The sequence below is a fragment of the Neolamprologus brichardi genome, chromosome 20 (genome assembly GCF_056152115.1).
Source record: "Neolamprologus brichardi isolate AB-2024 chromosome 20, ASM5615211v1, whole genome shotgun sequence".
Taxonomy (NCBI): domain Eukaryota; kingdom Metazoa; phylum Chordata; class Actinopteri; order Cichliformes; family Cichlidae; genus Neolamprologus; species Neolamprologus brichardi.
In genome coordinates, this window is record NC_142123.1 from 15299217 (window position 1) to 15443395 (window position 144179).

A 144179-nucleotide genomic window follows, 5' to 3' on the forward strand; every position below is an offset into this window, starting at 1 on the left:
TAACAGGAAGCCAATGAAGGGAAGCCAAAACAGGAGAAATATGCTCTCTCTTTCTAGTCCCTGTCAGGACTCTTGCTGCAGCATTTTGGATTAGCTGAAGGCTTTTCAGTGAGTTTTTTGGACATCCTGATAATAATGAATTGCAGTAGTCCTCAGTGTCCTTCTTTTTCTAATTAATTTGTCAAAATTCTGTTGGTTACGACTGTGCAGACTGCTGCAACAACACCTACTAGTTCTGTAGCCACCATTTTCACTTCCGTAAACAGAGCGCGTTGTGTGTGAAATCTTCCTTTACGCATGCGGGCCACTTTGAGGCCCGTGAACAGTTCACACTAGAGTGCGTTTGCTGTCACATTTTATTTGTAGTGTGAACAACCAGACAAAAAAAAATTGGATTTGATCAAAAATCGGAATTGAGCATTAAGACCTGCAGTGTGGACGTAGTCTTAGTGGTCAGCAGTCAAATGAGGAGAAGACCTGTGAAAAATGAGGGCATGAGGGCCAGCTGTACTCAAGATAATCATGCACAATTGATTTGCAGGCAAATGAGGTTTGACAGGCTGACATGAAAGAGATTTTGCAAATATCACGGTGCTGTGACTGAAAATTTGCCATCACAAATTTAAGTTTCAGACAGAGACAGGCCACTGGACAACAGTAGGTCCACATCTAGGTTCATGTAAGTACACACAGCACAAGAGTAGACAAGTTGATTTAAAACACTTGCAGTTGAAAGCTGACGGAAACATCAGATGTTAGCTGCTGGCAGTTGAAACTGTCTTTAAAGACTAACCCTCTGCCTAAGCTGGTGTTCTGTAACAATAATTACAGTCTGAAGGGGCAAGTTCAGAAAAAGGGGTCAACTTATCCATGTTTAGCCAAGTTTCTGTCAAAGGAAGCCAATCCAGCATTAACAGGCCCCAAATCTGATTAAAAGCAAGTTGCTGATTGACCGGGATGCATGACCCAGTTGGTGAAGTAAAACTCTTCCACCTCTGCGAAGAGGAGGCAAGTGATGCATTGGAAGCTAAACAGGGAGATGTGGAGCCACATGTAGGATCTACTGATAAGAAGGTAATGTTGACAGATACACTTTTTCTATGCTCCTTATGTAAGATGGATGTGAAACAGTCCAGGTATTGTATTTTATACAATACACAATTTTTACAATGCACAATTTCACAGGTAGTACTGTATGGCAGCGGTCCCCAACCTTTTTTGCGCCACGGACCGGTTTATGCCAGACAATATTTTCCTGGACCGGCCTTTAAGGTGTCGCGGATAAATACAACAAAATAAAATTAGTACCGGTACCGAAAAAAGAAGATTTATTCATTATACACGTGAAAAGACCCAGGAAAACCAAGTTAACGATAAAAACGATAACAAAATAACGCTGAAAACCGATAAAAACCCTGAAAACCATACGTTTCACACCTGAGCCTCAACTCTCGCGGCCCGGTACCAAACGACTCACGGACCGGTACCGGTCCGAGGCCCGGGGGTTGGGGACCGCTGCTGTATGGCATATACTTAACTTTTGTTTTGTACCTTTTGATTTGACTGCATTATCCTTTCTTTACAAATTTTTTAACAAGAAAATTGCTAAATACAGTGTTCATTAAGCATTAGTGAGTTTAGACCTTTTTCGAGGGTGCTCAGGCCCCCCTAAATTTTATCAGAGCCCACTCTAAACATTGGACATTGGATAGATGTGCAGACGATGTCTTGGGTTCTTCGATCAATGACCAATTCTGGACGTCCAAAACTGGTCCACAATTTGGACGTCCAACCATGACCTAACCTGGACATCAATCCAGTTCAACATTTGAACTTTGGACTGCCTAATTTTATGGACATCATATGAACATCTATGACAGGTGCAGGACATTTATATGATTAATACATGTAATATTTTTATTTATTTATTCACTGTTCTATTGTGAAGAGCTTTGTAAGAGGAAGTGAATGGTGTTGTGATCGGTAGCCTGCCATGGAAAGTAGGAGAAGTGTGGATGTATGAACCCAACTATCGACTCGACAGTCTTTGTCTGTACGCACATTTTGGCCTGTGAGAAGATGACATTTCTGCTCCAAATCCACCACACAGCTGCTCCTTTTTGTCTTAGCTCAAGAGTCTCTGCCATCTAGCAGATGTCTGCTAATCACTATGCATTCCTTCACACATAACTGTTTCTGGAAATACGAGCCTATACATGTAGAAGCATTATAAAAATGACGCCTAAAATAAGTTTGACATTGAAAAGATGTCAACCATATTTGAACAGCCCTTATATGGTGGTCCTACGGACAATAACACTAGAAGTTTAATAGACGTCAAAAAGAAGATGTCGCCTGAAGTTACAAAACAACCCCCTCAGTGGACCAAAATTGTATATCCAAAAATGACTTATAAAACACGTCACTCCGAAATCAATTTGCACAGTGGGCCCCTAAAAATAACTAATAGCATATTTTAGTATTATTTTCTGGAATTTGTCGTTGCTGCTTGTCATGGATTGTCATCAGTAGTAAGACTTTCATTGCTGCGGGAGAAAGACAACAAAGAGGGAATTTCATGACACACATCAGTGATCCAGATTTAAAACACACTTTAACTGAAATACAGCAAAAGTTTAAACTGCTTTGATTGTATGGGGACGTTACTGTGACTTCTAAAGTATCTGCTTATTTTTGTTTGTTCTCTAAATAGTGTCCAAAGCGTTAGCTAATGTAGTTTGAACCTTCTGATTCACTAGTCTGCTGGTATGCCAAAGAGTCGATGTGCATTATTATTTTAGTTAAATTGTTTTTATTGCTGTTCTGACTGAATTGAGCTTCACTCTTTGTTTACAGTAAAGCTCTAGATCCAGGTGACAAAACTTCAGAATGATGTTACCTGTCTTTGTCCCGCAGCAGTTTGTATTCAGTGTAATATTGCAATAAGCTGATATGGATCAGTTTGTTTTTTTATTCACTGTAACACTTAAATTTAACAAAAATTATAAAGCTGTAGTTTCTGCTTTACCCACATTCATTGATAATGATTTTACATAGCTAAACAGTCTGTTGTACTATTGTTGATTGTGGATCCCTAACTTACTCTTATAATAATTATAAGATTATATTTCTGTCATTTTCCAGTTTCTAGTTGAGTGAGGAGGGTGGAAACAGAGTGAGAGGACAGAGAGATTGTACAATAACAGGGAGAACAAGGGAGCAAATAATGAAGTTAGTTGGAAAAACAGAAGTAATTTTCCATGTAGTTGATGGATGATTTGAGTGCTTTCCAGTACGACACTTAAACATGTCTGTGGACATTCTAAAGAGAACATATTGATGTGAAGTGTGACAATTTGCAGGATCCATACCACTCTAAACATGGCTCGAACAGGATGGTTGCCACTATATTGATGTTCTTTAACTTTAACTTTGCCTCATTTTTGATAACTGAAGACACTACTGTAAAAATGGTGGATTAGATTAAAATCTCTGATTATTGACTCTAAATTATTGTTAGAAATTACAATAGTTCCATCCAATTAATTAGGTTGCTTTTGGAGGTAATATTTGCAATGTCTAACCAATTAAATTGAGATTTGCAAATGTAAAAAGGGTTGATTACATTTGGAAACAGCATATTCCATCAAAAGTAATTAGAAGACACCGCATGCATGACATTATGATTGGGAGCTAAACTCCTCAAACTAAGTATAGTTGTAAATTACTTTTCAGCTTTTAGTGTTGGCATCATTGTACCAACATAAAGTGAAGTAAAAGAAAGGGAGAACAGTGAGGAATGTTGTCTGTGACCCGGCCATTTCTAAGTGACTGGTCTCCCTTCTCTGTCAGACTGCAGCTAATGAGAGTGACGTCTCCCTCATAAAAACCTGTGGGAAAGCCATCTCTAAGCTCCTGTGTTGGCTCTGAAAACTATTTGCTGTGCAAATTCCCAGAGATTGGATTTGAGTACCTCCTGTGTTGGTTTACCTACCTCCAATGAGCAGTAACATGCTGTTCATACGCTTGACCAAACCTCTCTCCCTGTCTGTCCTTTAGGTTGTCTTGCTTAATTTATACATCCAGGTTTCTCTTTGTCCATATAATTTTCTGTTTCTCTCTCTCTCTTCTTTCTCTCAACTTTCAATTATTTTTCCAGAGTCTTCCTTTGAAATTTTTCTCTGTACATCTGCCTCCATCTGCGTTAGCGTAATGTAACTGGGAGAATGAACAGGAAAAAGATGGGAGTCGTGGTTCATTCAGCAAGTGATGTAAATAAAAAAGAAACCATGTGACACGTAGCTGTTTATTCTCACAGACTCTCCAACCCCATTTGAAGTTGGATCAATAATTAGATGGCTTTTAGTGATCTGGACACTAAACACGGCATTAATTAATGAAATTAATTTGTGAAGCGTGCTTGAAGAAAGTTAGAAACCCAAACAGCTCTGTTCAAAAAAAAAGAAAGCAGTTCACTGGAGCCCATTTAAAGGGGCCCAACCATAAACCCAACTGAACACCTCTGGAGAGATCTAAAAATGACTCTCCACTGACATTCCCTCCCTGGATCCTCACCCTCCATCTCACCTGATGGTCATTCTGGCTGATTGCCCCTGACGCCATTTAAGGCCTCTTTGGAGTGTTGGTCCTCGCTTGTACTATTCTCAGTTAGTGTTGCCCGGCTATCAGTTGTCTTCCTCGTGCTTCCTATTTCTCTGGTTAATTGTTGTTCTCTGTCTCCCCTGCACAGGCCTCCCTGGACCCCAGCCAGTTTTCCCTGGTATCTACTTGATGGAGAGTGTGAGGCGCAGCGGGGATTTCTGGACTGACTGTTTCCTTTCTCAAACGGAGCGAAGAGTCCTGGACATACCCTCGGAACCCCTGGACCCCTCTTCCCCTGTCTCACTGTACGGTAGATTTTTATTGTTAAGATATTATTCAGTGGCAGCATCAGTTGGGTTAATCTTTGATGAGTATAAAGTTTCTTCTTTAAAAGATTTTTTTATTTTTTTATTTTGAGCATAAATAATTTCAATGAAACCACTCTTTCATTGGCTAATGACTTGTCAATCACAAGTCACTTATTATTCTAAATATTCTGACCATACACAGAATAGTTCTCCTTTTTTTTGAAGCATTATGAGGAAGATTTACTAAACAGACTAACCTTTTATACATTATAACCCAAAATGAGTGACCTCCTCATCACCTCACTCAGCATTCCACTAGCATTTCTCTCCCTCTCTTTCAGCGACCTCTGTCCACAACCCACGATTGCTTCTGACTTACGTTTAGATGCTCGTCCCATGTTTTCTGAACTTAAGTATTTAACTTGTGTTTCTGTAAATAAAGTCTCACTGAAAATCCAGCAGTTTTGCTTCTGCCTAAATCTGCATTTGGGTCCTTTTTCATGCACTGGCCCTTGCTGGCGTAACAGTAACCCCCGAACCAGATGGTGGACATTGAAGATGAGGGGAACCATCGCCCTGAAGGAGTCCTGTTGGACTTGGTTAGTCTGTGGGAATTCGGAGGCAGCCGATAAGTACCAACAGTCCAAGCTGAATCGGTTCTGGCAGTAATAATAACAATATTAATAATAATAATTATGATAATTATGGATTGGATTTATATAGCGCTTTTCAAGGCACCCAAAGCGCTTTACAATGCCACTATTCATTCACTCTCACATTCACACACTGGTGGAGGCAAGCTACAGTGACTAAAGCAAATATTTGGGTGTGGGAGGAATTTAGAGAGGCCATAGAAAAAGCCTTTTACACTGCCTCGAAGAGATTCTGGAGAACCATCAGGCGACGCAGAAGGGCAAAGCAGTGCTCTACCTGCACTGTGTAGAGAGCTCGCTGTAAAGACTCACCTTTCAGCACACTCACTTCACCAGATGCTGCAACTTCTTCTTCTACATTTTTATTGGCAGTTGGCAAACAACTGAAAGGTGCATTACCGCCACCAACTGATATGGAGTGTGGTCTGGAACGTCGCTCAAAAAAAAAAAAAAAGTTTTTAAAACAGTTTCCCCTCTTTTAAAAACTGAAATAAGGCCTGATAACATTTACTTTTTTAATCAATAAGGTCCAGTTTGATTTTTATGTTATTGAGGTTTTGGATCTATTGTCTCCTCTCGACCTGATACATCTGACAGTGCAATATGACATGTTCTATAGTTTCCTCTTCCCCACAGTAATCACATTTCCCGGTATTATGTTTCCCTATCATGAACAGTGTTGGTCAAGTTACTTGAAAAAAGCAATCAGTAACTAATTACTGATTTCGTCCCCAAAAAAGTAATACTTTACTGATTACTTATTTTTAAAAGTAATTAATTACTTAGTTACTTAGTTACTTTTTAAAAACACGATTTACAAACTGTTGCTCTATTTTCACCTGTAAAGCAGGAGTGTGGTAGGTGTGCCCTGGTGCAGGTGTGCCACAGCGGTCAGTTGAAGAATCCGCGAGTTTCTCTGTGAATTTCCCATTACGTTGTTGCGCACTCGGAGCTTGTTTAGGGGGTTTTTTTGCTGTAAAAAGAAGTTTTCTTCCCACGCACAACGGACGCTAATGTTTTTGTCACTTTTTATGGAATCAAACTCAAAGTAAGGTCAGTACTTCCACGCTTTAAACGCTGCATGCTCATACTCTCTCCCGCACTCGATATATTATCCATTGTTGATCTGCACACAGCTGTTGTCACGAACGTTGCACTCGCTTACGTCACTGTCATGAGACATTCTCGCAAAAAATCATGGTTTTAGTAACGCAGCGTTCCTACGGGAAAGTAACGGTAATCTAATTACCGTTTTTGCAATAGTTATCCCTTACTTTACTTGTTACTTGAAAAAAGTAATCAGATTACAGTAACAGTAAGTGGAAAGGAAGGCTCTTGGCTCTTTCAAAGGAAGAGTACCCAGCCACTGGTACAGATATGTAGACGACACCTGGGTCAAAATCAAGACACAAGAAGTGGAATCCTTCACTGCGCACATCAACGCTGTGGATAAAAACATCAAGTTCACCAAGGAAGACACAAAGGACGACTGTTTGCCTTTCCTGGACTGCGCTGTGCACATTGAAGAGAATGGCAACCTCAACATCGAAGTTTACCGGAAGCCCACACACACGGACCAGTACCTCCTGTTTGACTCCCATCACCCTCTGGAACACAAACTTGGAGTAATTAGGACCCTACACCACCGGGCAGAAAAGAAGGAACACACACATGTAAAGGAAGCACTCAAAACGTGCGGCTATCCTAAATGGGCGTTCTTAAAGTCAGCAAAGAGGCACAGGAAAGAAGATCAGACACCAGCGAGGGAGGATAAGAAGGACAGATGCAACAACATTGTCATCCCCTATGTAGCCGGTGTATCAGAGAAACTCAGGAGGGTTTTCTCCAAGCATGACATCCCGGTGTACTTCAGACCCAGCAACACACTCAGACAAAAACTGGTCCACTCGAAAGACAAAACGCCAAAACACAGACTTAACAATGTGGTGTATGCCGTACAGTGCAGCGAGGAATGCCCAGACCTCTACATTGGAGAGACCAAACAGCCACTTCAGAAGCGCATGGCACAACACAGAAGAACCACCTCCACAGGACAAGACTCAGCTGTCCATCTGCATCTTAAGGATAAAGGACACTCTTTCGAGGATGCCAATGTTCACATTTTGGACAGAGAGGACAGATGGTTTGAAAGAGGAGTGAAAGAAGCCATCTATGTCCACTGTGAGCGACCATCTTTGAACAGAGGCGGTGGTTTACGACACCAACTCTCTGCCATCTATAATCCAGTTTTGAGATCCCTTCCCAGACGCCTTAACGCCCACTCACATCCTGGGCCATCTGACCTCAGGAATTCACATGATAAGGTGGGGCCAGGTTTCACAATGAACTCACCCAAAACTCTGGCTGATTGGGACCCACACCCAGTTCCACACCTTGGCTCAGGCGATTAGAGGATCATCAGGGGGTCCTTTTGTCCCTCTGTGGGGGGACACTCCCACTAGGTTTATATCTGGGACTCTCCACCATTTGACCTTAGAACTGAAGAAGCTTCTCGGATGAGAGGTGAAACGTCTTCAAGTAACTTAAAGAAGTCCAGACGCTTTTCTTTGCAAGCTCCTTTGACTACGATGACCTGGATGACTGAGAACCTTCACAGACATATTACAGTAACGCGTTCCTGCCCATCTCTAATCATGAATAATGTAGTGTTCAAGCCAGTATGTCCAAATCTCATTGGATGGTTCTCATTCCTCCCACCATCTTTGAATTTTATACAGCCATTGTCCCTTCCTTTCTTCCTCCCACTGTTTTTGCCATCTTTTCCTCATTTCTTAGCTTACAATACTCTTTATCTCTGCTTGGCCAAAGCTAACAGCCATGTCAACCACCCCATGTTTTGTGGCCTCCTTTGCAACTCTATCTGCCCTTTCATTTGCCCTTACACCATAGTGCGCCGAAATCCATAAAAAAACAACAACTGTAAGTCCCATCATGTGTATTCGGAAAAGTGTTTGCTGAACTTTTGCTAAAACAGGCAGATGCAACTTGTGGTGCTTGCCCTTAATTGCACTCACCTGTCACCCATTATATAAGGACTACATTCACCCGCAGATAACTCTTTCTTCATTCCCACATGGGGCGGCAGCTGAGGTGAGTTTCTGTTTGCGTTTCCCAAGTTCATGTATTAGAGTTACTGAATGACTTAAATCACAATTTATTTCCTTTCAGAGTTAGCAGTCCATGTGTGTCTTTCCTTTTCCTCATTATTCAATAAAATGAGAAATCTGCAAGTGATTGCTGACTGTTCATTCTCATCCTGACCGGATGAGCCATGATCTCCAACCTTCTCTGAGCCTTCCTTCAAAACAGAGCTGCTGACTTTGACTGAGTACACTGTACTTCATTTGTTCTTTACGTCGTGTGTGTGTGTGTGTGTGTGTGTGTGTGTAAAAAATAATATTCTCAGGCTCAGGGAGGGGCGGGGCCATCTGCTGTGACCGGTTGGGGTGAGAGAAGGAAAACAGGATAAAAGACATGCTGTGGAAGAGAAACAGAGATTAATAACAGATATGATTCAATGCAGAGAGGTCTATTAATACATACTGAGTGTGAAAGGTGACTGGAAAGGAAAAACTCAATGCATCATGGGAGTCCTCCGGCAGCCTATGCCTTTTGCAGCATAACTAAGGGAGGATTCAGGGTCACCTGGTCCAGCCCTAACTATATGCAATATGCAAAAGGAAAGTTTTAAGCCTAATCTTAAAAGTAGAGATCTGTCTGTCTCCCGAATCCAAGCTGGAAGCTGGTTCCACAGAAGAGGGGCCTGAAAACTGAAGGCTCTCCCTCCCATTCTACTTTTAAATACTCTAGGAACAACAAGTAAGCCTGCAGTGCGAGAGCGAAGTGCTCTAATAGGGTGATATGGTACTACAAGGTCATTAAGATAAGATGGGGCCTGATTATTTAAGACCTTGTATGTGAGGAGCAGGATTTTGAATTCAATTCTGGATTTAACAGGAAGCCAATGAAGGGAAGCCAGTAGAGGAGAAATGTGCTCTCTCTTTCTAGTCCCTGTCACTACTCTTGCTGCTGCAGGCTTTTCAGGGAGCTTTTAGGACTTCCTGATAATAATGAATTACAGTAGTCCAGCCTGGAAGTAATAAATGCATGAACTAGTTTTTCAGCATCACTCTGAGATAGGACATTTCTAATTTTAGAGATGTTGCGCAAATGGAAGAAAGCAGTCTTACATATTTGTTTAATATGTGCATTGAAGGACATGTCTTGGTCAAACATGACTCCACAGTGTTACTGGAGGCCAAGGTAATGCCATCAAGAGTAAGAATCTGGTTAGATACCATATTTCTAAGATTTTCAGGGCCAAGTAAAATAACCTCAGTTTTATCTGAGTTAAGAAGCAGAAAGTTAGTGGCCATCCAGGTCTTTATGTCTTTAAGACATTCCTGCAGTTTAACTAGTTGGTGTGTGTTATCTGGCTTCATGGATAGATAAAGCTGGGTGCCATCAGCATAGCAGTGAAAATGTATACTATGTCTTCTAATGATAATGTTTAAGGGAAGCATGTATAATGTAAACAGAATTGGTCCTAGCACTGAACCCTGTGGAACACCATAGTTGACCTAAGTGTGTGAAGAGGACTCTCCATTTACATGTACAAATTGGAGTCTATTAGATAGATATGATACAAACCACTGCAGTGCAGTACCTGTAATACCTACAGCATGTTCTAATCGCTCTAATAGGATATTATGGTCAAGGAGGACAAGCACAGAGATGAGTCCACTGTCAGAGGCCATAAGAAGATCATTTGTAACCTTCACTAAAGCTGTTTCTGTGCTGTGATGAGCTCTGAAACATGACTGAAACTCTTCAAATAAGCCATTCCTCTGCAGATGATCTGTTAGCTGTTTGACAACTACTCTTTCAAGGATTTCTGATATGAAAGGAAGATTGGAGATTGGCCTATAATTAGCTAAGACAGCTGGGACACCTGAGATGGCTTTTTAAGTAAAGGTTTAACTACTGCCAGCTTGAAGGCCTGTGGTACATAGCCGATTATTAGAGATAGGTTCATCACATTTAAGATTAATCTGAAACTAAGGTTTTATTTACTTATAGTGATGGTTTAACTGCTTTAATCTTTTGCTCCTCAAATGATGCATATCAAATTGTTTCCATGGATCATCTGAACTGAGTGCCTTTCTCTTCTACAGTTGGTCTCCAAAGCAAGAATTTTCCCACTAAGCTGTGGTAAGGACTGACTGGTTGCTTTCTGCTGTATGTTAAAATTGCCTTTAGAAATGTCTGATGATGACAAGTACCAATTTTCAAGTCGCAGAAGTGTTCCATGCCTGCTCCTTTGGAACCTTGAATAGTGGAAATAGGGAGCTGGGACAATTTGCTTCATAGTCCACCACTGCCATTGAGTTACATTTGACACAGAGCCATGGTGACCCCAGAGGTGCAGTGCTTTAACCCATGTTAGCTTGGTGCCAGCCGCAGTTCTCTCTAGCAAATGGATTACCCAGACTGGCAACTTCTGGCTCAAGCCTCAGTCGAGCAGTAAATCTTCTAGACTGGTATAATGAGGAGCATGTTGTCCTCAGAGGTGGTCTGCTTCCAGAATCAAGAGCTCCAGAGGCCAGTGTGCATGTTAGACCATAACACTGGAAATTACTGATCATTAGCAATGTCAACAAATGACATTGCCAAAGAATAGTATAAAAAACTTAACAAGTTTTTGCATCTGTTCTGTTCTCTCAAGAAATCTGTGAGGTCTGGATGTAGCTGTTTTAGTGGGAGAAACATTTTGTCACTCATCCACGTGACTTCTTCAGTCTCAGCTGCATGCAAGTTTCTCTAACCTTATAAACTGTACATTTGCATAATGACTGATCCTAGCACCACTGACTAACAATTGGTCGTGAGGTCTCCAGCGCTGTGTTTGACATTAACAAATGGATAACTGAAAACTTCATTAAAGCTTGATGAAGGCAAAATGCAATTTTTTCTAACTGTCCATAAAACCAAATGTGATCTGCTTATTCATGAGTTCGGAACATTGGTTCAAAGATTAAAACTAGAAATTAAAACTCTTCAGATAACTTCATTAAATAGACAGACGTCTTCCATCTTATGAATATAAGCAATATATGTGAAGCAACAGTGCTAACCAAAACAGCACCTTCTGCTCTGTATATTTTTCATTTATTTTTTATATGTTGGTTATCTACATATACATATATTTTATACATTGAAACTGTAAAATATATACAAAATATATAAAAATAATTGTGAATAAAATGAAATGAAATAATGAAAAATATTTTCATCAAACTCTGTAGATAAACTCTTAACAACAATAAATATAAAATTGAAGTTAGAGATAAAATTTAGAGATAAAAAAGAGATTTAGAGATAAAGTAGATTTGTTCTAAGGAATCTATGAAATTTGTTAGCAAAATTATCTGTTAGATAATACAAATTTAGCTCCCTTAACTAGAACTAAAAATCATACAACTAAATTAGGATTTAAATGTACAACTTCCATCTATTTCAACAGAAATAGTTTTTTATTCTATTTAAAATCTGTGGGTCAGAAAAAAATTATGTAACTCTTCAATCTTCCTTATATTTTTATATCCTCCTGAGAGCAGAGGAAAAATAAATCTTCCTGTTTAACTTTTTTTTTTTGTAATTTCCTTCCTCTTTGGAACTAAAAGAGGCCACCCAAATGCATGAGGTATTAATGGTATGCCAGGACTTATTAGGATAGCTCAAATAAGTCAAAAGAAAAAAGAGCAAAACACAAATGTCCATTACAGAGGACATAAATAAACAGCGTGGTTCTCAGGAGAATATTACCAGGCTGTACAGTTGCTGGTAAAGTGAAACTTTCTTTATCTGTTGGTTGTTGATTTCTGCAGCAATAACAGGGTAAAATCTCACTTGTTTCTTGTCAGACCAGCATTATCTTCATTACCCTGACATTTGCTGGAGAGGATGTGCTCTGTAGTGAGTGTTCAGAACAGCTGAACCTCTGCTAACCATGTGTAATGATTAATTAGAGAAATAAAAGCTTAACTTTAAACAAGGGTAAACAGAGTGTGGTACTTTACTCGAATGAGGATCCAACTTTAAGACAAAGGACGAGTGTCGACCAAAGAGCTTTAAGCTGATTACAATGAAGAAGTCAACTAAGAAGTCAGACTAGGAAAACTGGTGAGTTTAAAAATGATATAGTTTAAAAAAGTATGTATTGTAATTACAAGTTTCTTCATGGTTGAACTCTGTATCTTATTCTGTTCTGGAAAATTAGTAAAGGTGTTCACTTTAGATAGTGGGGGAGCTGCAGTGTTGAGGTTCTGAAAACTGAATCAAACAGGAGGCTCAGACCAGAGGCTTCTGTAGAGTTTCATTACCTGCTTCACAGATAAACAGGTGCTAATACCTCATGTTATCCCAGAAAATCCCAGACAGTGTGACAGGAATAAGACAGACACAAACTGTAATCTGCATCTCTCCATTCTTTATTATTCCTTTTTATATAGAAACAAAAGCACATTCTGAGAGAAATGTTATACACATCTGCAGAACAGAATCATATAGTAAAAAAACAAAATACATTGTTAATTTTAACAGCAAGTTGAAAATGTACATCAAAAAAACAAAAAAAAACAAAACAAACAAAAACAACCACAACATATCATATGTATAAACTTAGTGTTGTTTATCATTTTTATTTATTTTTTTAAGTACTATATGCTCACTTTTAATTTGATGGATCTACATGTTTTTGTTGTTTTTTTTAAACTGAGACTTGGGCAATAAAAGACTGGACTTTTTAACTGTTAAAAATATAAGTGGTGGATCTCACTAGCTAAATTAGCATGAGCCAAAACATTGGGTGTAAAAAAAAAGTCCCCCTAATGTAAAGATGGGAAGATCTACTCTGTGACAGAAATAGTTGTAATTGTTTTTCAGTGTAAAATGACAGAGAATAGGTTTAGTCCCTCATTTGCTGTAAGTTATATAACTAAAAGATTAAGGAAATTGTGGAATTGGTTCATAATTCCAATAATAATTCTCAAAAGTGTTTTAAACTCCACCATGCGCTTTTCCAGCTAATGAATAGGGAGCCCATTTAGCTTTTAAATTTTTATTAGTGCACATAAGTCATTTGCACATAAATGTTGCATGCGGAAGAATGTCCAATTCAGTTCAATTCATTTTCATTTATATAGAGCTAATTCATAAAAACAGTGCTCTCAGGGCATTTCATATTGTAAGATAACAATATAAGAAAGAAATCCCAACCACACAACCCCCTATGAGCAAGCACTTGACGACAGTGGGAAGGACAAACTCCCTCTGGCAGAAGAAACCTCCAGCAGAACCAAGCTCACATCTGTCCACCATGACTGGGGGGTAAAAGGAGAGAGCAAAAAGATATAGGACAAAAGGCAAACTTTAGGAGAGAGAGAGAGAGAGAGAGAGAGAGAGAAGGAACGGCCATTTTTTTTATTCAGCAAGACAATGTCAAAATATTCTGTGCATATTTCATCAGCATGGAAGCACAGTAAAAGAGTCTAGGTACTAAACTGACCTGCCTGCTCTCCACACCTGTGACCCGCTGGAAGCAGTTGGCACATCAGGAAAGGACAATACAAAAAATGCCACGTTTAGTCTTTTCTGATACACGTAGCTGGAATCAAATTCAAAATGAGCATATGTTTTTTTGCTTTAAATAAAGCAGCCACAGTTTTAACATTTGATATCATCTAAAAAAAATCTCACCTTCACCATGTCACAAGATAATTGTCTGATTGGGTTTCATTATAGCTACTTGCTAAATAGACACATTCTCATAAGCTGTGTGTTTGCCAACTCTTATTCGAATGTTCACAATACGCAAAAAATATTCTACAAAAACATAAATAATTAAGGTTTATTGATATTGTGTTTTTTTTAGAACAAAATTCACAAAATGCTTTACAATACAGAATAAGATACAACAATTAAAACTGTATAAATAGATCAAACTAAATAGAAGCAAAAAGCCTGAACAGGTGAGTCTTAAGTTTCTTTTTAAGGGTATCAACAGTGTCCACTGATCTTTGGTCTAATGGAAGTGAGCTCCACAACTTCCACTGGATATAAGATCTACATAGCTCAAATATGTAAGTCTCTAATACACACTGGCTGCCAATCACTTGTTGGATGGGCATTTCACGCAGTGTCCCACTTAATTCACTGTAGCAGAGGTATTACAATTATTTCTGGACTAGCAAAAATAACAATTAGAAAACATCTATGTAAAGGTTCTTACCGTATAGTTTACAAAACAACAAGTACATGTGCATTGTATTAATTTGTAAATTTTTTGTGTATTTTTGATTTAGGGTCAATTGATTTAGGGTCAATTTCTGTTTTAGGAAATCTGTTGTCTGGCTGAAGTTCCAATGAGGCACATGCAAAAGAATATACAAACACAAACACATAGGAACACATTTCAAGTCGCATTACAACAAACAGCATATAACTGTCACCAATAATAATAAAAAAGGGTCAGTTTTTTAAAAGGAACAAACAAGACACAGAGGTTAAACCTTTTTGAAAACACTGACAACCTTTTTCTATTTATGAAACAACACCATGTAGTTCACAAAGTTGTTGTTATGTGGAGAAAAAAAGGACTAGCAACTATGAAATTGATATCCCAGAATATTCTGTGCATATTTTGCATATTTCGGCCCCAAAGTGTAGCCTTGATTTGTTTTTTGTTTTTTTTGCGGGGCGGTGATGTGAGCTGTTTTTGTTTATTTTTTCCCTCTGGGAAAAACTGCAATCATCTGGGGGTTATCATTTTATTTTTCCATCATAAGGTCAAGGTATTAGTTTGTTCAGTGCTTTGATTTATACCTAAATGTTCTGAAAACCCATGACAAACCCATCAGCCACAGCTGCAGTTTCTATTTAGCCAGTGCTTGCATGCTACAGGATCCTTTGATGTATGCTGGCAAACATAAAAGCAGGCTGCAAAAGTAAAACTCAAAAGTAAGACTTTTGGAATGAGTGATTCTACCTCTGTGATCTTCACACTTTACCATTACTGCATTTTTCTATTATGCATATCATTGATATCTCCAGGTAGGTTACATCAGTGCATAGAAGGTTCTGTTATAAATGAATTAAAAGCATGGGCTCTCTTGGTAGCTGCTGAAAATAACATCTTGTGCATCACATGGTTAACTGCTGCTAATTCACTGACACCACCGTATATATTAAATCAGAATAGGTGGTGTTGTATAAATTAGCGCTATAAGTTGTAAATCACTTGCACTACATGCACAACGTATTAACTAAGAGCCGGTGATTAAAGTGTTTCTCTGACTTTACAACATACAACAAACAAGTTTAACATAGTAGGGCTTTTTCAGTATAAGCTGGCTTGACAAAACCTAAAACCCCAATTAGAGATGCATAATGCATTATTAATGCATTATCACAACACTGGTTATCAGCTTTCCTTATTAAACCAGTCTTTGTGCTTTGGGATCTGTGCACGGTATTATGCAGAGTGCTCTCTGCCATTTATTTCTTCAGCATCACAGCTTCAAATTAGAGCTAAAACCTTGACCTTGATGTATTCAAACATTAGTGTGTTACCTCAGTACTGCCCCATGGCCTGAAATATAAAGATCAGGAAATCATATTGGGTTTTATTTATGTACTTTTTCTTCTTTTCATTTTTTTTTTGGGGGGGGGGGGGGGAAATCAAAGTGTTTTAATGTTACTGGGTTTTTTTTATGGTTTTTATTTTACTGTTCACTTCCTCACTGATAAGTAGCCTATAAACAGATTTTCCCCCCTTTTTGTGTCCCTTTTTTGTGTAGATAAAATTTTCATTCAGCAGATTGCAAGTATAACACTTATTCCATATCAGCAATGAGTCTGCATATCACCAGGAAAAGAATGAAAATTGAATCAAAACTCTGAACATAGCCTACTCCCTGATTAAAACTGGTGACCGGATGATGGCTAAAGAATCACAGACAACCAGATGTCGATGTTATTCCTACACAGAAGATAGGTGTGATCAGACTGTCTCTTATGAAGTGAAAAAGGGTACGGTGTTTAGTTATCTGACACAATAACCCCAAGTTAAATCACAATGTTTGTAATTCCCAACATCATGTTGTTAATCCTTTCTAGCAGCTTGTGTGTTTTAACCATTCAGCATCCATGCATCCATTGCAATTTCCTCCAAATGGCCTCTACTGGTTCTTGAAATACTTTAAATAATCAATTACATCCACTTCTGTTCTGGCCACTGTAATTTCACAGTTTCTAAAAACTGCCAATAGTATTGATTAGTATGTAAAATTGCTAAATGAATATCAGCGTTGAAGCAATGAGGACTCTCTATTATGTAGACTAGCCTCATTTTCACCAATAATTTAGCTGAAAAGCTTGTTCTGCAAAAGCCAAATCACACAAGAGAAGTAAATTTTAATGATGCAAGAGATTCTTCCTATACAGCTGTCAATACAACTTAGATTTTAGAGAAATACATGTTCCTTGCACTGTTTTTTCTAACATCAAAGCTAGGTTTCTCCTCAGATGAATCCATCCAAAAGGAAGGTTACATCATAGCTGTTGTTGTGGTCAAAGTATTTCTACAAGGCGTTGTTTTTGAGAAAATACTTTTAGGAGTTACATAAGCTAAATGTTTAGGAAAACTGAACCAGTGAGGTACACCACCCATTAAATTCATTTCAGTGATTGGTGAAATAAAAACATATATGTACAAACATACAGTATAAATAATTTACATCAGTATCTTTTGTAAAGTCTTGCCTCCCCCCCTCTTCTTCCATCCATCGTATTTTCTTTTTTGATTTAACAATCTCATGTTAAAGGTATGAAACACAATAACCCATGAGAAAATGTGTCTGAAATTAAATCAGAGCATTTAATGAGTGAGAATTTAACCTCACATGACGATGATGGTGACCACATTCTCCAACTCAATGCCAGAATTTCCTCTGGGAAAATGTAATCAAGATGTGGCAATGTATGAATTTATGACAAAGTAAAAGAAAGTGTGTTTATCTGCAGCTTAATCAGTATGCCGTCTCTTTAATGATGTTAGTGGAAAGGGTGTGGCTACTGGAGATGCTAATGGAGTGGCGGTTGAGGGGGTATGGTTGATTCCTGTTTGTGTGACGGCAGGGCATGCAGAAGTACCGCAACGTGGAGAAGAAGATCTGACGGTAGGTGGCTGATACCAGGTTGTACAGGACAGGGTTTATGGCCGAGCTGACGTAGAACAGGACATTGGTCAGCATGTAGAAATAGTGGTAGAAGTCATATAACTCTCTGGAAGAAAACACAAGGGAGAAGTATAAGGAAATAGTTATATGTCCAATGTTTAAGGCTAAACATAAATATATTACTTTTAATGCTTTGTATAAAAAAGATACACAGGTGCACTGTGACTTGATTAGTGCATTTGAACAGCCTCCGGAGCACCACATGGTGTCGAGACTCATCCAAAACTGGAAAAAAAAAAAAATCTCAACTACATGTGGTACTTGTACTGCCGAAAAACAATAAAATCAATTAAAAAAAACATGGCTGTTTCAAAATACTAACTTTAATAACTGACATTCAAAATGCAATATTGACATCAAGATAGACTAGTAATGTTGCAGTCTTCATTTATTTATTTTTTGCCTGTCCCTGTCTTTAGACTTCAGAATTGATGTCTTAAGGCCAACAAAGATACCAAACGGATTTACTTTATCAAGTGGATCATCAGGGCCTTGCCTTGATTGACCTTTGTTGTTATTATTTATTTTATTTTATTTTCAGTTGTTACAGACGGGACAGACATGGCTAGGGGATAGGAAAACTATGGGGGGCTCCCCTGTGTGGGTGGGTGTGGTGGAGCGGGAAGAGAAGAGGAAGGCAGTCGGGGATGGCAGTCGGGGATGAGGAGGAAAGGAAGGGAAGGGCAAGCAGCCCCTCCCTGGGGCAAGCTCCCCCACTGACCCCAATAGGCACCCCCGCCATCTGGAACCCACCAAGGCCATCCAGACCGGGGCCCACGGCAGCAGCACCGCCAAGCTCCACAGACCCGGAACAGCCCACCCGACCCCACCGCAGAAGAAACTGTATCCACCCCATCCCACGTAGCAAGGAGGTCTGGCCCAGATCTGGTATCAAGCCAGCACTGCTGGCTGACTTCTGGCATGATAAGACGTATGTCACGTCACCTACTGATCGGAAAGTTAGTGGGTTGATCCCTGGCTCCTCCAGTCTGCATGTCAAGAGTCTGAATGTGTAACAATGTAGTTAGGAAGCACTCGTGCACCCACCCGCCCACAACCTCAGCGACACACCAAGGAGGATCAAAGCCCCCAAGGCCCAGCTAGAGCCCCAGCACGGAGGCGGAGCACCCTGAGAACCCCAAGCCCCCACCCTACACCAGCCCTGCTGCATGCAGCCATGAGGAAAACACCATCTAAGAGCCTCCAGAGCCCAGTCGCAGCAGATGGCCGCCCCTCCCTGAGCCTGGAGGAGGTTTTTTCCTGTTAAAAGGGAGTTTTTCCTTCCCACTGTCGCCAAAGTACTTGCTCATAGGGGGTCATATGATTGTTGGGTTTTTCTCTGAATCTATTATCGTACGATCTACTGTACAATATAAAGCGCCTTGAGGTGACTGTTTGGCGCGATATAAATAAAATTGAATTGAATTGAATTGAATTGAGTAGAGCCCCTACCTAAGTCATGGCCACAACCTCCAGGGATAACGTCCCTAGGAACTCTCCAAATGCCCTAAACCCATCCCTACCTCCACATCAACCACAATAGCAAAGGTGGGACCAAACTAAGACCCCCACCCCAGCTAGGTGATGGAGCTGATCAAAGGAGCCCAAAGGGATATATCAACTAATGTTATATATTAGATGGTTTCTATATTGGTTAGAATTAAGATTGTTTTTATTTTTCCAGTTCATGAGGACAATTTTCCTGGCAATATATAGGGCAGTAAAAACCATGGGGTTTATATTTATTAGGTATGTGTGTTGTTGAATGAATGCCAAATGCTTTCATTTTTCTGTTGAGTAAATTTACCTTACCTATAGGTATAAAGAAAGTTACCTTACCTCACCTTACCATACCATGTGGACTGTATTAATTTCTTTAGTGACATATTTCAATTTGCCCAACAAGCACACTAAAGGGGAGGTTGGAATTTTACATTTCAGACACTTTGATAAGTCTTCACATATCCCGCGCCAAAACTTCTGAACTGGTGGAAAGAGCGTGGATGTAATTGTCCATGGATGTGTATTGCCTTGACAATGTTGCAGTCTTAAATACAATCTTTAGAACCTGATTACCCGCTGATTTACTTTAAGTTTTTAAGTTTTTGGTCTCTTACTCTTAATATCTTTAACTTGCAGACTTCAATTCATTAATTGTACTTACAGTGAAATTGTGATTTAAACAAATGACATAACAGAAAATGAGTAGTTTTGCAGTAAACAGTGCTAACTACTTTTCCTGAAAGTAGACTTAAATAAAAACAGCTGCAGGGTGATGAACATTTATTTTAAACGTTATATCACAACATTACAAAGATAATCATGACCATTAATATTTTGTAATGAAATGCTGTATTTTAAAGTTAACTAAGCTTTTTTAAATACAAAAATTACATAAAATGGTGACATAGTAACCCAGGTTCTCTGAGTGGCGGTACTATATCTCCGTGCTACATATTTCATATGTACGTGTGGACTGATCTCGAACAGTATAACTCACATAGATAGTGAGTTATACTCACCTGTGGTGGCAGTGCAGTAATAGACGCTTCTTTGGTAGACCTTAATAGGAATGTCTTTCTAAGCGACTTGTAGCTGGAGTACATATTTCCTATGTAAGGGGACTTGTAGGAGCATAGAATGGCAGTTGAATTTAAAAGACACCTATTTCAGAATCGGAATTAGCATACTTTATTAATCCCTAAGGAAATTATGTTGGTTACAGTTGCTCCAGTACAGTAACAGAAACTAGACTAGACTATTTAACAATACAATATGTTACAGATTTACAGATTAAAGAAATAGCACAATATATACAAATCACTCAATAATAAATATCAAGGATTGACAGAGGTGAGTATAAATAAATATCAAGAACACTGACAGCAACATTACCTAGTAAGAAAAGAGTATGTGCAAAATGGATGTAACTATTGCAGTGTTTACAGTGTATGGAGGAGTTGTACGGGGAGATGGCCACAGGCAGGAATGATTTCCTGTGCCGTTCAGTGGTGCTTTTTGGTAATCACAGTCTCTCACTGAATGTGCTATCCTGTGGCTAGCCAGCACATCATGGAGTGGGTGGGAGGTACTATCCTACATTGTCTTTATCTTGGACAACATCCACCTCTCCAGGAAGGAGTCCACCACGATCCCCACAACATTACTGGCCTCGGTTGGAATCTGTGACCCTCAACCTGCTGCTCCAACATGCAACAGCATACAGGATAGCACTGGCCACAACAGAATAATAGAAAATCCAGAGCATTGTCCAGATGTTGAAGGACCTCAGCCGCCTCAGAAAATGGAGAGGACTCTGGCCTTTCCTGTAAAGTGCAGTTGTGTTTTTAACCCAGTCCAGTTTACTGTCTATGTATACTCCAAAGAATTTATAGGTATTTATAGTTTGAGAGTCGCACACAGGCTACAGCAACTCCAAAACAACAACTGAAGGAATAGAAGAGGTTACACACTCGTACTGCTTATATACCCATGGCAGCAATTAGTGTGTGTGTGTGTGTGTGTGTGTGTGTGTGTGTGTATAGACACTTTTTCCTCTTAATAAATAATAATTTAAAAGCTACATTTTGTATTTTTCTCTGTGTAACATAAAAAAGTAGTAAGGGGCCAAATACTTTTCACAACACTGTGTTACACTGAACCTATAATGCTGATTTTAATCCTTGTTGGTCCACTACCAGAAACCCTTCCAACATCATTATCAGATCAACTTTTGAGGAAGTGTTTCCAAATTTGTAATCTAGGCTGCCCGCCAGTCTCTAGATTTATTAATGATGTCAAAGCCCCTGCATGAAAAAGGGAAGAAAAACAATTTCCTACAAACGCTAGAATGAGATCGGCTTTTCAAGTCCAAGTGGTACAAACCTAATCTTCAGTTGGCTGGAAAAAACACAGTATTTCTGATTCCTGTCTGCATGGATAACCACAGAGAGAGTGCTACTGCAAGTGGAAATGAATCCTAAATAAAAGGAGCATCTACATTTCATATGAAAAGCTGAATATCACACTCCTTTCACAAATATTTGCACTACTGTGGTGCAACAAAAAATACATAAATTCAGACATAATTACATATTTCAGAAAAAAAAAATCAATTCAGAAAAAAAGTTTTTAATTTACAAGAACATTTTTTTTGCAAGGGACAACAGGGACAGCATTGAACACGACCATTTTGTTAAATATGCACTCAGGTAATTCTGTATACAACGTTTATTTAAGGAAGGTTGACATGGACTATAAGTGAGTCTCTGACAGAATTTTGAATCCCTCAGATTTATTTTACACTAGTTTTTAAACAAAACCAAACATATTTACCAGCTTACTCAAAAAATGCTTCCCTCTGCCTTCACTCACTTCTTCTTGTTGATTTACAGTCATTTACAGACAATCTGATGTTGGCTCTCTTACCTTGAATGGCTTTGATGCATGCTCTTTAATAGTGTAGCCTTTAAGTGTTTGAAAAAAATGTTTAACTTGAGTTTATATTTCAAATACCAAAAATATTTTAGGTTTACCTTCTACAAAAACCATCCCTGTTTATCATTTTCAAGTGTCTTAACTTTTAATGACGTATACATATATTGTATATAGTATATGCTTTAAATGCAAACATTATAACAACTTTGTTCATTCTAGAGGAGTTTAACATCACTATATACAAAAGAACCCTGCGGTGAAGGACTTTGTTAATATAAGGCAGAATGTTGACCTGCACTTTAAGTCCATAAAATTGTGTATGAAAGCAAATTGTTTCAGATTCCATTAGCAATGTTGACAAATTAAATAACACAACCCTCTGACAGACAAGTTGCAACCATAGGACAAAAGAAATGGAAAAGTCTTAATTTCTCCCCTTCTATAACTAGTATCCTTATGGTGATGGTTTCACTAATTTTGAAAAAGCATAGAAAACATTATGGAAACAAATATGATGCTCAACCAATACATAAAAAATTTTCATTATCATTGTGCAAAAGGTTATTTTGCTAAAAAGCTGTATGCTTTTATGATTGCCTGTTCAAAGAGGCCAAGATGATATTCAAAGCTCGTTACCCAGCGTGTAAGGCTGACATCCAGCTGTGTCTTCTGTATATTCTAGTATTTCAAGTAAACACATTTTGACAGTAGATTCACTAGCTTTTGAAGACGAGCTTTCCCAGTGATACGCAACTGCAAACTGTTTCTGATACTGTCAAGCTCTTAAAATTCTTCACACAGTCTCTGAAAAATTGATGTTTTGCTTCATATCTCATTGTCCAAATATGAATGAGTGGTCCAATTTTTAGAATTCACCTAGATTAGTGGACCATGAAATGATGTTTCAGATAAAGTTTTTTGATGGGTAGAGTTCTTTGAGGCTTCGGTCGTGTTGCATAATAATGGGCTTTAAATACTCTGTCATTGGTGACTGAGTATGAGAACACAATGTTTATAAAGTTCAAGAGCAACAAAATCAAGCTCCAGAGCAAATCCTCTGGTACAAGTCACCAAATATTAAAGGTATGTTTGTGTTGACATCAGATCTATCCCATGTCCTCCACACACTTTTCTTGTCCAGGTAGCCATAGTTAAAAATATATTCTATTTAAAAAGCTTTCTTTAGAGACAATTTTTTTAATAAAATAGTCAAATAATACTTTGACTTCATGACCAACGGACCAACCCCTTCCAAAATATTCTGTATGATGTAAATGCATGGAAATGTTTCATTTTGTAGAACATTATGCTGGTACACTCCTTCTCTTTATGCTAAGTGAAGAAATTAATGCTGCTTTAACCCTCATCAACCAAAAGAAGCATAATGCTGATCAGTTGAGAACTGGTGATCTTAATGTCAAACATGGGTCATCTCAATTTACTGAATGGAAGATTTCAAAATAAAAATTGACAAAAAAAATTTCTCTAAATGACTCCCGAGTGGGTTATGCATTCTCAGGTTGTCACCAGTAATTTGAGCAAGACTGCCATGTGCAGAAACATCAGCCACTCAAAGACTCTCTTGTGCATGAAACAATGATACCGAATGAATGTTAGGGTGTGGTAGGGTAGAATTCAGGCTGGAGGGCTGTAAGAGGCTATAAGATTTGTAAAGAAGATGCACTAGGATGATGTCGGCGTAAATGTGCAGTCATATTCATTGTGTTCCCACTAGTGCTGTCAGCGTTAATCTGAAATGACGTTAAAGCCACAACACGGCAAATCTCCATTAATGAGCTACCATGAGCTACGCCGTCCAGTGGGGCTGGACGGCGTTAACACTTTAACGAGCAAACTGCACTAACGCAGTAGTTCCCACCCATGTAATTGAGCATTGCGTGGCACATCCGACATACTATTTTACTTTTGTCCATGACACGCTTACCTTCAGGGTCATACTTCACATGAAGACCAAAATAGTTCCAAAGGCCAGATTTGAATGAGGGTGGGGGAGGTTCAATTTGCCATGTTGCAACGAGCTTAGCTTCTGTCTTGCTAGCTTGTGCTGCGCTCAGTGGATCTGCGCTCGACAGTGCAGCCTAGGCGGAGTAGTCGAACGCAGATCCACTGAGCTCTCAACACGGACAGCATCGTCAGAAGAGAAGTTGATAAAATAAATTAAAAATTTTGTATTGTTCGATACATATGCGTACCGAACCGAAAGCACTGTATCGAATGGTTCAGTATCGATACGAGTATCGTTGCACCCCCAATATATATATATATATATATATATATATATATATACACACAAACAATAGACATATGCTTTCAACTGTGTAATTTAAGTGATCTAGGTAGCTCTGTTTTGGAAGTTTAGTTAATGCTAGCAATTTTTTTGGGAGTTTGTACGTGCTTTGTGTCTGGGGCCCCCGTATATATTTTTATATAAACGTATATAAATAAAACCATGTTTTTTTTACATTAGTAATTCCTTTTGTGCATAATTTTATATTGTTTTTGATAATAAATTAATTAAAGCAACAAAACAACCTGAAGAGCCGGTTGGGAGCCAAAAGAGCCGGCTCTTTTTAATGAGCCGAGCCAGCTCTTTTTAGAGAACCGGCTCTTTCAGATCGGCTCACTAAAAAGAGCCGGAATTCCCATCACTACTCTCAATAATACCTCCCCTGGAGGCATAGCGCAGGCACACCAAACCATCACACCACTCTAGTGTTGACGCTTATTTTAACCTTCATTTTGTGTTCATTTCATGTTAAACAATTTTGTGTTCTCAGTCAAAAATGGCCATTACATTAAGACTCATGATACAAACTATAAATATATATTATCATTAGTTGTTGTGTTAGATTTTTTTCTTCAACCTAAAGTCTTCTTCTTATTCTATTTGTGGCCTGTAAGTTTCATTGATCTGAGGTTATATGCCTTGAATTAGAATTCTAAAAAACATATCTGGAATATTTTGTCTCTAGGAAATAATCAGATGAAACATAATAAAAAGTTACCAAGAACATTTGATTTCAATCCATTTAAAAATGTTTATACAGTCAAATAAAGTAACACCTGTTGTCTTCCCCGTCAAAAATGACTGGGAACATTAATGAACAAAAGAAATTATCACAAAATTACATTTGTGTCAGAGACAGCTCACGTTATCTTATGCTTGGCTCTTTTCAGGCTCTTTTTAGGGGTGGCTGTAGCTCAGGTGGTAGAGCAGGTCATCTACTGATCGGAAGGTTGGTGGTTCGATCCCTGGCTTCCCCAGTCTGCATGCCAAATATCCTTGGGCAAGATACTAACCCCAAATTGCTCTCCGATGCATCCATCGGAGTATGAATGTGTGTGTGAATGTTACTTAGAAAGCACTTAGAAAAATGTGCTTGTGTGAATGGGTTAATGTACAAGTTGTGTACAGCGCTTTGAGTGCTCAGAAAGAGTAGAAAAGCGCTATATAAGAACCAGTCCATTTACCATTTTCAGGAACACCATCTGCAGGTTTATCGGTATAAACCTGCGTGCTCCAGGCATAACATTCTGGTATCATGGTTGCCCATATCTTTATGTCATATTTAAACTGGTTGCTTGGCATATACTATTTGAAAGGACAGTGCTCCCTAAAAACAGCGAAATGGTCATTAACTGTGACGTTTCGACTTTGGATATATATGAGTGGTGGGCGCTCCACACACTTCTCCCAGACTTCTCTGATCACTGCCATTTGTCTTGTTGATGGCGACCTGGTCATGTATCATGATTGTCAAAGCGAATCACCCATAACAACATGTTAAACTTCTTGAATGACATGGTGGCCTGAAAAATTGTCTGACCATACTCTGCATCCCATAAACTGCTGGTAGAATCGATTCTGGATCTGTGCACACCACTCCAAATCAAAAGACTCATGTATGCTTTCACATTTCTGGATGTTATTTCCTTTCAAATGTCTTTGTAAGTTTGTTTTTTCCCTTCCAGGTTGGTCACGTTTACCACTGTGATTTTGATGGACTGTCATAAACAACTCAAAGCAGGATTTGTCATCAGTCCAGGATACAGCATATTTTCTAGGTCCTGAGACATTTTCAGCTGACAGCCTAACTTGATTCTCAGGTGGGGATCATTTCCAATTCTTTGATTTAATTGTGACAATTATCACTGAATTCCTCCTCATCAGTCATTTCTTGGTCTGTGCCGTCTTCCGCTCCTGACACTTCCTCCTCTAATGCATCCTCACTGTCAGTTTCCTGGTCTCTGTCTTCCTCATTAGTGTGTCGATCAAATATGTAATCAAGAGCCTCACTTAGGGTCTATTGACATGCCACGATGCCATCACACAGTTAACTGTGAGCAAGGCATCAAAAAAGCATTAAACACTACAGCTAGGAAAAAAAGTTCAACGCTACTGAAACAATGTAGCCATTAAATCGGCCAAATTTGACCAAAACACAACATAACATTTAAAGATTACATTTTGATTTTAAAGTATGAGTAAAAAGTTAATTTCACTTTTTTAAACATGCATCACATGACTTACCATTTGAATTAATTTCTTACAAAACAAAATACAGTGAACAATATTGATATATATATTTTTTGATGTCATGACCACAATGTTCAGTAACAAAGACAACTGAATATGATTGGAAACCTGGAAATGAAACAGAAAGGCAAGACATATGTTTTGATTGCATGTTGGGGGGAGGGCATGGATGTGGCCAGGGGGTTATTCCCTGCAATATTCTGAGCAGACAGACACTTAATTTCCTGCAGTCTGGTGATTATTTTATACACCAGTGCACATTCATTTCTTGGCGTAGTTTTATTTATTTATGCAAAGGAAAATACAAAATTAAGCAATAATGCAATTATCTTAAATCAGTCAAGCAATAATCGTAAAGCTCTTAGGCTATATGTGTTGTTTTCAGAGGTTCATTGTCCCTTAGAGCTTCCTGCTGAATCAACACATAAGCATGATTTACTATACTCTTCTATTTTTTTTCTTTTTGTTGCCTGAAGGATCTAGGTTTCCTTGTGGAACTTGCATGTGCTGTCACGGCCTGGAGGTTCAGCTGGTCGCTGATCAGCTGTCTCTCCCTCTTTCTCTCTAGTCCTCTCTCTCTCTCTCTCCCTCTCTCTCGCCAGGGCTGAACTCATTATGGGTTCACGCCCTTGGCCCACGCCCTCGGAGGAAGAAACACTTGTGCCGCATCAGTGTGGATGGTATTTAAGACAGGAAGCAACGGCTGTTCTTCGCTGGATCGTTGTGAGAATTGCGTCAGTGAAAGTCGAGCGTCCCAGCAAGTATTTTCCCGTGCAGTGTGTGTTTAGAATCTAACAAGTGTTTCTTTGTGTACAGATTCCCTGGACTGTTTCCCTGGTGTGCGAGTGGATTCGTGTTTGGATTGTGTGGAGAGAGACGAGCGTGTTCCCCTGGATTTTCCCCGGAGCCCTGCCCCCCCTCACCTTTTGTACATAGCACTGCCCCGCACCCTTGTAAATAGCACTGCCCCGCATCTGTGTATATACACTCATTGGACATTGTTCTTTAATAAATTCTCTTGTGTGCATCATCCCCGGAGTCCAGCGCGTGAGTCCACCTTGTACTTCGTGACATGTGCTCCCTGTCCAATCCAAAGTCATGCATATTATATTGATTAGTGATTCAAAATTGTCTACAGATGTATGTCTATAGATAGATGGATGTAGATGTAGTTGCTTTTTAGCTCAAAGTGGACCATGAGTGAAAAACTGCCAATTTTTGGGTTAGGGAACTGGGAAGATCTACAGGTTAATATAGACAGGGATACAGTGTGGTCTAATCTGAGTTTGACTTCTAGGAACCTGGCGCATCAACTAATACATTTCAAAATCATACACAGAAAATATATTACACCTTTTAAGAGATTCCAGATGAAACTACAGGCTACATATCACTGTCACATATGCAAGGATTCGTCACCAGGCACGCTCTTACACATTTTTTGGGACGGTTCAGTTATATCCGACTTTTGGGTCTTGGTAAACTCTGTGCTATCTGAGGTGCTGGAAGTTTTTTATATCCCCAATCCTGGTCTTTGTCTCCTTAATGATACCTCTGAAATCTCCTAAAAACAAATACAACATCAACATCGAAGTTTACCGGAAGCCCCCACACACGGACCAGTACCTCCTCTTTGACTCCCATCACCCTCTGGAACACAAACTTGGAGTAATTAGGACCCTACACCACCGGGCAGAACATGTTCCCTCTAAGCCTGAAGGAAAAAGGAAGGAACACACGCATGTAAAGGAAGCACTTAAAACATGCGGTTATCCTAAATGGGCGTTCTTAAAGTCAGCAAAGAGGCACAGAAAAGAAGATCAGACACCAGTGAGGGAGGATAAGAAGGACAGACGTAACAACATTGTCATCCCCTATGTAGCCGGTGTATCAGAAAAACATCAGGAGAGTTTTCTCCAAGCATGACATCCCAGTGCATTTCAGACCCAGCAACACGCTCAGACAAAAACTGGTTCACCCGAAAGACAAGAGAGGAGAGATGGTTTGAAAGAGGAGTGAAAGAAGCCATCTATGTCCACTGTGAGCGACCATCTTTGAACAGAGGCGGTGGTTTACGACACCAACTCTCTGCCATCTATAATCCAGTTTTGAGTTCCCTCCTCAGACGCCTTAAGGCCCACTCACATCCTGGGCCATCTGACCTCAGGAATTCGCATGATAAGGTGGGGCCAGGTTTCACAATGAGCTCACCCGAACCTCTGGCTGATTGGGACCCACACCCAGTTTCACACCTTGGCTCAGGCGATTAGAGGATCATCAGGGGGTCCTTTTGTCCCTCTGTGGGGGGATACTCCCACTAGGTTTAAATCTGGGACTCTCCACCATTTGACCTTAGAACTGAAGAAGCTTCTCGGATGAGAGGTGAAACGTCTTCAAGCAACTTAAAGAAGTCCAGACGATTTTCTTTGCAAGCTCCTTTGACTACAATGACCTGGATGACTGAGAACCTTCACAGACATACCACAGCAAAATTAAATATTTCAGACATATTTGGTAGAAAAGAAAAATCTATTTTGCTGTCCTGAAAATAAAGCCAACATAGTAGTGCTTTAAACCCGCATCTTTTAACAGTCGCCTGGGGCAACCTTCTGCCCTGACCTCTGTAAAAACTCTCCTGAGACTCACTCATTTCGAGTTATATTGAATAAAACATTTTTGTAAATTCCCAGTCCATTTTGTAAATGTTTTTTCTGAGTGTCAGAAAGAAAGATAATATCCCTCACTTGTCATATCCAGTTTTAAAATACCAAGATGATGATAGCAAAAACACTTGGGTATCAACAGTGGCTTTTATACTGTACGATTTCAGACACTAATAAAAGGAAACCGAGGTACTAACCTGCACTAGTTCTGTCACAATATCAGAATTTTACTTTACCGGTAATCTATATATAATTGTGGTCAAAACTATTCACCACTGTGCAATTTGTATTTAAAATATAATTAAGCTGAAATAGGGCCCCAAACTGCAATGCAGTAACACTTGTGAGTAAAGGAGCTAGGTGAAGTAGAACAGTCACACCAACAAAAAGACAATAAAGAGTAATTAAATTAGGTATTAATTACTCATTAGTCACCATGAAGTGATCGAGTGAGTGAGTGTGAAGTGATCGAAATTTTGAGTCTTCCTTTCCTCTATAAACTGCAATATGAGTCATGAGTATGACTATAACTGTGGTGTCACTAAACTGATTATGATTTTATTATATTTAGGGGATAAAGTAGGCTGGAAGGATGTGGAACAGCATTTCAGGACCTTCATGACTAGATAGGCTTGTAGCTATCAGCCCTGCTGCTGGGTTAATGCCCTTCCGATCCAGCTCTTCTCATGTAATGACCTGTCTTGTGGCACCTCATCAGCATTCTTGAGACTCTTCTTGGGGGAGACCGCAAACGTGTTTGCGACTGCACATATGGATGTGCTGGATGTGAAAGAGCTGTAGGTACCATCACTAGCATGTGTTGAGAAAATCTGAGAAAAATTGAGAAAAAAAATCAGTTAAGAGGAATAATCTGTGGCCACAGCCTGAGTAATGTTATTCAAATTCATGTAAATAAATTGTTATTTAGCATATAATTCCTCAACTGTTATGTTCAGTGCCACATGAGATCACAGTGCAGAGCAACTACCTAAACTTTATTCCTAGTGTCAAATCTTCACTGCCTATGACCCTGACTCCTCTGCAAAAGAAAGACCCAAATCAGTCAAAGTTCTTATCTCCCTGGTATGACTGACAAACATGCACCCTAAAGCAGATAATCTGTTAGCTGGACATGGAATGGTGTCTCACTAATTTAGAGGATCTTCATTTTGCCTGGAGAAAGGCAAAAAGATGTTACTCTGTAAAAAAAACAAAACAAAACGAAAAATAATAATAATGGATTGGATTTATATAGCGCTTTTCAAAGCACCCAAAGCACTTTACAATGCCACTATTCATTCACTCTTGCATTCATACACTGGTGGAGGCAAGCTACGGTTGTAGCCACAGCTGTCCTGGGGCAGACTGACAGAAGCGAGACTGCCATATCGTGCCATCGGCCCCTCTGGCCAACACCAGTAGGCGGTAGGTGAAGTGTCTTGCCCAAGGACACAACGACCAGGACAGAGAGCCCAGGGATCGAACCGGCGACCTTCCGGATACGCTTCCCAAGCGTATTCCCCCGTGGCTCGGGGGGGGCCACAGTCGCCCTTTTTTGTCATAAAAAAGACAAAAAAGCCCTACATAAATTCATCACAGAACCGAAACAACATTGGTGAAAGTTACAGATGATCTTCTCTCTGACAGTGGACTCTTCTTCATGTTTCTCCTGCTAGACCTCAGTGCAGCTTTTGATACTGTTGACACAGTGTTTACACCATTAATGAGAGAAGAACATGCTGTTGATAAAAAAGGTACTGCACAAAACTTACATAAAACTGAGGTTGTTGTACTCAGCCCTTAAAAATCTTAGAAACTGTCAATTCAGTTCTGTTTTATTTATATAGTGCTAAATCACAACAGCAGTCACCTCAAGGTGCTTTATACTGTAAGGTGGAGACCCTACAATAATTGAAACATAATGTTGAACCAGATACTCTGGATGGCGTTAAGAGGGTAACACTTATAGTACTGCTTTTTTGCATTTGTGCAATGTCTCTAAAATCAGACAGATTGGGTCTCAGAGTGATGTTGAAAAAATAATTCAAGCATTTTTTACTTTTAGTAACAAAGTCAGTAAGAAGGGAAACTCAAGTTCAATTATATACTCATTCAATTTTGTGTTTACTGGATTATTTTTAATTAGAGATACTTGTACTTATTAGAACAGTTTATTTTTTTAATTTAGTTTAGTTAATTGCTATTTTTACTGTCTTGGAGCTACTGTGACCACATCCTTTTCTCTTGGATTAATAAATTATTCTAAATGTGAAGGGGTCGACTATTGTATGTCATTATATATCAGGTCATTCTAAAAACTCCCTGAAAAGCCTTCAGTTGATCCAAAATCCAGCAGCGAGAGTACTGACAGGGACTAGAGAGAGCGCATATTTCTCCGATGTTAGCTTTTCTTCATTGGCTACTTGTTAAATCCATAATTGAATTTTAAAATTGCAGCTCTGGAGGCCAGGATTACTGATCTGGAGACTCGGCTTTGCACCCTTCTCTCACCCTTAGCTAGCCAGGCCCCTTTAGCTGGTGCAGCCGAAGATAGCGTAGGCCCCGCTAGCTGTTCCCCGGCAAATCCCAAGCAGCTGCGGAAAGAAGGCGGCTGGGTAACGGTGAGGAGGAAGCATAGTCCTAAACAGAAGCCCCAGGTACACCACCAACCCGTTCATGTGTCTAACCGTTTTTCCCCACTCGGTGACACACCCGCTGGGGGTCAAACTCTGGTAATTGGTGATTCTGTTCTCAGACATGTGAAGCTAGAGACACCGGCAACCATAGTCAATTGTCTTCCAGGGGCCAGAGCAGGCGACATTGAAGGAAATTTAAAACTGCTGGCTAAGGGTAAACGTAAATTCAGTAAAATCATAATTCACGTCGGCAGTAATGACACCCGGTTACGCCAATCGGAGGTCACTAAAATCAATATTGAATCGGTGTGTAACTTTGCCAAAACAATGTCGGACTCTGTAGTTTTCTCTGGTGCCCTCCCCAATCAGACCAGGAGTGACATGTTTAGCCGCATGTTCTCCTTAAATTGCTGGCTGTCTGAGTGGTGTCCCAGAAATGATGTGGGCTTCATAGATAATTGGCAAACCTTCTGGAGGAAACCTGGTCTTGTTAGGAGAGATGGCATCCATCCCACTTTGGATGGAGCAGCTCTCATTTCTAGAAATATCGACAAATTTATTAAACCCCTCAAAACATGACTATCCAGAGTTGGGACCAGGAAGCAGAGTTGCAGTCTTACACGCCTCTCTGCAGCTTCTCTCCTCCTGCTACCCCCCCAAAAACCCATCTCCATAGAGACTGTGTCTGCTTCCAAAAAGACAAAAAACAAACTAAAAACCAGCAACAAACAACTTAAACATTTACAAAGAAAGAACAATACAGTATCCACATCTGAACCAAAGAGTAAAACAGTGAAATGTGGATTATTAAATATTAGGTCTCTCTCCTCCAAGTCTCTGTTAGTACATGACTTAATAATTGATCAACAAATTGATTTACTCTGCCTTACAGAAACCTGGTTGCAGCAGGATGATTATGTTAGTTTAAATGAATCAACACCCCCGAGTCATTCTAACTACCAGAAATCTCGAAGCACAGGTCGAGGGGGCGGTTTGGCAGCAATTTTTCACACCAGTCTATTAATTAATGAAAGACCAAGACAGACTTTTAATTCATTTGAAAGCCTGATGCTTAACATTGTCCACCCCAGCTGTGAAACTCAGAAACCAGTCTTACTTGTTATCATCTATCGTCCACCTGGGCCTTACACAGAGTTTCTGTCTGATTTCTCAGACTTTATATCTAATTTAGTTCTGAGCTCAGATAAAATAATTATTGTGGGTGATTTTAACATCCATGTTGATGCTAAAAATGACAGCCTCAACATGGCATTTAATCTGTTGTTAGACTCAATTGGTTTCTCTCAAAATGTAAAAGAACCCACCCACCACTTTAATCACACTCTAGATCTTGTTTTAACATATGGCATAGAAACTGAACATTTAACAGTGTTTCCTGAAAACCCTCTCCTGTCTGATCATTTCTTGATAACATTTACATTTACAATAATTGATTACGCAGCAGTGGAGAGTGGACTTTATCAAAGTAGATGTCTTTCTGAAAGCGCTGTAACTAAGTTTAAGAATATAATCCAGCCACTGTTATCATCGTCAATGCCCTGTACCAACACAGAGCAGAGCAGCTATCTGAACGCTACCCCAACAGAGGTCGATTATCTTGTTAATAATTTCACCTCCTCACTACGTACGACTCTGGATACTGTAGCTCCGGTGAAAACTAAGGTCTCTAATCAGAAGTACCTGACCCCGTGGTATAATTCTCAAACACGTACCCTAAAGCAGATGACTCGTAATCTGGAGAGGAAATGGCGTGTCACAAATTTAGAGGATCATCATTTAGCCTGGAGAAATAGTTTGTTGCTTTATAAGAAAGCCCTCCGCAAAGCCAGAACAGCTTACTACTCATCACTGATTGAAGAAAATAAGAACAACCCCAGGTTTCTCTTCAGCACTGTAGCCAGGCTGACAAAAAGTCAGAGCTCTTTTGAGCCAACCATCCCTTTAACGTTAACTAGTGAAGATTTCATGAACTTCTTCACAAATAAAATTTTTATCATTAGAGAAAAAATTACCAATAATCATCCCACAGATGTAATATTATCTACAGCTACTGTTAGTTCCATTGATGTTAAGTTAGACTCTTTTTCTCCAATCGATCTTTCTGAGTTAACTTCAATAATTACTTCCTCCAAACCATCAACGTGTCTTTTAGACCCCATTCCTACAAAACTGCTCAAAGAAGTCCTGCCATTGATTAATTCTTCGATCTTATATATGATCAACCTATCTCTAATAATCAGCTATGTACCACAGGCCTTCAAGGTGGCTGCAGTTAAACCTTTACTCAAAAAGCCATCTCTAGACCCAGCAGTCTTAGCTAATTATAGGCCAATCTCCAACCTTCCTTTCATATCAAAAATTCTTGAAAGAGTAGTTGTCAAACAGCTAACAGATCATCTGCAGAGGAATGGTTTATTTGAAGAGTTTCAGTCAGGTTTCAGAGTTCATCACAGCACAGAAACAGCTTTAGTGAAGGTTACAAATGATCTTCTTATGGCCTCTGACAGTGGACTCATCTCTGTGCTTGTCCTTCTTGACCTTAGTGCAGCATTCGATACTGTTGACCATAATATCCTGTTAGAGCGATTAGAACATGCTGTAGGTATTACAGGTATTGCACTGCAGTGGTTTGTATCATATCTATCTAATAGACTCCAATTTGTGCATGTAAATGGAGAGTCCTCTTCACACACTGAGGTTAATTATGGAGTTCCACAGGGTTCAGTGCTAGGACCAATTCTGTTTACATTATACATGCTTCCCCTAGGCAGCATCATTAGAAGACATAGCATACATTTTCACTGCTATGCAGATGACACCCAGCTCTATCTGTCCATAAAGCCAGATAACACACACCAATTAGTTAAACTGCAGGAATGTCTTAAAGACATAAAGACTTGGATGGCCACTAACTTTCTGCTTCTTAACTCAGATAAAACTGAGGTCATTGTACTCGGCGCTGAAAAGCTTAGAAATATGGTATCTAACCAGATTCTTACTCTGGATGGCATTACCTTGGCCTCCAGTAACACTGTGAGGAACCTTGGAGTCATTTTTGATCAGGATATGTCCTTCAACGCACATATTAAACAAATATGTAAGACTGCGTTCTTCCATTTGCGCAACATCTCTAAAATTAGAAATATCCTGTCTCAGAGTGATGCTGAAAAACTAGTTCATGCATTTATTACTTCCAGGCTGGACTACTGCAATTCATTATTATCAGGATGTCCAAAAAACTCACTGAAAAGCCTTCAGTTAATCCAAAATGCTGCAGCAAGAGTACTGACAGGGACTAGAAAGAGAGAGCATATTTCTCCTGTTTTGGCTTCCCTTCATTGGCTTCCTGTTAAATCCAGAATTGAATTCAAAATCCTGCTCCTCACATACAAGGTCTTAAATAATCAGGCCCCATCTTATCTTAATGACCTTGTAGTACCATATCACCCTATTAGAGCACTTCGCTCCCACTCTGCAGGCCTACTTGTTGTTCCTAGAGTATTTAAAAGTAGAATGGGAGGGAGAGCCTTCAGTTTTCAGGCCCCTCTTCTGTGGAACCAGCTTCCAGTTTGGATTCGGGAGACAGACACTATCTCTACTTTTAAGATTAGGCTTAAAACTTTCCTTTTTGCTAAAGCATATAGTTAGGGCTGGACCAGGTGACCCTGAATCCTCCCTTAGTTATGCTGCAATAGATGTAGGCTGCCGGGGGATTCCCATGATGCATTGAGTTTTTCCTTTCCAGTCACCTTTCTCACTCACTATGTGTTAATAGACCTCTCTGTATTGAATCATGTCTGTTATTAATCTCTGTCTCTCTTCCACAGCATGTCTTTTATCCTGTCTTCCTTCTCTCACCCCAACCGGTCGCAGCAGATGGCCGCCCCTCCCTGAGCCTGGTTCTGCCGGAGGTTTCTTCCTGTTAAAAGGGAGTTTTTCCTTCCCACTGTCGCCAAAGTGCTTGCTCATAGGGGGTCATATGATTGTTGGGCTTTTCTCTGTATCTATGAAGCGCCTTGAGGCGACATTTGTTGTGATTTGGCGCTATATAAATAAAATTGAATTGAATTGAATTAAAATTCTTCTCATTACACACAAGGCCCTGAATAATCAGGCATCATCATATCTTGAAGAGTTCATAGTAGCATAGCACACAATTAGAGCACTTCTCTCTCTTACTGCAGGCTTACTTGTGGTTCCTAGAGCCCCTCTTCTATGTAATCAACTCCCAGTCTGGATTCAGGAACAAACAGCATCTTGACTTTAAATATTAGTCTTAAAACTTTCCTTTTTGATAATTTAAAGTAAGGGCTTGATCAAGTGACTCTGAACCCTTAACTTACTTATCATGTAAGAGGCCAAGCCCTCTGGATGCTTCCCATGATGTATGGAACTCCATCACTCCCCTCTTTTCACTCTCTCTGTGTTCATATGATATTTTTCATTTAATCATTAGTTATTATTAATAAGTAATGATTAGGGAGGGGTATTGAAAACCGGTTCTTGTTGTTCACACTGTTTCAATTCCTTGGAATTGTTTGCCATTTTTGCAAACGGTTCCCTTATCGATTCCAGTCGCCCCGAATAGGGATGGGTATCGAAAACCGGTTCTTGTTGAGAACCGGTTCCCACTGTTTCAATTCCTTGGAATCGTTTGCCATTTTTGCAAACGATTCCCTTATCGATTCCAGTCGCCCCGAATGACGTCACCACGTTGCGGAGCGTCATTTACCTGGCAGGAAACATGGCGGCTCAAACGCTCAAAACTTTGGTTATACTTTACGAGAACGGATGACAACAGGGCAACTTGCAATACTTGCAAAGTAGATATTTCATTTAAGGGAGGAAACACTACGAATATGCAAAAGCATTTGCTCACAAAACACGCGATAACCTTAAATGAATGTCGTGTTTTTAATTCCGCTCCGGACTCGTGAATCTCAACCCAGCAGCAGCGGTAACGTTTGCACGTCCTCTCCCGTTAATACGGCAGGTAAATAATCAACTAACAGTGCATATTATGTTAGCGCGATCTGCCTTATTACAAAACCTGCCATTACTGTGCATTTAGGTGACCATGATGAGAGAGACAGACAGAGTCTGGCTCAGATGCTGGCAGTTCTTGCTACAGTCTACCGGTAGCGTCTCCTTTCAGGCCAGGATAGACGAATGTCACCGAGCAGTGACTAAGTTTGTGGTAAAAGGCTTGCACCCATTTGCCACAGCAGATGCCCCGATTTTCGGTAAGTGAATGTGTTTAATTGTAGGCAGGGACATTATTGGATATTCTTGTGTAATTGCTACAGAAGAATATTTATTTTATTATTTTACATTCACAATTTTTTTTCCTGGGGACCCTGTGACACCCCATTGAAGAGCCGTAGGTTGGATCTGTTAAGATCTCACTGTTGGGTTTGTAAGGCCATGTTACTCCTAAATTTCTATCTTGTTCAAAGAGAAGATATAAAACAAAGATCTAAGCTAATTTACCTTAGTGTTCTCCTTTTTTTAAAAAAAAATAATCGATAAGAGAATCGATAAAGAATCGAATCGTTAAACAGAATCGAAAATGGAATCGGAATCGTGAAAATCTTATCAATACCCATCCCTAGCCCCGAATGACGTCACCACGTTGCGGAGCGTCATTTACCTGGCAGGAAACATGGCGCCTAAGCGGCTCAAACTAGTGATGGGATTTCCGGCTCTTTTTAGAGATCCGGCTCTTTCGGTTCGGCTCACTAAAAAGAGCCGGCTCTTTCGGCTCCGAACCAGCTCTTCAGGTTGTTTTGTTGCTTTAATTAATTTATTATTAACAATAATATAAAATTATGCACAAAAGGAATTACTAACGTAAAACAAAGTGGGTTTATTTATATATGTTTATATATAAATATATGCGGTGGCCCCTAGAGACAAAACACGTACAAACTCCAAAACACATTTCTAGCATGAACTGAACTTCCAAAGCAGAGCTACTAGATCACTTAAATTACACAATTGAAAGCATGTGTGTATTGTTTGTGTATTTATACACAGGCACTCATGTATATTCAAATAATTAAAAAAAAAAGTTCATTTACCTGTTACTACCACACACCAAATCCGGTCGTTGGTACTTGCTGGCTTGTGTAGCCACTAGGTAACAAAAGCTCAACACTGCGCCTAGCATCCTGGAGCACTTCTGTTGTCTTTTGTACGTGTTTTGAGTTTTTACGTGCTTTTGAGTTTTTACGTGCTTTGGAGTTTTTACGTGCTTCGGAGTTTGTACGTGATTTGAAGTTTGTATGTGCTTTGTCTCTAGGGGCCACCGTAAATATACTTTTATTTATTCACTCCACATAAAATGTAATAAATAAATCATATAATACAAAAACCAACTATTCACATTTCAACTTTTAACTATTTAAATTTTCAGCTTTTTCCTTTTAAACAAATTTAAAATGAAACAACACAAAACACTGCAAACCACAACACAATTAAATATAAATTAAAATATGAAAACAAAACAGACAGAGAGACAGACAGAGTCTGGCTGGCGCTCGCTGACAGTTGTCGCTGCAGTCTACTGGTAGCGTCTCCTTTCAGGCCAGGATAGACGAATGTCACCGAGCAGTGACTAAGTTTGTGGTAAAAGGCTTGCACCCATTTGCCACAGCAGATACCCCCGATTTTCGGTAAGTGAATGTGTTTAATTGTAGGCAGGGATATTCTTGTGTAATTGCTACTGAATAATTTATGTTATACTTTGTTATTGCTACAGAAGAATATTTATTTTATTATTTTACATTTACAATTTTTTTTCCTGGGGACCCTGTGACACCCCATTGAAGAGCCATAGGCTGTGGATCTCTCAAGATCTCACTGTTGGGTTTGTAAGGCCATGTTACTCCTAAATTTCTATCTTGTTCAAAGAGAAGATATAAAACAGAGTTCTAAGCTAATCGAACTTAGTGTTCTCCTTTTTTAAAAAGAATCGATAAGAGAATCGATAAAGAATCGAATCGTTAAACAGAATCGAAAATGGAATCGGAATCGTGACAATCTTATCAATACCCATCCCTACTAATGATTATGATAAAGAGCCTGGGACGGTGGTATACTGCCAATCTCAATGATACCTGGCAACTTGAACAACTACAGCAGAACATGGCTAATGACCTCAGGCGGATTAACAACACTGCACTCCCAGGGAAACTGAAGCTCTGTTGCTTCCAGTTTGGGTTGTTACCCAGACTACCGTGGCCGTTGACAAAGGTCTCACTCAATCATGGCAATCGACTGGAGAGGCTAGTGAGCTCCTACGTTAAGAAGTGGTTCGGACTTCCCAAATGCCTCAGCAGCGTTGGGATACTGTCATTGCCTATCCCTAGCCTGGTAGAGGAGTTTAAATGTGCAAAAGTGAGGCTTGAGATGTCACTCACGGACTCCCGGGATTCACCTGTTTCAGAGAACTTTGTGCATATTTTGTTAGTTTCAACTGAAGGGTAAGACCTCTGCTGTAGAAACTTCGCTGCATGCCAATGTTATAGATTTTTTTCCCCCATTTGCATGCAGATATTGAAGCTAATGTCTACATGGAAATGAAATGTCAGACATCAAATGAGACAGAAATCAGCTATGACATGAAGTGGCAGACTCGACTCAGAAAAATACATGAATGATATATTTTATTTGGAAAGTCTTCTGAACAGTTCAAGTCATATTAAAGAACCCTGTAACATAGTCAGTTTTACATCTCTAATGAATAACTAAATGTTAAACTATCTGCTTGATGTTAACTCATAATGAGTAATTGCATTTCAGAATAAATGTAACACTGACCCCCACATGAATGCGTCAGAAAGAGTTCGATCACATCATTATATTCTTTATTTACATATTCATGTGGTTGTTCATTCTGACAAATATGTTTTTGTGGTATACAGTTTGACAGTTCAATATACTACAGAATACTACAAACGTATTTGTTAAAGTAAAGCTTTCTCACAGTTTCCCTGACAGGATGACAGTTATGCTACATGATCAAGGTAGCTGCCAATACATTCTTTTAGACTTCATTCATATTTTTATCATCATAAAATATGTGTTACTGTATCCAAAGAGATTAATTAAGAATTTCTTTCAGCTACAAGCAAATCAGGTTCACAGCTTAATATTTTGCCCTGTTGTATAAGGGCCATTCTGTCATGGTCCTGGGTCTATAACCCAGTGTTTTGTGTTTTTGAATTATTTATAGTTATTTATAGTTTCTAGTCTCTTGGGTTCCATCTCTGTGTCTCCCCTGTGTTCCTTGTGTCATGTCTAGTCAACTTAAGTTTTCATGTCTCATTCTGTGTCTCATGTTTCCTGTTCTATTTTGACAGTTCCTTGTCTGGTGTGTGCAGCGTGTTCAGTTTTGCTTCTCCCCAGTCTCGTTGTGTGTGATTACTCCCAGCTGTGCTCTCCTCCTGTGTCTCATTCCCCCGTTATCTCTCTGTGTATTTAAGCCCTGTGTTTCCCTCTGCCTGTTGTCACGTCGTCCCTCATGTTGCTGTGTATCTCTCCCATGTTCCTTGTTTCCCCGAGTGGTTACTAGTTAGCTCCTGGGTCCTAGTTTTTCTGTTTATTGTTTTCCTAGCTCCCTAGTTTAGTTTCCTGTTTAGTTTATGTTTTGTGTTTTCTATGCTCGGATGTTCACATCCATGTCCAATCCTGCCAGCCACACAACGCAATCTTGACTGAACAATGCGACCACACCATGGACCCAGCAGATTCTGCTCACCTCGAGAGGGAAAGGGATCTCACTCGCTGTGAGCCCAGGAGCTGGCCAAACTCATCAGTCTATAACCCAGTGTTTTTCTTTGAAGCTTGAAAACTTTGATTTTGTTTCTAAATCTGAAGAAGCAGAAGTTTCTGTTTCTGTTTGTGTTGAACACAAACTGGGCCCCAAATAAACTGGACTGTGTGTTTCCCAGCTCTCAGAAGCTGTGTTTTCTTTTCCTAGGGTCACCCATTCAAAAACTGTGTATAGTGTTTTGTGCCACTCGGTCGGTACTCTGAGACTGTCCCCACTCTTAGCTGTCCCCAACTGTTCCTTGGGTGGGAACAGCTGGTGTCCAACCGTTACCTGTTTCCCAGGTGAAGGCAGCCGTGACTCAGTCTTCCTCTGCACCTGTATATGTCCCTCGGGTAGAGGCAACTTGGCCTGTTCATGAGTCTGTACTCATTCCTAGTGTAAGGGCAGCTAGGACCCCGCCTGTCCTTGCACCCATCCATGCTCCTTGGGTGGGGAGGGCTGGTAATTGGAAGGAAGGAAACAGGTTCTGGCTGTTGTGAGGCCAGCCCCTCACAACAACTCCAACTGCTGCCGTTAGAGCATCCTGATCAGGCTTTGTAATTTGCTCCAACCCAGCTTCCTTTCTGTCAGCTGGTGGTTCAAGTGAGCTGTCTTAGTTTTCTGTATCACCAACTGGGAACTCAGATGAGTCCACCCAGCCTTCACCTGTTTCAGCTGGGAGCTCAAGCTTATCCAGCCAACTAGAGACTCCACGTTGCTGTTGATGTCAGTGGAGCCATTTGAACAGACTGCGTACACTGCACAGCCCCAGCCATAGCATCCTGGGCTGGCTGTGTGTCCTGCACAGCTCCACCTCACTCTGTCTCTACCAGAGGTTTCTACACCATCTGGTTCAGGTCCTGTTTCTGATCTGCTAGAGGTTTCCACGCCGTCTGGTTCTGTCCCTGTGTAAGGGGCTGCTAGCCCCGTTATGTAGGGGTATAGAAGTGCACAAGCTGCCTTGAACGACTAGGGGGTAGTGGGATCTGGGTCCATGACCTCCCCTAGTACAGTTGAACTGGATACTTACTACTGTAAGAATGGTTTTAGCTGTCTAGCTGTTGCTAGCGCAGAAGGGGGGGCTCCAGGGCTCAAACCTGCGAACAACGGCTGCCCGGAGTGCACTACGCTGTCGAGCATTAACTCAGCCTAGCCCCACATACCTGTACCCAACCAGATAACCCAGATGCCCCTATTCCAAGGCAACCTGGTTTGACAGAAACATACTACAGTCACTTTTAAATCACGTGTAACCCTTTTATTTGTTCAACTGGCCCACCAATGTTAACGGGGCAGTACTTTTTAAATTCATTATTTATCTGAGAACATTAGTTACTTTTATGTCAATAATATAAATTGTAGATTATACAGAAGCAGAACAGAAGACCTTGGTTAATTCACCAAACATATATTATAAACTATTTTGACAATTATTCATTATTCATAATTATTATGCACATATTAAGCAACAAGCAAACATGCTCTGCAACTTGTGTTGCTCTAATGGGGCGCCAGCCACAGAAGCCGTGTGGTTACTGTGTTTCATTGAATAGGAAGTGTATTTAATTGCTCAGGATGTATGATTTTTCAGCTGCCACATTTACAAGCTGCTTATCCATTATTGATATGGAACAGAAGAAAGAGACTTTTCGAGTAGGACCATTCAGCTGCTGAAATGTTGTTTGTTTGATTAATGAAACAATGCAAAGGTTAATTGTGGGGGGGCAAGAACAAGAGGTTGAGATTTTTAAATGAAGTCAGTCCAATTTGGATTATATATATATATATATATATATATATATATATATATATATATATATATGGGGTGCAATGATACACAAAATTCACGGTTCGATACTTTGGTGTCACGGTTTGATATTTTTTTGATACAAAATAATGTTCATGCTTTTTCAATTTGTCATTTATTAGAATTATAAATATATATTTTAACTCAAACGTACAGTTTTTAAATGTAATGTTGCTGAAACAAAAAAGGGATAAAATAATAAATCTATCTGATCGAGAAATCACTCATCTTTGGAAAAGAGAGTTTATTACAGAGAAATGGCTCTTTCCAAAATAAAAGCTATACTATACGCTTCTTCTGGGCTATATTCTCAGCAGCATATTAAACATATCAGGTCCCCATAAGGAGAATCATGTGCTAACGGCTGTCTAAATGACTCGGGTAAAGTTTGTAGCATTGCGTGCTTGTTGTTTTTGTCTTCCACTTGTCTTTGCACGAGGATGATGTCGGCGTAAATGTGCAGTCATATTCGTTGTGTTCCCACTAGTGCTGTCAGTGTTAATCTCGTTGAAATGACATTAACGCCACAACACGGCAAATCTCCGTTAACGAGCTACCGCAGATCGCCCCGTGCATGGGGCTGGATGGCCAACATGTTAACGAGCTAACTGCGCTAACGCACTAGTTCCCACCAATGTAATTAAGCGTTGCGTGGCACATCCGACATACTGTTTTACTTTTGTCCATGACGTGCTTACCTTCAGGGTCATACATCACATGAAAACCAAAATAGTTCCAAACGCCACATCTGAATGAGGGTGGAGGAGGTTCAATTTGTCATGTTGCAACGAGCTTAACTTCTGTCTCGCTAGCTTACCCTGCGCTCAGTGAATCTGCGTTCGACTACTCCGCCTAGGCTGCACGGTTGAGCGCAGATCCACTGAGCGCTCAACACAGACAGCATCGTCAGAAGGAAAGTTGATAAAATAAATTAAAAATTTTGTATTGTTCGATACATATGCGTACCGAACCGAAAGCACTGTATCGAACGGTTCAATATCGATACGAGCATTGTTGCACCCCCAATAAATAAATAAATAAATAAATAAATAAATAAATAAATAAATAAATAAATAAATATATATATATATATATATATATATATATATATATATATATATATATATATATATATATATATATATATTAGGGGTGCAACAATGCTCGTATCGACTTTTGACCCCAGGTAGGCCAATTATGGATCTTCGGATCCACATTATGTCAGCAGCTGTTCTCCACCGTAAACTATGTTAAAAACAAACACCGCTCACGCCTCACAGATGACAGCTTACAGTCCTGCATAAAGATGAAAGTGACTTCGTACCATGGCAGACCCGCTGCTTTTCAGCATCTCTTTATTGACCACTTTTCACACACGGTTGCCGTACGCACACAGCCGGCTGTAGCTTTTCAGCTTACAGCCCGACAACACAACAGCAGAGAGAGCACAGACTTTAAGGCTGCGAGGCGTGATTGCGGGTGCAGCTCAGGTGTGTCCGACTCCCCTGCAGCGGCACTGCAGACCACGCCCCGCCACACACATTAACCAGGTAAAATACATATATAGGCAGAATTTTGCAAATATCTATTTTTCATTTTTTAGCAGCATAGTGCTTTTTTTCCAATTACTTTTTAAAAGTCAGGTCAAGGCTCCAAAAGCCCAAAGGCAATATAAGGTTGGCGGCTCACAACAGTTTTTGTTTGCCGGATCATTTTAGTTCAGCTTGGTGTCTTTCCTTTTGTTATATTTCTTTAAGAGTTCGAAATGTGTTAATTACATAAATTAAATGTAATTTTCTCTGTAGCACTTCATGGATTTCATAAGCAACAAACCTTAGTTGCTCTGTGGATTCTTTTAAAAAGCAGTTAAAAACTTTTCTGTTCAAACAAGCCTTTTGTTGATCTACATATTTTACATTCTTTACATTATTTACATTTGATCTTTTACATTGTGTATAATTTCTATTGATTGTATTGTTTATTTTAATATTTGTGTATAGCGCTTTGTGACTGTCTGTCTGTGAAAAGCGCTTAATAAATAAACTTTACTTACTTAAGTTGTTCACACAAAGCATAAAGGTAAAAAAAAACACCAATATATACAGTGTTATCTTCATTTTAGATTTCAAAAAGTATTTGCGGCTCCCAGTGTTTTCTTTTGTGTGGAAACCGGGTCCAAGTGGCTCTTTGGGTGTTAAAGGTTGCTGACCCCTGGACTAAACCAAGTAGTGAATGTTCCCTTGCATGAAAGACTGAGAGGAATCGTTACTCACTCTGACCACTCAGTCACGTAGCAAAACATGAGACGGCGAGCGTGATAAGGCAGCCAGCAGACCACAAAGGCTATGACCACAGCTCCTGAACACAAGGAAGAGGGGAAGCGTTAGAAACCAGTAACTAGGCAAACAGACACAGAAAAACAGAAAATTGATTTGTTAATAGAAAATACTCATGTGCACACTGTGCAGGATGTTGACACAAGTAATTAGGAATCAGGCTTAAACAAATGCTTTGATTGTTGATTTATATCAAGGACATCAGAACAAAGAAACCAGTGAACAGAACAGTATTGTGACAATGTGTATAAATTTCCTGTACACATCACTGAAATTATTTTTCAGTTGAATTTTTGAAATCAAAAACCACATGGATTGAATCCAGTATCTCCTGCCATAATTTGTTAACAACCAGATGATTTATTTTGTAATAAAAGAGATACCTTTTTATACTGGATACTGGAAATTCCCTGCACTGATTATTTATCATGTTCATGATGACACACTATTTCAATCAGCTGGCAAATATTTCAGTTTCACTTAAAACTCAGAGTAGATAATGCTGTTGGAGTCTTTCTGATCCAAAAGGGACTCATACACTGTCAAAAATATTCAGGTAGAATATTTATTTTTAATAACTGGACAGGATCATAAATGTTCTGCTCAAACCAATACAGAGAGACTGAGACAATAAACACTATTATCAGCACTATGTGCTTAATTTATTTGATTAATTTACCCCTTTTTCCTGCAGATCTTTGCAGCTCGACCAGTCTGTATCTGTTTTTATGGAACCTCCATAATTGCTATAGTAATTACTATACTACTGAAGTATAGTATTTGAGTGGCCCTTAGCTCATGCAAATGTTTACCTTATGTGGACCTTGTGGTTAAGTTTGTATAATTCAATACTTGAAAAATTTATGTAAAAGTCAGACAGAACAAAAGAACCATTAATATTAGCTATATTTAAATTAGTTGTACATCATCAGTTGCATTATATATGACTGAAATCCTTGTAAGAAAATGGATGAAATAAACTCAGAGACTGAGAGAATGATACAAAGTTTATTGATAAAAGTTGAGCAAGGGAATTTACATATAGAAAAAAAAGTGCAATGAACCCAGAGTTTACTACTTTGCTGGATTCCATCCAACAGAGTACATAAATACCTTCAGAACTCATCACCGCACAAGGGTATTTGATTTGGAGTAACACAGGAGGGAAGAAAGACTCCTAGTTCAGTATTCTTTGGTCACTGGATACAGCATACTGGGGACCACTGTATTTGACCATATGGAAAAACTGCTTTGACGACCTCTTAAATCTTGCAAAATGCTGTCAGTGTCAGTGTCACATAAACTCTTTTTTCCCAAAAGAGTAGAGTACCTAGAGTAGTAGTAAAGAGTTGGCAGTTTGTCTTGTAATCGGAAGGTTGCCGGTTCGAGCCCCGGCTCGGACAGTCTCGGTCGTTGTGTCCTTGGGCAAGACACTTCACCTACCGCCTACTGGTGATGGCCAGAGGGGCCAATGGCGCGATATGGCAGCCTCGCTTCTGTCTGTCTGTCCCAGAGCAGCTGTGGCTACAACTGTAGCTTGCCTCCACCAGTGTGTGAATGTGAGAGTGAATGAATAGTGGAATTGTACAACGCTTTGAGGACCCGAAAAGCGCTATATAAACGCAATCCATTATTACCTAGATATGGTTGACAATTAAAGTTGAAAGAATAAATGTGAAACTTGCATTGGATCTCAGCTATAGCTATCCCCAAATATCAGATTACTGTATACCTGACATGTAAGTTCACATCTCAGACAACCTCACCTGGACCACCAACACCACCTCCATCACCAAAAAGGCCCAGCAGCGCCTCCACTTCCTGAGACGTCTGAAGCAGGCCAACCTCTCTCCTCCCACCCTCACTACGTTCTACAGGGGGACCATAGAGAGTGTTCTGACCAGCTGCATCTCCGTGTGGTTTGGAAACTGCAATGTTGATGATCTTAGGAAACTACAACGGATTGTTAAAGCAGCTACCAAGATCATTGGAACATCCCTCTGCTACAGGTCATCTTTCAAATCGCTGCATCAGTAAGGCCTCAGGCATCGTGCTCGACCCGTCACACCCTCACATGGACTCTTTTCTCTCCTCCCATCAGGCAGACACTACCACAGCATCGAGGCCAGATCCATCAGACTCCTGAACTCACTACCAGCCCTCCCTTTCTCCCACCACACACACCCACACAATCTGTTAACTGACTTTTTTTGCACTTTGCACACCACTACCTCTGTAAGACACGCTACTCTATGGACAATTTATGCTGCCCTATGAACAATCTTCTTCACTCTGGGTTTACAAGCTGCTACACTGGTCACTTTAAACCACACCAACTGTAAATTGTAAATTGTAAATTCTAATTGTAACTCTCAAGCGGATATTTATTTATTTTCTTCTAATTTTTATATCTATTTATTAGCTTGCTTTGCACTGATGAAACCAGAGCCTCATCGTCTCATCTCTCTGTATGCTGCACTGGATATAGCAGAGATGACAATAAAGTTTACTTTAACTTTGACTTTGACTTAATTATTGAATGAATGAATTATTGTTTTTACTTTTGCTGTAAAGATCAGTGAAAGTGTAAGTTTCTTGAAAAGTATAGACATGTGTGTACTTAGTGATGAAACATAAGTGTAACATTAAATGTGTGAAGATCGTTATTTTGGTCTTTGGGCCGGGCCATTTTGAAGTTGTAGAGCTTGTTAGCGTTGTGTTATGGTAAGCTGTCAACAGGTTTTGGACCCATTATGCAGGACTCAGGAAATGGGCAAACTGAAAACACCTGGGGAGCACAGCTGAACAGCTATTCCACAGTCACCTACTCCACAGGTGAGGGCAGCCATGGCCAAGTCCTCCTCTGCACCGGAATCTGTTCCTTGAGTGGAGGCAACTGGTATCTGGACTGTTCCGGCGCCTGTCCCTGTTCCTAGGGTGGGGGCAGCTGACACTCAGCCTGTCATTGCACCCACTGGGAGGGGGTGGCTGGTGTTCGGCAAGCACCAGCACTGTATCCATTCCCATGAGGAAAATGGCCAGCACTCCACAGTAGCCTTAGCTGTGGAGTCGTGTGCAGGGGGTGTGATCTGCACAACTTTAGCCAACTCTGCCTCCACCTGTCTCAGCTGGGAGCTCAGCTGAGCAGTCTCATTGTTCTGTCTCTGCTGAGAGCTTGAGCGAGCCAACCCAGCCACCTGTGTCATCTGCTGGGAACTCAGGCAAGCTTATCCAGCCAGATATGACCTCCACATCTCCATATCACCATCTGGTTCTGCTCCAACAGAGCTCTCCGCACCATCTGGTTCTCATCCTGTTCCACTAGAGGTTTCTGTGCCGTCTGGTCCAGCCATGTTTCCACCAGAGGTCGTTGCGCTGTCTGGTCTGCACGCCTGCCAGATCACATCCTGCGCGGCATGCATGTCCACATCCTGCTCAGCCACAGCCTGCACGTACTCCTTCTCCTCCTCGGCCATCAACCAACCACACCATCACAGGCCACCTTCCAGACCACCTGAAGTTTTATTTGGCGCCGCCATCGTCCTCCAGATCTGTGGGCTAAGGAGCCTCACCATCAAGGACAAACCCCAGACCTGCCCTGGAGTTGCCGCCGCTTTCCATGTGATCGGCCTCCTGAATCATCTCATCGCTGCTGCTTCTCATAAGGCTTTTGTATTTTTAACATGTTTTAATGCTTTGTATCTTGTTCTATTTAATCTCAACAAGCCCCTAAAACAGTCTGTGATCACTGTCGGCCTCTCTCATTTTTATTACCGCTAATCATCAATCAATCAAGTTTAGTTTTTAAAACCTTAAGATGTAACTACAGCCCAGCCCGTGCAGCAGTATATTAATGACTAACCTCGTTTTGTGGATGGATTATCTCAGTTGTTCTCCTGGCTGAAGTTTCGTCCATTTACAGAATTCTGCCATGCGATTGCATTTGTCCCTGACCATCGGGAACCCTTAACGTTAACTTTTATCGAGTGGAAAAAAGTTAGCGTTCATCCTCCAGCTTCACTGTTTATATTATGCTAACATAGCTATGTCACTAGTGATCACGTAGCACATTGTTATATACCAGCTAGCCAAACTTCAGTAACCCTACGAATGCCACTGCTGTTTAGTTCTGTCTTCATTTATGTCGGAAGTGATAGCAGAGCTGTAAGTTTTAAATGTTTCAGAAATCCCTCAGTCTGAACATGGTATATTATATTTAGATGGAAACTAGCAAGCTAACTCCCTGCTAACTTCCAACTCCATTAAATTTAATAAAATCTGTTTTCATGGATGCCTGGATGTTAAACTTAATTATTACACACTGATCAGAGAGCAGCCACACTGATTATTTTATTACAGATGAAAGAATTTAGACAGTTTTTCAACTCTCAGTGATGCTGCAGTGATTGTTTTACTTGGGGACCTGCAGCAGAGTTTGGGCCCAGACACAGCTAATGACGTCAGACTTAAAGACCTGATAGTTATAACTTGGTATTTTAAAGATTGGTGGTTCAATTCCTGGCTCCTCCAGTCCGCATGCCAAGCATGCAAGACACTGAACCCCAAGTTACTTTCTTATACATTCATCAGAGTGTTACTGTTAGAAGGAAGGCACTTACGTATAGAAAAAGTGCTTGTGTGAATAAAGCACTTTGATTGCTCAAGTAGACTAAAGTGCTTTATAAGAACCAGTCCATTTACTTGTGTGACACAGACTTGACATCAGGCTGAACTCATTGATTTCACCACAAAACATTTTTATTCACATTTAGTTTATAGTTAGTGATTCAACAAAGTTTGTGATCTCCCTAGGTTAATTATCTATTACCTCAAAATCCCAGTGTGGCTAAATAATTGGTGGCAGTTGCTGCTGATAATGCCTACTGTTGTCATTTATGTCTGCTGGTTTCCTAGCAGCTTCTTAAAGATCCCCGCTGTCATATCCAGAATGCAACATAATGTATGTAGTTAAAGAAACTTCTCTAAACTGTGTTTATTGTTCTCTGTTATTTCCTATCACTGCATGATAGGCAGGCAGCAGAACACAGACCCCAAAGATATTCAAGTGCTAATTTTTATGTCTGTGAGTAGAGATTATTACTGGGTCAAACATACATTTACTCTTTTATATCTCTGGGTATGAGATTCTGTCTACAGCAGGTGATTGATAGTCCTTTGTTTTCCATCTTTTTGTGCCCTGTTAAGAAATACTTGTCTCACAATATCCCACAAAGTTGGCAACACTTAACATTGATATTTTTGTTGTTGATTCCTCAGTGGGTGTAATAACATCCGCTGTTTGCTGAGACAAGCCTCAACAGGACAATTTCCTGTCTTTCTATAACCTTAAGTACATAAACAAACTGAAGAAGTAAAAACAGTGTGCATTTGTGTGTGCAAGAGTTGGGGTAAGGTATTGCTCATGTTGTGGGGACAACATTAGTTATGGTTATGTTCTAAATTAGTCTCCAGAAAATGAATTTAAATTAATGTAATGTCCTGCTTTCATACATACACGAACATGTTTATTTATGCGTGTTTGCATTACACCCAAATAGTCAATCAATAAGTCAGAGGCAGATCTCTTTTCTCTGTAGTCTCCAGCACAATGACAACGTGTCCTCAGCATTCTGCTTATTACTATTTGTCACTGTCAATACGTCTGTTCAGCAATTCTGAAACCATGGTACCTTCCTCGGTCATGGCTTTTTTATGCATATTGCTAAGTAGAACTAAACCATAGCACTATGGTGAAGAGTAAGCTTAAATATTTGGAACCGTACTTGTCTAATAAGGTCCAATACATCCACAATCAAGCGCATATCATAGGGATGCAGAAGGTTACCTTTCGCGTTCCTGTGGGACGCCTCGGGATGTGACAAATCGTTGGTATGTTACACGTCGGATTGAGAATGGTCTGGGTTTTATTTAATTAAATTTTTTTTTTTTTTTTACATTTTATTCTTTGTTTATGTGAATAGGTCTCTTTATTTTATTCCATCTATGCCTTTAAAATGAAGTGAGAGCTACAGCCTTTCTCATAGTGCTCTGACCCAGCCCATTAGATTTGCAGATGTTTAGATTTGGTTCTTGTTTTCTGACAAATGATCAATTTCTGGAAAACCTCGATTGTAGGCTGGTGAATTGTTATTAACTTGAGTGAGCCATGTTTTGTTCTGCTACTGTGCTAAGTACACACACACACACACATACACACGCACACAGGCATAGAGTGATTAACATATGAGAGAAGACAGTATGACCATAAAGAACTGAAAATTGCAGTAGAGTGTCACTCTATACTGAAATAGAATGAGTTGGGGGAGTATTTGCTCTGTATGGCCGTTTATCCTGCATTAAAATTAGAATAACACTATATATATATATATATATATATATATATATATATATATATATTTCAAAAAGCATTGTAAATTGTAGGTTGTTAGATGTTAGATACATAAATGTGAGCATTAAAAAAAGTAAATTACAGCTAAACCAAACTTATTTGAAGAAAAATAAGATCAAAAATTGAAATTCAAGTACTGAACAAGTCTCTGACCACCAATATTAATAATGACCCTATTCAAAGTTCTACCAAAAGCACAGATAATGTACTGGCAATGCTGGGAAGGCAACTGAAATCTTCTGGGTGATGGGTGATAAAGGCAGAAACATCAGTGACAAAACCCTGTGGGCAGATTTCATGAATCTTTACTAGATTTGTGGTTTTTGTAATAAAAGCTTTTTTTGAATTGCCAATGATGAAACAAAGACAGGTTATGTTTTGACTGGGTTCAGAATTTGGACCTATTCAACTGTAATTATCGCACACACATATGAAGAATAGTTCTAATTAAGTAAAGGACATGGAGTGGGAGTAAAAGGAAGGGAGGGACTGGTCTGTTCTCATAACCCAAGACCACATTATATGTGAGACATATTACAACTAAGATTTGCCTGTCTCTGTATGATAATGATAGCACTCTCAGTCAGAACAGTATGAGAAATCATTACAAAATGTATTTTTTGCTGTATTTAATTTGCCTGACATTATCCAGCTAATTGGATTGTCACTAAAGTGCGACATTACTTTGAGTACAGCAGGACAGATCACAGCAACTACTGCTATAATTGGGAATATTAGAAAAAATGGAACCCATTTGAATACAACGTTCCAGTTAAGCTTGAAAGTCATTCTGTGATTTGACAAAGTGGGCCCGAAGAATGAAAATTGAATTATTATAGAAAGACATATGTTTTATTACACAGTGAATTTTTCATGAAATGCCAGAGATCAGGTATCATGTGTCATTTCATCAAACTGCACCCTTCCTGAGCTACGGGTAGAGGAGGTAGAGCAGGTCATCTGCCATTGCAAAGTTGGTCGTTTGATCCCTAGCTACTCGAGTCTGCATGCCAAATATCCTTATGCAAGATACTAACCCCACGTTGCTCTCTGATGCATTCATCAGAGTATAAATATGGGTAAATGATAGAAAGTAATGACATAGAAAAAAAAGCATAGAAAAAAGTGCTTGTATGACTGAGGCAAGTTGTGTAAACTGCTCTGAGTGCTTAGACAGAGTAGAAAACTGCCATGAAAGAACCAGTTCTTTTAGAAAATGTGTGTATGAAGTAGCTGGCTGTGCTGGTTGAATATGACTCCTATCAGGAAAAATGCTTCTGGAAATTCTGCTGTTTTTTTCAATGGGTGAAATCAAAATATCCTTCTTTTTTTTTTAACAATTTCTCTGAGCAGTGTATGGTCTGACCTTGGGGTGAATTTCTTGGGGCTTCCACTCCTGGGAAGATTAGCAACTTCCATTTGTGAATAATCTTTCTCATTGTAGAATGAGAGACTTTAAATTATTTGGAAAGAAGCTTCTAACCATTCCCAGATTGATGGGTGGCAAAGACCTGAATGCTTCAGAACAGCAAACTGCAAAAACTTCTGCTTTATATTTACTGATGATCAGTTAATCAAGTGCACCTGATTAGCAGTACCTGGTTGCTAGTTACCCTTGTAATTTCTATGGAAGCAATAAAGTCTACTTAGTTTTTCACACAGTGCTTCTTTGCTTCGGCTTGTGAGTGCCCAATTGCTGAGGATTTTATTTTTAATTATGTCCTGATGTGTAAAGCCTTAATAAAGAAAGAAGGTGTACTTTTTTTTTCATACAGCTGCATTTTATTGACCACAACTATTGAAAACATGGTAAATAATTGTCAGAAGAACAATTGTTACCATACAGAAATTACATTTTTGTACTAGAGCCGTAAAGGCTGGATTATCTCAAAATATTACAGATAGGTCACTTCAGAATCTGGACTCCACTAAAAATTTTTAACAGTTTTTCATTTTGCCTCTGTCCATTTTAAGTAGGCCAGGAGAAGACAGCAACATTTCTGGAAGATGCTTTTTTTTTTATCAGAGCTTAAACCTGCATTTGTGGATGGCACAGAGAGCTGTGTTCATAAACAGTGTTTTCTAGAAGTGCTTCTGACCCCATGTAATGATTTACGTGCCAGAATCGAGCTGCATGAGGGCCCAACTATAACAGGCATCCAGTATTTATTTTCAGACTTGTCCCTTGCACGTAGAGATGTGACATTCATAGTCTTCTTGATGAACATTATTCTGAAATGGATTCACAATCTGTAGGTGCGTTTTTTTTTTGTAGATTGGTGAACGGCTGCCTATTTTTCTTGGAGAAACTCTGAGATGTTCTTTTTATACCTGATCATGTTGCCAATTAACCTAATTAGGAGCAAAATCTGATTCCAGTGGTTTTTTATCAAACTCAAAATATGCCAACAGTTTTTATGATTATGCTCAAACATTTGGTTTTTTTTTTTGTTGTATTTTGAATAGAATATGGGTTTAAGATTTGCTAACCACTGCATCCTCTTTTTATTTACATTTGACAGTATCCCAACTTTTTCACAAGTAGACTATGGATAGTGACAAACGTTTTGTCATTGTGGGAAAAAAAGTTAAATGTAGTAATGCTGCATTGAATCAGTGAAGGCTTCTCTCAGCTGTGAATCTCAAAAGCTTTGTACACATCAGTGGAATTGCTTGTACCAAAAGTAAAATGACTGCAGACAACAATACAAATAACCATTAGTTTAAAATATAGATATAAATTAAACTTGACTAAATCACGAGTGTGATAGATGTGGATTAGGTTATTTGACAGGCTAGTGGTGGGTAGGTGATGCACTCCCTTAATTTTAAGTTTAACTAATCATTTTTAAATATATTTGGTTGTTCTAAGATAGTATTAAATGTTAATTATTAATTAAATAAGTTAATTAAATAATCCATTCTCTGTTTTACTTTATGATGGGGAAAGAAAAGGGGCAGCTAAGGGGAACTGAAGGCTAATGAAAATACGTTAACAAACATTTGTAGCTTTTGTCTTACACAAAAGTTGCTCATGCTTAGGACCAGTCTCGTGTACAGCCAAGATCACCCTGAAATAACATCATTAGATTGCATGTAGTTTGTTGTGAGACTGTCACTGTTGAAGTTTAGCATTTTGTAATGATGAAAATCAAGGAAATTTTAACAGCAGGAATCCACCGGGAAATTTTAGGTGTAGGTGTAGTCATAAAAAGATGTTGGAAGACATGTTTAAAAGCGTTGTTCCTTTGGGTCTCTGATGATGACTATTTGCAGCTCATAATTTATCCACATTTGATTAAAAGGATACGTCTAAGGATAAGCCTCCTTTGAATCATTTGCAGGGCTGAAGTGATGGGTGTGTGGATCACTGACAGACTGATGAAGCTGCTGAGTTAATGCAGGTGGATATTGATAAAGTGCACATGCTTGCGTGCATGGAAGCTTAGTGAGTTTTATGCCTCTCATAGTGGGTGATGGAGTGTACCCAAGCACAAAAGGTTGAGGACAGCTTAACAGGCTATTAATATCCTCCAAAGCTTGAAGTCTGTTAACACCAGTATCTAAAATCCAAGGATATATCATAACATTTTGCGAACATTTCTCATTTATTTAAAAAATGTTGGTCTTCATAGTGATAACCTTGTCATATAAATCTGTATCATTTAATTTTCAAGCTGAACATTGGCTATGAAAAAATAACACCACTACACTAAAACCTCTGCAAATGGTGTCAAATAAATCCTGGTAAATTGTAATTCAATCTTTTTTTCTTTCTTTTTTTTTTTTTATCAGGGAGTGAACCATGACTGGTAATTGCTTAAAGCTTTTTAAAAATTTGATTTATGAAAATGTATTTTTGCTCATTTAAATAAACTATAATAAATAAATGATATGTATTTTCAAAATGTCAGAATTTACAGAATTCTAGTGTTTTACAGAAACATCAATAACTCTCAAGAAATGAATAAAAGAGGATATAAAACATGTTTTTACCTTTTGTATTACCTAATAGATCCCTAGGATCTGCTATAAAAGTTTGTCTCTATACACTGAACACACTTTGTACAAATTTGATATAATTATAAGATATCACTATTTTTGCTCTCACATTTACATGCTATGCTATGAATAGAGCTATGTTCAGTTGCATGTTCAATGACAGCAGAAAATGTCTTGATGCCTCAAGTCAAAGGAGAATGACCAAACTGCTTTGAGCCGTTAGCAAAGCAACAGAAAACTAATGCACAACCTGCTAACCCTTGAACAGCAGCAGAAGAACACACCAGATCCCATTCCTGTCAGAAAAGTGTTGGAGTGTTTACTTACGGAGAACAAGAACTCCATGGCGTAGCGATTGAGCACGGTTGGACTCCACAGTGAAATTCAGCATGGTGGGATTTGCACCAATCATGCAAACACGGTTGTCTTGCTCAGCCTCACGGAACATCCGCAACAGCTGATTGGCTATGACCCCATTCAGAACAGATATGGCCACCATCGGTATGACAAAGGACAGGAATGCATTTACCTGTTCAAAAAGAGAGAAGGCTGTAAACACTGGAGATTAGTGCTGACAGAAAAACTATGTATCTGGTTCACTAAGATAAAATGTATATATGTTATTTAAAAAGCAAACAAACAGAACAAAAACCCCCAAAACAAAACAAAAGCCCAGTGTCCCTTGAGGCTGATGATTGGCCCTCCGCCATAATAGGTTGCAGATTAAAGATGGCTCCCGTGTTTCTTCTGTTTGCATCTATATCTATATAGTATATCTTTGGCCCATCTTTCAGTTTACTTCTTGTTTTATGTCAAGATTACCCGTATGGAAAATATATATATAAATCTTATAAAGTTTAAATCTGTCTTTTGTGAAACTTATATTTATATATATATATATATATATATTTATATATATATATATATATATATATATATATATATATATATACAAAATTCAAACACAAGAAAGTCTACAGTTTCACATTTTGATACAGCACAATACCTGAAAGGTGCCACTGTATATGGCAATAATAATAACAATAAAATGAATATATTTTAATAATAATAATGCAATAATATTTGTTATACTTTATGTGTTACTAGTGTCAGGATTTCTGTGAGCTAAATGTTATACAGAGGGCTTGTGAGTGTGAATGCGCTGCCTCAAACAGGCAACATGCAACTCTAATAAAAACAGACACATGGAATATGCAAATTGCAGTACAGGCTTGAGGGCTTTAAATGCAACATGTTTTTCTGCCACTGGACAAAAATCCATGATAACCTTTCGGCATGTTGTAATTGAAGCGATCTGAGGGAGAATGGAACTCTTATTCCTCATGGGCTCTGTTTTTCAGGCTTTAGACAGGAGGTCATTCTCAGTTTTTCTTTCTTTTTTTTTTCAGAGCACACCAGTTAATAGCATAAAAACTATATTAGAAGTAAATTGTGCTGGTTCGATGGATTTAGAATGGACCACAATGAGGCATCTTTAATAGAACAGAATGGAATTGATCTTTATTGTCATTGTTACAAAAACAATTAAATGCAGTTTGGCATCTCTCCGTGTGTGAAGTACACAATATCGTAAGTATTTACACAGACAACAACACAGACAAATTTACATTTACAAAAGAAAGATATGTCCAATTTCTACATTTCTACATTTTGTCACATTACAGCCACAAACATGAATCAATTTTATTGCAATGCCACGTGAAAGACCAATACAAAGTGGTGTACATGTGAGAAGTGGAACGAAAATCATACATGATTCCAAACATTTTTCACAAATAAATAACTGCAAAGTGGGGTGTGCGTAATTATTCAGCCCCCTTTGGTCTGAGTGCAGTCAGTTGTCCATAGACATTGCCTGATGAATGCTAATGACTAAATGTCAGTACAAATACAGCTGCTCTGTGACGGCCTCAGAGGTTGTCTAAGCAAATATTGGGAGCAACAACACCATGAAGTCCAAAGAACACACCAGACAGGTCAGGGATAAAGTTATTGAGAGTTATTTGAGTTATTGAGAGATAAAGTTATTTTAAAGCAGGCTTAGGCTACAAAAAGATTTCCCAAGCCTTGAACATCCCACGGAGCACTGTTCAAGCCATCATTCAGAAATGGAAGGAGTATGGCACAACTGTAAACCTACCAAGACAAGGCCGTCCACCTAAACTCACAGGCTGAACAAGGAGAGCACTGATCAGAAATGCAGCCAAGAGGCCCATGGCGACTCTGGACGAGCTGCAGAGATTTACAGCTCAGGTGGGGGAATCTGTCCATAGGACAACTGTTAGTCGTGCACTGCACAAAGTTGGCCTTTATGGAAGAGTGGCAAGAAGAAAGCCATTGTTAACAGAAAACCATAAGAAGTCCCGTTTGCAGTTTGCCACAAGCCATGTGGGGGACACAGCAAACATGTGGAAGAAGGCTCTGGTCAGATGAGACCAAAATGGAACTTTTTGGCCAAAATGCAAAACACTATGTGTGTGAAAACTAACACTGCACATCACTCTGAAAAAACCATCCCCACTGTCAAATATGGTGGTGGCAGCATCATGTTCTGGGGGTGCTTCTCTTCAGCAGGGACAGGGAAGCTGGTCAGAGTTGATGGGAAGATGGATGGAGCCAAATACAGGGCAATCTTGGAAGAAAACGTCTTGGAGTTTGCAAAAGATTTGAGACTGGGGCGGAGGTTCAACTTCCAGCAGGACAACGACCCTAAACTTAAATCCAGGGCAACAATGGAGTGGTTTAAAACAAAACATATCCATGTGTTAGAATGGCCCAGTCAAAGTCCAGATCTAAATCCAATCGAGAATCTGTGGCAAGATCTGAAAACTGCAAACGCTGTCCATCTAATCTGACTGAGCTGGAGCTGTTTTGCAAAGAAGAATGGGCAAGAATTTCAGTCGCTAGATGTGCAAAGCTGGTAGAGACACACCCTAAAAGACTGGCAGCTGTAATTGCAGCAAAGGTGGTTTTACAAAGTATTGACTCAGGGGGCTGAATAATTACGCACACCCCACTTTGCAGTTATTTATTTGAAAAAAGTGTTTCAAATCATGTCTGATTTTCGTTCCACTTCTCACGTGTGCACCACTTTGTATTGGTCTTTCATGTGGAATTCCAATAAAATTGACTGGGGAGGGAGTGTCCAGGGTGTGAGGGGTCTTTGATGATGATGCTGGCTTTCTGCTGAAGTCTGCCAGTATAAATGTCTCTGAGGGAGGTTAGTGAGGTGCCAATTGCCCGCTCTGCTGCCTTCACCACCTGCTGCAGTTTCCTCTTGTCCTCCGCGGTGCAGCAGTTGAACCAGAGTGTGCAGCAGTAAGTCAGAAGGCTCTGGTAGTGGAACGGAAGCAGTTTCTTGCCTCAGGCCCAGTACAGTCTTTGATGTGCTTTCCCTACCTGGTGGGAAATGTTTGTTGACCAGGTAAGGTTCGCCGAAATGTGGACTCTCGGCCGCTTTCTACCCTTTCTACCTCCTTAAAGCTTTCTACCCTTTTGTACATCCTCCCCATCAATGTAGAGGGTGGAGTGCTTAGATCGCTTTGTTCTCTATAGTATATTATACGTATATTACACTTGTGTTGTGTGTATTTCTTTATTCATTAATATTTCAGTTTTCTTGCTCTAGACCACTGCAACATGTGAAATGGTGGAGCCAGTCCTTAGCTTTGGTAGACTACATTTGAAGATGAACAGGTGCTATGAAAAAAAGCTTGGATGAGATATTTGAGATGCATTATTCATATTTTTGAGATGGCTCTGTGACACAGAGTGGGCTCTATATACCCTGATGGCTGGAAATTTTGCACAAATCAAGCCGAACAGGCTTTCCTTAAAAAAAAACTTTTATCAGATTCATTTTCAGCTGGCCTTAAGCAGATTCCAGTGGTGTGATTTCATTACAGATAAAAACCCTCACTTCACAGATTAGAAAATCTTTAGGGGTGAGGAGAAAGATTCAGAATTCTATCACATTAGGTTATGTATTTTCTGCTGCAAGCACTAGTATATGCTGAACTGGAAACTACAACACAGATTATATGTGAATCACTGGATAAGACTAGGTTGAAACTCATCCACTGGAGTTAGCGGAGTTACTCAGTGAGTCAGCTGTCGCCAGCAGGTAACTGCTATTCTTCATCCAGTAACTGGAGTTACTGAACTTGGTCTTTTGACTGTGTTTGTGCTCTTTTGTGGCTTTTGGAACATTTTTATTGCACTAGCAAAGTACATGGCCCACTGTTGTGCCACAGACAGAAATTTAGTGCTTGGGCTAGAGTTAATAACATCATATTATAGTATTAGTATGATACCTACTGCTTTGTTACTTTGTTGCCCTGCACATACATGCTTTGTTACTAGCAGGTATTTGTAGGGCATACTTTGGTCTTTACTTACGGTGTTACCCCAGACCATTTGTACTTAAATTAAATTGCGTTCAGTAACCTTGCAGTGTCTCTTAGAATGATTTTTTTTACTTGTTTTTATTATTGATTCTGTTTTGTTGTTGGCTCTGTTCTTTCTTCTCTCTTTCAATTTTCATCTTTCTCTAATGATAACATTTATAAATTCTTTATTTTTGCTCATTCTTTATTAATTCTTTTAGTGCACATTATCTTGTAATTATAGACCAGGTCTCTCCTTACAAAACCACTTATCACTATTTTGTTTCTAGCTCACTCTGACGCTCCCGTCAAAAAGCATTATGGACAACCACTGGTTTGATTGTCCATAGAGAATATTTTAAAGAATCTTTCCATTCTCATAATGAGGCAGTGAAAGAATACAGATGTTCTTATTTCACTAATCTCATAAATTGTAACAGGAAAAAACTAGGCTATTATTTGAGCCTATTAACAGCATTGTTTTCTCCCCACCTGAGCAGGCTGTCATACTCTGTGATGATGGCTGTAATACATTCCTTAATCAGTTCGTTAATAAGGTGATGGACTTGAGATCTAAAAGTTCCTCCCCTTATGAAGAGGGCCCTCAGCATCCTGAGTCAATTACCTTATTAGCTCCAATTCCACTAAATGACTTCACTACAATAATGGGTAAAATTAAGCCTTCATCTTTCTCATTAGAGAACAATTTGGAAGTCTTATAGTACAAGCATTTGGCCTTCATTGCTAACAATTATTAACAGTTCAGCTGTGTTCCTTTCGTACTGTACGCATGCTGAGGTAACTCCTATACTTAAAAAAAACTTCATGCCATCTTTTTTGGTAATTATTGGTCTTTAAATTAAATTGCCATTTATCAGCAAATTATTAGAAACAGTTGTGGAAAGATCCTTATTATTTTGATTACAGATCTCTGAATGTATTTCTGCTGCAGAGGCAAACTGCACAGAAAGAGTCTGTTTGGCGATATCTGTTAAGCTGTTTGCAAAAAAAATGCATCTACTTGTTTAAGACACATTCACCATTGGAAAGGGATGTAAAAAAGGTTTAGGTGGTTCATGGGATGTTCAGTACTAAGCAAATATTTTTTTGCCATTAGCTGGAATAAACCGCAGCACATTTTTTAATCTGTTAATTTAAGATTTAAATACTGATTTGCTGAAAGTGCTGAATGGTGTTCCAAGTTGTTCCTGCCTACATTGAACCTTGGCTTCAAGTGTGTATTTTCTTTTTGCATTGTTACTAGACACTAATTAAATGTTTGACATTTTCAAGTTTAAAATAAATAAATAAATAAATTGGTAAATGAAATCTGTTTCTTGCTTGTTGAACCCAACAATTTTAAATTTTAGGAAGCCAATTTTGGACTTGGTTTTTACATGCTGCATCACAGTAGACATGAGGTCCCAAATTAAATGATATTACATGACCTCCTCCTTAGCAGTTGCCAGACACTTATCATGACTGCTGCAGACAATAGTACAAATACTTCCACAGTGTAACAGGGGTCTTTCTCTGCCATCAGGCTTGTGGTTACAACAATAGGACCGACTGAGTGCCACAGAGTCAGCAACAGATAGAAACACAAAAAATATATCAGATATTTTTGTTAATTTTTTAACAAAACAGGGAAAATTGCTTATTGCTACTAAACACACACTATATGCTAGCCTTGTGTTTGACAATAGAACTGAAACAAAGAGATGAAAAATTGACATACGCTCTGATTCAAAGGTATTTCACCATCTTTTGTGATTTGCCATTCAATGAAACTTGAAATAAAGCCAAACATCACACTGTATGGCATCACTCTCACTGGAACCTTTTCTGTTTTGTCTGAACATTTTGATGAAGTCAGTGAAAATATATATTGCCATCTCAATGCAAACTTATATTTCTATGGAACTATCTCGGATTATTCTTCTAAAGCAACCACTGAGTTGACTGGTGGAAAAGCAATAAGATTGGAAGCCTATTAATAGAGATAATGTGAGAGATAGTGATGAAACAAAGTATCTAAAAAGAATGCTGAAAACACAAGGTATTAAAAGCACATTCAGAGAAAAATTTGAGAGATGGAGCACAACAAAAGTCAGTGGGTGAGATCTGGTGCTGTTGAAAACCTTTTTGCAACAAATGCGATGTTGTGCATATTTTATTTATTCAATTTGGCAAATGCATGAAGCAGTAGTTTGAAGTTACCGAGGAATGATGAAAACATCAACAGTTCCACTGAGAAATAATTTAAAATCCTCAATAAAATTACATTTTAGTGCCAACTTTGATTTTTGGCCAAATAATTTTCATCCAACTGTGCTACCTTTGCTGTACACAAAATGGAGAATAAAGTCAGCATTAAAGATTAATGAGGGAAAATAATGAAAGGGTAAAAAAGAAGAAAGGGAGAGGAGGTGCTGTTTGACATCTTGCTGCAGCTGCTGTGGAGCTGCCTGTATGGTGAAAACGTGTGCTGATGTCTGACTTGTTAATTTGTGTGGATATTCGCTTAATCAATGTATGTGTAACAGCTTTGGCATCACTCCTTCCCAAAGGCATTCACTCTCCACCCACCACATACTCGCACAGAGGCACACAGCGATGCAGTGCTGTTGTTTTTCAAAGGGATAATCATGAATGAAAAATGTTAATGGTTTTAATGAACAGGCTGGCTGACTTCTGAGGTTCCCCCTGCCTCCTAGAGAAGAATGACAGATTAAAGCTGATAAGGGGAACAGCAGAAGCGGTGCAGCAAATCAAACCCTTAGCTTTAGAGTGAGACCAAACTCCAGCTTTAGTGCAAAATTCTGGAAAGCCAAAAAATGGGGGCGAGCTAATGTGGATAATTGGGAGTAAAGTGCAAGAAAACTGAAATATTAGACATTTAATTATGATGAAACCTTGTTCTGACATTTGACACATGCAGAAGAAATATCAAACCTATCTGTCTACATACACTTTTTTTTCAATTGTATTTCTTTCTCGTACTTTCTAATATGTTTTTATTTGTCTTCCTGTTTCAGTGCTGTTCACCGCGCCAAACCTAGTCTTACAAGATGAACTTTTACACATTTTCCATTTTGGCATACACATAAAAATAAAATCTATGACAAGGAGGGGCAGGTTGTAATCCAAGTCAAACTGTGGAAGTCACTATAGTCATGCTTCACTAAAATATAAGGAGGACCAATCAGCATCTGCCAAAAGCATACACATAAAAATAAGTTTTGCAGAAATTTCTGAAAAAGATTACAAAAGCGGGCTCAAAGAATGAAGAGAGGCAAATGAAACTCTGTAAATCAGTTCCACATTTGGAATCTTGTGGTCAAATTTGTATAAGTGGTTCTGCTTTCTGTTAGATGACATAACTGTCTTGATTATCATGAGTAGCTCTCTTTATGACCATGGAAGGATTATTTTAGTGTCAAATGCTGCATCAGGAGCAGATGTCCATGCTCCAATATTTCTTCAGGGTTCTTTAGCAAATTGTCATTATATCTTCTATTGCCTTTACAAATCATTCCGTTCATGATATTTAATTTATTTCCTGGTGTTCATCGCGCTTCCTTTTCTTTAACCCAGTAACGCCAAGTGTATCATATTTGATGAGCTTTTGTGATTTTTTTATATCCTGAAAAACCTGAATAAATTACACAATATATATTTAAGCACTTAACTGCACAAAAATGTTGGATGTAGCAAAACTGAACTATTTGATTTATTTTTCTTTTTTTTTGACTTGTCAGAGGGTTCAATAAAAACTCCAGTTTAAAAAAAACAGAACTGAAATTTGTGGCAATTATTTCATGTTTACAGTTAAAAAATAGGTTTTTGTCTTGAATCAGTTTTACACATACCAAGAAAATAACCATTTGTTTACAGTTTTGTATTTCTGCAATTTCATTGTCCCAGAAACCCAGAATCAGCTTTGTAGATTTGATATCACGTCATCTCAAACATTAGCTAAGGCTCCTTACAGAGAATTCACGTCACACAAAAATGAGTCTGCATCACCAGTGGTGAACATGTTCAGGTTTCTGTATTCACCTGCTATCCAGCTCACACAACAGTCGATTCTAGTGCATATGTCTATTTGTGGTGGGTCAACAAAGCAGGAGCTGCATGTCATTTTTTTGGACTATGGCTGGATGAGTCTCAGTGGTTAAGGCTCATAAGATGCTCAATGCAGTGCTTCACTCACATGTCTGGCTTCATGTTTGGACCATGGTTTTCCTTTCCCAGTCAAGGTAGTGACCTCCTACTGAACCATTTCACAAAGCTTTTTTCAAAACATGGATTTTTGCTATAGGAAATTGTAGCAAAAACTCAGTCAGCTGAGGCTCAATCAAGACTACAAGAAGTTCTCTCCTTAAAAAGTCAGTATTTTCAAGACATCTTGCTGTTACTCAAAGGGACAAAGTGAAGTGCCAAAATACATCAGATGTAGCATTTTTCCCTTCTGCTTGATAAGTGAGCTGGTCTGCTTCCTCCAATAGCTTTCAGCAGTTTTCTCTGTTCATTAGTCACCTTATGTGACAATAAATTACATCCATGGTTAGAGATTATTTTGGCTTTGAGGTTTTACGTTTCAAAAGTGTCAGTGTTCAAAAGTTTAAAGACGCAAAACATCTTTTTCTCTTACAAATTCATCCCTATGAGCAAATCCATTCCAATTTAGATATTGCTGCAAATTTTAAATGCTTGTGCGACACAAAAATAATGTGTTATCACCAGAGCAGCAGATATATTGTAGTGTGCTTAGCTCAGATTTAAATGTGTGAGTGTAAACCCATAGTGTCTGCAAATGGAAACGTGATCTGACTGCTGAACGAGTGTGAAGGGGTTCCAGCTCGCGACAAACAAGAGGACTAATGCTTTTTTAATTCACATGTAGAACAGCCAGCGTTGTATGCCTCATGGAGAAAATTTTCACCTGGAATATCCATTAATATTCCATTAAAGCAGGAAATTGAAAATCAAAGGAACCTCTGCTAGATTTCTTATAATAACTGCAAAGTGAGCCAGCAATGGAAACAATGGAAGCATCAGCTATTATTCTCATTTTTTTGTCTCTCGACGCCATCACCTTAGTCACAAGACCCTTTACACTACTAGGCAAATATACTGACTGGCATGTATGTTGCTGAGAGCTGCATGGCTGCAAAGCTCGGGGAATTTTGCCTTAATAATGAATGATGGCCAGTGGGACAGAGAACACTCAGCCTCATTAGTTCTTAGTTCTGTTCTTAGACACAGACTAATAGTGAAGCCCTGACTTTAGCATTTTAACTATCAGCATTCACCTTTAATGGAATTACCCAAGAAGGCACCAACTGCAGACCATTAGAAAGAAGAAAAAGTTGATGTACTGCTACAGTGGCTTCAGATTTCTTGGGGAAAATGAGAATCAGAGTGAGCAGCAATATTTAGCAACGTTTGAAATTAAATTCAAGTATGTCCAGAAGATGAAAAATTACTGTGGTTTGTTGCCTGGACTTTTGTAGGCTTTCTTCTTCCTGAGTCTAACTCACTCGTGGTGATGATGATCCAGTTTGTGCAATCTTAGTTGCCATAATTTCTCACAAAATTGAACATTTTTAGAAACTAAGTATAATCTTTGAAATCTGTCACATGTATTTTAGCTTTTACCTTGTCTGCAGCATATTTCTATTTCTTGTCACCATCTGGTCCTTTTGCACATTGCCACAGATCAGCAGCTTATTGTATCATACTACAGCATTTTAGCTCCTTAATACTATTATACAAATATATTCAGGTTTATACGTTATATTCTGTTGAATTTAGATTGCATTTAGATGTTTATTTAACAGTTTTATATTACTGAGCTATGTTTAATGTTTTGGTTTCTTTAACAAAGACATTTCTCAAGTTTTTGGCATAAATGATCCTATCTTATTAAAATAAACACAGACACCTTGGCACAAACATCATGCAGCCAAAGCCACACAGCTGCCCCTTGATACAGCTGAGTTTTGATCACTGTTCTTAACAGCCTCTTTAGATGTTGGCCCTGTGCAGCTCAGCTTTCAGCTTGGATCAGCTAGACAAAGCTCATGAGAGATGGCAGATGCTTGATTGGTGTTAACAGACTTGCTTTCATGTCTGTGAGCTGCCCCTATGGATAAAGCCGCGTTAATATTTATCTCTCTGGTGAGGTTTCGCATTTGTGCTACAGCTTGATTTATCCAGCACAAATATGGTGGTCACTAAAGTCATATACCAAAAACTAATTGATATCTATTATCACACTACCATTTTAAAAAAAACTTTTAGTATTCTTTTTGGAACGTGTCATTTACTACATGGTCACAACAAATTTATGCAGAATGCAATCATGGTATGATTAGTGCATAAAAAACAGGCTGAACAAAATGTCCAGTCTATCCCAGGTAGTAGGTAAATAAGCTGGCAATGTCTTCAGTCATTTGATAAATAACTACAACTTAAAAGACAGTTTTATCAGTATGTTAGTAGCACAGGCTCAACAAAAACTGGTTTAGGAACCTCCATTTCTGCTGCGGCTGCAGATTGTACTTCAGCACCAGTAGCACATATCATGAACACAGCTTACTTTAAGTGACTTTATTAATAATAAAATATTTATAGGTTGCAGTAGATCCAGAACTTCCCTAATATGGAAAGGCTTTAGCGAAGCTACACTGAAGTGCCAGACAACCTGATAAACCAAACACACTGTAGAAAAGATGGAAAGCGCAACCATAATGTCACCCACTGTTTTCTGGTACCTGTTTGAAGAGAACATAACTAACCTGTTACTGCGCAAATGTACATTTTATTAGGAAATAACAAAACAATTAGAGAAAAGGGATTTACAGATCAGTTCCAGAAACATAAAAGTAATGACAATAGAGATGACAGTTTCACTGTCCTCAGTTATAATTAGATACTTGCTGTGTTTTCAACTGAACTGATAAACAAGGGATGCACTTCCAGCTAGGACTGAGAAAAAGTTGCCAATACATTTTAATGCTCCCACGAACTGTTATTGTCAACGACTGTTATATTTTGTGAAATGGTAGAAATTGTATTTTTTTTCTCTACCTCTCAGGGTCTCACATGATGAATGCTGTTTACCAGAACCAAATGCTGTATGCTGTGTGCTCAGTAAACACGCACTTTATCATTCTGGTTTCTGGACCCAGTGCATTCACACAGTAATATACTGCAAGTGATAGCAGTCATTTGACCAAAAGGACACACAGCGTGGTCAGTAATCGTTTATAACACACAATGGTAAATATACAATATCTCAATCTCGACCTCTTTTCTTTTTTTTTTTAGTCTTTAGTTGGAATGGGCACGCTGCATCATGGAACCAGCTGTACGTCTTACCTTTCTATCACACAAAGCTAGTTTATCCCCACAGGGTTGTGTAACAGCATAATTCAAAACCTTTGTTGCTTTCTCAATGGAAGCATGTACAGGACTGCAGTGCTGTTGAAGAACAGAAGTTAATACAACTTTCATGTCTTCAGAACTACTGCATCCATTGTGTTATGCATCTGTCATTTTCTAAGGAAACACAATGCATATTTAAAAGTGTCACACTATGCTAGGTTTTTACAAAGAGAATAAAGTAATCATGGAGACAATAATTATCTCTGAGCTTTTCAGTCTGTCACCCTTATAAAGACTGTTTATTGTTTACCAAAGAGTCTCTAATCGTACAAATAGAATATTTTTCCGTAGTCAGTTAGTGGGCAGTGAGATATGGCAAGAACACATAATGCATGGCAGTTTTGTTTGGTTCAACAACATCAAGGATGTGGGGATTTATTTACTTAAGCTAAGAGCATTCTCGGACTCTTATTACAGACAAAAGCAAAACACAGAAGTGTCACAGAGAAGATGGTCAGTTTTCAAAATAAAACACCCCAAGCAGATTAAATGCCCTGAAATGTTCCCAGTGTGATTAAAAGCTACAACCAGTCCATTTCCAGGGAAACTAGATTGGATGTTTCTATAGTCAATCACGTACCTTGATACTGGGAACATGCAGACATATAATATTAATATCTTTAATAGGATAACCATTCATTTTGTTCTGTTTTAAGTACATATAAACTTCCCTAGCAATAGGAAGTAGCAAGTAACAATTAGCAACTGGTGTAAGCTAGTTAGCAACTTAGCAACTGGTTGACTTAAAAGCCAAATAGTAGGCTTTTTAATAAAATTTTCAAATGCTTTTTCCTTTTTTTCAGGAAGATAAGATAATGATGAATTTCCCCAATGCTTTTGGAGTTGAATAAAAAGTGGACATTAGATTCTGCTGCTGCGCCTTCTTCACTGTTTTGTTTGTGTGTACTGACCACGTAAGATCCTCAGCCAGATGTACACCAAGGAAGCGGAAGCTGCTCACTCTCTCCACAGCAGCGCCGTTGATGGTGATGGGGGTGTGTACTTCTCTGCACCTCCGGAAGTCCACTATCAACTCCTTTGTCTTTGCGACGTTGAGGGTGAAATGGTTGTCTTGACACCAGTGGGTCAGGTCGCTGACCTCCTCCCTGTAAGCCGTCTCATCACCGTTGGTGATAAGACCCACCACTGTAGTGTCATCCGCAAACTTCACAATGATGTTGGAGTTGTTAGTGGCCGTGCAGTCGTAGGTGTAGAGTGAGTACAGGAGAGGGCTCAGTGCACACCCCTGTGGTGCACCAGTGTTCAGTGTGATGGGGGATGAGGTGGTGCTGCCCAGTCTGACCACTTGGCGTCTGTCAGTCAGGAAGCTAAGGATCCAGCTGCAGAGGGAGCTGCTCAGTCCTAGATCCTGCAGTTTCCTGTCCAGCTTCGAGGGAACGATGGTGTTGAATGCTGAGCTGTAGTCTACAAACAGCATTCTCACATACGTGTCTCTCTTCTCCAGGTGTGACAGGGCAGTATGTAATGTCAGGGCTATGGCATCATCGCTGGACCTGTTGTGGCGGTATGCAAATTGTAGAGGGTCCAGTGAGTCGGGTAGTGCAGAGCAGATGAAGTCCCTGACCAGCTTCTCGAAGCATTTGCTTACGATGGGGGTCAGGGCTACAGGTCGCCAGTCGTTTAATGAGGAGATGGTGGAGGATTTGGGTACAGGATCTATTATTGTATCTATTATTGTATGATCTACTGTACAATATAAAGCACCTTGAGGTGACTGTTGTTGTGATTTGGCGCTATATAAATAAAATTGAATTGAATAGATCAGCCTGACTTAGATTAGGTCAGGGGTGTCCAACTCCAGTCCTCAGGGGTGTCCTGTCCTGCAGGTTTTAGATGTGTCCTTGATCCAACACAGCTGATTTAAAGACTAAATGACCTCCTCAACATGTCTTGAAGTTCTCCAGAGGCCTGGTAATGAACTAATCATTTCATTCAGGTGCGTTGACCTAGGGTGATATCTAGAACCTGCAGAACACCAGCCCTCGAGGGCTGGAGTTGGACACCCCTGGATTAGGTGCTAAGAACATCTTAATTTGAAACGACTGCTTCACTTTTGAATCTATAATGTACACTCGCCTTAAAAGAACTGATCTGAAGATGATGGTTATTTTGAGAATTTCTCATTTCAGAAAATGTTTTGGGTTTTTTACCCCCGTTGGTAAGCTCTTCTTTACATCTGTCTCCTTTTCCTTTCTCATATCTAAAACTGGGAGCAATTGGAGTAAAGAATATGAGAGGAATACAAAATGATAAACGAAGAGGGAAACAACATGTGACAAGAAGAAAACACAAGTAATGCAAAGTCTGCTAACTACAGCTGTTTCTTTCACTTTTGCCTATCTCCTACTGAGAAGCCAAGAAGACACAAAGAAAACGTCATCATTGGAGGCCAGCTCATGCTCTGCTTTGCACATATATTGTAAATTTTTATGAAATTTACAAAATTAAGTTTTAAAGTTTAAATTTAAGAAACTGTATGTATCACTTGACTGGGCCATCTGTTCTGTACCAATTTTATATCTGCAACTCTCTCATGGTTGATCTGAGTTATGACCTTCTTCAATTCTTTTCAGTTTACTTAATCCCCTGGCATTCAAACTTGGAGTTTTTTATATTCTCTCTCCCCCAGCAAAAACTCTACTCTACCATGCTGGGGGAGTGTGAGGACATTGAGTCCAAAGGGACCATACTACTGAGGCTGCTCCAAGGAGCTGTGGCTGCAAGATAGTTGGTGCCTGTTGTGATGGTAATGCCCAAAATCAGATGATGGACACCAGAATGAACGGAGCCATCAAGCTGAAGAAGGAGTAATATCAGGCTAGGAAGCAGTTGATGAGCACATTTTACATTTTGTTTGGAAGCCTTTTTTTCTCAAAAGTTCTGTTAATGGTATGGTATCCAAGTTCAACAAGCCAGTACTATTTTTTTATATGAATTCCTTCAGTATTTACCAGCTAACATACATTTCTTCTTTGGCTTAGATTTGTTTAATTGCTGAGGCCATGGTCCTCAGCCGGAATAAGGTGGAGTGCCCACTCCAGGTCAGGGATGAGTTCCTGCCCCAAGTGGAGGAGTTTAAGTATCTTGGGGTCTTGTTCATAAGTGATGGGAGAAGGGAACGGGAGATTGACAGACAGATTGGTGCTGCAGCCGCAGTGATGCAAATGCTGTACTGGTCCATCGTGGTGAACAGAGAGCTGAGCGTAAAAGCAAAGCTCTTGATTTACTGGTTGATCTACGTCCCTACCCTCACCTATGATCACGAGCTGTGGGTAGTGACCTAAAGAAGAAGATTGCGGATAAAATATGAGCTTCCTCCAAAGAGTGGCTGGCCTCTCCCTTAGAGATAGGGTGAGAGGTTCAGCCATCCAGGAGGGGCTCAGAGTAGAGCCGCTGCTCCTCCACATAGAAAGGAGGCAGTTGAGGTGGCTCGGGCATCTGACAAGGATGCCTCCTGGGCGCCTCCTGGGTGAGGTGTTCCGTCATGTCCCACCGAGAGGAGGCCCTGGGGCAGACCCAGGACATGCTGGAGAGATTATATCTCTCGGCTGGCCTGGGAACGCCTTGGTGTTCCCCCGGATAAGATGGAGGAGGTGGCTGGGGAGAGGGAGGTCTGGGCTTCTCTGCTTAGGCTGCTGCCCCCGCGACCCGGCCCCAGATTAGCGGAAGAAGATGGATGGATGGATTTAATTGCTTTGGTTAATTCAGGACTATACTAAATACTATAAAATGTTACTGAATTTTCAGCCACTGTTTTCTAAGTGGTATGGCAATCAACTTTTTGTTTCATCTTTGTCATGTTACTGGCAATGGTTGTGACAGCGTTGCAATTCCTAACTAAGTGGTCATCGATACTGTCAAGTTTAGATCAAAGCTCTAAATGAAGTGTCTTTAGTTCCATTAGCACCGCTTTCAGATCTGCCATGTTACTCAGAGCTTCCTTGTAATGTTCTGGCAGAGAAGTGTTGGTTTTTGAATTTTTTGGGTTCAAAAATATCATAGTTTTTGATTACATGGCTTGTAGTCCAAAGCCCTTTGAATGGTCAACAACACTAGAACAGCATTACAAAAATATGAGCACATTGTATAATTCAACTGGCAATAGCTTAAAATGAGGTAGAAGGGAAGCCTTTTTTAAAAACCTAAAGAAAAAAACTTGTCATCTTTTTGTCCATCCATCCATCCATTCGCTTCCGCTTATCCTTCTCAGGGTCACAGTGGGCGCTGGACCCGATCCCAGCTCTCATAGGGCGAGAGGCGGGGTCATCTTTTTGTTAGATATAAAAATCAAACTTAGATATAGAATAGGACATTTTCCAGGGGAAAGATTAGCCAACCATGGATATCTGGATCTGGTGTTGAGACAACAAGTTTTTGAGCATAACAGTATCGTCTACTATAGCAGTGAGGCTTTAAACCAGTGCAATCACAATCCATTACCTATATAACTCATTTGACAAAACGTCACACTCTGCTGCACTGTTTGTATATTTCTCTTGACAATTTGTGAAATAATAATAGGGCTAGGATGTCTGATACAACCAGCTTTGATCAAATATCTTATATAACTGTGATAGAGTTCAAACTATGGTTGCTTATAATCAAGTAAGTATTGAGGTTCAATAGCAGGTCCACTATTTTTCACTCTGTATATAAATTATGCTTTACTGTTGTACAGATCTTTCTGAGTAGGGCTTGATAATATCCAGACTGGAAAGGCTGCAATGAAACTGAATGTTCATTGTTCATTGAATGTTCATTAATAGAAAACCTAAATATTGATCTTTGAACACTATTATCAGTTTGCTCACATAATAGTATTCAAACTTTTGGATGGTTTTCCTTCTTTTAGAATGTAGAAGGGTTTTTATTGGCAAAAAACCTTAGAACAGGGATATTGTTTATATCTATGTTGCCTCCTCTTTGGTTCACTGTCAACTGTGTATCATAGCTTTTTCTTTTCATATTAAATGCACAATCTCACTTCTCCCCCAAAATCAGTAAAAATCTCATAAACACATATTTTATCCACAATAAAAGAGAGTGCCTATTACATGTTTAAATTTAGACATTTTGCGGAAAAAATATTGGGACATATTGGGACAGGATTTGATGGCAGCAACATGTCTCAGAAAAGTTTGGAAGAGGACAACAAAGGCCTAGAAAAGTAAGTGATACTAAAAAAGCACTCACATAAAAAGCTTGCATCTCTGGTGGTATGGGGGTGTATCAGTGCCTATGGAATTGTCATTTTACAGATCTGGAAGGGCACCATCATTGCCAAACGTTATAATGGTTGCCTGGATGGGAGGAACATATGCTTTACCACCATCATATGCTGTATGTTGGTACAGCCATCTTCTGTTTTGAACCGTGGTTATGAAATAACACTGTCTATGAAGACCACACAAAGGTTTAAAGATTTCTCAATCCCTAGCATGCACCTGGAGCTATAATTGAGGATGCAAGTGTGTACTTTGTGTCTTTTTACTCCTTCTAAATCTAGTATTCAAGTATTGTTACTATGTTTTAGTTATTTAAGACTGTCAATATAACTGGCCTTCATGTATGAATATGTACTATATTGCCAAAAGTATTTGCTCTTGTCTGCTTTTACATGCATATGAACTTGAGTGAGAGTCCATTCTTAATCCATAGTGTTTAATAAGATGTCGGCCAACCCTTTCCCAGCTATAACAGCTTTCCACAGGTTTTTTGTCCAAAATGTCTTGGTATCCTGAAGCATCAAGAGACCTTTTACTGGAACTGAGGGCCAAGCCCCAAACCCCGAAAAACAACCATTCACTATATACCCCATCCATCAAGCTTTACACTTGGCACAGTGCAGTCAGACATGTACCATTCTCATGGCAGCTACCAAACCCAGACTTGTCTATCAGCTTGCCAGACGGAGAATCATGATTCGTTGCTCCAGAAAACACGTCATCACTGTATTTGACACTTAGCATTGTGCTTGGTGATGTAAGGCTTGGATGCAGCAGTGATGGAAACCCATTCCATGAAACTCTCTACACACACTGTTCTTGAGCTAATCTGAAAGCCACATGAAGTTTAGAGGTCTATAGCGATTGACTCTTCAGAAAGTTGGTGACCTCTGTACAGTATGTGCCTAAGCATCCACTGACCCCACTCTGTGATTTTACTTGGCCTACCGCTTCGTGCTGAGTTGCTGTCATTCCCAATAGCTCCCACTCAGTTATTATACTATATTATAATATAATATAAGCTAACTGTGGAATATTTAGTAGTGAGGAAATTCACATCTGGATGTGTTGCACAGGTGGCATCCAATCACATAACCATCCTGGAACTCACTGAGCTCCTGAGAGCGACCCCTTCTTTCACAAATGTGTATAAAAGCATAGGATGCATAGGTGCCTAATTTTATACACCTGTGGCCATGGAAGTGATTATAACACTTGAATTCAATGATTTGAATGTGTTAGTGAATACTTTTGTCAATACAGTGTGTTAAAATTTGTATCTATTTTATCTATTTTGTGAATTTCATGAAGAGAAGCAGTAAACACAATAGATCAGAATCTAGTAGACCACAATAGAAAACGGGCAGTGGCGGTGGTGGCATGCTGTTTACAACCAATTGAGAGGCCGTTTATCTGTTCTACGAGCACAGTGGTCCCATAATGGCCAGTTTGAGGCCATTATGGGAACACTGTGCTCGTAAAAATAGGAGCTTGTAATAGTTCTCTCTCACTCTCAGCAGGGAATAATCCAAATATTTGTATCAATGTTGACATAGTTTAAACAAAACACTCTGCAGAGGCTACATGCCACATGTCATATGCTGTTTTATAATTGTATGCAGACCCAATCCCTGACGTAAACAAATCTGTTTTTTGTCTGGTGTTATGTCTAACATCCTTAAAGCAGAACCCAGAGAAATACAAATATGCTTTTACACTATTTCAAGTATTATAAAATTTACAACGCAAATTGAGAGATTTGCTCTCTCTTTTTTTCATAATAAATGTTCAGTACCAAATAACTTGTCATAATTTTTAATTCTTATGGGGAGGTATCGGAGAAAACAAAACAAAAACAAAAGCCCTGAGCTCCATTAGAAGAATATATTTTTTAAGTCACTGCACAATATGAGAAGGTAAGGCTGACTTTTTAAACTGTAGACCAAATCAAAGTACCTGGTCTTCAGAACTTGGTGGCACACAAATGTATATAATGTATATAATATAATGTCACCAAAACATTTTTCTGTGAAGCGGTCTTTGGTCTCAGTACTTCCTGTCAGCTCTGTGGTTAAAGACATAGTCAGTGACACTATAATAATTATGAGAGCTTATGCTTATAATTTATAAGTGGTTCGAAATTACACATTTTAAACTTAACTATATATTAATGAACTCCTCCAAAATAAAACCAGTATCAGTTTTTCACATATGCAAGAAGACACATGAAGAAATCAGTTGTCAACATTTTCACCTAAAAAAGTTTAATCAATAAAAGTTCCTGCATCAATGCGACCTAGCTAACTTTGAAGTTGGCAATGGGAAACAAAGTTTATCTGCCTTAATAAGATATTATCTTTTTTGATGACATAGGTGTGTCTGTTTCTCTATTGCAATGATTTTACTTCAAGACTCTGCTGCAGTTCTTTATTCTCCATCATGCACATGGCGTGGAGCAGATACATGCAGAGAGACGGAGAGGTGACGTAATATGAAGAGCACAACTGTTCCCTCTAAATTATTTTTTGTTAAGGAGAGAAAAGAAGAAAGGCAGATAGTGGTGGATTTTTACAATGACGGAGGATGGAAATGGCTGTCGTGAACATGTAATTTAAGAAAAGGAAGAAAGAGAGTAACAAAAGAGTAGAGGAAGGTGCAAACAGGTGGACTTCATCTTATGCGGATTTGCAAGAGACAGAAGAAAGTGGACAAGGAGAATTGATGGTGGAATGAGGAAGTACAAGAAAGCACTCAAAGAAAGAGGTTAGCAAAGAAAAAGTGGGATAGTCAGGGAGATGAAAAAGGAAGAGAAGATTACTGTGAGGCAAGTTGTACAGCAAAGACAGAGGATACGCAGCAGATTAGGACGCATGCTGTTCCAGGATTTTCCAGTTCATTGCAGACTTGAGCCTTGATGCTTACTATTTTGCTCCTCAACAACCTAACCAATTTCCTCTCATTTGAGGGTGATCTTAGGTCATCTTCTGGACATTGACAAAGTGGTGACACATTTTAATAACTTGTTCTTATGCAGATGTCTAGAAATGACCCATTAGGCCTCTGGAATGACCTTCTGAAAGCCCTGATATCAACCTTACTGAAATTTTGTGGCCTCTACTACCAGGAAATTAACTAATTTAATTCTACCAATTATGTCCAAGAAAAGGATTCTAATATTCAGCCAGAGTTATGTCAGAAGCTTGTTTATGTTCATACCAAAATTGCCGAATTGAGTTACAAATTGCTAATGGACATTTAACCAAATATTAGTGGGAGTGTTTGTGTACTATGACCCTGTGTGGATTCCAACTTGTGCACCCAAATCTTGTTTTTTTTTTCCAAGTTATTAAATATGTATGCTGTGCAATTCATCAATCATTTAAAATATAAAATAACACAACATTCATGCCTATGATGAGTGTGTGCAAACCTTTGACCACTACTGCATATCTTCTGTAGTGATTTAATACTAGCCACAAATAGGATTTGAAGTGACTTTGATTATGTGAACATTTTACAAATAGAAATCAGTTAAATATTTCTCACATGCAGTACAGACAACGCAAGACATTGGTGATGAATCTCCATCTGATCCTGAAAATTCCTATTGTGGGAGGAAGGAATTACCAGGAAAATAATCATCAACCCTACACAGCTTGCTTCTTCCAAGCAGTGTTGGTCAAGTTACTTGAAAAAAGTAATCAGTAACTAATTACTGATTACTTCCCCAAAAAAGTAATCCAGTTACTTTACTGATTACTTATTTTCAAAAGTAATTAATTACTTAGTTACTTTTTAAAAACACGATTTACAACCTGAATAGGTGATAAAGCGATAGATCTTTATGCACACAGCTGTTCTACTTTTTCTACATAATCCATCATACAAAATGTAATCAAATGTTAAAGTCTCTTTTTAAAACTTGTTTTATTAGTTTTAATCTTTTAACTTTATGCATCAAGCAAAAATGTAATTATATGCAACATTCTCTGACTGGAAGAAATTTGTTTAATATTTAAACCTATTTTTTGCACATTCCAGCACATAAAATATTTTTTTTGTGTGTGTGTTTACACTCACTCTTTCAAATAGATGCAAGTAAAACACAGCAGAAAATAAATAAAGTCAAAGACTAGCGGTCTTTTTGCTCTATTTTCACCTGTAAAGCAGGAGTAGGGTAGGCGGAGGTGTGCCCTGGTGCAGGTGTGCCCTGGTGCAGGTGTGCCGCAGCGGTCAGTGGAAGAATCTGCGAGTTTCTCTGTGAGTTTCCCATTACGTCGTAGCGCACTCGGTGCTTGCTTGGAAGTTTAGGGTTTTTTTTCGCTGTAAAAAGAAGTTTTCTTCCCACGCACAACGGACACTAATGTTTTTGTCACTTTTTATGGAATCAAACTCAAAGTAACTCATGCTCACATTCTCTTCCGCACTCGATATATTGTCCGTTGTTGATCTGCACACAGCTGTTGTCACGAACGTGGCACTTGCTTACGTCACTGTCATGAGACATTCTCGCAAAAAATCACGGTTTTAGGAACGCAGTAACGCAGCGTTGCAGGGGAAAGTAACGGTAATCTAATTACCGTTTTTGCAATAGTAATCCCTTACTTTACTCGTTACTTGAAAAAGTAATCGGATTACAGTAACGCGTTACTGCCCATCTCTGCTTCCAAGCCAAAAATAACTATAACTAGTGAGAAGCAACAAGATATTACACACACTAGTAAAACAGATCTAAAAGATCTGTCGAGAGTTGTCATATAGTAGCCTCTGTATGGGGCTAGAAAATCAAATGTCAAATACCAGCAGGGGCTTTAAAGCAGCACAGCACTTGAGTGAATACACTCTGTTGCTTTCAATGAGGCTGGCAGAGAGGCCAAATTTTATTATGTCATTTAGATTTCAACTACCACTGCTATGAGAATGTAAACATAACCAAGGCTCTGTTTTTCTTGCAGTCCATTAAGGTCTTGACCAATTCCTGTGAAGAGGAAGACCAGGCACGAGAGGCGGGATATACTATAGCCGGAGAAGAGATGTTTAAAAAACGGGTTCTTACTTCATGAAGACACACAGGACAATAGTGAGATTGTAGTTACATCAATTTGATGCATTATTCAGAGTTCATTCTACAGTACAAAGGCCATTCGATCAACCAGCTGACTCTTGGGTGTTCAGCTGATCAACCATACTTTTGGTCACAAAGCAGATGCTATGTAACTTTGTAAAATCATTTTTGAGACTATGTTGTAGCCTTGCAGTTATTGTAAGCAACATCTGCTTCTTTTTCAAATTAATTGTGCAAAATGTGGCAGCAGATGGGACTTTCTGGAAAATATGGCTCATGTCAGCAAAGACAGATTGGTTTTGACACAAAGCATAATGAATGCAATACTCCTGCACTTAAATTTCAGCTGAAGGTTCTAGAATTTGCAGTCATGGGTAGGTGGGAAAAACACATTCTCTACAGCATACACAATAGGAGATGGGAGCAAGAAATACAGGGCTGTTATAAAAAGTGCTGACTTTATTTGGACAAGTGATACATTTTCTGATTTATCTCAGTCTAAAATTCCCCAGGACCTCACTGTCACCAGGAAAGACAGGTTTTATTCTACTTTCATCTCATTTCAGTTCAATTCAATTTTGGTTATATAGCACCAAATCACAACCTTATGGCGCTTTCTATTGCAAGGTAAAGATGCTACAATCATAGAACGAAAGCCACAACAATGAGACTTTGAGAAGGAAAAACTCCCTTTTGATAGGAAGAAACCTCTTGCACAAACAGAGGAAGGAATGACAGCCATTTGCTGTGACTGGTTGGCAGTGAGGGGAGCAAGACAGAGCAAAAGAAACACGGTGGAAGAAGGCCAGAAATTAATAATAACTAATGATTAAATGCATAGTGGTGTATAAACACATAAGCCAATGAAGACGAAGCACTCAGTGCATCTTGGGAAGGCCCAGCAGCCTAGGACTATTGCAGCATAACTAACGGAGGGTTCAGGGTCACGTGATCCAAGCCAAACTATAAAATTTATCAAAAGGAAAGTTTTAAGCCTAATCTTAAAAGAAGAGAGGGTTTCTGTCTCTCGAAGCCAAAATGGGAGCTGGTAAAAGGCAATTTGGATTTGTAAAAATAAAGTGATTAGTGACAAAATACATGTGGATACTGTTCTAAACAGAATATGTAGAATAGTCTGCATGAAGAAAATATTATACATGTAGTCCAGAGAAGGTCAATCAAAAAGTGGAGTCTGACAATATATCACAAGGGATCATACTAAAGGTTTTTCACATAGGCACTTCAGTTCTAAACTTTTCTAGACATTGCTCATTGTACCTAAGAATGCAAAGTGTAAAAAGGACAGATCAGATACTAAATGGCATTGTGGAATGTTTTTTTCAACCATATCCGCTCAGTCATCCAAATTTTCCTTAATAGGTAAAGCTGGAAGCATACCACACTTCACATTTGATTTTTACATCAAAATATTCATCTGTAACCTGACAGGGACACAAAGCAGATGAACACACATACACATTTAGACCTGGTAAGATGTACACAATTTTCAGTGGAAATAATGTTGCAATTCAGATATTAAATTTTCAAACCTTTCAAATTGTTACTCAACAGCATTTAATGATCACATTTCAAAGTGTGAACATATTTCATCATAGAATGCAGGATCAGATTCTGCAACCTGCTTTTTAAACTACATATAGTGACTGAAAGTCATTTCAGTCACATCTTCAAGATTCCAGCTGTGACAGGAATTTTTCCTTCATTGTGACTGATTACACAGCAAAAAATGATTCATGGCTAATTAGTGTGTTGTGTATTTGAACTCTATACAGATTCATTTTATGTAAGCAGCAACACAGAGTAAATGGTTCAGCAGCGGGGAACTTGTCCACAAGTCACAAAGTTTTAGAAATGTAGATAGTGTATTTGATTCTTAGCTGAAAATAAATCGGCATTGTCCAGCGACCATTCATGACTGTTTATTTATAATACTCTCATGTGAAATATGACACCAAACAAATACCTAACTGTGACTTTGTGTAAGAGAAAACCTGGAGTTTTTTAGGCTTGACATAGTCATTTTTTCATGTTTTTCTAAATCTGCTTTCTGAAATAGGGTAACGTATAGAATTAAATGTTCTTTTTGTAACTAAAAAGACTAAAACCTTCAATTTGAAAGATCATGAAGTGTTAAACATTTTGTTCTTGTTTTCATGCATTTTTTATGCATTTGAAAGTGTTATTTCACACTCAAGATCTATTTAAAGAAACAGCATGTGTACTGAACTTTGAAAGCCCATAAAAATGTGTACAGTGGCCAGACATTACTAATGCAAGTAATATTGCGAGGCACAGTTATTGGAAAGGAAAAATAAAACTACACCCCGATTAACAATGCAGGAAAAAACACACAGTGAAAGGAACATTTCAGTCAAGCAGAAAAAAAATGTAAACATCCTTCTCCCTCCATGAATTGGTCAGGTTAAATTCAATCTCCTGCACTAACAATGAGACCCTGAGTAACCCACTCCCTCACAGCTTGAGACCACTCAGTGCAATAGCAGTAAACATGCTCACAGGTATACCAGCCCAGGAGCAGTTCACACAGCAGCACTGCACTACAATACTGCATATAGATGAATCCCTGCTACACTAGAATGTCTTCTTTACTTTCAGGCTCCTCACGCTCTGCAACAATTAAGAAATAAAAAAAACAAAAACAAATTCACATTCTTGCACATTTAGATTTCTCTCCCCATCTTACATTTACCTTGCATATTTTACACACATACACACACATTTTACAGTTCTTTTTCCTCTATGATGGAAGAAAACCAACTAAACATCAAGAACATTCTGGAAATCATTTGTGTTTTCTTCCATTTACTTATATTAATGGTCCAAATATGTCCAAATATTGTGGCTGTTATCTTTTTAAAATCCACTTTGTTCAGGTACAGGAAGTTTAATTATACATGCTGCCATGGTGCTTTTTCACATATGAAATCTGCCAGTTCTACAGGGGGCAATAATTCTCTTGTCATCTGTATGTAACTTTGATCTAGCAGAGTACTATTAGTTTACCCAGCTAATATTTGTTTCTCGGGTAGCTTTTTCAAGTAATTGATAAAAGGTCAAATTGACTGATTGATAAAATATAACTACTCTATTGGATTCTAGCCTTGCACACCTGTTGCTAGTTGGCAGTCAAGGTACAGGGTAGGGGCCCTTACATACTAGGAACCAGTACTACAAAGAACGTTCAGTATAGCCAAAACTTTGGATCCTCCCACTGTCCGTGCACACAGATCCGAAATTCTTCCAAGAATGGTGACTTTGTTTTCTGGAGAGTTGACTGGTCAGTATGCACTGATATTATACCAGTTCATGTCTTATCCGCTCTGGAACAGGTCAGTTCCTTCAGTATAAGTTAGACCTGAACTGCCTTTGTAGTACTAAAAAGTCAGGGTTAACACCAAACGTAGCTAGATAAGCCCACATCCTATTTTGAAGTAAACGCCTCAGGTGACCTTTGCTTTAGTCCATCTCCACAACACCTTACATACCCAAACTACAGCCTCACTAGATCAGGACTGGTGCTTCCCCCAGTGCATTCCCTTTTTTATTTTTATTTTCTTAATTTTTAAATTGTAGAAATGATACAGAGCCTCTGTTGTTTTAAATGTTTTCATAACCAACCCAAAGTTCTTTTAGAATTAAACTTTGCTACATGGCAGAAATTGCTGTGTTTATTTTGACATGGCAAGATCAAGACTGAGATGAGACAATAAATTATTTTAAACAGTCACCAGAACAGAATAGAATAGAATCTTCAGCCATTTCTGTTATAAAAAAGACAAAAAAAAAGCATTTTAAATGGCACTGAGAGGAAGTCCTCATGTTAGAGATGTGAAAAGGCCGCATAAGGACGTTGCAATGTGGAATAAAGTAAAATAATAAAGTCTCCTTCTCATGTGTTTTGCACTTGATTTTACTGTCTTTTTCACTCTTACTCGCTGCTTAGGTTTAGGAACTAAGAACTACTTGGTGAGGAAGTTCAGTATAAATACATACACCTTCGCAGCAGCTACCCTTTGCACTAAAAAAAATAAGGAGTTGGAAGAGAGCACTTTCTCACTAATGCACTGCTGCTAAAGGACACCTGGTGTGTCTAGAACATACCAGCATTTACTAAATGATATGTTTTTAATGCTTTGTTGAAATTGATCCTTTAACAGTGTAAGCCAAATGAGAAAGCCATGAAGGAAAATCATTTTCCCAGTCCTGATCCAACTTGATCGGTCAGTTGGAATGACATTAATGTTGTAGGAACAACACCATATCCAACACATTTGTAAGCTGTTGTTAGCTCTAGTGAGAGAACAATGCCAACAAGGACTAACATCTTAGTTAAATATTAGTACAAGTATAGAAAATATTTAACATTTTTGAGAGATTTTGTTTGACAGTTTTAAGAAGCAGATCCAGGAGTCCTGCATTATTTGTATTTGCCATTTAAAGTACAGTTTAACTCACTGTGCTGCAGTTTTAAGAGGACTGAACTCCTAACCCAAGCAGAGTTAGAGCCATGCTCCTCTTATTAATCACCCTTCTGGCTTCCTCCTCACTCTCTGACCACTTCATCATTCTCCTTCTCTTCAATTTTCTCATGCAACCGCGCACACACGCACACACACACACACACACACACACACACCCTTTCTTTCCCCTCAGAGTATTGCACTGTTGTCCAAACAGACCGAGTGTGCGGTGACCCTCTACTGCAGCAGTGTATCATAGATGGACAAAAGAGAATATGTACACAAACACTCAAAATGTTATTGTAGCAATTCGACTGTGTGATACCATTTGCTGCCAGACCCCACCACCCCAACTTATATTTCTACAGAGAACTGTGTGGAAAATGTGGACTTTTTAATGCAGCGTAGCTCACTTATAGCCTGAATGAAAGCAATACAAGATAACAATTTCTATCCTTGGCACAGCTTCAGTTAGTCATGCAGGAGTGATGAAAACAGAAAAAACAAAAAAATGAGACATTGAAGGACATCAAAAGAGCAGAAAAACAGATATGGAAAAATATATTCAGCATGATGCAGAGAAGCAGGGGGCACTAACCATGATGATCGCTAATGATTACACTGGAACCAAAATCGCTTTTCTCCACAACCTCAACAAGTTTTCAGTCAATGTGAAGTATGTGGACTGTCAAGCGAAGGGAGACTGGCCTAATCACTTACACAACCTCTAAGCTTGTTGCTCTGTGGGAAGGCCTGGAGACAGTTTTGAGAAATATCTTTTCATTAGATGTGGGTGCTGCGCTCTCAGTAAAAGCTCATTGTCTTGACTTCTATCAGTCACCTACACATCCAGAGCTCAAAGGACAACTGCCATAAGGCACTTGTAGATTATTCCTAGGGTAACTACTGTCAGACACAGATCAGCCTACAATGCACATAGTCCTTGGACTGAGGCACTTAAGGCATTTTCTCTTCTCTGGCATTTCAAACAGTTGCTCGAGAAAACAGAACCATGATATTTAGCCCTAATTTGTGTCCCTGTCCATTACCATTAATTTTACAGAGTTTAAAGCTATGATTCTCAAAGTTTTGGTGGTTGAGAGCCAATTTAATGGGGACACATTGGATTGAGGGCTGCATGGGTTAAATGCGACACAGTGGTGGTAATGTCATGGTTTGAGGCCAGACAGCTGGCCATCATTGATAAGTTTCACATTATGCATGTCAAATTTCACATTTGACATTGTGACATTTCACATGTAATAAGGGTCAAAATCATTAATTCAATGTTATGATTGAATTGAATTATTGAGACTGACATATAGAGCTGCAGAGGGACTCTGCAAACATGCTTACACATCATTAGAATCTAGCTGATATTTTTCCGGGCCAAGGGAGTCCGAACAGAATGTCTTAGATAATACGTAGAATCAGTAGGCTGAGAATTGTTAGATAATATTAATGCAGTAAGGTTAGGTTAGGGAGGTGTTTTTCTTTCTCTATCTTTTTCCAGAAAAGGAGCAGATGGTAGATGAGGTCAGACGTGGACGGAGTGGAGGAGAAGATCCGCAGGGGAGAAGACAGTTTCCCAGAAGAAGATAGTCGTAATAATACTTGTTTTTGTTGTGGTATAAAACTGTAATGCCCGCTTACAGGCCCAAACTTTTTGTGAAGCAGACCACCGATTCACATTGAGGTCCCGCATGCTGTAACTTATAATTTCAACTGCTGTACTTCCTTAAAGAAAGAAAAACGAACAGCAACACCCTTTTTGAATTATATTTGTAACTGGTATGGTCAGGGGGTTGTGCATAGGATTGTGCTTTATGTTGTTTTATGCTGTCATTTTGCTCTATTTTATAGTTCTCTAGCAATTTGGGAAGTGGCTATTTCTTTTCTTATTCCTTGGCAGTACCTGTACTTCGTGGTGTTATTTAGTCTGCTGTGATGATGAGTTGAATTTCAAAAAGAATACTCCCTTAGTGTCCTCCTGTGCTTTTATATCATATTGTATAGCAGTAGCTATAAACCTATGTGCGGTACATCAGTCTCATGTCTTGCACTTGAACTATGTTTAACTGCACTGTCCCTTTTAAATAAATAAATTCAAATTCAAATTTTAACATGGACTGTATGAATGAAGGTAAAGTGACATATTCTTCTCTTGTCACCATCACAGAGTGCATAATGTATTACTAAGACGGCTAGTTCCCAACATGAAAGCAACCTACAGCAGTTATGTGGGTGCTTCCACCCTTAAAATATTCAGTTTGCCAATATTCAGTGTCAAGGTCTGATATTATTTCTACAAGAAGCATTTCAAGAAATAGAATATCTTTGGAACCTGATCATTTTTATTTATGTATTGTTCATTTTCACAGCTTGCATAAACTGTAATTGTCAAATCTCTGGTGCTCTGTATGAAAAAAATATAGCTATAATCTGACTTTTAAGTGTGTTTATGAATGAATCTCTAATCATTCGAACTCTACCAGCTTAAAAACAAAGAAGAAAGTGAGCCAACACAGACAATGACATCTGTAGCGGCATACATGCTGTGCTTTCTTCACATGTGAAGATGATTTGGGCTTTAGTGAATTTGTTCACCAAATGTTTATTTTCAACAGATATATATAAATATAAAAAAACTGAGGACGCGATAGTTTAAATAATTTGACTAAAAGAATTATTTGCTGATTTGCAGATCATTTGCTTGCAGTAGGAAAACACTGTTTTTGACAGACTTCATTGACCCTACACGGTTTAATAACTAAAATGTTTTCATGAGCAGGCCACCATTTAGTTTTTTTTCTCGACGAAACAACAACAACATGTATAAGTGGGCATAGACGATATTGGTAAAGGCGAAGTTGCGCGTAAAGCCCTGTTCTTTAAAGCGCTACAGCACACACTCCCACATGTTTAGAAGGATCCCTCGCAGCCGTCTCACCTACTACTTGTGGCTCAAGTACTACTTGTACTGTAGATTTTTACTTTGTCTCGATGCCTTAAGAAACCACAGTGGGGACCGATAATTGCGATAATAAAAGCTTTCCACGACACCCACCTGCAGCACGGTCTTCACCGTGACCGGAGAGACCACAGTGGTGCATATCTTCTCGCCGTTACGCATCCCTTGGCCCATGATGAAGGGCATCGGTGTCGCGAGAGCGAAGGAAGCGAGCCACATGGCGCTGATGAGTTTCTTGGTGCGGCTGCGGGACATGATGCTCTTGGCTTTGAACGGGTGGCAGATGGCCATGTAGCGCTCCACGCTCAGGCTGGCGATGTTAAGCGCGGTGGCATAAGAGCAACTGTCCCGGAGGAAGTAGTAACCCCTGCACACGGCGTCCCCGAACACCCATGGGTAATGGAACCAGATAAAGTTGTAGAGCTCAATGGGCATGGAGAGGATCAGAATGAGCAAGTCGGACACGGCGAGACTGGCCAGGTGATAGTGCACGGTGCTCTGGAGGTTCTGCAGCGTCTTTCTGGTAATCAGGGTATAAATGGTGATGGAGTTGCCCAGGGAGCCTATGGCGAACAGAGCCAAGTAAATGATAGTGACAATGACTTTTGCGTACACATTCGTATTAACTTCCAGGTCCTCCTCATTACTTGTGGGACCGACGGTGCTGTTATCAAATGGAGGCAGTGAGTTATTCGCAAAAAGTTTCTGCGCCAACGAGCCAAAGCCGACCAAGTCGCTCCCCGAGAGCGTGAAGTTTAAATCCATTCTGCTTTTCTTCATGAAGGTATGGAACGAAAAGGTACAACTGAGCAAGCCGAGTGGATATGTGCCGTCGCGACTCGCTCTGGTTTAAGTCAGAGGAGACCACCCTTTATAATTTGGCACGACAGAAGGCGTGCTCGCTTATTGGTGCTGCTGCGATGACGCACGGCCATTCACTTTGTCCGTTAGTTCCATCTTGTCCGTTTATGGTTCACCTTGGAAACAAACAGTGCGATGCAATAACGCATCAAGAATTAAAGGAATTTAATTTCAAATATGGTTTCTAATATAATTTTTTCTTCTTCGCTGTTTTTCTCTGTTATTTTATTTTGAACCCTTAACTTTCTCTCCAAGAAGCTTTTGTCCTCTTTCTTCTCTCAGTCAGCCTTACAAACAGAAAGAAATGATGTTATGTGTAAGTCGGAGACTCCACAACAGGGTACCAGACTTTACTCTGGGCCCCAGATAATGATTATTCTCATGATCCACTCCCAGTGTGAACTCCTTTGGACAAGAAGGAGAAAATGATTCTAATGGTTATTTCACAGCAGTAGGCTCACCTCTTTTTTCATTTTTCCCACATTGTTTATCACAAAGTTGTACATCTAAAGATTTTAATGTTCTTTTATGCATATCATTTCAGTTTTCCCTCACGCCTGGGTGCTCATGTGTTGCCCATACATTATATAAGGCTTTAAAGCATTGTTTATGTGTTGCAAGATAATTTCTGTTGTGTGACTCTGCTGAGCATCAACAACCTGTCCATGACACCCTCCAAACTCTGATGAAACAGAACATAGCTTTCTGGTTGCTGCCCTGGGTCCCCTACAAATCAATACAAATGTATAGAATAGAAATAAGTGGGTGGCTGTAGCTCAGGAGGTAGAGCAGGTCACCTACTGATCGGAAGGTCGGTGGTTCGATCCCTGGCTCCTCCAGTCTGCATGTCAAGTATCCTTGGGCAAGATACTAACCCCAACTTGCTCTCCGATGCATCCATCGGAGTATGAATGTGTATGAATGTTGTTACAAAGCACTAAGTGTAGATAAAGTGCTTGTGAGAATGGGTATGATTGGGTGAGTGAGGCATGTTGTATAGAGCGCTTTGAGTACTCCGTGAGAGTAGAAAAGCGCTATATAAGAATCAGTCCATTTACCAAATAGAACCAGTGAATTATTTAGCCTCTTAAGCCCCAACGCCCCCTGATACGGGGGCAAAAGGCAGGAGATCAGTTAGGCTTGGGGCTTAAGAGGTTAACAGTGGCTATTGTTTTAGTTATATGATTAAGATTTGTGGGATTCATAAAATAATATTTCTCTAAAAAGATAATTTCATAGTCATTTGTCTAAAAAAGGGGGAAAGGAAAAATCCCAACATGCAACATTCAGCATGGTGCAAAAGTCTGAGCCACTTATGATTTCTGTATATTTTGATAGGAAAACAATTATATATTTTTACAGTTGCAACAGGCTTGAAAGTTAACATTTGGCATGATCACCTTTGTGCTTCAACACTCTCTTAGGCAGCTTTCCTGTAATTTCTTTAAGGAGGCTTCAGGAATAGTTCTTGAGGCTCACGGAAATGTTGGCTGCCCTTTGTTCTGCTCTCTGTCAGGATGATCCTACATTGCTTCAATAATGTTATGTTGGTCTAGGATCTGGGAGGCCAGCTCATGATTGATGTATGCTTTTGTATCCAGACCTGCTTTTTCCGCACTGACAATTTGTTTTAGGTCACCATTGTACTGACAATTGAAACTGTTGCCAATCAGATGCTTTCCAGATGAAATTGCATAGTCAATCAAAATCTGATGTTACGCACTATAGAAACACACTGTGATACCATTCTCCTCCCCTCATCCTTAATGATAATTTGAACCAAAAATTTCAAATTTTGTTTAATCACTTCATAAGACATGTTGCTTCTGACTTGCTACTGGCTTCTTAACAGCCATGTTTCTACTGAGACCATTTTTGATAAGGCTTCAGCAAACAGTAGGTGGATCAAATGAGGGGCTAGGGTTAGATGCATGTCTCCAGTGCTGTGTCAGGTCTTTTGCGCCTTATTTCATACTGCTTAATAACACAACTTTCAGATACTGTTCACCGCTTATCCTTTTGACCTCCACTTGTCCAGTTTCCTCAAATTTATATGGACATACTGCACAGCATGCTTTCAGGCAAACTTTCAGGTATTAGCTCTTTGGGAATCACCTTGCTGATACTAAGGTGCCTAATGATGCAATTTAAAGTGGACATGAAAAACATGAAACATGTATAAAGGCTAATTTACACCGTGGGGGAGAGCAAAATATAGACATGAGGGGTGGTTCAAGACTTTTTCACATTTCTGTATGTGTTTTTTTTTTCCAAATTCACCAAATTAAAGAATAATATTGATTGATTGAATATTGAACTGTTTGTGGAAAAAATATATTTTTCTTCTTCTCCTATTTTTGTAAAACACATTTTACTGGTGTGATATAAGATAACAATCCAATAGTAATAACAGGCAAAAATACTAATAGTGCTGATTCCTTTTTATAATGTTTAGTAAACAGATTTGAATCATGTACAATTTCTAGGCAGTCACTTACCCTAGGTTTGTTTTAAAGGAAAAACAGTGTGTCAACATTAAATTGTAAGGAGAAGCTTCTTAGTTTTAATAATGAAAAGACAATTTAAGCACTTATTCAACCTTCATGACTGAATTAGTTGTTATTAAAAATGTGGGGAATTTGAAAAGTCCATTATAAGCACTACCTGCTTTTAGGTATAGCATAAAATGTTTAGAAAGTCTTTATAATGAAAATATAAGATCTAAAATATAAGCGTTTAAAAGAAATGTCATGTCTCTGACTGTCCGCTGTTGACCCTTTTAGCAGTGCCCCTGTGACTTATATTGTAAGTATCTTATGTTGCTGTCTCTCAGTAAAATTTGGGCACAATAAAACTGGTGTGAAAGCCACCCCAATTTTTTGTCAGACATATGTATATTTTATCCACAGCTACAGTTAAAAAAATGAAGCAAATATGTTCTGCTAGAGAGTATTGCAGGGAAACGTTTTAAAATCTGACAGTCTTCCATGGCATCCCTACTCTTAGTTCACAGGCAGAAAGGAATGAAAAAGAAAATAGAACCTTAGAGAAAACAAATGTGAAGGTGCCATAATGGTAGCGATGTGTCGTTTGTGAATGAGCTGGTTCTAAGAGTCGATTCTTTCTAGCGAATGACAAGAGCTGACTCCAGCCAGGGAGAGCCACATCTTTAGCCTACCCTACTGAGAAGTCATGCATGTAGGGATGGGATATTGTTTTGATTGCCATACCATGTGGCCAATCACATGCAAAGACAGACCATTATGTGAAAGAAGGAAGGTGGGCAGCAATTTCAGAGACAGCATGTTGGGAAAATAACAATATTTTCTTTTTTTTAAAGCTTTTTATTTTGTACTTTTTCCAAATTTATAGTACATGCAAACAAAAATATGAAAAAGGAACACAAAAGAAACAAACTAAAAGGAATAAAGGACACCTAATCTGTGGAAGAGAAAAAAAAAAACAAGGAGGAGAGGTCCCTGCCTTATGGGGCTGAGTGAGTCTTATAGGCTATCCATTTTGTCCACTGTTTTCGGTGTTTGTCAGATTTCAGTCTCAAAGTGTAGGTCATTTTCTCCATTATATATATGTCCTCGATTACATCAGTCCATTCTTCCAATTTTAAAGGGTCACTTTTCAGCCAGTTTTTTGTTATTACCTTTTTGCTTGACAACAACATAATTTTAAACAAGTAATGCTCCTCCTTTGTTACATTTTCCCATATTCCAAAATACATTACTCGTGCCTCACATGGCACGTCATACCCACGGCACTTTCTTCATTGTTACTGTAATGCTTTCCCAGTAAGGTTTGATATTTTTACACTTCCAAAACACATGAGAATGATTGGCGTCCAAGTCTCCACATAATCTCCAGCATCATTGGGGTGTTTTCAGCTGCTTGCTTTTGATATAAGGAGTAATAAAGAACCTAATCACATTTTTCCAGCCATATTCTCTCCATCGTCTAGAGCTGGTGGAATTATGCTGTGTGAGACATACGGATCGCCAGTCATCCTCTGACAACTCAAGATGTAATTCAGATTCCCACTTTTGTTTGATATATAATGTTTCATTCCTATTCAAATTTTGCAGACCATTATATAATTTCGATAAAATTCTTGATGGAGGATTTTTATATGCACCTGTTATTATTTCTATTATATGGCTTCCTTCTCTCAAGAACTTCTTCCTAATTTCTGTATTGTAAAAATGTCTTAATTGAAAATACCTAAATAAATCTGATTTATCCAGTCCAAATTGTCTCTGTAGAGTCTCGAAGGATTTGAATGTTTTCCCGTCTATTAATGTGCACATTGCTGTAATTCCTTTATTGACCCATCTTAAAAATTTCAGAGACAGCATGTTGGGAAAATAACAATATTTTCAACGTTACTTTCACTAAAAAGTGATGAAATGAGTGAAACATGAAAAGAAGCACCTGACTGCATTTCACTGGTATTGGAAAATGCAAAGATAAAATTACATTTATTTTTTCAACCATTTGCCATTGTGGAGGACAATAGATTTAAAACTTTTTTTCCAGGCCTTAAACTCCATGTATTTTCTACCTAGCAGTTGCATATGCATAAAATTTAAGTTTTTATGAAAACACTGAAGAAAAAATTTCTTCACAAAACACAAACCATTCATAATTGTAAAATTAGGTTAAATAGAAGGCTCTGACGTGGGAAAAAAGCCAAAAGAGCAGAATCTTTGAAAAGAGCCAGATCTCATCACTACATCATAGATAAAGCATATTCTTACAAAAGCTACAGAAAGCTGCAAGCAAACCTAAATTTGCACATCATCTTTCAGGAGTTCCCTTTAGGGGTGACTACAGCAGAACATCTGCCTCCACCTCACTGTATCCATACCATCCTATTCTGTCAAACCAACCAGCCATCCCTCTTTATCTTTATGTCTGACAGCTCCATATTCAGCATCCTTTGCCCATTATATCCACTCTCTGTCTTCTTTACCCTTCTCAGCTTTGTCTCTTTAACTTTGTCTTATTCTCTGTTACCTTAAGCTGTGCGTCTTGTCTTTTTGTCAGTGTCACTGTTTCCAAACCATACATCATGGTAGGTCTCACTACTATCTTGCTGGTATTCCTGTGTCATAAATCACCCCTGGCACTCTCAACTTGCTGGATCATTTCTGCAACTTCATTAGGCGATGGGAATAGGTAAGAATTTAGCTATTCCGATTCCATTATAGATATTAATTATCGATTCGATTCCTCATTAATTCTCTTATTGATTGTGATTGGGTTCCTAGTGGCTCTGTTTTCTGAGTAACTGCCATTGCTAAGCAGCAATAAAGAAATTACATTCATGCAAATTAATTGCATGCTGTGGATCAAATGTTTCTGCATGTTTATTGAGGTATTTCCCCTATTTGTTGTGATCAATGCAGGAGTCATTACTTTAAAAAGTAATTATTACACATATTATGCAGAACATGTTTCTTAACAGTAATCCAGTACCCTACTTAACTACCACAGGAAAAAGTAATTTATTATATTACTCATTACATTACTTTCATGTTACTCTGTAAAATAGCTGAAACACACTGTCTCATAATCACCATTCAACAAACATAAATCTGTAGCTACAACCCCGCAAACCGACACAAATCCTTAATAAGAACAAACATCTTTAATATCTTTCTTTTAGTAGAATACAAAGCTGACTGCACAAAGCAAAGATGAAAACCAGCACACACACACAAAAAAAACAATTGCCACAGAGATTCTGATTTAGAAACATGAACAGGTAGAAAGGGAGGCTTCAGCCTGACTGTTCATCTCTTTGTTACTTGTTGAAGTAAAGGGTCCAGCTGCTAGGGTTGGCATTCACCCAGCTTTCACTCTGGGTTCTTGGCTAGCTTAGTATTAGGCGAGTTGCTTTCTTAGTCCCCCACTGTTCTTGGAGTTTTATTGCCCACTGAAGATAACATCATATAAATATTTGTAGTGTCTCGGTGACTGTTCTGGGGGTAGTCTTCAGAACAGTGAGAAGGGCTCCTAAAGAGATCAGTGGCTTCCTAACTTAGCTGCTAGCATAAACCAAACATTTAGCTATCACAGAAAATGTAGTAGTTATTTAATGTTAAAGTTGTTATGGCTTCAGCTGAACTAAGGATATCAATAGTTGTCTTACTTGGAAAACCAAAATCAAACCTGGCCTATTTTAGAGAAGTGCTGGATCAAAACTACAGGCTGTAAAACCCTGTTAGGTCGAACATACAGGGTAGATGCAAGGTGTATTTTAGTGGAGCTTAATCCAAAGACAAATTTTGCAGGTAGATCCAGATGCTGCCACAGTGTTCTACCTTGACAATACCACTAAGACCTACCAACTTGGCTATGACATAGAGGCTATTTTACACAGAATAAAATAGAACAGAACAAAATAGCCCTTAATTGTGGCTGCTCCACACCAAATGTGCATGGTATAAAAATATACAGGTGTGTCTTAAAATATTTCCTATCACCTCTGTGTGTCTTGGACACAAAATGCTTGAAAACTACTGCTTGTTAGCCTGATAGTAAATGAGTTAGAAATTGTCTTAGCCTGAAACAAAGTTTGTGATCGTTAAATACCAAGGTGTCTGTGAAGGTTCTCAGTCATCCAGGTCATTGTAGTCAAAGGAGCTTGCAAAGAAAAGCGTCTGGACTTCTTTAAGTTGCTTGAGGACGTTTCACCTCTCATCCGAGAAGCTTCTTCAGTTCTGATAACCCCCTGATAATCAGGGGGTCCTTTTGTCCCTCTGTGGGGGGATACTCCCACTAGGTTTATATCTGGGACTCTCCACCATTTGACCTTAGAACTGAAGAAGCTTCTCGGATGAGAGGTGAAACGTCTTCAAGCAACTTAAAGAAGTCCAGACGCTTTTCTTTGCAAGCTCCTTGACGTTAAATACCAAGCATATATGCGTCACTTAATTTTGTCAATACATGAATAAGTGTCATGGTAGCATCTACATAGAGCCATGCAAAGATTATCTGTCACACTGTTGTCAAGAGGACCAGTAAAACTCTCAGTGTCACTCAAATTGATCCATACAGAGCCTTCATTCTGTGTTGGTCATTAATAGATACAACCACAGAGCAATAATGTGACTTTTTTGAAAAAATGACTTTTTGTGAAGCAGCGATATCTTCTTCACCAGTTTCTGGGCAAACTATTCCTCACCTTATTAAAATTTACTGACCACTGACCACTTACTAGATTGTATTACTGTGACTTTGGGACCTGAAACCCAGTTTGGACCCGGAAACAGCTAATGACGTCAGACTTACATTTATTATTAAAATAGGTTACTTTTAATTTTATTAATTTGCACAAAAAAACCTCGTATCGATATTGAACCATTCGATACAGCGCTTTCGGTTTGTTGCGCATATGTATTGAACAATACAAATTTTTTTAAATTTATTTTATCAACTTTTCTTCTGACAATGCTGTCTGTGTTGAGAGCTTAGTGGATCTGCGTTCGACTACTCCGCCTAGGCTGCACTGCCGAGCGCAGACCCACTGAGCGCAGCGCAAGCTAGCAAGACAGAAGCTAAGCTCGTTGCAACATGGCAACTGCCTCAACGCTACCCGAAATTGAACCTCCCCCACCCTCATTCAGATCTGGCGTTTGGAACTATCTTGGTTTTCATGTGAAACATGACCCTGATGGTAAGCACGTCATGGACAAAAGTAAAACAGTATGTCGGATGTGTCACGCAATGCTCAATAGTTAGCGCAGTTAGCTTGCTTGTTAACGCCGTCCAGCCCCACGCACGGGGCAATCCGCGGTAACTCATTAACGGAGATTTGCCGCGTTATGGCGTTAATGACATTTTAACGAGATTAACGCTGACAGCACTAGTGGGAACACAACGAATATGAGTGCACATTTACGCCGACATCATCCTAGTGCAAAGACAAGTGGAAGCAGACAAAAACAACAAGCAGGCATGCTACAAACTTTACCAGAGTCATTTAGACAGCCTTTAGCACATGATTCTCATTATGGGGACCTGATATGTTTAATATGCTGCTGAGAGTGTACCCCAGAAGAAGCGTATAGTATAGCTTTTATTTTGGAAAAAGCCATTTCTCTGTAATAAACTCTTTTTTCCAAAGATGAGTGATTTCTTGATGAGATAGATTTTTTTATTATTATTATTTTGTTGTTTCAGCAACATCACATTTAAAAACTGTACCTTTGAGTTAAAATATATATTTATAATTTTAATAAATGACAAATGAAAAAGGCATGAACAATTTTTTGTATCGAAAAAATATCGAACCGTGACACCAAAGTATCGAACCGAACCCTGAATTTTGTGTATCGTTGCACCCCTACTTAATAGTATTTCTGTTTTAATGTAAGCTTCCCCTCACTTATTGGTCACAAAATTAAGTAAATGATTAACAAAGAATTTGATTTATTTTCATTCTAGAATTCAATGAAAGCAACAAAAAGATAGTATTAATGCAATGAAAATGCAAAGTTAACATATTAAATCATGAATATCCTACTGTGGAGTCATACGTGGTAAAAGATTATGACTTGCAATGGGGCATAACACAAGAATTCCTTAAGTATGTTGTTGTTTGATAGTAAAAGTTGCCATCCCCTGCCCCAGTTGAATGATTATGATTTATTTGCCCCATTTGCTGCACTGCAAAGCTGCGTGTAGGCAAAAAGACTGATGAATGACAAGAAGAAGCTGCTGAAAGTAAACTATTTATGGTGGTGTCCAGTCTTGTGGTGAGCTCAAATAAGCAACAGGTTTCTCCAGAATTTAAAAAATAGCTTTTAAAGTTGAGCTGTAATAATTCTAAATCTTTCCTTTCATTGAGGGTTTTTTTTTACCAGGAGGAATGGACTGCATTTAGAAAGGATGGCAGGGCTGCAGCTAATCTGTAGCTAATGAGCTTTTCTTGGTAGGTAGGTTTCACTTGAAATACATATATTATTTTTATTTATATATATATTTTATAGATAGATATATTTTATATTTTATAGACATATTTTTGCATACCTTAATGTGGAGGCAGTGTGGTCTGTATGCCTGCAATGTGGTGGCAGAAAAACCCCCATTTGATTTAATGTAGGATAAAAAAAACTCTGCGATTGTGTCAGCAAAACTAAGACTTTCACACAAGCTGACAAATACACCTGACTCCTTTAAAGGTTGTCAAACTTTTCCTCTAAACCATAAGATAAATTTACTAATTAACAGTTAAGAGTTATTTTATCAAGTTCAAGTATCTTATTCAAGTGCAGCATTTAGTGCAGGAGAGCCAGAATCTTGCCAAAAATGAATTTCATTAAAGTATTATTGTTCAATTTGCTACTGTTTGCATACAAACATCGAGCTATTTTATCATTGGAGATTATATCTGTGATTATTCATTATGTATGCAACAGATGCACAAAATGAGCAGGTCAGGAGCTGTGAAAAACCTCAAACTGCCTGGCTGGTGACCTCCAGATCTCACAGAAATGCCAGAAAGATGATATGTATGATATGTAATATGTGTAATAATAACCTTTTCATTGCAGTGTTAATGTCCATAGAGATGATGTGACACTACCACTGTCGTCATTCCCATGGTCTGCCACCAAGTATTAATTACCAAGTAGGGGTGAAGGGTAAATACAATGTATAGAAGATTAGAGGGAATTTACAACAACACTGATTATGATCATTACTATCATAGCTATTTTTAATATGGAAACAAAAGTGTAAAAGAGACATATGGGAAATACAAATGGTTTCTCTTAAAAACAAAAATATTCCTGATAGAATGAATTATTTAGAGCACTCTTTAAATTCCACTCTTTGCCCAAATATAGACAGTTTTGTGTATTTCATATTTAGCATGTCCAATAGAGCTGGAAGATGGTTAGTTGGTTAGTGGGTGAATAAAAACAAGCATCCCTTTTAAGAGGCTGGTAATGTCATGAAGTCAAAGAAATTGAGGTGGGGCATCCATTTGGAGCATCACTTGTGCATAACACCGGAAACTGCAAGGACTATGGATGGAAATTAGCAGCTAGATCTAATACAATCCATTGATTCTCTTAATAACATTAATGTTTTTCTACATTGTCACTGACAAATAAATACAACCTCAAATCTAAAAAAGTTGGGAGGCTGTGTAAACTGCAGTTAACAGAAGGCAATGATTTGCAAATCCCACAAACACACATTTTAGTTACAGTAAAATGTAGCAACCATATCAAATGTTTTGACTGAGAAATAAAATTATAAAATAACTAGCCCAACAAGTGCATCCCAACCAGTAAAGTAATAATCTGAATTGTTTTATCCTAATAAGACAATGGGGCAAATTGTACTGACAAACTTGTCAGTATTACTGCACACAAGGATCGTTTAGAGTTGCCAAATCTACACAATCTCATTTTTAATTCTAATACTAAGGTTAAATGGAAACCTGGCGAGATCAAACAAGCTGCTAAACTCTTAATAGACCACTGTGTACTTCATAGTTCACTGTCTATGATAAAGTTAACTTTGAAATGTCTTTTAGAGTAAAATTCCTGTAGGAATCATATTCATTTTCTATGTGGTAAAAGCTCCCAGTCCTAGAGGAGTGGGGCATCTGCTAGTTACGCTGCAGGTGTGGTAGAGCTAGTGGAGATGTGATTTAGTTTCTAACTGCTCAGTTGATTTGTATTTTGTTTTTGCAAACACTTATAAAGTTTGCAGGCAAAGAAACCTGATGGAGTTTGTATCTACAGCTACAGATTTTACACAATAAATCAACTTTGTTATCAGAGGCAGAGGAGATTTTTGACTTTGAGTTATTTGGCTTTTTATGCATAAAAAGACATTAAGTAATAATTGTTTTGGGCTTTTTGAGAAGCAAATGGGCCATTGTAACATCAAAAACTATCACTATGGATATAGTATATACCGAAGTTGTTACACTTTGTCTTGATCTGTCGTATAGCATTGCATAATAAGATGCACTCTGTTTGCATTCTGTTAGTCCATATCTGAGTTGTTCGCTTATGCCTGAAGTTTGCAAGTGCTAAAAGATGGATCTTTGAGACCACAGTATTTTTCCCCACAGTTATAGCAATAATAATATAGCAATAATTAATAACAGGGCTGGGAGATGAATTTAATTGTGAAGTCATAATTCTGTCTTTTAACACTTAATTACACAAGATTCACTGATTCATCATCTTGCATTCCTTTAGCTTTGAAGCTTTACTGTAACCCAGACAGTCTCTGTCAGTCGAGACACTGACTCCTCACAGTTGGTGAGGAACAGTCATCCGTTGGATTCAGTGAACGCGATTGTGCACATATCAATAAAAATGTTTAGTCTCATTGTGGATGTATCCAAGAACTATGTTACTGTCGCAAAAAAAAAACAAAAAAAAAACTTCATAGCATCAGGTTTAAGGGCAAGCTCCTCGAGGATTAGTTCTGCCATTTCGACAGCCAGCGCTGCCCCACAGAGTTCAATGTGAAGGATAATTGGCTTAGGAGAAAAGGTTTAGGAGCTAGCTTTGCTCTTCTGAGTACAAAACCATCTTGACGCTGTCATCTGTAGTGATGACTTTCAGATAAGCTACTGCTCCTATGGCCCAGTTTGAGGCGTTAGAAAATACACAGAGCTCAGTATATGTAACGGTGGACAAGGGCTGCTGTATGTTCTCTGGGAGAGAGGGTTCCTTCTGCTCTTTCATTTCAGGATTTTTGCCCAGTGTGCAATACAAGGAGTAGCGATGAGAGAGAGCTTAACCACAGTTGTTTGGTAGGCATGGTATGGGTGATGTGAACAGCTCTTTTGCTCATTCTGGCAGAACTCCTGCACGACATTCAGAAAGCGCTCGTCTTCAATGGACAAAACAGGCTTTTTATCCTTTGTGTGTCTTGTAAATACACTTATCCCAAGTTCTTTTTCAACAGGCACATTATTGGACCCATAGCTGTATGGGCAACGGTAGATACCAGATCTGTGCTCCCTGCCATAGCCCAGCTTATCTTTCACATGGCAGCATGAAAGAGGGGTGTCCATTCTGCAGGATGTTAATCTTGTAGACAGCTACAGTGGGTTTGTGAGTACTGCCAATGCAAACTTCCCCAACTATGACCAAAATCTAAACGCTGTCCAAAAGACCATTGTGGGGTTTGTTAATTTGTTGCTTTGCTTTGCGAACCCTTATGAGAACTCTTCCAAATAAGATCAAAATCTGTGCTTTAGAGTCTATCTCAGGAATATAAGGTGCCATGGTACCAAGTGGGCATGTGAAAGCGCAACCTCTGGTGTGGGGATTTTTCACCTGTTGCGTGGAGGTAGGTCAAAGCACACTTCACGATTTAAAGCCTCAATTTGGAATCCAACTGCTTTCCTCCCTGTCATCTCATTGTTACCAGCACACGTCTTTAGCAAATAAGGTGAAAAGTCACTAAAGATGTCAAAGAGCTGGAAAAATGCTGGCTTGGTCAATAAGCGATTGCTCTGGTCGTCAAAAATAACGTACACCTTGATTAAGCCTTCTCGCTGTCCCTGTGAAAAAAACTCGCATTGAACATATCCTACCAGATGATGAAACCACCTCCACAGACTTTAGTGCACTTTGAGGTAATCTCTGGTGTGGAGCTGTTTTGCTGGCCTGTATCTGGCCCTGATGCGGGATGCAACACTTCTGGCGATATAGTCTCTAATGAAGAGCAGTGCAATTCTTCTTCACTTCTGCACTCGTTGGATTGTAGATGCACCTGAGAGTTTCTGGCAATATTAGTTACTGAGCAACATCTAAAGCACTGTATGTGGTCTTTTAATAGCTTCTTGCATTCTGTGAAGCAGGTAGGAAGGAGGATGCACTCTAAGAACTAAAACTGATAATTACTTAAATATTTTGGTGCAACACTTTTACACTCAAAAATAATGAGTAAATGCAAAAACAATCACATCTCTTAAATACACCTTATTAATTGAGTAAATCCAACTAAAATGGAATAAGTTGTTATGAACAATTAAAGATGTTACAGTAACATACAAAATTGAGTAAATACAATTAAAAATGTAAGTTAAAACAACAGTAACCAAAAGTTCAAACTACATAAAATATTAATTAGGAAATGCTGAAATGCTTGGCACATTTAACCTACACCATTACAATTATTTGTTTTTAAATAATGGTTCAATTTATTTAATATTTTTAAGTTAACCAAAGCAAAAACGTTAATTACAATTAAGTGTATACATACATACATACATACACACATACACACACACACACACACACAGGAAAAAAGAACCACGTCAGTTCAACATTGTTCACAATGATTTATTTTAAACAGCTTTTTTGTGAATCACACATTTAGCAGATTCCTTCTCTGAACACAGTGAGCTGAAATCTGTTCTACATTCAGTGGATAAAACTTGGATAAAATTTCAGTCACAACAGCCTTATATAATAAAATTGCATCCAAATTGGCATGCTTGATAAAACTCTGTAAAACTGGCATATTGATGCTAACAACAAGAAAAATGTACCTGCCATACAAAGAATAAAAGTGGCTCAAGTGAACGCAGTGCTTTACCTTTTCAGAAAAGGTCAAATGATAAAAATAAAATTAAGATCCCAAAAAAATATAAATCCTGAAAAAAAAAAACCATTTGCACTGTGACATAGTTTTTGAACATCTTATTTTGATTCCAAAAAATTGGGAAGATTATAACTAAAGAGTGACCAAAAAACATCCATAATTTAAATAAAAAGGTTTCAAAAAGGATTGCGCTAAAAAAAACAAACAAAAAAAAAAACCATACAGAAGATACTCTCCCATTTACACCTTAATGTGAATCTGGAAAGTTAATACAAAAACACAGTTTATGGTACAAACATTATTTATGAACAGGAATGTCAACACAATGTAATGCCGCAACTGAACCTTTTGATGAGCATTACATGTCACTTAACAAGTCTAACACTTTAAGAACAGCCCTGTGAAATTTTGTCTACAATGAACAGAGGTCATTTTTCAGTCTTTGAACCTTGACAGAAAGGTTTCCTGGATCCACCTCCATGAACACTTTTTGAAATGCTTCAAATGTGCATTTGAAATTCTTGGGGTATTTCAGATCCAGAGCATAGCACAGTCCCAAAAGATAGCAACAGGCTTTGCTCAGATTCCCAAGTTTGCCCAGAACAGTAACGCCTTCAATAACAATACCCACATCAGTAGGTTCGCCTGACCTGTCTTGATTCTGCAGCAGGTAAATCTTCATCACCTCCTCAGCCAAAGCCTCTTCAACAAAGACAGCATCAGCACCGTCCTTTAAAAAGAGAAACAACTGTTTTAAGCTCACATATTTCCAAACATTGAAACAAAAAGTTTCATTTGTATGACATCACCGGTACTCATAATATGTGGACACTGTGCTCCAAAATCTTTGAGCAAATGCTATTCTTTTGTATGCTTTGAAGTGTTTTTTTTTCTTCTTTAGAACAGTATCTTAAAACTTTTCTATGATCTCACAAGCTAAAATAAACTACTAATATTCCTAAAACAGATTTATTGCACCAACCTCAAAGGTTTTAAGGCACTTGGATCCTCTCCCAGATGGTCAATGAGACATCTGATGATGACTTCTCGTTTTTTCTCGATGGAATTTCCACTCTGTAAAACAGGAAGTCTCAACTGAGGCAAAATTTGCACATTTAAAACATGACTTACCATTTCTAGCTTAAACATAACTTTTTTTTCTGTTGTTGACCTGTTTTCACACCCACCATCAAGGTGGGTGGCACTTCTGGCTGGCACTCATCCAGACATAAATCCATATAAGTGGAGTTGTTCAGTATGCAGACTAAAGCCTTAACATAAAGTATTATCTTCCACTAAGCTTCTAAATTTTATGTTATGAATTGCTTGCACTATTTCCCTGTGAGATTGTATAATCTTGGAGGGAAGAGGCGGAGCCAGGTTGCCCTCTGAACCATCGTCTGCCAGGCAGCGATGCGAGAGGAACACACCGCTGAAGTGGCGCACATATTCAGAATCGCGTCAGCGGCTTTACAGAGAAAGCCTTTCAGCTCCTCTGGCAGCTCTGCTTCCTCCACCTTCCTGGAGATGACAAACGCTAGCAAGGCAGTGTTGTTAGTCACTGCAGCTGACTGAACAGTGCATTGATGTGCGCGATCAGTGAACCTTGCTATCAGCTGGTCAAGTTTGGCGGGATGGGCCGGTCGCTGTCCAACGACCTTGGTCGTTTTGGTGCCGAAAACTGAAGCGAGGCTCGGCTCTAGAGGGGGAACAGGCGGAAAACTCCGGTCTGTGAAGCCCTCTGTGAAGCCCTAGGTAGAGACCAGCGCTCTAATCTTCGCTGGCTCTGCTGCTGCCTCAGAGAGGTAGGTCATCACCGCCGGGAACTGAGGCCAGATGGGATCTGGGCAACGAGAGTGAGCGGAGCCATACCTTCCCGCCAGATCATCCGATGGGGGTGGAGCAGGCTGAGGGACGGGAAGTCCCTTCTCACCAGCTGCCTCCTGGATGATGCCAGGCAGATCCAGGAGCAGCGCACCAACAACTGGGAGCGGCGTCCTCGCCGACATGTGAAGGCCAGGGGTGGATGAGCGTCCGCTCATCCGCCTCCCTTCTGTCGCCAGGCTGCCCAGCTGGGAGGCAGTGGAGCTGCCACCACTGCCGTTTTCCTCACGGTGGGTGGAATCATCCAATTCCGGCTTCTTCCAGCGAGTACCTCTCTCTTAGCGGGAACGCCTCCTCAGCATCAGCCTTGAAAAAGGCTGATCTCCGCTGCTTTTCCTCTGGCGGGAGGAGCTAACAGGAGCGGCAATAGGATTAAGGTGTGAGGGCGAGGTCCGCATGGTGAGGACCGAGGCAGCCCACGCAGACGGCATGTCGGTCATACGACATGATGTAGCCGGTCTGGCAGGATGGACACAGACGGATGGTCTCGCTGGACATCTTCTGGCTGGCTGAAGAAAAACGGTAGAGCCGATTTCCTGGTCTCACCGTAACTTATACTAGACCAGGGTGAGGCCCACACAGCAGGTGGGCGTGGACTAAAATACTTCAGTGCTGCGCGCACAAGGGGAATACCCACTTAAAGGGCTGCGCCTATACTCATAGAATCTGGGGTTACAATACGTAACCAACGTTTCATAAAAATATTAAATTACTCTTCACTCTTTAGTAAAATCTAGTCTGTCGTTATGTGCTCCAGAGTTAGATAAGTGAGACAAAGGCACTTTGCAATCAGCCCAGTCATTCTTCAGTCAGGTTACATTAGCTTAGCCTAAAACAAGTTAAGTGAATGGAAATTACTAGCATTTATTGTTCCCTAGGCTTGGGAATGGTTTCGATTAGAACCATTCTGGTTTTGATTCAGATTCCTCATTTTGATTCAAATTCCTAGTGATTCTAGAGTCTTATGACAAATTAAAGCAACCTGGCTGCTGCAAGATCATCAAAATCACTAGGATGGTAGCAACATGTTTTTCCTCACTTATCTTATGATGGGGGATCTAACAGACCAAATTTTATTTACAAGTGGATATCCCTTTAAATGTTCACTTACTTGGGAGACGTCAAACAACGCCGGCCATCTGTCCTTGATGTCGCTGACACTCAGCTGTTGGCTGATAATATCATGTCTTCTATGTGCAAAGGTTTTGCACATTAAATCCTTGATGGCTGTGCTGTTTTTCTTCTTACACTCATCAATCAGTTGTTGTCGCTCCACCACTTGCTGTTCTTTACCATCTTGTCCTGGATAGTGTGGCAGAAACAGCACTTCTCCTTTCCGCGCCTTCTTTATGTTCTTCGCTGGAGCCTTGTCATCAGGGTGCTTGTTCTTCAGTGAGTTGCAAGTAACCTCTGGAACTCCAAGACTTCGTAACTTTGACCTGTAATTTCCCATCTTGTATTTAAGACTATACATCCATCCCATCCAGCCATTACGACTGCCTGGCTCTGTCAGACATGGGTGCTTTTTGACCAGAGCCTCTGCCACTTCTCCAATCTGAAGGCCAGTAGGGTAGGCTGTGTAGCTGTACATATAATCAGCTAATTTTTCCATTATATCTGACTTGACTGAAGTATTGTTCAGCACAGTGCCATTTTGAACAAAGACTTCATTGGCATTTTTCAGTACAGTCTCAGTTGCCACAGAGAAAAGTGGAATGACAATTTCATCTGGCCATGTAGTCTTCAGAGGAATTTGAAGAGGGGAGAGTATGACAGTGTTGTCTGAAGACAGAGATGATCCATCTGTTTGGTCCTCTGTGGTTTTATAGGTTGAAGAGCTTGAACTTTCATTCAGTGAACTTACATCTGAGGGATTTTCACACTGAGGAATCAATGTAAGCACTACTGATGGAATGACCACAGCTTTGACTGTACCCCTATCTTTGATTTGGTTGGGAGAATGAAGTGTAAAGAAATCTCCAAATGAGTCATCATAATAGTGCAATGCAAAATCCTCAACTAGCCCAAATGTCTCTCTCACTGTCTCATGCAACTCCTCAACAGTCCTGGGTATTCCTGAAGAGAGCACAAGCTTCTCACTCTGTTGTCCAAAAATTACTTTCAAGGCAACGGAGTCCATCTGCAGAATAAAAACCACAAGAAAAAAGAAAAAGAAAGGGGGTATCTGAGTCTTTCCTCTTACACTAACAAACAATGTGACGTTTTATTGACACCATTTGCTTGCCTTCAACACGATATGGTGTTAAGGGGTAAGTGTCACCAAGTACTCTGGGATGTATTAAGGTCATTTTCCCAGAAGGATCCAGAATAAATGCCCTAAAATGTTCATCATACCAGCTGTTGAGCAACTTCACAATGAAAAGAAATTCATTGCTTAAGACAACAATCTGTAAAATCTCCACAAAGTCAGGTAAGCCACAAGTAGATCCATGAGGCAAAACCATTCCTGAGGCATATTTAGTTCCATGATGAGTCAGAGAGTTGGTCAAATTCACATAGGCTTGTGTTGGATAAAGTTCCTTGAGACACTGCTGTATTTCTACATCAAGCAGTTCCAATGGAAGAGATGATACTTTAGTGACACACACTGATGGCTTCAATTCCTTACCCTCTGAATAGTATGCCATCATCATCTGGTGCTTTGAGGCAAGTGACAATAGTACATTTCTGAAGCTGTTTGTGTGTTTAACAACCTTCTTAAAGAAACTATGTTTAGCCTCAAAGCGCATAGTCCAGAGGCATACTAATGGACCAAATCCTCTGATCAAGTCAGGATAATGCTCCAAAAAATGGTGTTTTGGAGTTAGTTTTTGCTCTGGGAAAACCTCCAATAGCCTGTTGCGATGTTCAGATATAAGTGTGTCCAAGTAGCAAATACTTTCCTCTCTGTGAATAGGGGACGCAACAAGTTCAGTTATATATTTTAGAGTCATAAGAACTTGCCATGCTTCATCATTTTTGGGAATCTTTTCCCCAATAATAAAAGGTAATAGTCTCAATAACATCCAATTTTCATGTGCGTTGCCACCAATGCTTTTGCGAGTGGAAAAATTTAGGGGGATGATTTGGGGGCGATCTGTTTTATCGGTCCATTTGTAAGGAAATTCTGTTATGAAGTTATTGAGTTCAGTTAAGGAAAAGTAACGTTTACGGATAAACACATGAAGGCATAATGCTAATTCTAGTGGAATTATGCCTTCAAAAAGGTCGTGCAAAAGATCTGGAGGATACCCTGTGACAAAATGGAAATATTTTAATTTCCCTGTTAATGGACAACCTTTCTTCACACCACAAAAATGAACCGAGGAGGAATTTTCCTTTATGGTTTGGACATGTAGATCATAGTTCTCTTTTGTTCTTGGTGGAAAAGCTCCTGAACGAACTTCTTTTTGCTGAAAGTCTGAATGGTCTCCAAGGCAAAATCTACAGATGTAATGTCCAGAAAAGCTTTCCACGAGTCCACTAAGAGAATGAGCACCAAGATTGTCAGCACAAACACAAAAAACAGTGCCCCTGATATATCTACCAAGCTGTGAACAAAAAATCCCGTCTCTCTCTAATGTTATGAGATCCTTTAAAAGTGGCTCGAGAACAGTTTCATAGCTAAAAGTTTTAACATCACTTGCCTTACACAGGAGAGCCAATTGAATTGATGTTAGCTGTGATCTCAGTTCAGTTGGTATATCAGCAAGTACCCAGTACACAGCTGTGACTTTGTGTTTTTTTCTTGAAGTCCCAAGTGGATTACAAATTTCAAAGTCATCCACATAGAGAACAAGGGAAATACTTAAGTCCTCAATAGCACAAAGTTGGTTTTGCTTGAAATATTGTCCATCGTGGAAAGAGGATAACTGTGAAGTGTTCAAATGTCTAGTTAATATACTGTTAACATCTTCTTTACTCAGTAACAGCTGCAAGGACTGAAGAATAGGCACATACTGAAAAGTGGAATTCTTTTCTGGATCCAAACAGTATTCTACTGGTTCAATAACACAGAAGTTTTCCTTGAAATATTTCTGTCTCTTATATCTTGAAGCAAAGGGACCATCAGGACTAAGGGCTGCACATAAAGGACTACAGTGACATATTTTTTCAGCCAATTCACTGACAAAAGACTGATCAATATTACAGTTATTCTTAATAAGAATATCACTTATTGACTTTGGAATATACTGAAGTGATAATGTGCAGATATAACTGAGCTGTTCCACCAAGTCATCCACACATTTACCAGAAACATTATAGATGCTTTCCAGTTTTAACAAGAGCACACCAATATTTTTCAAAATTTCATTTGTTGTTTCCCTTTCACAACCAAGTTCAATGGTGACATCCAAGTCCTCGTGATCTTCTAATTCCAGTGCTGGCAAGAAGATTTCATTAGATGTACTGACAGTTTGCTTTGAAATCAAGTTAGTTTTAAAGTGCTTCCATGAACAAAATCTGTGCTTTCGACTTCTGTGAGTCGCATAAGTCCCACAAATGTTTGTCTTAAACTCACAACCATCAAAAACACACTGTATGGTTTCATGGCTTTTCAAATGGGAATTTATATGTTGAAAATAGTCTTTTGTGTTTGGGTAAAAAGAGTCACAGATTTTACATCTAATAGTTGGAAGGACCTTACACTCTTCCGTTTCATGCGAACTGTGAGACCTAGACAAGTGTGAGCGTAAGGCACCCCATGTCTTAAAAGAGCAAGGACAATTCAAATGAAGACAGGGTATGGAATAGCCATGACCAAATGTACCATGTTTCACTCGATAATGTTTGAGTAGTGACACTTTTGATGACTCCTCATGTTTGCAGAGTTTACAGTGCCATCTCATCACCTGTGACCTAAAAAATTGTGAGAAAATATGTCTCACAGTATGAAGATGACAGAATGGTGTATAACCATATTTACACAGTTTTTGTATTGTATAAACTGATTGAATAACCAATACTCACTACCAATTCAGGTGGAGGATACAACTTACAAATAAGTCAGCATGGAACAAAGTACAATACTTAACCACATTGAAATAATCTGAATCACATCACCACGCTGTATAAATAAAAAGATAGTATGGTGACACTAGATGACAGACCATGAACTCATCAATATATTTACCGAACTGAAAAATTCTCAAAATTTAGATTTGGCATTTGTATGACTAAAATAACCCACCACAAAACCAGTATAAATATTTAGGTGGTATCACCATCCACTACTCAGCTTGTATAAAACAATATCATATCATTCCAAAATTTAACACATCAAGTCCTCTGAGTAAAATTACCTGCTTTACTTTGTAGTTGATGCAGATTTTTTTCTCCTGGTGGTGAAGATGGTGCTGAAAAAATACAAATCAAAACTTTATCATTACAAAAAATGTCACAGAGTAATCTCCCATAACATCAATCTCTTATAAGAAATTTTAGCTTGGATTGAAATAAACATTTATTTATGTAAATTGGGAGTAACTATACTGGAAATGATGGTACTTTTGGCTTGACCCAAAGGACCAAAGCCTTTTTTTTTTCATTATTTTCTGGGATCTGAAAGGAAGTAGGGCCCCGAGTCTAAATTTACTTAGGGCCCCATAGTACTTTGGACCGGCCCTGGATGAGGTAATCTGCTGACCCCGGCGGTCCTCTCAGCGTTCTCTCAAAAACTGGCCCTGTTCGGGACAAAGCTGAAAGCAGCGTCTTATATGCTCTGAAAGACCCCACATAGAACAAGAAAGCTAAGCAGCATGGTTGCTGCTATGAACTGTTCCGCGGGCAGGTCTTCTTAGTTACCAAAGCCATTGATGACGTCTGTTCATCTCCTCCTGAACAACCTGACAGAGTGAGTTAGGCCACGTGACTACCGCAGCTCCCGCGCCGCGACTCAACAGGGCCATTTTCTAGAAATGTCTGAGCACACCTGCTTTCACGTGGTTCCTAAAATGCCCCCGATTAAATGGTCAGGTCGCTGGTACCGGGACATTCCGGTCAAATTACCCGGAACGCAGATAGCGACTCAGAACGTAAAAGGATAAAAGGGCGCGGTTTCCCGCCGCCTTGACTGGAAGACGGGTTGAAAACTTAAATTAACGTGCACAAACGCTGCGAAAAGTGAGCCACCATGACAAACGCTTTCTTCAGAACATGTTATAAAAGAACGGTGTGGATAAAGACAGCTAATGTAAGAATTGGTCACTTACCTGAAAACGTTACCAAGTCTGCAGTGGATGTGTGTCTGTCTCGTTCAACGTGCAGAAAATCTCCCATGAGGCCATGCTCCTCGCGCGCGGTACATGCCAAAGGTCATTAGTCTTACTCAAAGTTTTAAGTTAGTATTGGGGGACAAAATTATATTGATTTTGAACCATTAATAATTAAAGTTAAAGACAATGATAAGTATGAATACCAGTGTCTCAGTTATTTTGAGTACTTTCTATGAGATATATTGAGTAGATTTAAATAATGCACCCTGTGTTTCAAATACAGAATTTTTTCTTTTAAATAAACTTGAACAAAAGAGCTCAGTTCAACTCAAAAACTGGTGTTGAAAATTTAAGCATTCTTTTCAGTATTTTCAACTCAAGATAACACTTTTGTGATTTTCAAAGATTTAATCAAGGTCATCTAACTTAGAATTATAATGATATTTACTAAGCCCCTGAATAATTTTTTAGGGTGTGGGATCAACAGCGAAGTGGACAGTATTTAGCAGGATCACTAGCACCTTTCCTACCTGCTTCTTCTCTACATCCAAAGATTGAATCAACTACTGCAGACACATTTGACTTTACAGCTTTGGCCGTTCTCCCACCATCATGCTTTATCATCAGTTTTTCATTCCGATCATAAAAACGACTGCTATTCTTCAAATGGGAGAAAGCATACCATGTACTGCTCTTTGTACTGTGAACCAGCAGAGAGTCATTTCTCTTGTAGGTTTACCGGCAGTCTTACAACAATAGGATTAATGCTCCGCTGAGTATCCAAATAACTAAAACCTGGTAAATACCCATCCTTCTTGGCTGCCAACAACTCCATTAATAGGTGATTCAATTCCCTTAGTTTTATGTTTTTCCTTAAAGTCACTTACAGAGAGCGCACTCTATCACTTCTGGGGTTGCATAACATTTCTGAAGATAAATAAAGTGGTGTTTTTGGGTTAATGATATAAGCAGCATGAATCCTTTTTACATGATCTAATGATTCCCTACCAATCCATTTAACAAGTAGATCTAACTCTTCACTAGCTGTCAGCTCCAAGTCCTGAATGCCGTTAAGGAAAGATGACTGCCAAGCTCTGAAGCCCTCAGGCTTCATTGAAATTGTAGTTAGATCAAACCTGTAGTTACTAATTTCCTGCATGCTTACGTGGAGATGGAGTCTGAGAATGTTGCTATATATCCTATATATTTGGGCAGTATCTGAATACATCATGGACTCTGTTGTGAAGAAGCCTTAAAAGTATGGTGAGCATGTGATGTGGTGTACTGAAGAAAGAATGGGTGTTGTCCTGTAGCTGGTTGATACTCAATTAGCAGTGAGTACCCTGGTTTTGAAAGGTGATGCATGATATTCTGTATTAGATTCTGGGAGTTCTGTTGACAGTGATGGCTTCCTAACACAGATGGGACTTGGGGTGCCTGGAGAATCTATGATGGATTTGAAACTGACATGCACGTGATTTTCAAGGTATGCTTCAGTTTGCTATTTAATGATCGATGGTGAGATACTGCTCCTGATGCTCTGTATATCGTCACATTTCATAGCTTCTGTTGCCGACAAAACCTATGCCTCTGCAGCAGCAGCTGCATCTGCTTTCTCATGTTCCAGTGCTTCCAGATCTGCCTCAAGTCTGGTCTTTTCCAATTTCAACTTGGCCTTTTGTTTTTTTAGTTCAAGCTAGTGGTGGGTGCATCGATCCGAATATAGACTGTATCGATACCAAGTCGGCATCGGTATTGGATCGATACTAGCCTGGTGAGATCGATTCTTTACTTTGAGTTCTGCTCTTGTTTGCAATGCTGTACTTTCGGCAAAGATGAAACAGCCAGGTCGCCGGACTCGCCGCTCCTGTATCAACGCAGAGCAGGCTCACTTTGTTCCCCCTCCCCTCTCTTCTGTTTAGGTGTTGTGCTGTCTCGTGCCATGACTTAGATGCTTTGGGGATTGTTAAGTTGTTTACATATTAATTATATTTTCACTAGTTGTATCATAGTTTCTCAGCAGTCCTTGTTATAATTTGTTTACTGGTTTGCGTGGACTTTTTATTTTAGAAAAATCTTTAAAAAAAAACAAACTTCCATCCATCCATCCATCTTCATCCGCTTTATCCGGGGCCGGGTCGCGGGGGCAGCAGCCTAAGCAAAGAGGCCCAGACCTCCCTCTCCCCAGCCACCTCCTCCAGCTCATCCGGGGGAACACCAAGGCGTTCCCAGGCCAGCCGAGAGATATAATCTCTCCAGCGTGTCCTGGGTCTGCCCCGGGGCCTCCTCCCGGTGGGACATGCCTGGAACACCTCACCCAGGAGGCGCCCAGGGGGCATCCTTGTCAGATGCCCAAACCACCTCAGCTGGCTCCTTTCGACGTGGAGCAGCAGCGGCTCTACTCTGAGCCCCTCCCGGATGGCCGAACGTCTCACCCTATCTCTAAGGGAGATGCCAGCCACCCTTCGGAGGAAGCTCATTTCCGCCGCTTGTATCCGCGATCTCGTCCTTTCGGTCACTACCCACAGCTCGTGGCCATAGGTGAGGGTAGGGACGTAGATCGACCGGTAAATTGAGAGCTTCGCTTTTACACTCAGCTCCCTCTTCACCACGACGGACCGGTGCAGCGTCTGCATTACTGCAGCTGCAGCCCCAATCCGTCTGTCGATCTCCGGCTCCCTTCTCCCATCACTCGCGAACAAGACCCCGAGATACTTGAACTCCTCCACTTGGGGCAGGACTCACTGCCCCAAGTGGAGGACAAACAAACTTGATAACTAAAACACCATGGCAGACCCGATGGCATTTTCATGCTTCGCAGCATCATTTATTCTTACAATAGTCAAATGGTTGCTGTAACTGTACGTTTAACGGCTGCAGCTCTCCCGCTGCCAGCCATACACGTCACCACAACACACAAGCAGAGCACATTTTTTAAGCCGGCGAGGCATGATTGTAGATGCGGTGCAGGTGAGTCCATCTTACAGGCAGTGGCATCGCAGAACATGCCCCACCACATACCCCCATCATCCAGCCGCATTCCACTGAGCAAGCGAGGGAATCGGCCCGGACCATTGGTGCCCGATGCCCAGGCCCAGTGACGGGGAACTGTCCACTCTGGCGGTCACCCGTGCATCCAGCGGCACCTGTGACAAGGTGGTTGCAGGGGCCGCCCGTGCCTCCTTCCAGCGCACTGTTCACCCTTAAAATAATCACAAGGTTGCTGTAACTGTACATTCAACGGCTGCAGCTCTCCCACTGCCAGCCGTACACATCACCACCAAAAACAACATCAACACAAGCAGAGCACAGGTTTTAAGCTGGCAAGGCGTGATTGTAGATGGCTTGTAGACACCAGCATTGCAGACCACAATAATAAAGCATTTTCTATTTAATTATAAACTTTGCTAATTATGTCCTGGGTTTTAACTATTTAATAATAAAAAAAGGAAACATGACAAAAAACACTTACGTTAATGAAAATTAATTGAGATTTAGCAATTCAATGACGCATCCACCTTATTCATTGAAAAGTATCCGTATCGATGATACTGGCCCGTATTTACTTGGTATCGGATCAATACCAAAATTTGCAGTATCGCACACCACTAGTTCAAGTTGCCTTTGTGCACATATAGTTCTGGTATGCGCAGCTCCAGCTCCAGCTCTGGCTTTAGCAGCATCGCTGGCTACTGAATGTTTTAAGGAAGAGGTGTGCTTAAAGCTGGAGACTGTTGATACTTTGTCGCTCTTGTCTGCAGTTTTGACATGCATAACTGGCTGAAGAATCCCTCTGATGATATGGATCTTCACTGTACTGTTCTAGCTATATGTTAAACACTCTGAGTGTGAACATTGATTAGCTTGCCAAACTCCCTTTCAAGAGCCAGGAAAGTGAGTGTGCTTGCTCCTTAGATGACTTGATACACAGCAATCACAGTGAAGTGACATCAATGAACTGGAGTAAAACTAGAAAGACACATAAAACAACTCTTAATAGACTATCAAATAATCTGGCACTAACACAGTAGAGTACAAAATAAGTATCTTATAGATATACAATCTAATATTAATACAACAGACAACAAGCTAGCAAGAGGTAAGCATACACTTGTATCATTAGCTTACAGGCTACGACGTACAAAACTACTACATTTGTAAAGAGGGGGAAAAATGTCACAAAACACACTATTTTTAATTTCTAGATAAACATAGAATTAATAGAACTTACAGCCATTACTTTCTGCAGGACTCATCTGTAGGATTGTTTTGGATTTTACATAAATTGCAGGCATGCTTTTCCCACTGTTCTCTACACTTCCTGTTTCCAATAAATTCAAATTTCAAAATACTTCAAGATGTAAGCCTGTTTTTCTGAGCTTATTAAGAGCTGATTGTTTAGACATACTTACAGGACGTTGAGTACAAGCATTTTTTATTTTAGAAAGTGATGCACACAGAATCATCAATTTAAAATAAGCTAAACCTTAAACATCTGATGGGGGGAATTTTAGAAAAACAACACCTTTTGATAATTGATGCAATTTGCCAATGTAGTGAAACTTTTTCATAGTGTTGTATTGCTATTCTTAGAAAATGAATGGTTCTAAAACATCCTCCAGCACTTGTCATTGACAGTTAATGGTAAATGTTTCAAAGTAATACATTAATTGTAGAAAGGTGAAGATGTCCAGAAGAGTACAGCCAGCCACAAGAGGCTGTCAACATGATCATAATACAGAATAAATGAGAGGCATTAGAACATGGTATGTTTCAAGCTTGTCCAGTTTAAATTTGTCTTGTTAAAATTTCTTTGAGAAGATTTCTCCAATCCAGCAATAATGATTTTTTTTCCACATGGGAATCTGCTGAATTCTTGTGATGGTTCTTACTTGAAAGAGGTAGGACTAAACTGATTTTTGGCTCAAAAAAAGCAAACAATCATCATTTATTAGTGGGTATACTGCATATTTTATATGTATAAAGAAATACTTCAAAGTAAATCAAAGTATAAATATAAATTAAACACATTTTTAGAATCTATCCAAGAAATTCTTTTTCTCTTTCAAGAATAGCCTGAATTCACATGAATCCATAAATCACTATACTGCCTTTACATAGTGGTGCTTTTATTGCGTTTGAGTTGCCAACATGCCAAATGAGAGAAGGCAACCAGCTGCTCCTTCGTTGTCTTGGTTACCAGGGTGATACCAAGGTTGCCCAAGATAGTGGGGATGACATCGTTATTAAGACCTTGTACTCAAATGGTCTTACAGAAAATAATGCACTTACTCCTGGCAAAGCTTTGTGTTAGTGTAGATATATGTATGGTAAATTTGTAGGAGAGTGGTGTTGTTCTCAGGTCATTTGCTTATGTGGATTTTTATTTTTTCCAGGTCAGACGTTGTTACTTAAATTTCAACTGTTATTGCTTTAAATGCTTTTTTCAGTACTACAAAACAAATGTGATTTTGTTTTGTAGTACTGTGTTTTCCATCGAAACACTACCACACTTTAATTTGCCTCATTCTAACAGAACTTGAACAAGTTTCATTTCCAATAAGCAACTCTAGTGTCTTCAGTAAATCCTCTTTTATCTTCATGCTGAAACTACATGCTACATTTAACAGTGATGGGTATGATTCCCTCCCAGCTCAGCCTAATAAACCTCATACTTTGTGGAATAAATAACCTAGCTATAGTAGAACTTAACCTCTACTATAGCTTTTCCTTCTAATAATATAGCACTCTAATTTCTGCATTGCTTTGTTACACTAGGGCTATCTGATTGATACCTTTATTTTTCGTTTAGTGAAAATGTTGCTCAGCCTATTAATACACAAGAAAAGGATGTTAGAGAATATGCTGCGCAAACCTCAAGAAGTTGCAATGTAATTGTTAATTTCTCCCTCATAAATGAAGTCATCATGAAATAATTTTATTGGTATATGTGCGCATATTTCTGTCATTCTGCTGATCTACTGGTGTGCTGGCTATGTTTAAATATTATAAATATTCAAGAACTGTATGTATTAATTTTTTCCCCCTGTTTTTCTGCAACATGGTGTGACTGTTTCCAATCTGGAAAAGCCTAAATGTCACAAAAACAATAACTATATGACCTGTTCATCCCTATTGCAAACAAGAAGCGTTTCAGAGACGATCCCTGATGTAACCTACTGTCCTACCCTAACTCTAAACTGATCTGTCACTCCTATCACACACCTCACCAAAGTTTTGCTGTCCTCATACATGTTCTGAATTCTCAGATAATTCTCTGGCACTCTTGATGTCCTCATTCAGTACTACTGTTTCTCTTTTGGCACCGAAAAGATCTTGAAAAGTTCTTTGAAAAATTAATGCAAATAAAGCTCTTGGACCTTCTCAATACTCTCAAAGTAAACGCTACATCTGTGGTGCTGTTTCTCAGCATGAAGCTATACTGCTGCTCACTGATTGTCATCTCTTTCCTTAACATAACGTTAACAACTCCTTCCCATAGCTTCATGGCATTGCTGTTTAACTTTATCCCTCTGTAGTTACTGCAGCTCTGCACATCACCTTTTTCCCATTCCTCAGACATCCTCTCACTCTCCAAGATTGTGTTACACAATCTGGTCCACTGCCCTCTCTTTTATGGGTATGTCATCTGGACAAACTGTCTTTCCACTCTTCATCCTCTTTATCCAGTCGTTAAGTGATGACGTGACGAATCCTACTTCCGGGCCTAAAGTAGTCTGCGTTTAATATGGCTTTTGTGTTGTTAACATGTTTAATGTTTTGTATTTTCTTCTATTTAATCTCAAAAAGCTCCTAAAACAGTCAGTGATCACTGTTGACCTCCCTCGGCTTTTATTACCACTAATCATTTATTTAAAGTTTAGTTTTTAAAACCTTAGGATGTAACTACAGCCCAGCCCATGCAGCAGTATATGAATGACTAACCTCGTATTGTGGATGGATTATCTCAGTTGTTCTCCTGGCTGAAGTTTGGTCCTTTTACAGCATCCTGCCATGCGATTACATTTGTTCCTGACCACCGAGAACACTCACGTTAACTTTTATCGAGTGGATAAAAAGTTAGCTTGTTTATATTATGCTAACATAGCTGTGTCGCTAGCGGTCACGTAGCACATCATTATATACCAGCTAGCCAAACTTCAGTAACCCTACAAACGTCACTGCTGTTTAGTTTTCTGTCTTCATTTATGTTGGAAGCGATAACAGAGCTTTACGTTTGAATTTGTTTCCAAAACCCCACAGTCAGGACATGCTATATTGTATTTAGATAGAAGAGCTAACTTCCTGCTAACTTCTAACTCCGTTAAATGTCATAAATTCCGTTTTCATGGATGCCTGGATGTTAAACTCAATTGTTACACCTGGTAAAGCAGAACGCTGATCATTTTATTAAAGATGAAAGACTTTAGACAGTTTTTCAACTCTCAGTAATGCCATAGTGATCGTTTGATATATGGACCTGCAGCGGAGTTTAGGCCCAGACACGGCTAGTGACGTCAGACTTAACGACTGGATAGCTGCCCTCACTTCCTCCCTACTAATCCTCTGCACTTCCTGACTCTCTATGTGTCCTCCATCTGTCCTCCTCACTGTCTCATTTTCATCATTCATCAGCTTCTCAAAGTACTCTAAAAATGTTAGCAGTGCTTATGTCTTTAAAGTATTTTGTAATTGCCCCCCTAAATCAAATAGCTCTTTCTCGGCACACTCTTATAATTTGATTTTACCTTTACATCTCTATCCTTAATAACCCTAACCTGTTGCGCATTGGGTCATCACCTGTACTTGCATAGTTGTCCATCTCAACTTGTTTCTCAACTCTGTGCAACAGTCATCCTTCTTCAGCTTCTACTATTTAATCCCAGCTCTACCTTTACTCACTTCCTCTTCTTGGTTTCCAAACTCATCCAATGCTACCAAGCGACATTCTCCTCTGCCCCTTTGCACTCCCTCACGGTTACCCAGTTCTTGTCTGTCGGCATTGCGTCTGTCAACTTTGCCAGTTTTGTCTTGGTTGACGCTAGCTCTCTTCTTTTTTATAGTGTCTCAAAATGTCCTAGGACTACGTGTGTATAATTGCCAGTTGCTTTTAGAAATCAAAGCATCTTAAAATCTAATTCTCAAACAAACTGCGACAGGACAAGGTTATGGACTTCCTCCAACTGCTTTTGAATCGCCTGTTCCAGTTTACCTGTGCTGCCACCCTTATGCCACACCCTGGAAGAAGCATCCAAGGAAGGAAAGTGAGCTGGTACACTCGTCAGAGTCAGGGTTTTCCACCATGCCTCTCGTGGAACTACAGGACCAGGGGAGTACACGTTTAGATGGACCCTGCCCGTTGTCACCCGGAGCTCCCACAACATTGGATCCGCTGCTCCGAGTACTCTATTTTCCTAAGTGGGCTTGGACCTCTGGATGCGGTGTGGATCACAGAAACCTGTGGATCACAGAAACCCCTTGCCCATACCGGTGCTTCGGATGTTAAGATCTGCACCCTTCAAATGGCTTTATTAAATGCAAGATCACTAGCAAACAAAACTTTAGTATTAAACGACTTATTTAAGTCACAGCAGCTGGATTTTCTGTTTCTGACAGGGGGCTGGGAGGAGGAGTTGGCCGTCCGATTAGGGTTGGTGGAGCTCACGGGCACGTCACTGCAACCCCCCCGGCTTCTGCTCCGCGGCTGCTGAGTGACCCTCAGGTACTTTTTAATGTCTTGATGCATGGTCAATTATCCAGGTAAGTAAATCCCAAAAGGTTGATTCTGTTCATCTGGATGTAGAGAAATGTTTCATCACTCATCCAAGTGACTTCTTCAGTCTCAGCTGACTGCAGGTTTTCCCCATTATGCCACTCGACGTTGGACTATCATATTTCTTCTTCGTCTTCATCCATTTCACTGGTGGTTGGCAACCCACTTAACAGGAATTGCAAGAAGTTGTACTGCTCTTTAGTGGAAGAGAATGTAATTGTCCTGTCAATATACACCGCTCGCTTAGAGCACCAATAAGGTGAAATTGGATCTTCCATGCCACATCTGATCATTTCTCATAGCACACTTATGTGCTGTGGCACTGTGGTTGGGAAACACTGCCTTAAACAAATGTATGGATTGCCAGATGAAAACTGAACTGTGCCATGAACACTGGCTAAGTAATGATCTGTGATTAAGTGTTGAGGTGATTCATTTTACAAAATTTACAGTGTGATACTTCTAGTCCTTTGACTAAACCTGAACTCGAAAGTGGTAATGGGGGCAAAAAACTGACACTGAATAGCTAACTTTTATGCATTTAATTTTGCCTTCGTGGGGAAACCTCCATGAGACTTCTGGTGTTTATTGGGATGATAATTATACCTAACAAAATGCCTGATAATGAGTTGTTTTCTCCAGTCTGAATGTTGAAAATATTATAATTAAAGCAGAAAATTTGATATAAAAGGGCAACTGAACCAAACCATAATCCTACCTCTAACCCTCATGTAATCATACACCAGCAAGTGTACAGCCTTACAGTATTTAAACTGATTGATCCTTTTTGTATTTAAATACTTGGTTGCCAAACCTGGAATGAGATAAGACTAATGCAGATCCAAATGCATGATGCAGCAGCCAATAAAAACAATTAGCAAACCTCTAAAAGGGTGCTTTAATGATATCATTTTACTTTCATTAGCTCAAAAGGTCTTTGCATTTCAAAAACATTGTGCTACTCGTCCTAATAAGAGTCAATACAATTTGAATATTATTTCCTCACATTTGATTTTGAACATGTGTTCAAACATATTCAGATTCTAAACAAAAACTGGCTAGTATGAACAGGAACAGCCTGTGCAGGGTTAATATGCATTTACATTTATTATGATAAAGAAATCCAGATGCCACATCTGTCATCTTCTGCTTTTTATCACTGTACACAAAAATTAAATGTTTTGCATTCTTGCAGCATTACACATTATAACACATTACACAAGTGTTATAAATGTTCCATACAAAGCTAAGTGTGACTGTAGTAGTCAATCATACTGAAGAATACAGCTGGTAAACAAAGATGTCCTTGCATATTTTCAGTTTTTTCATTCCTCATTGGTTTCTGTATTTCCACACAGATATGCATAAAACAGTTTCCTCTATTTTATAGTTATTTTTGAAATTTTTAACGTATTAAGATTTTGATTTATTGCTATGCTGGGGTTTGCAATCTGTCAAGCAAACTCTGATTTAGTGCTTTTGCTGGCGGCATTTGCTTGGTTACTGGTGGCATGAGCGACCACTTATCAATACTGGCTGTTCTAGTTGTTTGCCAACAGACCCCCATTGAAGGGTGGAAGCTTACCCTGCTTAGTTGCAGCTTTCTGGCATATATTGTTTTCCCACACACACCATCATTCCTCCTTCAAAGAAAAAGTACTCGGTTATTAAATATTTTTTTGTATTTTATTGGAATGTATTTATCACTTTATTGTAATTATTGTTTATTACTTAAAAGAAAGCTATTACTGTGAAAATTTGCTTTTTAAACTACTAATGGATAGATAATCTCATCCACAATTTCGTCGTACATGTACAATGACAATAAAGAGCTATTCTATTCTATTCTAGTTCCATTTGCTAGCATGCTAAATTTTGATAATATCCACAAAGCTGAGGGTATTTAATCGGAAACCACAGTAAAAGACAGATTGAATATATCAATCCACTTCCCTCCAAGCTCAACACCACTTTATTTAACTCTAATGTTTCATATGTTTTACTATTATATATTGTTTATGATTGTAGTATGGCAGCAGAGGAACATGTAGGAGTGGTTGCTGTACTGCTGATGCAGCTTACAGATAAGCAAAGAACACGAGAAAGAAGAAAGTGTGAAGATATACTACAGCATCTTCAGAATGCTGAGAAACTTTCAGCTGTAGTACAGCAGCTGCCAGAGTTACGTCACTGCCTTTGACACTGAGCTAGATAGCATCGCAAAGATGAACCAATCAGGACGAAGCCCCAACAACAACATGATATGCATGTTTGCTTTGCTTTGCTTTGGTTCATACGGTAGTGACAGCCAACATGAGGCTACAGTAGCTACAATACCCCACCTTCTCACCCAAAGGCATAATTTAGCATGGACTTCTTCTGCGTGACAGAAAACCTATTTCTCCTACTTTGAAGTTTTCCCTATCTTTGAAGTTTAGACTTTCATTTTGAGTCTTTACTTGCTGAGTCCATGTAAAGTACTCTGCTGTGCTATTCCCTAAAGCATGTGTGCTGTCTTTGTTCTCTGGCAGATCTTCTAAGGATGACAAAAGCTCGTTGTCTTTTTTGCAGCTCTTGAACCTGTGTGATGTTGAGCAAGCTCTGTATATTAGTCACACCACACATTACTGAGAGATCTCAAATACACACTAAGAAGAGGTGTTATTACTGCACCTTTGTATTGTGATATTTTCATCATTTCATATTAGCTTTTTCATTTTGTTCTTGATACATAGCAGTAAATCAGTCCACCAGCACTCACTTTAGTCAAGCTGTGTTGAGAAATCAACCTTTAATTAAAACCCTTATGCTATAATAAACACCTAGTTTTAAATGGCACACTGTATACAAGACATGCTAACTAGATATGTCAGATGGTGTCAGCAGATCCTTTAGTTGATGTGGGCTCAGCTAATCTGCCAGGTTTGCAGCTAAAATTAACTTTGTGACCTGCCTGCCATAATAACACAGTGCCTGACTAACTGTTTTTGTATTATTTGAAAGTATAGCAGTTGGGTAAATTAATTTAAAGGAAGTGTTTTCACTAATCTTGAAATGGTCTGCAAAAAAACCCAACAACAAATACAGATCTATTCATAAAATATGCATAAAATAAATAATATATAGTGAAGAGGATCTTTAGTTTGCTACAGTAGCATTTATTAAAAGGTGTGTTAAATATGCTGGTTAAATTGCTGGTGATAGGTACTGGGTCAAATTTGATCCAGTGTCTTGTGGGTATTAAATACTTAGGTTAGTAGATACTAAAATGATAAATGGGTTATGGACACCCATGGACCATAAAAAGAAGCTTGCAGTACTCAAAATGTTAAAGCTGACTTTGATAGACAAGTGTCAGGACAAAGTGCATCCCAGCTTGCTGTGCATGGCTCTGTGTACCTCCAGACCATATGCCCACACTCAGCCTTGATCTTTTTCCTGTTTTTTGGAAATATTTCAGATTTATGTGGTACACATTTTTCTTTCTTTATTGTCCATTGGTGAGAAATACTAAGATGTTCTTATCCTGGTTCATACTGTGTTACCATTTTGTTAGAATCAGCCCGCATCTCCCTATTTAGACAACATGTCACAAGTATCTAACCACTGCAACTAACACATTTCAAAGGGTGCAACCTTTAATATGAAGTTACATGTTCTCAGCTCAGAGAGTGAAGAAAGTGTTTCGAGAGGAGCTGATGTTTCGCATGTAAACTATGGGCAACTTTAACAATCATGTGTAGTTCTGGTTGAGGAACACACAATTTTCCCTAGCGAGCAGAAGTTGCTACGGTGTGCACTGACTGACTAAATGGCTGGTCTGTATAAATTTGTAACTAAGACCTAAAAGAGCTACTCTTTTTTGCCTTATTTTCACTTTAATTAAAAAAAAAATTATTGTATTTTTTGTTTTAGATGTAAGTCAATGATTAGGTTTACTCACTGAAAACGTCTTAGTTAGGTTTATGAATGACAGATATGTTGGGTCAAGTAATACACAAGGATACCTTGTGTTTAAGCGAGTCAGTGGCTCTGACAAAATGATATTAACACACACCTTTAAAATGGATTATGAGGAACTAATAATATTTATATAATATTTGTTGTCCCTTGCATTGCCTTTCCCACGTCAATAAAATCCATTTAACTACTACATGAAAACAGGGAGAGCAAGTGAGATAGATTCTTCACCTTAAGTACAAAATTAATTGGCAATGGATTATAACTGCACATTAAGACATCATATGTTTCAGATGCCGGCAGCTTTCCCAAGGTCTCACACATACTGTGGTGCATTTATTCTTTTTAACAAATTACCATTTTCCATTAATGGTTCAGAATTAAAAGGACACTCTTTAAAAGCCTTGATAAACCATAAACTCCTACATTGTCAAAGCTTATATGCATGGCTTTTCTAGGAAAACCACTCAGGTGCTAAGCTACCCTCTACCGTAGAGGGTACCCTCACCCCTAAAAGAAAACAACAACGAAGAAAAAACTAAACAAAAATACAACTTGACATTGTGTTCTTTTTCTTTAAACTCTGCCTACGTTATGTCATTTACATTCCTACCTGCATTAGCCCATCTATTTTCATCATATTATTCCTGTCCTTTGTCGTTTCCCCTTTCCCAATTCCATTTTTGGACAAGTCATCAGCAAAGTCTTTTACTTTTCTGCCACTTTTAGCTGGTAGTGTGGGCAGAATATCAAGCTCTAAAAGGTAAAATTACTTCAACCACTAGCAAGTTGATTGCTCGTGGTTGAGGATGTTAAAAGGCACAAGGCGAATACTGAGAGCCTTAGGGACTGATGTGAAAATGTGAAAAAAAGTCCCTTTAAAAAAGTGCACATTAAGACATAAGCTATATATGTATATCTATCTATTTCTATCTATTGTCACGGTCCAGCAGATCTGCCTGAGAAATTCTGCTTTGTTTTCTCTTTTTCCTCTCTTCCTCTCTCTCCCTCTCTCCCTCTGTCGCCTGGGCAGAGTTCATTGTGGGCTCCCACCTTTGGCCTACATACCTGGGAGATGATCAACACCTGCGTCTCATTCACTGGCCTCTACTAAAGGGAAGAAGCGAGACTGATCTTCGCTGGATCTTTGCTTGACCTGTGTCAGTGAAATCCTGGCTAGGACATTGCAGTCTAGTTCCCGTGGTTTTGCTTCTTGTGTTAACACATTGTTTCCCTGTATACAGACACCCTGGACCTGCCCTTGTTCCCTACAGAGATCCTGCTGCGAAAGAGGAGGGAGAGACTGGTGAGATACCAAGAGAGACTGAAGAGGATTGAGTGTTCCCCTGCTTTTCCCTGTGGATTCCCTGGAGCCCTGATCCCCGCACCCTTGTATTTAGCATTTTGTCACTGTCACACATTTCACCTGGTGTTTGTGAATAAACCCTCTGTTCTTCCTTTGAGCAAAGGAGTCCTGCGTTTGAGTCCCTCCAGTTACTGTAACATCTATACACTGTGAAGAAGGATCTTAGAGAAGCAAGTATTGCTGCCCACTGTACTGAAGATCTATAAGCAAAACATGTAAAAAAACATGCTGGTGTGTCCATTTCATGCTTTACCTATCCAAAATGTGAAATGTACACACATGCTGAAGTTGCAGAGAGCTGCAGTAACAGCAGAGAGAGATATTTTATTTCAAGCCAACATGAAAATAATCACTGGAAAGAATTTAAACAGATATAATTAGCACATTTATTTGTAAATACATATTAGCTGCCTAGCTTAATCATTCACAGTGATTAAGGACCATGGAATGTACTTCATACATTTTTTGCTCATTACAGACTTTGTGGATTTTAACTATACTATCTTCCCATGCTGGTAATGCAAATTCTGCATGCAGTTAAGCAACTTCTTCATATGTGTCCATTCCATGTTTTGGAGAGGCAAAGTGTGAAATGGACACGGTGGACATGCGTGTCTATTACACATTTTGTCATGATACTGGGTTGCTATAAGGCCATTTCCAGACAATTTGAAATCCATCATTCTACAGTGTGAAAGGCTATTCACAAGTGGAAAACATTCAACACAGTTGCGATTCTTATCAGGAGAGGATTGTATAAGTATAGGATATTTGGAAGAGTTGCCAGGAAAATATTTTTTCCTCTGAAAAGGAAAAGGGCTTAGGTTTATATCTGAACAAACCACTCGCAGAATGGTGTATTTGAACAGGACCAGAGGGGAAATGTTTGGCCATAATGCACAGTGTCCTTTTTAGCAAGAATGAAAGACAGAATATCAGCACATTGCATCCACAGGAACTGGGAAGCTTGCAGTCATTAAGTTGGCCACATATTTCTCTGCATACCAAAGTATTCTCAAACCATTGATAAGGCCAACTGTCCAAGAGCTAAGCCTTGGTCCAAACTGAGTTCTGATCCAAAGCACACCAGCAACTCTACAACTGAACTGCTTAAGAAAGAAAAGAGTAAAGGTGTTTCAAAGTCCAGACCTCAACCCAATTGACATGATGTGTCAGGACCTTAAAAGAGCTCTGTTGAAACAGCTCTGCAAAGAAGAGTAGGCAGAATTCCTGCACAGTGACGTGAGAAACTAATAAAGTTATACAGAACATGATTGCTTCAAGTTATTGTTGCTAAAGGTTGTTCAACATGCATCAGACACTGCTTCTGTATTTTGGCATAGATTTTGTATTTCAATTTTTTTCTTATTTTTTTTTTTATTATCAATATTCAGTATAAAACTCATTTACTTAAATCTTTTTAAGTAAATAAATAAGTAAGTAAATTCATTTTAAATTAATTTAATTTCAAAGACTTAGCTTAACACTTACAGTCAAAGGAGCTTGCAAAGAAAAGCGTCTGGACTTCTTTAAGTTACTTGAAGACGTTTCACCTCTCATCCGAGAGGCTTCTTCAGTTCTAAGGTTAAATGGTGGAGAGTCCCAGATATAAACCTGGTGGGAGTGTCCCCCCACAGAGGGACAAAACCATCTGTCCTCTCTGTCCAAAATGTGAACATTGGCATCCTCGAAAGAGTGTCCTTTATCCTTAAGATGCAGATGGACAGCTGAATCTTGTCCTGTGGAGGTGGCTCTTCTGTGTTGTGCCATGCGCTTGTGAAGTGGCTGTTTGGTCTCTCCAATGTAGAGGTCTGGGCATTCCTCGCTGCACTGTACGGCATACACCACATTGTTAAGTCTGTGTTTTGGCGTTTTGTCTTTCGGGTGAACCAGTTTTTGTCTGAGTGTGTTGCTGGGTCTGAAGTACACCGGGATGTCATGCTTTGAGAAAACCCTCCTGAATTTCTCTGATACACCGGCTACATAGGGGATGACAATGTTGTTGCGTCTGTCCTTCTTATCCTCCCTCGCTGGTGTCTGATCTTCTTTTCTGTGCCTCTTTGCTGACTTTAAGAATGCCCATTTAGGATAGCCGCACGTTTTGAGTGCTTCCTTTACATGTGTGTGTTCCTTCTTTTTCCCTTCAGGCTTAGAGGGAACATGTTCTGCCCGGTGGTGTAGGGTCCTAATCAGAGATGGGCAGTAACGCGTTACTTGTAACGCGTTACTGTAATCCGATTACTTTTTTCAAGTAACGAGTAAAGTAAGGGATTACTATTGCAAAAACGGTAATTAGATTACTGTTACTTTCCCGTAGGAACGCTGCGTTACTGCGTTACTAAAACCGTGATTTTCTTGCGAGAATGTCTCATGACAGTGACGTAAGCGAGTGCGACGTTCGTGACAACAGCTGTGTGCAGATCAACAATGGATCATATATCGAGTGCAGAGAGAGTATGAGCGTGCAGCGTTTAAAGCGTGGAAGTACTGACCTTATTTTGAGTTTGATTCCGTAAAAAGTGACAAAAACATTAGTGTCCGCTGTGCGTGGGAAGAAAACTTTTTACAGCGAAAAAAACCCCCTAAACTTCCAAGCAAGCACCGAGTAGCTACGACGTAATGACAAACTCACAGAGAAACTGCGGTATCCTTCCACTGACCACTGCGGCACACCTGCACCAGGATAAACCTCCGCCTACTCTACTCCTGCTTTACAGGTGAAAATAGAGCAAAAGGACCGCTAGTCTTTGACTTTATTTATTTTCTGCTGTGTTTTACTTGCATCTGAAAGAGTGAGTGTAAACACAAAAAAAAAAAAAAAAATTATATATATATATATATATATATATATATATATATATATATATATATATATATATATATATTATGTGCTGGAATGTGCAGAAAATAGGTTTAAATGTTAAACTAATTTCTTCCAGTCGGAGAATGTTGCATATAATTAAAATTTTGCTTGATGCATAAAGTTAAAAGATTAAAACTAACAAAACAAGTTTTAAAAAGAGACTTTTCCATTTGATTACATTTTGTATGATGGATTATGTAGAAAAAGTAGAATTGGGCTGAAAGATCTATCGCTTGATCACCTATTCAGGTTGTAAATCATGTTTTTAAAAAGTAACTAAGTAACTAAGTAACTAAGTAATTAATTACTTTTGAAAATAAGTAATCAGTAAAGTAACGGGATTACTTTTTTGGGGAAGTAATCAGTAATTAATTACTGATTACTTTTTTCAAGTAACTTGACCAACACTGGTCCTAATTACTCCAAGTTTGTGTTCCAGAGGGTGATGGGAGTCAAACAGGAGGTACTGGTCCGTGTGTGTGGGCTTCCGGTAAACTTCGATGTTGAGGTTGCCATTCTCTTCAATGTGCACAGCGCAGTCCAGGAAAGGCAAACAGTCGTCCTTTGTGTCTTCCCTGGTGAACTTGATGTTTTTATCCACAGCGTTGATGTGCGCAGTGAAGGATTCCACTTCTTGTGTCTTGATTTTGACCCAGGTGTCGTCTACATATCTGTACCAGTGGCTGGGTACTCTTCCTTTGAAAGAGCCAAGAGCCTTCCTTTCCACTTCCTCCATGTAAAGGTTGGCTACAATAGGTGACACGGGGGAGCCCATGGCACAGCCATGTTTTTGTCTGTAATAGCCTTCGTTGTATTTGAAATATGTAGTGGTGAGGCACTTAACACTTACAAAAGGTATATTACATATTTTAATAACACAGGTTATGGTTTGGTGTTTTCATCAAAATTTTCCATCCCCTCAATGCCAAATACCTTGTACCATATACCTTGGAAATAAGTAGTAGTGGCATGACGGATATCTGACATTTACATGAAAAGTAGGATGCTTAGTAAATTAAACAGCAAGCAGTCTGATACTGTGATGATAGACAAGGAGGAAACTTTAGCTTTTCTTTCATCCTTTCCTGGGTGTTCGAAGTCGTGTCTTTGCATCAACTATCAATAATCCAAGACCTAAAGGCCTTAATTCTAGTGTTCCTTAATGTGTAATGGCAATGCACAGACACTGAAGAAAACAATAAACATGATAAGGGATGTGTGATGAAATGTGGATGGCTCATAGAAAATTATTATTAGTCTATAATGTTAAAGTGGATTATGAACAGTCATATTCCTCATGCAGAACATGTTTGATGACCTGCATAAAGTCTGCCCCATTAACATTTTTTAGATTAAGATGGAAGCCTGTTTTTATGGACAATAAATACATTGCTGAGAATAAAAAATTCAGTCATAAATTCATCATAACAGTGGCTTTCCTGGAATAATTTCAACACTGCATGATTACGGTTCAATGTGATTCTAGTATTTATGGTGTATTTATTTATTTAGAAACATACACCCCAATGAAGACTTTCTTTCGTATGGAGTCCCGCAGGAGACATGGGGACAAAAAGGACAAAACTTTTGCGAGATCTCGCAAAACAAACTCGGGATCTCGCAAAACTTTTGCGGGATCTCACAAAACAAACTCGGGATCTCGCAAAAGTTTTAGCCGCATTCTTCCCGTTAGCTTCGAGCTAACGGGAGGTCGAGACCTACTACAGCCGGGAGGAACACCGCTTTCCCGGCACATCGTGCCTCGACCTCCCGGTCGGCTTCGAGCCGGCGTCCGAAGAACGCGGCTAAAACGTTTGCGAGATCTCGCAAAAGTTTTGCGAGATCCCGAGTTAGTTTTGCGAGATCTTGCAAAAGTCCGTCTTAATTTTTTTTTCTCCCATGTCCCCTGCGGGGCTCCGTACTTTCGTGTACTAGTATAATTAGATATTAAATAGAAAGAGGGTGAGAGATTAAAACAGTTTACTAGAGCGTAACATAATGTAATACAGAAAGGAGAAGAAAACAGCTACATTGCAGCAATACTAATCATTGAAACTGTAATTTTATTCATCCATCCTGCAGACACAGCTGTGCCCAGGTTATATTTTATGTTTACATCTTTTTGTTTTTGGATTTAACCATAATTAAATAATTCATTTTTGCTGTTTGCTTTGTGCAGTCTTTTTCCAGTCGATAAAATAAAATAAAATTGAATTTAACTGAATTGGAAATTAGAGCAGTCTAGACTTAAACATTCCTTTCCTGACTTTGTGAAATGAAATGCAACAAATGATTATTTTGTATTGTGAATTACTGAATTGATATTAACTAAAATCATAAATGGTAAATAAATAATGAAAAAATTATTTCAACAGGAATATTCTCTTATCTAAAATCAACATTTAAGTTTAAATGTACTATATTAAAATATAACACACGCAGAACAAACAGTACTTTTCTTCATTTTTCTTATTTTTGGTTGAGAGAGACGACGCTTGTTGGCATGGAGGATGCCAGTGTTTTTTTCCTGAGAAATGTTTACACATTTTTCTGAGTCATCAAAAACAATCTGACTTTCATTAGTAACTTTAATGCTGTTCTATAGGCTGAAGCACCTATTTTTAGTTTTTAGCAACAGGGTTTAGGATCACAATCTTTGTGTTTAATTAAAAGAGAGTCCCACTGTGTTTTGATTAGTGGTACTATGGCTCACTCTATTCCTGCTAATTACTAGTGCAATTTTGTTTCCATTGATAGCCAGTTGGTCATCAATCTTCCTGTATCCTTTTTTTAAACTTTAAGAAGTCACATGATCACCTGAGATTTCAGCAATATTAACAAGCAAACGACTCATCAAACATTTCACAGCTTAGCAGTCATTATTTGTAATGTTGACACATTTTCATGTAACTGGTAACCCAAAAGGGACAATACATCATCGTAGAATTTCTTTTCTGTTTAGTCATTGTGGATCAGCAACAGGGCCTTTAAAAATATGTCTATATGTCTGTGCATTGCATTCTGAACTTATTTATTTATGCCTCTGGGCATTCACAGCCTGCTGGTTAATCAGTAACACCTGACAGCAAAAAAGTTCTGGTTGCCTGAAAAGCTGGTGGAGATTTGAAGAAGAGTAGAGCGCCTCTCACCAAAATTAGATGTAAATATATGACTTTTTTATCTAGATGTCGTGTTAGTGACAATATTCAGTTTATTTTTAAAAAGATAAGACAAGATAACTTTTTCATGACCTAAATGTGTTTGAAAACGTTAGTTGTTTACATTTGCATTGGTAACCAGAAAACTACCTGTATTTTAGTACATTAATCAGTAACATCTTAGTGTTTTAAAGAGTAGACAGGTCATGAATACTGAATACATGAATTAAGAGCCTCTTTAGACAAGGAAAGAAAATCACCAGTTTGATGAAAATTGTTTTCATAAAGACAGTCCCAGGAAAAAAGAAGCAGGAGTACTCTCTCCTGCAGACTTCATTAGCATGAACAGTCTCAGAAAATCAATAGTCAACAGCAGTGTTGATTAGAACCAAGCGCAATGTCTCCGGGCACTGATGTAGGTTCCATTAATGTTAATGTGTGCCCAGAATCAGCTGTTGGGTGCAGACTCTGTGAATCAGAACATAGGAGCAAACTGCTTTGGCTTAGAAATATAAGAGAGGGACAACATCTCTGTTTAAAAGAAATTCATTAGGACAGCAGTTACTTGCATGGTACTCACAACATTACACTCCAGCAGAACACACGTTAAGGTTCTTTAGGAGTGTTTGACTTTGAAGAAGCTGTATCACAATCAGAACTAGAATCAGAATCATCTTTATTTTTGCAAAACTCTTACTAATCATTTCACTTTACATCCCATCTGCAAGTGTCAAAACAGGAATTCGACTGCAGTTCAATTTCGTCTTGTGCATGCAATGAATTATTTTAAAAATAGACAGTATGTGCAATATACATCAGTCATTGTCATGACAGCGCCTTATATATCACTTGAGCAGCAAATCACACCTTGACTCATGTGATGAGGCACATGAACGACTCTCTTAAGGGACAACTCCCAGTAGAGCTTAAATACCTGGGAATCTGAAGAACTGACGAAGCTTATCCAATGAGAGGTGAAACGTCTTGAAGAAACTTAAAGAAGTCCAACCACTTTTCTTTTCAAGCTCCTTAAATTAAAAGGTTTGCAGTTTATAAGAAAAGACTCCAGGTGAGAACTACATGACCTTCCTAACACAGTCACATCAGTACACCAGCCTTTATTGATTTAGAAGCAGATTTCGCGTACTCTTGTTTTTGCCGAGAGTGCTGCCCTGTAATCTGCTCAAAAAACAAAACAAAAAACAACCTGCTGGTCTCAATAACTATAACCCTAGTGAGATGGTTTGGAATGCATTTGACTGCAAAGTAAGTAAAACCAGCAACTAGTGTATAAAATGGCTACATAAAGTAACTACAGTATATATATATATATATATATATATATATATATATATATATATGTATGTGTGTGTGTGTGTGTGTGTATAAAACAACACCCAGCACGCCCCTGCGGGCGGTTTATCCTTCAAGCTCGGGTCCTCTACCAGAGGCCTGGGAGCTTGAGGGTCCTGCGCAGTATCTTAGCTGTTCCCAGGACTGCGCTCTTCTGGACAGAAATCTCCGATGTTATTCCCGGGATCTGCTGGAGCCACTCGCCTAGCTTGGGAGTCACCGCACCTAGTGCTCCGATTACCACGGGGACCACCGATACCTTTACCCTCCACATCCTCTCGAGCTCTTCTCTGAGCCCTTGGTATTTCTCCAGCTTCTCGTGTTCCTTCTTCCTGATATTGCTGTCATTCGGAACCGCTACATCGATCACTACGGCCGTCTTCTTCTGTTTGTCTACCACCACTATGTCCGGTTGGTTAGCCACCACCATTTTGTCCGTCTGTATCTGGAAGTCCCACAAGATCTTAGCTTGGTCATTCTCCACCACCCTTGGGGGCATCTCCCATTTTGACCTCGGGACTTCCAGGTTATACTCGGCACAGATGTTCCTGTATACTATGCCGGCCACTTGGTTATGGCGTTCCATGTATGCCTTTCCTGCTAGCATCTTGCACCCTGCTGTTATGTGCTGTATTGTCTCTTTGGCATCTTTACAAAGCCTGCACCTGGGGTCTTGCCTAGTGTGATAGACCCCAGCCTCTATGGATCTTGTGCTCAGCGCTTGTTCTTGTGCTGCCATGATTAGTGCCTCTGTGCTGTCTTTCAGTCCAGCCACTGGTAGGATTTCTGGATATCAGCCACCTCCTCTATCCGCCGGTGGTACATACCGTGCAGGGGCCTGTCCTTCCATGTTGGTTCCTCGTCTCCCTCCTCTTTCTTGGGTTTCTGCTGCCTGAGGTATTCACTGAGCACTCGGTCAGTTGGGGCCATCTTCCCAATGTATTCTTGGATGTTCGTTGTCTCATCCTGGTGTGTGTGTGTGTGTGTGTGTGTGTGTGTGTGTGTGTGTGTGCACACACACAGGCATAAAATAAAAGTCACTTCACCTTACATCTTAGTGACTATAGGGATGGCTAATGTGAAAAAAAAAAAAACACAGTGAGATCCCAATTATTTATTGCTCTATTTCAGGGGTCGGCAACCTGCAGCTCTTTAGTCCTTATAGTGCGGCTCCGCGTGGTTTGGGAAAATAAAGTATTTAGTTGAAGTGTATTTTATTTATGTTAGTTCTTTTTTAACTTGTAGTTCTAAATTGGAAGATTATTGTGATATTGAAATATAAAAATAAAATTATATTCTATTACTTTTTTCATCAGTCAAAATGAGCGTCACACTCGCGGAAGCCGGTGTACCCGCCGAAACGCCGTGCCTTTATCGAGACTTTCGACCCCAGGTAGGCCAATTATGGATCTTCGGATCCACATTATGTCAGCAGCTATTCTCCACCGTGAATTATGTTAAAAACAAACACCGCCTCACAGATGACAGCTTACAGTCCTGCGTAAAGATGAAAGCCCCGATTTGCAGACGCTGTGCGCAGAGGTTCTGGACCATAAGTCTTATTGTAAATGTGACCAAGTGGTCGGCGGGGTTAGATAAAAAGTAATAAAATGACAACGCCACCTAGGGGAATTTCACCCCCAGGAAATATATTTAAGAAGAATAAATAAAAAAAGAATAAAAGGAGGCCGCACAGATTCAAGGATGCACACCGAGGCAGGTTGGCTCCAATATTAAAACAGTTTTATTTATAGTAAAAATAAATAAAATATTAAAACCCAAGATGTAGCGCCATTGTTGACAGTGTCCTAGAGTGAAAATAAAACAATCCGGGAACCTGGACTTACCAGCAGCCGTGGACCCAAAAGAAAATCACACTAAGAAAATCACTGCAGCCCACCCGGTGCTGTACAAAAGAAAGTGTGAAAACGACCCACCACCTGAGGTCCCAGGGCCACTGGCACGTCCTCCGTTCGCTGAAATAAAACACAGAAAAATATGTTAAAAGAATAAAAGGACACTGAGCGTCAGGCTCGCTACAGATCATAAAAAAACTAAAACACACTTTAATAACTTTAATAAAAGGACACATACACACACACACGCAGGAAGGCTTATACCCCACGGGTCAAACTATCACTCGTGCTGGTAGTAATTATCCTCGATCGCAAGCTGGTCTGGCTCCTCACCGGCTGAGACCGGCAACCGAGGCGATTTAAAGTCCCAGCACGACACTCGGGCAGAGGGTCGCTTCAGCCCGATCACAGAAGCGTGGGTACGAGCAACAGTCCAGGATAAAATAGAATAAAACCAGGCGAACCAGAAAGAGGTAAGCCTACTTAATAAAAACAAAATAAGACAAAACAAGGCAAGACAAGACAAGACAGCAGGCTCCACTGAGGAGGAGTCCTCACACCAGCGGCTGGGAAGGCGTTTCACTCTTCCAGTTTAGGTAGGGCGATCTGCCACGGAGAGGCGAATACAGCAGTCAAACCCTAAAACAGATAAATATAGCCTTAGACTCTTATAGCTATAAATGCTAATAAAAGTCGTTTTAACGGCTTACCCCAGGAACGGAGGCGCTATACTCTCACTGGTGGGGATAACACGAGCACCTCTCTCCGCAACGCCGGAATAAAACCAACTGCCGTGCTACAACAGGCCGCAAAACTATTAACACAAATTCCAGTGCTCGGAGGGAATCGGAGGTTAAGCGATAGCGTACCTGTAGCTGTCATATGATTGACTCCTGCTGATCAGTCCGTCGCAGTGGGCCAGCATTTACTGCTGCTTTGTGCCGAATGCATGGGAGGAATGATCAAACAAAAACACCGGCTTGCTTTATACGGGCTAACGCCACCCTGCAATCAATATGCAGGTGGGCTCCCAATCAACCTAGCTGCGCGGCGAAGAGAGCGAGCGAGCGCAGGAGAGAGTGAGCGAGAGAGAAAAAGAAAGGCGAGTAGCCCATCTGGCCACATAAACATATCACGACAGACCCAACGATGTTTGCATGAACATGCTTCTCAGCATCTCTTTATTGACCACTTTTCACACATGGTTGCTGTATGCATACAGCTGGCTGTAGCTTTTCAGCTCACAGCCCGACAACACAACAGCAGAGAGAGCACAGACTTTAAGGCGGCGAGGCGTGATTGCGGGTGCCGCTGAGGTGCGTCCGACTCCCCTGCAGCGGCACTGCAGACCACGCCCCGCCACACACATTAACCAGGTAAAATACATATTTAGGCAGAATTTTGCAAATATCTATTTTTTTTCAGCAGCATTGTGCACTGTAAACCCGAATCAGTTCACTGAACATTTGTGGAAACTGATTACCTCAAAAGTTTTAAGTACACAAACTCATCTCTTCTAAGTATGGGGGTACTCAAAATTTGTATTTATTGTTAACTTAAAAAATTTTAATTATATTTTTATTTTATTAATTGAGCTTTACTTAAAAACTATATACTTTAATTTTAATAGTTTTGTGTTTTTTGTAGTTTACTATTTTGATCCAACACAATGCAATTATATTACAACCTAAACGCAAATTATATGATTATTAATTAAACGATATTTATTTTTAAATGTTTGAGTTTAGACTAGTAAAAAAAATTTGAGAAATTCATTTACTTTACATTTTGTTTATTTAACTTTTTTTTTTTATGGAAATGTAAAAACATCACAAATGTTTTTATAAAACCATTAACATGGACATGGGCACCATAAAGTGAGCATTATAAATTCAGTGTAGAACATCTTTTTGTAAAATCACAAAGGACAACATCAGTCCTAATAGCATCTTTCTCAAAATACACAAAAATTCAAAATAAAAATTCAAATACTAATCCCTTTTGTTTGAAAAAGAAATGAAAAACAATTTTTAAAAATGGATACAAATAAAGATGATCATCTTACAAATAACAAGAACAGGCAGGCAAGTATAGGAAAATTAGGTAAACTGATGGAGTTAAATCCACCCAAAGCCTGTAGTAAACTTAAAGTGCTTTAAATAAAGTGCTTCAAACAAAGTGCTCAGTAACAGAGTGCATGTCCTAACAAACATTGCCTTATATTCCTTCCAAAACTACTCTTTCAGCAACAAATCATTTTTAAGAGCATGTAGGCAGGGTTTCAGGGGTTTGCCGTCATCAAGCCCCATGAAGATTTTTTGGACAAAGGTAAATGTGTGAACCAGCTTCCTGGGGTAGTCTAAATGCAGAGCATAGATCAAGCCAAACAATAAGGCAAATGCATCTGCAAATCTGGGAATATCACGCATCACCAAGTCGCCTTCCACCACAACGGCCATGCTTGAGGAAGTAAAATGGACAGAACTGGTCTGGGAAGTGCCGTCGGTAACCACTGTGAGAAGGGCAACTGGAGTGTCAATGAGGGTCGACTCATCCAATGTGTCCACCTGGAATAGACACAGTATCAATAAGTAAGGTTGGTTTGAGAGAATGTGACAAGCAAGACTTGTAATCTAGCAAAAAATTCAGCAGTGTAGTGGGTTACTTTGTAACGGGTTAGGGTACTCTACTTTTTTGAAAAATGTACATTAACGCATTAGCTTCTGTCATTACATAATTAGTATGTTTGTTATTTTTCTAAAAAAAAAAAAAAGAAGTAATTTTTTATTTTATGACTTTATCTCAAAAAGAAACTAAATCTTGACTTCAGCCTTGTTTTTGGGGCCACCTGCAGCGTAGCCGAAGTGCTGTGATACACCTGTGCCCTGCTCCTGACTCTGTGTGTGTGTGTGAGGGTTTTCTAAAGAGAGGGTATTTTGCTTGTACAATTTGGTAGCTGCTAGGGTATTAAATTGTATTTTTTTAAAAAACATGGTGTTTTATCTCACTGGCAGAATTTAAGTGATGCAAAAATACACTTACATTACATGTCTTAAAGAATTCTGGGTCCTCCTCCCGCAGGTATACAGGAAGGGCACGAAGCACTGCAGTGCGTTTCACGATTGACATCAGGCGCCTCCTAAAAAGGGAAAAGAAAAGTTTATTGAACACAAAGTTTTCAGGTGTCATTCTTTGGGAAGAATACATGTTTATGAAACTGCATGGCATGTGACTCTACATAATTTTGGAGACATTTCTTTTAAGACAACCTTTCTGTCTCTTATGACAAAGAGTCTGTATCTTACTCATTTGACAAAAATCCTACACAGTATTTTAAAATAATAACAGATCAGAGCTGTAATCTGTATAGAACACAGATGTTCAAAGCAAGGAAAAATTGAGTTTTTATCAGTGAAACGTTTAATTTGTGTTAATTTTATCATTATCAATATTCACCTGAAGATCATAATGATTCAGGATGGTTCGCAGAGCCTCCGATATCTTGCCAGTCCGTGCAGCCTTCTGTCTGTATAGAGCCATGAGTCGTGGTGTGTGTCTGTCAAGTTCAGCGTAGAACTGGTTCCGCAGGTTGATGTTTGTGACTCGGTGGAACTCCGCACAAATCTAAAATAAAACAGGAACAAAAACATCAACATGAAGCCAAATTACTGACCAAATTTACATCTTATCATTAAAGAGGAATTGCCCAACTTCTGTCTAACCTTGTTTTATAAATGTCCTATTAAGTTTTTTTTTTTTTTTTTTTTTTTTTTTAAATTGGACCCGAACCACAAGCACAAGTGTATCACAAAGCTGAAATATATTTTTGTCTCAGTGAGCTGATTTAACTGCTCTTGTTTGCGCTTTAGGAGTTCCTTTAGCTCACGCCACTCGGACTCGGGTGTACCAACAGGAGCGAACCTAGGACTAGTATGCACCCCACACTGGAAACCATACGCTGATGGGTGGGAATAGCCATGGTCGCGAACACCGCCTGAAAACCCTTCTCTTTCCCATCTAATTGCTTCCCCGCGCACCTCTAACAAGGTGGCAGTAGGCGCACGGCGAACATATTGTTTAAGCTCTCTGCGGAGAGCACTGTCAACAACATGTTCTACAAACTGGTCTCGGAGCAACACCTCTGCATTACGCATGCCATCAGGTGCTCTTTGTTTTACTTGCTCCATCAGAGCCATTAGCGCTAAGGAAAACTCCTGCAAAGTCTCTCCCTCCCGCTGTCTCCTTGAAAAGAAAGCCTGCTGCAGAGTGACATAAGACTGCACATTGCCATACAGTTCCGTTAAAATGGTCAACACCCGAGCAGGATCCCCTCGCTCTAAATTAGGGCGAAATTTGATCTCCTCCCTTGCTTCTCCCTCTAAATGGTCAAAAATAAAGAACGCTTGATCAGCAACAGACAGGTGCCGGGCACGCATGGACGCTTGAACCTCTTCGACCCATTCAGCTATATTGGACCCACATCTACCCCCCCTTTTTGTATTGGCGCCCCGACAATAACTCAAGGAACCTAACACCATGGCCTGAATACGGCAAGCTGAGCATTAGCGACTGGTGCAGATTCAACAGGAAGCAAGTGATGGACATTTGAGTGCTGACCAGCTGTCGAACGTGCTGTTCTCCGCAAGTGTGGCCCACTCACCTCAGACTGTTCAACAGAGCCTGAGGAAGAACCTAGGGGAGCAGAGGTCGGGGGTGCTACAATCACACTGGGAGTAGACCTGAGCTCCACCGATGGAACTCTAGAGGCATCGAAAAGTGACGCCACAGGTGCTACAGGGTGTGAGGGTACCTCAGGGACAAGGAGCCACAACTCGTCATCACTCAGAGAGGTCTGCTCTGAGTCAGCAGGCACAGGTGGGGGTGGAACCTGTGGACCAGGTGTAGGAGGCCCTAGGCTGACCTGTGCCTTCAACATGTCGCGATGGACATGTCGAACCTTCTCTAAGTCTCTCATGGGGGCAATGGTATAAACAGCCCCATTTTCTTGGGGTGCCCTCAACACCTGATAGACCACAGAGCTCCACAGGTCCTGGATCTTGTGCCGGCCCCGGGCGCTGTGATCTCGAAGATACACCAGCTGACCGACCTTTAAAGGAACAGGGTGGACTCTCTGGTCATGCCGCTCCTTGCGACAGTCAGCGGCCAGCGACAACCGTGCCCGAGCTCCCTCGAACGCCACCATTAACCTGGCTTGGTGCTCGGCCACCCAGTCCTGTACCTCTCCAGGCACTGGGTCCTGAACGCGGCCTAGAAGGAAATCAATAGGCAGCCTAGGATCCCTGCCAAACATCAGGAAAAATGGCGACTCTCCAGTGCCCTGATGCGGCGTGCTATTATAGCAAAAGAGCACATGCGGTAAGCATGCAGCCCAGTCGCGTTTCCGAGATGATGGCAGGGTCCGGAGGAGGTTATGGAGGGTTCGGTTAAACCGTTCACACTGCCCATTACCCGCTGGGTGGTAAGGGGTTGTACGGGACTTGGCTACCCGATACAACTCGCATAGCTGTTGCATCACCAAACTCTCAAAGTTTCTACCCTGGTCAGAGTGGAGGCGGCTAGGAACGCCAAACTTAAAAAACCACTCTGTTAACAGGGCCTGGGCCACAGTAGAGGCCCGCTGGTCCCGGGTAGAGACTGCAACAGTGTATTTGCTACAAACGTCCGTCATAACCAAGACGTTTTCAACTCCACTACGGGATGGTTCCAACACCGTGAAGTCTATGGCCAGGATTTCATTTGGCCTAGACGCCAACAGGTGACCCATATAGCTATGAGACCCCAACTCTGAGTCCTTTGCGACCTGACAGCGTTCACAATGCTGAACCCATTGCTTGATGTCAGAGGACATCCCGGGCCAATAGCAACGCTGCCTGACCAGTTCAGTGGTATGCTCAATACCTTGGTGCCCATGGTCCTGGTGCAGCTGTCTCAAGGTCTCAGGCTTCAGAGCCTCTGGAAGAACAAGTTGGAGGGCTTCCTCACCTCCACCCGGACGCAAAATACGGCGATAAAGGATGCCATCCTTCTCCACCAGACGATCCCACTGACGCATCAGAACAATAACTGGTTTGGGGACCTGACTCCTTTCCTCCGAAGAGGGTGGGGTGTGCCTCCTCCAGTATACCAAGAAATCCTTGAGGAGGGGGTCAGCCTCCTGCAAAGCACGAATATGCCCCAGAGAGTGAGATGGAAAGGCCCCAATCTCCAACTGAGTAACGGAGGGCAAAACTGCTGGACACTGAGCCTGCTGAAGTGAAGTTGGGACAGGAGTCCCAGGCAACACACCCTCGGCCAAGCTGGAGCTCGTCTCATACTGTCGAGAGAGAGCATCAGCGTTCCTATTACTGCGGCCTGAGCGATACTTGATCTCAAAATCGAATGCCGCCAGCTGGGAGGCCCACCGCTGCTCGGTGGCACCCAGCTTAGCTGAAGAGAGGTAACTGAGTGGATTGTTATCAGTGTAAACCACACACTTCTGCCCCAGCAGGTACTCCCGGAACTTCTCGGCCATGGCCCACTTGAGCGTAAGAAACTCCAGCTTCATGGAGCTGTAATTGTCCATGTTGCGCTCATGTGGCCGAAGACCTCGACTAGCATAAGCCACTGGCCTAACAACACCTTCTACATCTTGGGAGAGAACTGCACCCAAACCACTGTGGCTGGCGTCAATCTCCAAGATAAATGGGCGTGCAAAGTCAGCATATGCCAGCACAGGTGCGGACACAAGCTTTGCTTTCAGGGCCTCAAAGCTCTCCTCACACTGAGGTGTCCAAATAGCACTCAAACTCTGTCCCAAGCCCTTCTTTGTCTTGGTGCCAGCCAATTTAGCCACCACTCGATGCAGGGGAGCCGCCAATGTGGCAAACCCCTCCACAAAGCGCCGGTAATAGCTGGCGAAACCCAAAAAGGATCTCAACTCTGACACGGAACGAGGACACTGCCACTTGGCTACTGCGTCAACCTTGGCTGGATCGGTGGAGACACCCTCGCAAGAGATTACATGGCCCAAGTAGTTAACCTTCTGCTGGAAAAAGGCACACTTTTCTAGCTTAGCCTTGAGCCCCTCTTGCTGCAGCCTTGCCATCACCATCTCTAGCCGTTGCAGGTGCTGAGAGACAGATGAGGAGAACACGATGATATCGTCTAGGTACAGCAGTAGCGACTGGCTCTGCTGATCCCCGAACATCCTCTGCATTAGGCGCTGGAAGGTACCAGGAGCATTGCACAGCCCGAACGGCATACGATTCCACTCGAACAGGCCAAACGGCGTGCAAAAAGCGGTCTTGGGCTTATCCTGCTCAGAAACTGGCACCTGGTTGTACCCGCTGGCCAGGTCGATGGTAGAAAACCAGCGTGCGCCAGCAAGGGCATCCAGACTTTCCTCAATGCGAGGTAAAGGAAAGGCGTCCTTCCTCGTTTTACTATTCAGCAAACGGTAGTCAACGCACAGACGGAGACTTCCATCCTTCTTGCGGACCAACACAATGGGAGAGGCATAAGGACTGCTACTCTCCCGAATTACCTGGGCCTCCAGTAGCTGGTTGATATGGGCCCTGACAGCCTCATAATCAGAAGGAGGAATTCGCCTGTACCTCTGCCGGACGGGTGCGTCATCAAGCAGAGGTATATCGTGTGAAATGAGGTTTTTGCAACCCAAGTGTCCCTCATGAGTGGAGAAAACAGAGCGGTACTTCTGCAAAAGTAATCGTACCTCGTGTTGCTCTGGCTCAGCGAGAGCAGACAGGTCAATTGCATCCACCATCTCTTGAGCAGGGCTGCAGGTGGTATGGGAGGAAACGGTAGCGGGAAAAGAGTGTTCCTCGCTAACACCAGCAGGGAGGCTAACAACAGTAGCTTTGCTTATCACTCCCAAACGGGTCCGTGGGTGGAGAACAGCTTCAGCTGTCCCCACATTGGTGACTGGGATATAGGCAATGCCCTTATCCACCTGGACCAAACATGGAGAGGCCAGCAACCCAACTGGCAACCCAGACTCAGGAGGCTCAAAAAGCACAGACTGACCTGACAACTGCTGAGAACAGGTGGTGACCACCAGCTGCATGACACCACCAGGTATCCGCACGGCCCGCGGGCCCTGTACCTTGACAGTACCGACAGAGTCCTCTGGGACTTGAGCTGCAGACTGGTGACACTGATGTAAGGCCTCCAAAACTGGTCTCGGTGCCTGTGACACAGAAGGAGAATTAAACAAGGAGCCACCGAAAGCCCCAAACAGCTCTTGATAACAGCGGCGGATTACATTCATTCCCAAAATACCAGGAACAGAGGGCGTGGCACCAGGAGGGTCCCTCACTATAAGGATCCCACAAGAGGGCATTTCCTTGCCACACAGGAGTACACTGAGCTCCAAATAGCCTCTCCAAATAGTCTCTCCCTCCCGCTGTCTCCTTGAAAAGAAAGCCTGCTGCAGAGTGACATAAGACTGCACATTGCCATACAGTTCCGTTAAAATGGTCAACACCCGAGCAGGATCCCCTCGCTCTAAATTAGGGCGAAATTTGATCTCCTCCCTTGCTTCTCCCTCTAAATGGTCAAAAATAAAGAACGCTTGATCAGCAACAGACAGGTGCCGGGCACGCATGGACGCTTGAACCTCTTCGACCCATTCAGCTATATTGATGCCTGTTCTGCCATTGAACATGGGACATTTACGGTCCCTAGGCACCACCACTAAACGCTCGGTAACGGCGGCCTGGCTACCAACGTTTGGTATGCAACCAGCTGGTGCGAAGGAGGCCGACGCAGCACCACCACCAGACTCCAGCACAGCGCCCCTATCCCGGCGCAATTGCTCATTATCTGCCTTTAACTGCGCTACCAAGTCTCTAAGTTGCTGCAATTCTTCCTCCATAATAAATTTTGACCAAAGGAAAATTAAATCAGCAAGGTGCTAAAAACCCTATTACTCTTCCTCCTAAACCTGGATACTGCTGTCTTGTCTATAATCACACTCGAAAACAAATAGTCTTCAAACAGGCGAACTGTGATCTTTGCAAAAATAAAACAATTTACAAGATCAAACATCTACCTCAAATGTGCATCCTGTCGACCAACGCCAAGTATGTGACCAAGTGGTCGGCGGGGTTAGATAAAAAGTAATAAAATGACAACGCCACCTAGGGGAATTTCACCCCCAGGAAATATATTTAAGAAGAATAAATAAAAAAGAATAAAAGGAGGCCGCACAGATTCAAGGATGCACACCGAGGCAGGTTGGCTCCAATATTAAAACAGTTTTATTTATAGTAAAAATAAATAAAATATTAAAACCCAAGATGTAGCGTCATTGTTGACAGTGTCCTAGAGTGAAAATAAAACAATCCGGGAACCTGGACTTACCAGCAGCCGTGGACCCAAAAGAAAATCACACAAAGAAAATCACTGCAGCCCACCCGGTGCTGTACAAAAGAAAGTGTGAAAACGACCCACCACCTGAGGTCCCAGGGCCACTGGCACGTCCTCCGTTCGCTGAAATAAAACACAGAAAAATATGTTAAAAGAATAAAAGGACACTGAGCGTCAGGCTCGCTACAGATTATAAAAAAACTAAAACACACTTTAATAACTTTAATAAAAGGACACACACACACACGCAGGAAGGCTTATACCCCACGGGTCAAACTATCACTCGTGCTGGTAGTAATTATCCTCAATCGCAAGCCGGTCTGGCTCCTCACCGGCTGAGACCGGCAACCGAGGCGATTTAAAGTCCCAGCACGACACTCGGGCAGAGGGTCGCTTCAGCCCGATCACAGAAGCGTGGGTACGAGCAACAGTCCAGGATAAAAATAGAATAAAACCAGGCGAACCAGAAAGAAGTAAGCCTACTTAATAAAAACAAAATAAGACAAAACAAGGCAAGACAAGACAAGACAGCAGGCTCCACTGAGGAGGAGTCCTCACACCAGCGGCTGGGAAGGCGTTTCACTCTTCCAGTTTAGGTAGGGCGATCTGCCACGGAGAGGCGAATACAGCAGTCAAACCCTAAAACAGATAAATATAGCCTTAGACTCTTATAGCTATAAATGCTAATAAAAGTCGTTTTAACGGCTTACCCCAGGAACGGAGGCGCTATACTCTCACTGGTGGGGATAACACGAGCACCTCTCTCCGCAACGCCGGAATAAAACCAACTGCCGTGCTACAACAGGCCGCAAAACTATTAACACAAATTCCAGTGCTCGGAGGGAATCGGAGGTTAAGCGATAGCGTACCTGTAGCTGTCATATGATTGACTCCTGCTGATCAGTCCGTCGCAGTGGGCCAGCATTTACTGCTGCTTTGTGCCGAATGCATGGGAGGAATGATCAAACAAAAACACCGGCTTGCTTTATACGGGCTAACGCCACCCTGCAATCAATATGCAGGTGGGCTCCCAATCAACCTAGCTGCGCGGCGAAGAGAGCGAGCGAGCGCAGGAGAGAGTGAGCGAGAGAGAAAAAGAAAGGCGAGTAGCCCATCTGGCCACATAAACATATCACGACAGACCCAACGATGTTTGCATGAACATGCTTCTCAGCATCTCTTTATTGACCACTTTTCACACACAGTTGCTGTATGCATACAGCTGGCTGTAGCTTTTCAGCTCACAGCCCGACAACACAACAGCAGAGAGAGCACAGACTTTAAGGCGGCGAGGCGTGATTGCGGGTGCCGCTGAGGTGCGTCCGACTCCCCTGCAGCGGCACTGCAGACCACGCCCCGCCACACACATTAACCAGGTAAAATACATATTTAGGCAGAATTTTGCAAATATCTATTTTTTTTCAGCAGCATTGCTTTTTTTCCAATTAATTTTTAAAAGTCAGGTCAAGACTCCAAAAGCCCAAAGGTGATATAAGGGTGGCGGCTCACAGTTTTTGTTTGCTACATGGATCATTTTAGTTCAGCTTGGTGTCTTTCCTTTTGTTATATTTCTTTAAGAGTTCAAAATGTGTTAATTACATAAATAAAATGTAATTTTCTCTGTAGCACTTCATGGATTTCATAAGCAATACACCTTAGTTGCTCTGTGGATTCTTTTAAAAAGCAGTTAAAAACTTTTCTTTTCAAACAAGCCTTTTGTTGATCTACGTATTTTATATTCTTTACATTATTTACATTTGATCTTTTACATTGTGTATAATGTCTATTGATTGTATTGTTTATTTTAATATTTGTGTACAGCGCTTTGTGACTGCCTGTCTGTGAAAAGCGCTTAATAAATAAACTTTACTTACTTACTTTAGGCTGTTCACACAAAGCATAAAGGTAAAAAACAATATATGCAGTGTTATTGTCATTTTAGATGTCAAAAAGTATTTGCGGCTCCCAGTGTTTTATTTTGCGTGGAAACCGGGTCCAAGTGGCTCTTTGGGTGTTAAAGGTTGCTGACCCCTGGGTTAGGTCATTCTAAATTCAGGATGGACTTGACTGGTTGTCTGTTTTTATCCATTAGACTGGCAGCTTGTTGAGGATGTATCCTGCCTCTTATCATATGGCAGCTAGGCCTCCTATGACCCTGACTTGAATAAGTGGAAGAAAATATATATGTAAAGTGGATACTATCCAGTCACCTATTGACAGCAGAACATCCTATAGATCTCTGTTCAGGATCCCTCATATTATCCTTACATAATATGTGTGCTGAAACCTCCCAACCTTATTTCGCCATCAGTTGTCAGTATTGTGTTTACAGTTTATTTCAAATGTCCTGTTAATCTATTTCATCACAAGAAAAGTAATTCTACATATGTATTCCCCTGAAACATGTGCTGAATTTGTTCTGAATTGAATATTTGTTTGCTAACATCAGGGCCTATTATCTTTAATGACTGTATGCATGTTCCAGTATTATTTTAGTTTCTATTTCAGTAGTTTCAATACTGATGAAAGGTTCTGATTTCCTGAGGAATATTTAGCCCTGCTTTTGAATTAAAAAAATAAAATGCTCAGAGAGGCATAAAGCTTGACAGCATGTGTGTCTAGTTTCAGCAGGGGGGTGATTCAAGGGCAAACGTCAGTCGTTCTGTCAGTTTCATTTTGAGTTTACTGAGTGTCAATACACACATAAACAACAGTAAAATGCATTTATTTTTGTACAATATTATGGCTAAGAATTCAAACCAAGTCTGTATATATATATATATATATATATATATATATATATATACGCCTGTTAAATCTTGATATTACGCTAGAACAGGGGTGGGCAATCTCAGTCCACGTGGGCCGGTGTCCCTGCAGGTTTTAGATGTGTCCTCGAACCAACACAGCTGATTTAAATGGCTAAATTAGCTCCTCAACATGTCCTGCAGTTCTCCAGAGGCCTGGTAACGAACTAATCATGTGATTCAGGTGTGTTGACCCAAGGTGAGAGCTAAAACTTGCAGGGACACCGGCCCTCGTGGACTGAGATTGCCCACCCCTGAACTTGTCAGCTGACGGTATCTTTACATTTAAGCCTTCCCATATGTGAGAGTGGATTTAATCTCCTCATCTAACATACAACTATAAACAACCTCCATTTGCCAAAATCATCATATTATTGTACAGGGTGGGCCATTTATATGGATACACCGTAATAACATGGGAGTGATTGGTGATATTAAAGTCCTGTTTGTGGCACATTAGTATATGTGAGGGGGCAAACTCCTCAAGATGGGTGGTGACCATGGTGGCCATTTAGAAGTCGGCCATCTTGGATACAACTTTTGTTTTTTCAATAGGAAGAGGGCCATGTGACACATCAAACTTATTGGTAATGTCACAGGAAAAACAATGGTGTGCTTGGTTTCAACGTAAATTTATTCTTTCATGAGTTATTTACAAGTTTCTCTTTGTTCACAGCCATTGATATGTTGAAGAGGTTAACACGTGAGGAGCGGATCGAAATCGTGTTGATATCTGGTGAACGCAGTAACCGGGTCATTGCAGCAGATTTCAATGCAAGTCACCCTATGAGACCACCCATCTCCCATGCTACAGTTAGCAAACTACTTGCTAAGTTTCGTGAAACTGGTTCAGTGTTGGATTTGCCAAAATGTGGATGTAAGAAA

General features: G+C 39.8%; 2 protein-coding genes across 3 annotated transcripts; both read right to left on the minus strand.

Annotated features, from left to right (window-relative positions):
- Nucleotides 1-13331: 13331 nt before the first annotated feature.
- On the minus strand, nt 13332-86040 carry ntsr1 (neurotensin receptor 1 (high affinity)). 2 transcript variants are annotated; one of them, XM_006804036.2, is made up of 6 exons: nt 85306-86040; nt 55892-56093; nt 45091-45175; nt 17795-17926; nt 14151-14177; nt 13332-13965 (listed from the first exon to the last, which is right to left on the minus strand). In XM_006804036.2, exons 1-6 carry the CDS (start codon nt 85987-85989, stop codon nt 13947-13949), a joined length of 1149 nt encoding a protein of 382 aa, XP_006804099.2. In that variant the 5' UTR covers nt 85990-86040; the 3' UTR covers nt 13332-13946. The 2 variants fall into 2 exon arrangements, with proteins under 2 accessions (XP_006804099.2, XP_006804098.2); XM_006804035.2 differs by lacking the exons at nt 13332-13965; nt 14151-14177 and having other exon boundaries at nt 17601-17926.
- Nucleotides 86041-132909: 46869 nt separating this feature from the next.
- Nucleotides 132910-134810, minus strand: LOC148096945 (uncharacterized). Its single transcript, XM_087834346.1, has 3 exons — nt 134557-134810; nt 134143-134239; nt 132910-133667 (listed from the first exon to the last, which is right to left on the minus strand). Exons 1-3 carry the CDS (start codon nt 134565-134567, stop codon nt 133335-133337), a joined length of 441 nt encoding a protein of 146 aa, XP_087690472.1. The 5' UTR covers nt 134568-134810; the 3' UTR covers nt 132910-133334.
- Between the last annotated feature and the right edge of the window lie 9369 nt (nt 134811-144179).

What these genes read in the sequence shown, in the direction of transcription:
- LOC148096945 (XM_087834346.1), bottom strand. An exon ending in AATTCTTTAAGACATGTAAT is followed by an intron (nt 133,668 to 134,142) that starts GTAAGTGTATTT and finishes TGTCTATTCCAG; the next exon opens with GTGGACACATTGGATGAGTC.
- ntsr1 (XM_006804035.2), bottom strand. Translation starts at nt 85,989, where the DNA reads ATGAAGAAAAGCAGAATGGATTTAAACTTCACGCTCTCGGGGAGCGAC. An exon ending in CGGTGAAGACCGTGCTGCAG is followed by an intron (nt 56,094 to 85,305) that starts GTGGGTGTCGTG and finishes CTTTTTGAACAG; the next exon opens with GTAAATGCATTCCTGTCCTT. An exon ending in TACGTGACTGAGTGGTCAGA is followed by an intron (nt 17,927 to 45,090) that starts GTGAGTAACGAT and finishes GTTTTCTTCCAG; the next exon opens with AGAGTTATATGACTTCTACC.